The 144,179-nt window shown below is 49.8% G+C and overlaps 6 protein-coding genes across 6 annotated transcripts; 5 read left to right on the plus strand and 1 right to left on the minus strand.

The window, feature by feature from the left end:
• The first annotated feature begins 13,405 nt into the window (after positions 1-13,405).
• Positions 13,406-14,371, plus strand: LOC138793320 (olfactory receptor 52Z1P-like). The gene has a single exon (XM_069971844.1). The coding sequence runs from the start codon at positions 13,406-13,408 to the stop codon at positions 14,369-14,371; it is 966 nt and encodes a 321-aa protein (XP_069827945.1).
• A 34,478-nt stretch (positions 14,372-48,849) lies between these two features.
• Positions 48,850-81,100, plus strand: LOC138793321 (olfactory receptor 52E2-like). The gene is made up of 3 exons (XM_069971845.1): positions 48,850-49,755; positions 58,666-58,680; positions 80,624-81,100. The coding sequence occupies exons 1-3, from the start codon at positions 48,850-48,852 to the stop codon at positions 81,098-81,100; spliced, it is 1,398 nt and encodes a 465-aa protein (XP_069827946.1).
• A 5,342-nt stretch (positions 81,101-86,442) lies between these two features.
• LOC138793322 (olfactory receptor 52A1-like) lies at positions 86,443-87,435 on the minus strand. Its single transcript, XM_069971846.1, has one exon. It carries the CDS (start codon positions 87,433-87,435, stop codon positions 86,443-86,445), a length of 993 nt encoding a protein of 330 aa, XP_069827947.1.
• An 11,176-nt stretch (positions 87,436-98,611) lies between these two features.
• Positions 98,612-103,906, plus strand: LOC138793323 (olfactory receptor 52A1-like). The gene is made up of 3 exons (XM_069971848.1): positions 98,612-98,766; positions 100,720-100,764; positions 102,997-103,906. Exons 1-3 carry the CDS (start codon positions 98,612-98,614, stop codon positions 103,904-103,906), a joined length of 1,110 nt encoding a protein of 369 aa, XP_069827949.1.
• Positions 103,907-116,298: 12,392 nt separating this feature from the next.
• Positions 116,299-117,246, plus strand: LOC138793352 (olfactory receptor 52P1-like). Its single transcript, XM_069971883.1, has one exon. It carries the CDS (start codon positions 116,299-116,301, stop codon positions 117,244-117,246), a length of 948 nt encoding a protein of 315 aa, XP_069827984.1.
• A 12,892-nt stretch (positions 117,247-130,138) lies between these two features.
• LOC138793324 (olfactory receptor 52K2-like) lies at positions 130,139-131,080 on the plus strand. The gene has a single exon (XM_069971849.1). The coding sequence runs from the start codon at positions 130,139-130,141 to the stop codon at positions 131,078-131,080; it is 942 nt and encodes a 313-aa protein (XP_069827950.1).
• Positions 131,081-144,179: the final 13,099 nt, after the last annotated feature.

Here is a 144,179-nt window from a genome sequence, read left to right on the forward strand (position 1 = left end):
GAGTGCGGTGTGAGTGGAGGGTGAGTGCGGTGTGTGTGGAGGATGAGTGCGGTGTGTGTGGAGGGTGAGTGCGGTGTGTGTGGAGGGTGAGTGCGGTGTGTGTGGAGGGTGAGTGCGGTGTGAGTGGAGGGTGAGTGCGGTGTGTGTGGAGGGTGAGTGCGGTGTGAGTGGAGGGTGAGTGCGGTGTGTGTGGAGGATGAGTGCGGTGTGTGTGGAGGATGAGTGCGGTGTGTGTGGAGGGTGAGTGCGGTGTGTGTGGAGGATGAGTGCGGTGTGAGTGGAGGGTGAGTGCGGTGTGTGTGGAGGGTGAGTGCGGTGTGAGTGGAGGGTGAGTGCGGTGTGTGTGGAGGATGAGTGCGGTGTGTGTGGAGGATGAGTGCGGTGTGTGTGGAGGGTGAGTGCGGTGTGTGTGGAGGGTGAGTGCGGTGTGTGTGGAGGATGAGTGCGGTGTGAGTGGAGGGTGAGTGCGGTGTGTGTGGAGGGTGAGTGCGGTGTGAGTGGAGGGTGAGTGCGGTGTGTGTGGAGGATGAGTGCGGTGTGTGTGGAGGATGAGTGCGGTGTGAGTGGAGGGTGAGTGCGGTGTGTGTGGAGGGTGAGTGCGGTGTGTGTGGAGGGTGAGTGCGGTGTGAGTGGAGGGTGAGTGCGGTGTGTGTGGAGGATGAGTGCGGTGTGTGTGGAGGATGAGTGCGGTGTGAGTGGAGGGTGAGTGCGGTGTGTGTGGAGGATGAGTGCGGTGTGAGTGGAGGGTGAGTGCGGTGTGTGTGGAAGGCAGGCCTGGATTGGTAATTTGGCATACCGGGACAATGCCCTCTGGGCTGCCCGATTGCCAATCCGGGGGGGGGGGGGCCTAAGGTGCATGTTAGAATTATATTCATTTAAACCAACAGCGCAGCGGCTGCAGGACACTGTGCTGCTTAGAAATCCTCTGAGGAGGGGGGGGGGGGGGGGTCCGCTTCCTGACACTGAGGGCCGCGGCTGCTGACACTGAGGGCCGCGGCTGCTGACACTGAGGGCCGCGGCTGCTGACACTGAGGGCCGCTTCCTGACACTGAGGGCCGCGGCTGCTGACACTGAGGGCCGCTTCCTGACACTGAGGGCCGCTTCCTGACACTGAGGGCCACTTCCTGACACTGAGGGCCGCGGCTGCTGACAGTCTCATCCTGTCACAGCAGTGAGGGGAGCAGAACAGTCGCTGGCGGCACAGAGGAGGAGGGGGAGAGGATCATCTTTTGAACAGTTAGTGCTAGTGGCGCAGGGCCGGCTGTCTGCTCCTGCCTGAGTGACTACTCACATGTCGGGAGGTAAGCCGGAGAGAAGTGCTGGCTGATGCTGAGGGAACACAGTGACCTCCCCTGCAGGCAGAGTCCCTTGGGCTGGTTGGTAGGTCCCTGTAGGGGCTGCCCTCCTCGGATTCCCTTGGGCTGGTTGGTAGGTCCCTGTAGGGGCTGCCCTCCTCGGATTCCCTTGGGCTGGTTGGTAGGTCCCTGTAGGGGCTGCCCTCCTCGGATTCCCTTGGGCTGGTTGGTAGGTCCCTGTAGGGGCTGCCCTCCTCTGATTCCCTTGGGCTGGTTGGTAGGTCCCTGTAGGGGCTGCCCGCCTCTGATTCCCTTGGGCTGGTTGGTAGGTCCCTGTAGGGGCTGCCCTCCTCTGATTCCCTTGGGCTGGTTGGTAGGTCCCTGTAGGGCAGGCATGTCCAAAGTCCGGCCGGAGGGCCATTTGCGGCCCGCGTTCCGAACTTTTACGGCCCCCCAGGTATCCAGCTTGCTATTATCTGCCTGTGTTATAAAGCATATAGCATGTAGCATGTAAAATGGTCGGCCCTCGCACATGTTCACTTCATCAAATTTGGCACTCTTCGAAAAAAGTTTGGACATGCCTGCTGTAGGGGCTGCCCGCCTCGGATTCCCTTGGGCTGGTTGGTAGGTCCCTGTAGGGGCTGCCCTCCTCGGATTCCCTTGGGCTGGTTGGTAGGTCCCTGTAGGGGCTGCCCTCCTCGGATTCCCTTGGGCTGGTTGGTAGGTCCCTGTAGGGGCTGCCCTCCTCTGATTCCCTTGGGCTGGTTGGTAGGTCCCTGTAGGGGCTGCCCTCCTCGGATTCCCTTGGGCTGGTTGGTAGGTCCCTGTAGGGGCTGCCCGCCTCTGATTCCCTTGGGCTGGTTGGTAGGTCCCTGTAGGGGCTGCCCTCCTCTAAATTCCCTTGGGCTGGTTGGTAGGTCCCTGTAGGGGCTGCCCGCCTCTGATTCCCTTGGGCTGGTTGGTAGGTCCCTGTAGGGGCTGCCCTCCTCTAAATTCCCTTGGGCTGGTTGGTAGGTCCCTGTAGGGGCTGCCCTCCTCGGATTCCCTTGGGCTGGTTGGTAGGTCCCTGTAGGGGCTGCCCTCCTCGGATTCCCTTGGGCTGGTTGGTAGGTCCCTGTAGGGGCTGCCCTCCTCTAATTCCCTTGGGCTGGTTGGTAGGTCCCTGTAGGGGCTGCCCTCCTCTGATTCCCTTGGGCTGGTTGGTAGGTCCCTGTAGGGGCTGCCCGCCTCTGATTCCCTTGGGCTGGTTGGTAGGTCCCTGTAGGAGCTGCCCTCCTCGGATTCCCTTGGGCTGGTTGGTAGGTCCCTGTAGGGGCTGCCCTCCTCGGATTCCCTTGGGCTGGTTGGTAGGTCCCTGTAGGGGCTGCCCGCCTCTGATTCCCTTGGGCTGGTTGGTAGGTCCCTGTAGGGGCTGCCCTCCTCTAAATTCCCTTGGGCTGGTTGGTAGGTCCCTGTAGGGGCTGCCCTCCTCGGATTCCCTTGGGCTGGTTGGTAGGTCCCTGTAGGGGCTGCCCTCCTCTGATTCCCTTGGGCTGGTTGGTAGGTCCCTGTAGGGGCTGCCCTCCTCGGATTCCCTTGGGCTGGTTGGTAGGTCCCTGTAGGGGCTGCACTCCTCTGATTCCCTTGGGCTGGTTGGTAGGTCCCTGTAGGGGCTGACCGCCTCTGATTCCCTTGGGCTGGTTGGTAGGTCCCTGTAGGGGCTGCCCTCCTCGGATTCCCTTGGGCTGGTTGGTAGGTCCCTGTAGGGGCTGCCCGCCTCTGATTCCCTTGGGCTGGTTGGTAGGTCCCTGTAGGAGCTGCCCTCCTCGGATTCCCTTGGGCTGGTTGGTAGGTCCCTGTAGGGGCTGCCCTCCTCTGATTCCCTTGGGCTGGTTGGTAGGTCCCTGTAGGGGCTGCCCGCCTCTGATTCCCTTGGGCTGGTTGGTAGGTCCCTGTAGGGGCTGCCCTCCTCTGATTCCCTTGGGCTGGTTGGTAGGTCCCTGTAGGGGCTGCCCGCCTCGGATTCCCTTGGGCTGGTTGGTAGGTCCCTGTAGGGGCTGCCCGCCTCTGATTCCCTTGGGCTGGTTGGTAGGTCCCTGTAGGGGCTGCCCGCCTCTGATTCCCTTGGGCTGGTTGGTAGGTCCCTGTAGGGGCTGCCCGCCTCGGATTCCCTTGGGCTGGTTGGTAGGTCCCTGTAGGGGCTGCCCGCCTCTGATTCCCTTGGGCTGGTTGGTAGGTCCCTGTAGGGGCTGCCCTTCTCGGATTCCCTTGGGCTGGTTGGTAGGTCCCTGTAGGGGCTGACCGCCTCTGATTCCCTTGGGCTGGTTGGTAGGTCCCTGTAGGGGCTGCCCTCCTCGGATTCCCTTGGGCTGGTTGGTAGGTCCCTGTAGGGGCTGCCCTCCTTGGATTCCCTTGGGCTGGTTGGTAGGTCCCTGTAGGGGCTGCCCTCCTCGGATTCCCTTGGGCTGGTTGGTAGGTCCCTGTAGGGGCTGCCCGCCTCTGATTCCCTTGGGCTGGTTGGTAGGTCCCTGTAGGGGCTGCCCTCCTCGGATTCCCTTGGGCTGGTTGGTAGGTCCCTGTAGGGGCTGCCCTCCTCGGATTCCCTTGGGCTGGTTGGTAGGTCCCTGTAGGGGCTGCCCTCCTCGGATTCCCTTGGGCTGGTTGGTAGGTCCCTGTAGGGGCTGCCCTCCTCGGATTCCCTTGGGCTGGTTGGTAAGTCCCTGTAGGGGCTGCCCTCCTCGGATTCCCTTGGGCTGGTTGGTAGGTCCCTGTAGGGGCTGCCCTCCTCGGATTCCCTTGGGCTGGTTGGTAGGTCCCTGTAGGGGCTGCCCTCCTCGGATTCCCTTGGGCTGGTTGGTAGGTCCCTGTAGGGGCTGCCCTCCTCGGATTCCCTTGGGCTGGTTGGTAGGTCCCTGTAGGGGCTGCCCTCCTCGGATTCCCTTGGGCTGGTTGGTAGGTCCCTGTAGGGGCTGCCCTCCTCGGATTCCCTTGGGCTGGTTGGTAGGTCCCTGTAGGGGCTGCCCTCCTCGGATTCCCTTGGGCTGGTTGGTAGGTCCCTGTAGGGGCTGCCCTCCTCGGATTCCCTTGGGCTGGTTGGTAGGTCCCTGTAGGGGCTGCCCTCCTCGGATTCCCTTGGGCTGGTTGGTAGGTCCCTGTAGGGGCTGCCCTCCTCGGATTCCCTTGGGCTGGTTGGTAGGTCCCTGTAGGGGCTGCCCTCCTCGGATTCCCTTGGGCTAGTTGGTAGGTCCCTGTAGGGGCCCTCCTCGGATTCCCAGCCCCTACAGGTGAAGAAGCCGATTTCCAAGCAGTGTCTTGAGCTGGGATGTATTCTGTGGGCGCCCGTTTGGCTCCGCCCCCACACGGGCCGCGATGCAGTTGAGGACGAGGCTGGATACCCATCTTCTAGCAGTCACCTCAGCTCCCTCAGGCACCCCCAGTCCCCCCAGAAGCAGGGGAGTTGGTTGCACTGCTGTTCTTCATGGGAGCCATCCCATAGTGACAGAAAGGTGAGAGGAATAGGGGCGGACATTGTGCCCCCACATCCATACAGAGGATCAGTGACCCTGGGTGGCCATTCCAGTCCCTCTTCCTGTCATCCTAGTGATATGAGTCTTGGGGTGGAATCAGTCCCTACAGAGATCATAACAATAGGAGACAAAGGAAAACTATCAGCCTGCAAAGAACCTCTCTGATCCCCCGTGCAGCTGCGGACATCATGTCTGTGGTGACGGCCCCTGAGCGCCCCCTCACCTGATGTGACCCCCACCTATGCACACATGGCTGCTGTTCCTGCACATGCGCATCAAAGACCAGAATGAGTGTGCATAGGTGGGGGTCACCGAATGAGGCGGCCGGTGGGGTGAGGGGGTGCTCTGGGGGGCTGAGGAGGCCCGCAGTGCTCCCTACTAGCTGATATGTATATTAGATGAAACTTCACCAAAACAACAGGACCTAGGGGGAAAAAGTCAGTCGCCACAGACATGGTGTCCGTCGCTGCAGGGGTATCAGTGGTCGCCACAGACATGGTGTCCGCAGCTGCAGGGGTATCAGTGGTCGCCACAGACATGGTGTCCGCCGCTGCAGGGGTATCAGTGGTCGCCACAGACATGGTGTCCGCCGCTGCAGGGGTATCAGTGGTCGCCACAGACATGGTGTCCGCCGCTGCAGGGGTATCAGTGGTCGCCACAGACATGGTGTCCGCCGCTGCAGGGGTATCAGTGGTCGCCACAGACATGGTGTCCGCAGCTGCAGGGGTATCAGTGGTCGCCACAGACATGGTGTCCGCCGCTGCAGGGGTATCAGTGGTCGCCACAGACATGGTGTCCGCCGCTGCAGGGGTATCAGTGGTCGCCACAGACATGGTGTCCGCCGCTGCAGGGGTATCAGTGGTCGCCACAGACATGGTGTCCGCAGCTGCAGGGGTATCAGTGGTCGCCACAGACATGGTGTCCGCCGCTGCAGGGGTATCAGTGGTCGCCACAGACATGGTGTCCGCCGCTGCAGGGGTATCAGTGGTCGCCACAGACATGGTGTCCGCCGCTGCAGGGGTGTCAGTGGTCGCCACAGACATGGTGTCCGCCGCTGCAGGGGTATCAGTGGTCGCCACAGACATGGTGTCCGCCGCTGCAGGGGTATCAGTGGTCGCCACAGACATGGTGTCCGCAGCTGCAGGGGTATCAGTGGTCGCCACAGACATGGTGTCCGCCGCTGCAGGGGTATCAGTGGGGTTTGTTTGCACTCACGTCATGACCCTCTGTTATTCCTCCTGGAAATGTCTTCTATAAGGTCGGCTTTACATGGAGACTTTTGTAGCGCAGTCTGTTCATTTTACCTATGAGGCTCCAGTATACAGCAGTCCATTTAGTTGTGGGACACTGCTGTCAGTCAGTAGGTAATATGACTGAGTCACTATTGGGTGCTGCCATGTTCCTGTCCCTGGACCCTGTACTGTATGGGACACAGCACTATGACATAGAAAATATTTACATCCATACATTTATATATTTCCAGGATGAAAAAGAGGAACCCGAGGCTCTGGAATCATTATGGATAATACATTTACATACTTGTATTTCCTTAGGCTACGTGTGCACAGCGCAAAGGTGGCAGAATCCCACCAGCCGCCGTGTCATAATGACGCTCTATGGGAGGCGCGCGCCTCTTCTCTCCGCACTCAAGGGTGAACATGTTCATTCTTCAGCACCGAGAGTGGAAGTGCGCGAGCCTCCCATACACTGTCATTATGACACGGAGGCTGGTGGGATTCTGCGGCAGAGAATTCCGGTGGCAGATTATTTATTAGCCTATGTTCACACACAGCATTTTTACTCAGTATTTTGTAAATTTTTTTTGCAACCAAAACCAGGAGTGGATTGTTCACACAATGCTGAAATTGAGTGGAAGGCCGTCATTTATTGGCAAATAACGGCCATCATTTCAAAACACTGGCAGTTGTTTTGAAATAAGGCCGTTATTTACTGTTGCAAATTTTGGTTGCAAAAAACTGACCAAAACACTGAGCTAAAATACTGCATGGGAACATAGCCGCATAGTACATGTAGTGCATCTAATCAGTTCTGTATTGTGTAGTACAGGCGGCAGGGTGATAATACTTTCCAGTGCACCTATGTGTTATGTCTTATATCGTTCTTTGTGTAGTGAAGACTTAGTTCTAACTGGGATTCGTTTCTGTGCTCCTTTCTTTTTCCTTCTTGTGATGATGGTGGAGGTCACCTATTGAAATGACCTGCAAGGGTTGTGACCTACTAAATCAGAGTTTGCAACAGCGTGCATTCCGCTCTATATTAAAGGGGTACTCTGGCGAAAATCTTTTACTTTTAAATCAACTCCAGTCTGACTCAGTGCTCTCTGCTGCCACCTCTGTCCATGTCAGGAACTGTCCAGAGCAGCAGCAAATCCCCATAGAAAACCTCTCCTGCTCTGAACAGTTCCTGACATGGACAGAGGTGGCAGCAGAGAGCACTGTGTCAGACTGGAAAGAAAACACCACTTCCTGTAGGACATACAGCAGCTGATAAGTATTGGAAGGCTGGAGAGAATACACCACTTCCTGCAGGACATACAGCAGATGATAAGTACTGAAAGGTTTGAGATTTTTTAAAGTACAGTGGTACCTTGGTTTCAGAGTAACTTGGTTTAAGGCTGCGTTCACACTACGTATATTTCAGTCAGTATATTTCAGTCAGTATTGCAACCAAAACCAGGAGTGCATTAAAGACACAGAAAGACTCTGTTCACACAATGGTGAAATTGAGTGGATGGCCGCCATATAACAGTAAATAACGGCCATTATTTCAATATAACAGCCGTTGTTCTAAAATAACAGCAAATATTTGCCATTGTGTGAACAGAGCCTTTCTGTGTTTTTAATCCACTCCTGGTTTTGGTTGCAATACTGACTGAAATATACTGACTGAAATATACGTAGTGTGAACGCAGCCTAAAAGCGTTTTGGTTTAAGATCTCACAATTTTTCAAAATTGTGACTTGGTATAAGAGCATTGCTTTGGTGTAAGAGCTCCCTGTACTGGGTGGGAGGAGGAGTGGGGGAGGGGCATGGTCTGCATAGCGGGGACTACAGCCCTGTACTCTGACCCAGGAAGTCTCCCTCATCTTCCAAATCATAGCAGATCCACTTCAGGCTGGGGCTTACATCAGGGGACAGGACTGTGGGGGGGGGGGGGTAATCTCTCCATAGCTGTAACCCCTCTCTCCCCGGACAGAGAGCGCTGCATGTATGTGCCCACATCTGTCCTGCTCATTCCTCCCTGCTCCCTGCAGTCTCTGTCAGTCCTGATTGGTCCTTGCTGAACACACACCCTTTCCCCATTACTGTCATGTGACCACACAGACCTCTGACAGCAGCCCTGCTTCTCTATTCTAGCCTGTTGTACTATGCTACTGCATTATAGGGATCTGCAGCTCCATCCTGTATCTACAACCTGCTGCTGTGTTATCAGGGTTATACAGTTACTATACATTATATACCATATGCTGCTATACTGTACAGTAACTTATATATCACATATCCAGCTGCTGTGTTATCAGGGTTATACAGTTACTATACATTATATACCACATGCTGCTATACTGTACAGTAACTTATATATCACATATCCAGCTGCTGTGTTATCAGGGTTATACAGTTACTATACATTATATACCACATGCTGATTGCTATACTGTACAGTAACTTATATATATCACATATCCAGCTGGTGTGTTATCAGGGTTATACAGTTACTATACATTATATACCACATGCTGCTATACTGTACAGTAACTTATATATATCACATATCCAGCTGCTGTGTTATCAGGGTTATACAGTTACTATACATTATACACCACATGCTGCTATACTGTATAGTAACTTATATATCACATTTCCAGCTGCAGTGTTATCAGGGTTATACAGTTACTATACATTATATACCACATGCTGATTGCTATACTGTACAGTAACTTATATATCACATATCCAGCTGCTGTGTTATCAGGGTTATACAGTTACTATACATGATATACCACATGCTGCTATACTGTACAGTAACTTATATATCACATATCCAGCAGCTGTGTTATCACGGTTACACAGTTACTATACATTATATACCACATGCTGCTATACTGTACAGTAACTTATATATCACATATCCAGCTGCTGTGTTATCAGGGTTATACAGTTACTATACATTATACACCACATGCTGCTATACTGTACAGTAACTTATATATCACATATCCAGCTGCTGTGTTATCAGGGTTATACAGTTACTATACATTATATACCACATGCTGCTATACTGTACAGTAACATATCCAGCTGCTGTGTTATCAGGATTATACAGTTACTATACATTATACACCACATGCTGCTATACTGTATAGTAACTTATATATCACATATCCTGCTGCTGTGTTATCAGGGTTATACAGTTACTATACATTATATACCACATGCTGCTATACTGTACAGTAACTTATATATCACATATCCAGCTGCTGTGTTATCAGGGTTATACAGTTACTATACATTATACACCACATGCTGATTGCTATACTGTACAGTAACTTATATATCACATATCCAGCTGCAGTGTTATCAGGGTTATACAGTTTCTATACATTATACACCACATGCTGCTATACTGTACAGTAACTTATATATCACATATCCAGCTGCTGTGTTATCAGGGTTATACAGTTACTATACATTATACACCACACGCTGCTATACTGTACAGTAACTTATATATCACATATCCAGCTGCTGCTGTGTTATCAGGGTTATACAGTTACTATACATTATACACCACATGCTGATTGCTATACTGTACAGTAACTTATATATCACATATCCAGCTGCTGCTGTGTTATCAGGGTTATACAGTTACTATACATTATACACCACATGCTGCTATACTGTACAGTAACTTATATATCACATATCCAGCTGCTGTGTTATCAGGGTTATACAGTTACTATACATTATACACCACATGCTGCTATACTGTACAGTAACTTATATATCACATATCCAGCTGCTGTGTTATCAGGGTTATACAGTTACTATACATTATATACCACATGCTGCTATACTGTACAGTAACTTATATATCACATATCCAGCTGCTGTGTTATCAGGGTTATACAGTTACTATACATTATACACCACATGCTGCTATACTGTACAGTAACTTATATATCACATATCCAGCTGCTGTGTTATCAGGGTTATACAGTTACTATACATTATACACCACATGCTGCTATACTGTACAGTAACTTATATATGACATATCCAGCTGCTGTGTTATCAGGGTTATACAGTTACTATACATTATACACCACATGCTGCTATACTGTTCAGTAACTTATATATCACATATCCAGCTGCTGTGTTATCAGGGTTATACAGTTACTATACATTATACACCACATGCTGCTATACTGTACAGTAACTTATATATGACATATCCAGCTGCTGTGTTATCAGGGTTATACAGTTACTATACATTATACACCACATGCTGCTATACTGTACAGTAACTTATATATCACATATCCAGCTGCTGTGTTATCAGGGTTATACAGTTACTATACATTATATACCACATGCTGATTGCTATACTGTACAGTAACTTATATATCACATATCTAGCTGCAGTGTTATCAGGGTTATACAGTTACTATACATTATACACCACATGCTGATTGCTATACTGTACAGTAACTTATATATCACATATCCAGCTGCTGTGTTATCAGGGTTATACAGTTACTATACATTATACACCACATGCTGCTATACTGGACAGTAACTTATAATATCACAGATTATGCTGTTTCTAAATGTTTGTTTCATCTGTTTTACATGTTATTCAGAATATAAAATCATTATTTTTGTGGTGTAGAACCAATTGTCTGCATATCAGTGATTTCTTATGGGAAAATGTGCTTTGGTTTAAGAGTGGATTTGGATTACAAGCACGGTCCCGGAACGAATTGTGCTTGAACTCCTAGGCACCACTGTATTTAAAAATCTGTATAACTTTCTGACACCAGCTGATTTGGAAAAACAAGATATTTACCGGAGTACCCCTTTAAGGCTGGTACGTGGGCCGATTATTGGCAAGGGGCGTTGCTAGAAATGTTCCTTTGTCTAATAATCGGCCTGTCTAAAAGGTCCATAACACAGAAACCTCAGCTGATCTTATCTTTTGTGCGGGCAGTAAAATATATTGCTATGGCCGGCACATCTCACTGGACAATAGCAGTATATTTCAATGGCCACATGAACAATACAGTGATCGTTCCTGTGGTTGGCTGCTCGATTACTTGTACCTTCTGAGGGCGCTGCAAATGAGCGCCAGGGGTATTGTATGTGGGCTGGTAGGGTTTCACTGCCAGGGCTGCTTTTTAGTCCCAGTCCGGCCCTGGTGGAGGGTGAGTGCGGTGTGAGTGGAGGGAGAGTGCGGTGTGAGTGGAGGGTGAGTGCGGTGTGTGTGGAGGATGAGTGCGGTGTGTGTGGAGGGTGAGTGCGGTGTGAGAGGAGGGTGAGTGTGGTGTGAGTGGAGGGTGAGTGCGGTGTGAGTGGAGGGTGAGTGCGGTGTGAGTGGAGGATGAGTGCGGTGTGTGTGGAGGGTGAGTGCGGTGTGAGTGGAGGGTGAGTGCGGTGTGAGAGGAGGGTGAGTGCGGTGTGAGAGGAGGGTGAGTGCGGTGTGAGTGAAGGATGAGTGCGGTGTGAGTGGAGGATGAGTGCGGTGTGACTGGAGGATGAGTGCGGTGTGAGTGGAGGGTGAGTGCGGTGTGAGAGGAGGGTGAGTGCGGTGTGAGTGGAGGGTGAGTGCGGTGTGAGTGGAGGGTGAGTTCGATGTGAGTGGAGGGTGAGTTCGGTGTGTGTGGAGGATGAGCGATGTGAGTGGAGGATGAGAGCGGTGTGATAGGAGGATGAGTGCGGTGTGAGTGGTGGATGAGTGCGGTGTGAGTGGAGGATGGGTGCGGTGTGTGTGGAGGATGAGCGATGTGAGTGGAGGATGAGAGCGGTGAGAGTGGAGGATGAGTGCGGTGTGAGTGGAGGATGAGTGCGGTATGTGTGGAGGATGAGCGATGTGAGTGGAGGATGAGAGCGGTATGACTGGAGGGTGAGTGAAGTGTGAGTGGAGGGTGAGTGTGATGTGTGTGGAGGGTGAGTGCGGTGTGAGTGGAGAGAGTGCGGTGTGAGTGGTGGGTGAGTGTGATGTGACTGGAGGATAACTGCGGTGAGTGGAGGGTGAGTGCGGTGTGAGTGGAGAATGAGTGCGGTGTGAGAGGAGGGTGAGTGTGGTGTGAGTGGAGGGTGAGTGTGATGTGACTGGAGGATGAGTGCGGTGTGAGAGGAGGGTGAGTGCAGTGTGAGTGGAGGATTAGCGATGTGTGTGGAGGGTGAGTGTGGTGTGAGTGGAGGGTGAGTGCGGTGTGAGTGGAGGATGAGTGCGGTGTGTGTGGAGGGTGAGTGCGGTGTGAGTGAAGGGTGAGTGCGGTGTGAGTGGAGGATAAGTGCGGTGTGAGTGGATGATGAGTGAGTAGTGACTGGAGGATGAGCGATGTGACTGGAGGATGAGTGCGATGTGAGTGGAGGGTGAGTGCTGTGTGAGTGGACAATGAGTGCGGTGTGACTGGAGGGTGAGTGAGTAGTGACTGGAGGGTGAGTGAGTAGTGACTGGAGGGTGAGTAAGTAGTGACTGGAGGCTGAGTGCGGTGTGAGTGGAGGATGAGTGCGGTGTGACTGGAGGATAAGTGCGGTGTGAGTGGAGGGTGAGTGAGTAGTGACTGGAGGGTGAGTGAGTAGTGACTGGAGGCTGAGTGCGGTGTGAGTGGAGGATGAGTGCGGTGTGAGTGGAGGATGAGTGCGGTGTGACTGGAGGATAAGTGCAGTGTGAGTGAAGGGTGAGTGTGGATAGGGTGTAACAGGTGGTGATAACCTTTAGGCTGCGTTCACACTACATATATTTCAGTCAGTATATGTATATTTCAGTCAGTATATTTCAGTCAGTATTGCAACCAAAACCAGGAGTGGATTAAAAACACAGAAAGGATCTGTTCACACAATGGTGAAATTGAGTGGATGGCTGCCATTTAATGGCAAATATTTGCTGTTATTTTAGAACAACGGCTGTTATATTGAAATAATGGCCGTTATTTACTGTTATATGACGGCCATCCACTCAATTTCACCATTGTGTGAACAGATCCTTTCTGTGTTTTTAATCCACTCCTGGTTTTGGTTGCAATACTGACTGAAATATACTGACTGAAATATACGTAGTGTGAACCCAGCCTTACTGTGTAGGAGCCGGCACATCCCTACGTTACATGGAGTAATGTGTAATTCTTTATCCTTCCTGCAGGGGCACTACAGGGAATCTAAGCACAATGCAGGATTCGTCGGCACATCACAGCTCTTCAGTTCACTTTGGGTGGGCTCTTCTATAAAGGGGGGATTGTCTAACGCCCAGCCCTCCTGCCGGGATCCTCCTCCATGGTGGATAGGCATCTCTTACTCCTCCAGGCTCTTCCTTGGGTACATTGGATACAATCACCAGCACCTCGTTCCTTCGTGACCCCCCATGCTCCTCGTTCCTAACACCAGCTCCCACATGCCACCCAGCTTCATGCTGAGAGGAATCCCCGGCCTGGAAGATCTTGCCCTTTTGACCTCCGTCATCTTCTTCATCCTCTATGTCTTCTCCATCCTTGGTAACTCCTTCATGATCTCCATAATCTGGGCTGAGAAGAGCCTCCATGGCCCCATGTACTTCTTCCTGGCCATGCTGGCCCTTAATGACCTCTTCTTCTCCAGCTCCACCATGCCAAAGATGCTGGGGATCTTCTGGTGGAGCGATGGCCGTATCGGAGCTACTGCTTGTCTCACCCAAATGTTTTTTGTCCATTTCCTCTCGGTGGTGGAGTCGGGAATCTTGGCTGCCATGGCGTATGACCGGTACATCGCCATCTGTTCCCCGCTCAGATACACGTCTATCCTGACTTATGTTGTTCTAGAGAAGATGGCAGCTTCCATTCTGGTCCGAGCCTTTGTCACTATTTTCCCCCTTCCGGTTCTGGTCGGCCGGTTGCACTATTGCGGTGATGATGTTGTGTTGCACTCGTATTGCGATCACATGGCGGTGGTGAATGTAGCGTGTGGCGACACCAGGGTGAACAGTGTTTATGGCCTGGTCTTGTCTCTTTCTATCACCGGCTTTGACCTGATGTTTATTGGACTTTCCTACGTGATGATTTTAAGGACCGTATTCCGGCTGCCGTCCAGGGACGCGCGACACAAGGCGGTTGGGACGTGCGGCTCCCACATTTGTGTCATTATTACCGCCTATCTGCCCGGAATATTCTCCTTTGTGGCTTACAGGTTTGGACAGAAGACAATTCCACATAACGTCCACATCTTCCTGGCCAATATCTACATTCTCTTCCCGGCTTTCCTAAACCCGATAATCTATGGCGTGAGGACGAAGCAAATCCGAGACTGCGTCCTGAAGATCCTCCAGGTCAACCAAAAGGTGTATGTAGGCCTCTAACCCTGACGTACGGGGGACACAAGGATAGATCAGACCCTGCCACATCTTATATTACTATTCTATCAGTGTTGTCATCCAGGGGGTGGGGCTGTGACTACCTCTCAGTCACTGTCACAATAAAGTACCGTATTTTCGTTTTTTTTTTTTTTGTGGAACGCAAATGTGGAGACTAACAATGTCAACATGTAAATAGCCCTATTAAAAGCTGTGTGATCTATCTATCTTTGCCAAAAATTGCGGATGCCAAATATGAAAATTTTTTGTGTACGTGTGAATGAGGCCTAAGGCAGTGAAGGGGTCAATGTTTATTGAAATGACAGGGCCACTTTACCACTGTCCATTACAGTACATTATACCTGCACACACACAGCTCTACAGCATGCAAAATATGCACCCAGCTCCTCCCATTGACCTTCCAGCTCCTCCCATTGACCTTCCAGCTCCTCCCATTGACCTTCCAGCTCTTCCCATTGACCTTCCAGCTCCTCCCATTGACCTTCCAGCTCTTCCTATTGACCTTCCAGCTCTTCCCATTAGCCTTATTAGCCTGTTGTATCCATTAATGTCTATGCATGACACTTAGGGCCCTTTTACACAGAAAGATTATCTGACAGATTATCTGCCAAAGATTTGAAGCCAAGGCCAGGACTGGATTTGAAAAGAGGAGAAATCTCAGGCTTTCCTGTATGACCTGATCTCTGTTTATAGTCCGTTCCTGGTTTTGGCTTCAAATCTTTGGCAGATAATCTGTCAGATAATCTTTCTGTGTAAAAGGGCCCTTAGTGTGTAGAGGAGGAGGATGGATCTCACCATTGGGGGCCTCTTAAAAATTGCAATAGAACTGGGCAAGTTGGGAAATGGAAAGATAACAAAGTATCAGTGACTGGTAGGAGGCATGTGGTGCTGGAGCACTGGTACGAGGCATGTGGTGCTGGAGCACTGGTACGAGGCATGTGCTGGCGGAGCACTGGTACGAGGCATGTGCTGTTGGCGGAGCACTGGTACGAGACATGTGATGGCGGAGCACTGGTACGAGGCATGTGATGGCGAAACACTGGTATGAGGCATGTGATGGTGGAGCACTGGTACGAGGCATGTGCTGTTGGCGGAGCACTGGTACGAGGCATGTGATGGCGGAGCACTGGTACGAGGCATGTGATGGCAAAACACTGGTACGAGGCATGTGATGGCGGAGCACTGGTACGAGGCATGTGGTGCTGGTGGAGCACTGGTACGAAGCATGTGATGGCGGAGCACTGGTACGAGGCATGTGCTGGTGGAGCACTGGTACGAGGCATGTGATGGCAAAACACTGGTACGAGGCATGTGATGGCGGAGCACTGGTACGAGGCATGTGGTGCTGGTGGAGCACTGGTACGAGGCATGTGATGGCGGAGCACTGGTACGAGGCATGTGCTGGTGGAGCACTGGTACGAGGCATGTGATGGCGGAGCACTGGTACGAGGCATGTGATGGCGGAGCACTGGTACGAGGCATGTGATGGCAAAACACTGGTACGAGGCATGTCCTGGTGGAGCACTGGTACAAGGCATGTGGTGGTGGCAGAGCACTGGTATGAGGCATGTGATGGCGGAGCACTGGTACGAGGCATGTGATGGCGGCAGAGCACTGGTATGAGGCATGTGATGGCGGAGCACTGGTACGAGGCATGTGGTGGCGAAACACTGATACGAGGCATGTGATGGCGGAGCACTGGTACGAGGCATGTGGTGGTGGCGGAGCACTGGTACGAGGCATGTAATGGTGGAGCACTGGTATGAGGCATGTGCTGGTGGAGCATCCCATCCCCTGAAGAACAAGAACAACTAACCAACTCGCTGATTCTAAAGGCCCCGAAGAAAGCCAAAGAAAAAGCAGCCTTGAACAAAGCACACTCAAAACCATCCGTACACAACTCCCCCAGCAGCCCTATGAAATCCAGCAGGAGACTAAACAACACAGGCCGTCAAGCATCCTTAGACTTCCGATACGCCGCGAGTGCCTGATGCATCAAGAAATCCTTCGTAACATACAGAACACCGGCCATTCTAAACCAAAAAGCAAGACCAGAAAGTTTCTTGGCGATGCTGGCCGCTGAAACCTCCGCCTCGTACGCGTCACAAATAAAAATCAACAGCAACGGGACCAACTCCCCACTCACCCCATCCGAGACAACTCGCACACAAAGCTGTATCCATTCATACCACGCCTCCTCACGACCACGCCAGGTACCCCGACAGACAGCCCGTTCCATCAGTCCAAAAGCCGTCTGCAAGCCAGACTCCATAGATGCTCGGGGCAGGACCTCCCTTGCTGTTCTGCCTCTGGTGCCAACTCCCGGAAACGCTCCCACTGTGAATGAGAAAGCGAATCAGCAATGGAGTTCCTGACCCCTGGCAGATGCCGCAAAGACAACCACGCATTCAGCTCCAGCCCGCGCAAAACCAGCTGACGCAGCAAGTTCACAACCGGTGGCGAGAATGCAGACAAATTGTTAACCGCCTGTACCACTGACAGATTATCACAACAAAAACAAACATTTTTGTTATGAAACCGTGTCCCCCAAACCTCCACAGCCGCTACTATGGGGAAAAGCTCCAACAATGCAAGGTTACGCACCAGGCCATTCACCCTCCACTTTCCCGGCCACACACCAGCAAACAACTCACCCCCAAAATAGGCACCAAAACCAATCGACCCAGACACATCTGTGAATAATTCAATATCCGCACTCTTCACCCAGTCCTCCAACCACACGGAACGTCTGTTATAGCACTGTAAAAACGACGCCCACACCCACAAGTCCTCTCTATGGGTCACTGTCAACCGGAAGAGGTGAAGAGGGGAACGAATACCCGCCGTGGCCACTGCCAACCGCCGACAAAAAATGCGTCCCATCGGCATAATGCGACAGGCAAAGTTAAGCTTGCCCAGGAGGGACTGAAGCTGGCGCAGCCGTCCCTTCCGGAATCCCAAAAATTCACCCACTAAAGACCGCAGATCCTGCAATTTATCCTGCAGCAGGCGGCATTCCATGGCCACCGAATCTATTTCAATGCCCAAGGAATGGATCACCGTTGCCGGACCCTCCGTATTATCCGGTGCCAATGGTATGCCGAATCTGCCAGCCACCTGTTCAACTGTATATAGCAAAAGGGAACAAACCGTGGACCCGGCCGGGCCAACACACAAAAAATCATCTAGGTAAAACCAACGGCACGCCCAATTCCCTGCGCACTACCCGCTCCACAAAAGTACTAAAAGTCTCAAAGTAGAAGCAGGACGTGGAAGCTGTCAGTGGCAGTAACCAGAGGGCTGCTTCAATGTCAGTCTTGGCCATAAGCCTGCAACGCCGCACCAATCCACTGTCCAATCGACTGATATGTATGACACCAAACAGGGCTCTTAATCTTTTCCTCTGCCGGGTACGATAAATGATGAATTAGGCGGAATTTATTGGGCTCCTTTTTGGGCACCAAACCCAAAGGAGAGACACACAAATAACAGCAAATATTTGCCATTAAATGGCGGCCATCCACTCAATTTCACCATTGTGTGAACAGAGCCTTTCTGTGTTTCTAATCCACTCCTGGTTTTGGTTGCAATATGAGGACCACAATACTGACTGAAATATATATATACTGACTGAAATATACGTAGTGTGAACATGGCCTTAAAGATGAAATGTAAAACATACAGTATATAGAATATTCTTTTTATGTGTCAGAAGCTTCAGCTTAATTTGTACCATTATTAGCTGAAATGAATCCGTTCCTCCAGTAAGCGTCTCCTATCAGTAAGCAGAACGCTCTGGGCCTCACCTCTAACCTTGAGCAGTGAGCAGGAAAATCATAGATTACAAGAGTGAAAAACTTCTTAGAAGTATCATACGTTGGGGGGACACACACTTAAAGAAAATCTGCTTACAATATATATTGGGATAGATATATCTACAAAATTGCTTTTTTTTTTTTTTAAATAAAGTTACATAGAAACATATATTACAGTAGTAAGTTACTCCGGACTCTTATACCATTGGGTTCTTAATAAGTGCACAAAATTCTGCGTTTGATCTTTACCAATTATCACTTTTCTCTTGACATTGCTAATAAACGTGCTTTTTCTCTCTGACTCATCCTGACACTCCCGTAGATACACTAATAGGTCTACTAGACCCGACTCTTTCAAACAGTCTCTATACTTTTCCTTTCAACAAACCTTTGTCTAACTTTCCTAACCATCAGGTAATAACATTCATTAATAAATGTGCAAAACAGTTGTTAGACCCTATCGGAGAGTCCTGTGCCCGCCCCCTCAGTGACACTAAGCAGTATGGGCGGGGGACAGAAATGCCAGGAGCTAAAATGGCCACTGGACTAGATAACCGGATATAGGGGTGTTGGCTTAGAGCGTGGTTTTGCGACGGCACAATTATAATACAGACGTAGATGATATGGGGAGTGGTTGGCTCTCCGTCGCCATCTTTGAGGGCTGATTATAGAAAAGTGGCGTACATAAATAAGTACATGTTTTATGATCGGGACAACAGAAAATGATCAACATTTTGTAACAAGTCACATCCTTCTAAAGGGGAACACCAGCTTAGTAAGACTGGCTGAAATACAACAGTATGATTACATTAACAGCTCTGGTTTTTGTTTTTTTTCCCCCCTAACTTCACAGAGCTGGTTGATGACCTTGTACAAAACATAACAAATAACACACATTATGTGCCAAATCATTGTATGCTGCTTGTCTCCAGCATTCATTAACCCCTTCAGCTCTCTCAGTACTGTATCTAGCAATGAGCTGGACTGTTCTCCTTGTCTGAGTACGTGGCATTGTACTTAGACACTTACATGGCACTGTACACTATTTGAGGTTAGGCTGCCACCTCCACAAAGCCATCACTATCAGGTCAGGGGCACTTTAACTCAAAGTTACTACTTCAACAGCTGACCAAGGGAAGATTCCTGCAGAACAAAAGGGTCTATACGCCACCATTGGAGGTAGGTTGGTTTTTTGCAGGGTCTGGGGTTTGTATACAGATGCGGGCTGGGTTCACACTACGTATATTTCAGTCAGTATTGCAACCAAAACCAGGAGTGGATTAAAAACACAGAAAGGATCTGTTCACACAATGTTGAAATTGAGTGGATGGCCGCCATATAACAGTAAATAACGGCCATTATTTCAATACAACGGCCGTTGTTTTAAAATAACAGCAAATATTTACCATTAAATGTCGGCCATCCACTCAATTTCACCATTATGTGAACAGATCCTTTCTGTTTTTTTAATCCACTCCTGGTTTTGGTTGCAATATGAGGACCACAATACTGACTGAAATATACATATACTGACTGAAATATACGTAGTGTGAACGCAGCCATAGGCTGGGTTCACACTACGTATATTTCAGTCAGTATTGTGGTCCTCATTGCAACCAAAACCAGGAGTGGATTAAAAACACAGAAAGGATCTGTTCACACAATGGAGAAATTGAGTGGATGGCCGCCATATAACAGTAAATAACGGCCATTATTTCAATATTACAGCCGTTGTTTTAGAATAACAGCAAATATTTGCCATTATATGGCGGCCATCCACTCAATTACATCATTGTGTGAACAGATCCTTTCTGTGTTTTTAATCCACTCCTGGTTTTGGTTGCAATGAGGACCACAATACTGACTGATATATATGTAGTGTGAACCCAGCTATCAACTGGGTACAATGATGTAACATAATGATGTGGCTTGGGTCGGCCACACACACTACAATATTCTGTCTTATCTAAATTTTTGTTGGTCACCGGCACATGTCCACCCAGCTGGACCTGTGCTTCCCACCCATTATCCTGAATGTTTTCCTTCTGTCCGACCCTCTGGCTCTCATCTATCTACTCCACATCCCTTAGGGATAGTACTTAGATTAACCCCTAAGGTTCCTGGAAATTCCAAGGACCCATTTGCCCTGCATGTTACATGTAAGTCTGGTTACCTACCCACAAGGCAAAAATAAGTGTGCACAGGAGTGTAAGGGGTTTCCCAGGTGTTGGTCAGAGAGCCAAAGGTTGGTGGGGCTAAGGCATGTATCTGCCTTCATATCAAACCTCCTAAAGATCTGCTCTAGGTCTTACACTGCATCTTCTCATGCCCGTCGCTAACTATCTTCCTTAGCAGTTCAATTTCCCATAGCCCTCCTATAAAGATGATGAGTTCAGTGGCGGTCTTTGGCACCAAGCACCCCAAGCGATCTCTTGGGGCCCCCAACATCCAGGGGGGCCCCCACGCCCCGCTCTTGTGCTCAAGACCGCTGGAAAGGGCCGCTGCCCCGCTCACTGCTGCCATCTGAACTGTAACTATGAGCACTCGTAATGAGCGCTCATAGTTACATACAGCAGCAGCACTGACAGGGCGGGAGACATTGGCTCCCTTCCTGTCAGTCACTCTTGTGGCCGCAGGAAGGGTTTTCCCTGCGGTCACAAGTGGCAGCTCTGTCCTTGTGGTGCCGGCGCTCCAGTGACATCACTGGAGCATCGGCGCCAGGACAAGGGGAGTGCGGCCTCTTGTGATCGCAGGGAAAACCCTTCCTGCGGCCGCAAGAGTGAAGAGAAGATGCCCGGATCCAGGTGAGTATAAGTGTTTGTTTTATTGTATTATATACTATATGGGAGGGGGAGCACACAGGGGTCTGTTTAACTGGGGGAGCACACAGGGGGGGTCTATATAAATGGGGGGAGCACACAGGGGGGTTACATAACAGGGGGAGCACACAGGGGGGCTATAGACTACTGGGGCTTCACAGAGGGGTCTATATACTCCTGGGGGCAGCACACAGGGGGTCTATATACTACTTGGGGCAACAGAATGGGGTCTATATACAACTTGGAGAGCACACAGGAGGTCTATATCCAAGTGGGAGGGGGCACACAGGGGGGCTATATACTACTGGGGGAGCACACAGGGGTCTATATACTACTGGTGGGGCACACAGGGGATCTATATACTACTGGAGGAACATACAGGGGGTCTATATACTACTTGTGAGGCACACAGGTGGTCTATATATAACTGGGGGAGCACACAGGGGTCTTTATACTACTGGGGCAGCACACAAGGGGTCTATATAATACTGGTGGGGCACACAGGGGGTCTATATACTACTGGGGGAACCACACAGGGGGTTTATATACTACTGGAGGAGCACACAGGGGTCTATATCCAAGTGGGGGAGTACACAGGAGGTCTATATCCAAGTGGGGGAGCACACAGGGGGGCTAAATACCCCTGAGGGAGCACACAGGGGGCCTATATACTAGTGGGGGAGCACACAGAGGGTCTATATACAATGGGGGCAGCACACAGGAGGTCTATATACTTCTGGGGGAGCACACGGGGGGCTATATATAACTGGGGGAACACACAGGGGTCTATATACTACTGGGGGAAGCAAACAAGGGGTATATACTACTGGGGGCAGGACACAAGGGGTATATACTATTGGGGGCAGCACACAAGGAGTATATATTACTGGCAGTAGCGCACAAGGGGTATATACTACTGGGGGCAACACACAGCGGTCTATTGTTTTGGAACGCGTGTCGAGGGGGGCCCAGACATAACTTCGCTTGGGGCCCCAGAAATGCCAAGACCGCCCCTGGATGAGTTCCTCTTTTTAGTGAACATCTGTCCCATTCTGGCACCCAGCCCTAGGTAGCTTATTGGGGATTGTCCAGACCTATCTAGGTCTTATAGTAGGCTCCTGCTTGCGGCGGGCGGGATGCCTTCCCTCTTTGCCGTCCTCCTAAGCGGTGAGAATAATCCACGGGTCCAGCCTCGGACTGGCCCACCGGGGAGCTGGGGGATCCCCCGATGGGCCCCACCCTCTCCTCCCTCTTGCTGGGCCCTGAGCCAGAGAGGGGCCTCCCTTGTATCGGGAGCTCAATGGGCCCCCTGCTGGCTCCAACACTGCTGGGGTAAGTAAAGAACGGCATGAGGGCCCGTTCTTTCTGTACTCATGGGCCCTTCCCTCCCCCTGCTCACCTGACTCCTGCACATCAGCTTCCGGCCTCAGCGCTGCCCTCTTCCTGCCTGTCACAAGATGCCGAGAGCAGCAGCAGCAGCAGGCCTCCTCCATCCCCCCTCCCCTCTGCAATCACGTGACTCTCTCCTGTTGCTATGTGTGCAGTCGGTGCACAGGAGATGGGGAGAGGCTGCAGGCTGCCCGGCCTGGCTGGGAGAAGATGGAGACAAGAAGACGGAAGCTTCCTGCCCTGCTGAACATGTGTGTGTGTGTGTGTGTGTGTGTGTGTGTGTGTGTGTGTGTGTGTATTTGTCCATCTTTGTCATCTGTGTGTGTCTGTACATCTATGTCATGTGCTTATGCATGTGAGTGTTATATATGTGTGTATGAAGAGAAGGACAGAAAAGAACTAGGGTAACCAAGTCAGACGCACACCAAAAATAAAGTGAAGGAAAAATAAACTTTATTGGTACCAGCTACAAAAAACATGTTAAAAACATTTAAAATCCCCAAAAAGGGGAAAACACACTGCAGGACCTGTGAATAAAGGTACAACTGCACTGCTACAATGTTCCGGGCCAAAAGGGCCCCCCAAGCATGGGACTCAAAAAAGGGAAAAATGACAATACAATCATAAGCAATAATCAAAAAATCTTATTACATAAGTCAAAAACAGGTCATACCCTAAAAACGTAGCAGACAAAAAACATACCCCACGCGTATCGCCGCTACGTTGCGGCTTCGTCAGGAGTCCTATATATGTGTCTACGTAATGTGCCTATGCCTGTGTGCATCTACCATGTATATAGTGTATATTATGTAATGTAGTTCTATAGATGTTTTATATATGCTTTTGTATCTGTGTATCTATGTTTGTGTGTCTGTCATGAGTCTGTGTGTGTTAGTATGATTAGATGTACATATGTGTGTTATGTCTGCATGTTAGGCAGTATGTCTATTTGTGTATATATGTATACTGTGTGTATGTCTGCAGTATGTCTATTTGTGTATATATGTATACAGTGTGTATGGCTGCAGTATGTCTATTTGTGTATATATGTATACACTGTGTGTCTGCAGTATGTCTATTTGTGTATATATGTATACTGTGTGTATGTCTGCAGTATGTATATTTGTGTATATATGTATACAGTGTGTGTGTCTGCAGTATGTCTATTTGTGTATATATGTATACAGTGTGTATGTCTGCAGTATGTCTATTTGTGTATATATGTATACTGTATGTATGTGATAAGAGAAAGGTCACACTCTGGAGGCCCAGTTGTGCAGGAGATCCATGAGGCTTAGGGCCCTATTCCACAGGCCGAGCAACCATGTAAACGTGCGCCGATCTGCTAGATCGTTTGCTGGGCCTATTACACGGCCCGATGCTCATGAAACAAGGGCTGCATTGTTACCAATGTCCTTGCAGCCCTTGTTTCATACATTACCTGTCCGGGCCGCAGATCTTTTCCCCCCGGTCCCGCGCGGCAGCGTCGGCTTCGGAGCAGAGCTGTCTGAACTGACAGACCGCTCAGCCAATCACTGGCCGAGGCGTTTCCGGACAGTGATTGGCTGAGCGCTCTGTCAGTTCAGATAGCCCCGCTCCGAAGCCGACGCTGCCACACAGGAGCGGGAGAAGAAGATCTGCGGCCCGGACAGGTAATGTATGATGCTGCTGAAATCGTCGGTCACCGCCGCGCACCGCTATTCAACCATAGTGATGCGCTGGTGGCGAACGACGATTTTAGGTCTGAACATTAATGAACGATCAGCCGATGACACGATCATCAGCTGATTGTTCTCTCTATTCCACGGAGCGAAAATCAGCCGAATCAGGTCGAATCGGGCCAATTTGGCCGCTTATCGCTCCTGTGGAATAGGGCCCTTAGGCTCTGATCAGCTGATTCAGGATTCTCATATCACAGATGATAGGTGTTGTAGTAGCTATAACAGTAAGACTAATCAATGGATGACGGGTTTCATCAGATGAGATCATCAGATCTATTGAGGATTCCCTTAGAAACACACTATCCATTGATTTAAAGGACAACTCCGGCGGGACCCCCCCAAAAAAAAACACAGACACACACAGACACCATACTCACCATCCCTCCGGTGACGATCGCCACTCCATTCGCCCGCCGTCCGCCTCACCGTCACCTGCCTCCGCCGTCCAGCGATGTCTCTTGCTTCCGGGTCCATGAGAGAGAAAAGGCTGCCAGTGCGCTTGCACACCGGCAGCCTTTTCATTGGCTGGAGCGCATCACATGGCTTCTAGCAAGCTCAGCCAATCAGGGCATGTGCACCAGCAGCCTTTTCATTGGCTGGAGCGCATCACATGGCTTCTAGCAAGCTCAGCCAATCAGGGCATGTGCACCAGCAGCCTTTTCATTGGCTGGAGCGCATCACATGGCTTCTAGCAAGCTCAGCCAATCAGGGCATGTGCACCAGCAGCCTTTTCTCTCCCATTCACTCTCAATGAAGACGCCGAAGAGGAAGAAGACCCGGACCGCCCCCCAGCTCTGATGTCACCCGTCACCAGATGCCGCCCGGGAGAAGAGGACCGTGACGACCGTAATGTATACATTCTTTAACTTCCGGGGTGGGGGGTCGGGAGTCGGAAAGTGGGGGAAGGGGGCCAGACCGGGTATTTAACCACATTACAAAGTTATATAACTTTGTAATGTGTGTTAAATAAGCCAAAAAATTTTTTCGACGGAGTTGTCCTTTAAGTCTTACTGCTACGTCTACTACAACACCTATCATCTTTGATGTGAGAATCCTGAATCAGCTGATAAGCGCCTAAGCCTCACGGATCTCCTGCACAACTGGGACCTCCAGAGTGTGAACTTCTTCTCAACCATTGTACTGACTCAAAAAAGCCGCAGTGTCAGGCACAAGTAGTATAATGCCCCCCCTCACCAGACTGCACCCCCTCCGGAGCAGTAGTATCAGTGATAGGTAGGATTATGCCCCCCTCACCAGACTGCACCCCCTCCGGAGCAGCAGTAGTATCAGTGATAGGTAGGATAATACCCCCTCACCAGACTGCACCCCCTCCGGAGCAGCAGTAGTATCAGTGATAGGTAGGATAATACCCCCCCTCACCAGACTGCACCCCCTCCGGAGCAGCAGCAGTATCAGTGATAGGTAGGATTATGCCCCCCTCACCAGACTGCACCCCCTCCGGAGCAGCAGCAGTATCAGTGATAGGTAGGATTATGCCCCCCTCACCAGACTGCACCCCCTCCGGAGCAGCAGCAGTAGTATCAGTGATAGGTAGGATTATGCCCCCCTCACCAGACTGCACCCCCTCCGGAGCAGCAGCAGTATCAGTGATAGGTAGGATTATGCCCCCCCTCACCAGACTGCACCCCCTCCGGAGCAGCAGCAGTAGTATCAGTGATAGGTAGGATTATGCCCCCCCTCATCTGACTGCACCCCCTCCGGAGCAGTAGTATCAGTGATAGGTAGGACTATGCCCCCCCTCACCAGACTGCACCCCCTCCGGAGCAGCAGTATCAGTGATAGGTAGGATTATGCCCCCCCCCCACCAGACTGCACCTCCTCCGGAGCAGCAGCAGTATCAGTGATAGGTAGGATTATGCCCCCCCTCACCAGACTGCACCCCCTCCGGAGCAGTAGTATCAGTGATAGGTAGGATTATGCCCCCCCTCACCAGACTGCACCCCCTCCGGAGCAGTAGTATCAGTGATAGGTAGGATTATGCCCCCTCACCAGACTGCGCCCCCTCACCAGACTGCACCCCCTCCGGAGCAGTATCAGTGATAGGTAGGATTATGCCCCCCCACCAGACTGCACCCCCTCCGGAGTAGCAGTAGTATCAGTGATAGGTAGTATAATGCCCCCCCTCACCAGACTGCACCCCCTCCGGAGCAGCAGCAGTATCAGTGATAGGTAGGATAATACCCCCTTACCAGACTGCACCCCCTCCGGAGCAGCAGCAGTATCAGTGATAGGTAGGATTATGCCCCCCCTCACCAGACTGCACCCCCTCCGGAGCAGCAGTATCAGTGATAGGTAGGATAATACCCCCCCTCACCAGACTACACCCCCTCCGGAGCAGTAGTATCAGTGATAGGTAGGATAATACCCCCTCACCAGACTGCACCCCCTCCGGAGCAGCAGTATCAGTGATAGGTAGGATTATGCCCCCCCTCACCAGACTGCACCCCCTCCGGAGCAGCAGTATCAGTGATAGGTAGGATAATACCCCCTCACCAGACTGCACCCCCTCTGGAGCAGTAGTATCAGTGATAGGTAGGATAATACCCCCTCACCAGACTGCACCCCCTCCGGAGCAGTAGTATCAGTGATAGGTAGGATTATGCCCCCCCTCACCAGACTGCACCCCCTCCGGAGTAGCAGTATCAGTGATAGGTAGGATTATGCCCCCTCACCAGACTGCACCCCCTCTGGAGCAGCAGCAGTATCAGTGATAGGTAGGATTATGCCCCCCCTCACCAGACTGCCCCCCCTCACCAGACTGCACCCCCTCTGGAGCAGCAGTAGTATCAGTGATAGGTAGGATTATGCCCCCCTCACCAGACTGCACCCCCTCTGGAGCAGCAGCAGTATCAGTGATAGGTAGGATTATGCCCCCTCACCAGACTGCACCCCCTCTGGAGCAGCAGCAGTATCAGTTATAGGTAGGATTATGCCCCCCCCTCACCAGACTGCACCCCCTCCGGAGCAGCAGCAGTATCAGTGATAGGTAGGATTATGCCCCCCTCACCAGACTGCACCCCCTCCGGAGCAGCAGTATCAGTGATAGGTAGGATTATGCACCCCCCCCACCAGACTGCACCCCCTCCGGAGCAGCAGCAGTATCAGTGATAGGAAGGATAATGCCCCCCCTCACCAGACTGCACCCCCTCCGGAGCAGCAGCAGTATCAGTGATAGGTAGGATTATGCCCCCCCTCACCAGACTGCACCCCCTCCGGAGCTGTAGTATCAGTGATAGGTAGGATTATGCCCCCCCTCACCAGACTGCCCCCCCTCACCAGACTGCACCCCCTCCGGAGCAGTAGTATCAGTGATAGGTAGGATTATGCCCCCCTCACCAGACTGCACCCCCTCTAGAGCAGCAGCAGTATCAGTGATAGGTAGGATTATGCCCCCCCTCACCAGACTGCACCCCCTCTGGAGCAGCAGTATCAGTGATAGGTAGTATAATGCCCCCCCTCACCAGACTGCACCCCCTCCGGAGCAGTAGTATCAGTGATAGGTAGGATTATGCCCCCCCTCACCAGACTGCACCCCCTCCGGAGTAGCAGTATCAGTGATAGGTAGGATTATGCCCCCCCTCACCAGACTGCACCCCCTCCGGAGCAGCAGTATCAGTGATAGGTAGGATTATGCCCCCCCTCATCTGACTGCACCCCCTCCGGAGTAGCAGTATCAGTGATAGGTAGTATAATGCCCCCCCCTCACCAGACTGCACCCCCTCCGGAGCAGTAGTATCAGTGATAGGTAGGATTATGCCCCCCCTCACCAGACTGCACCCCCTCTGGAGCAGCAGCAGTGTCAGTGATAGGTAGGATTATGCCCCCCGCCCCTCACCAGACTGCACCCCCTCTGGAGTAGCAGTATCAGTGATAGGTAGGATAATGCCCCCCCTCACCAGACTGCACCCCCTCCGGAGCAGTAGTATCAGTGATAGGTAGGATAATACCCCCCCTCACCAGACTGCACCCCCTCCGGAGCAGCAGTATCAGTGATAGGTAGGATAATACCCCCCCTCACCAGACTGCACCCCCTCTGGAGCAGCAGCAGTATCAGTGATAGGTAGGATTATGCCCCCCCTCACCAGACTGCACCCCCTCCGGAGCAGCAGTATCCGTGATAGGTAGGATTATGCCCCCCCTCACCAGACTGCACCCCCTCCGGAGCAGTAGTATCAGTGATAGGTAGGATAATACCCCCTCACCAGACTGCACCCCCTCCGGAGCAGCAGTATCAGTGATAGGTAGGATAATGCCCCCTCACCAGACTGCACCCCCTCCGGAGCAGTAGTATCAGTGATAGGTAGGATAATACCCCCTCACCAGACTGCACCCCCTCCGGAGCAGCAGTATCAGTGATAGGTAGGATTATGCCCCCCCTCATCTGACTGCACCCCCTCCGGAGTAGCAGTATCAGTGATAGGTAGTATAATGCCCCCCCCTCACCAGACTGCACCCCCTCTGGAGCAGTAGTATCAGTGATAGGTAGGATTATGCCCCCCTCACCAGACTGCACCCCCTCTGGAGCAGCAGTAGTATCAGTGATAGGTAGGATTATGCCCCCCCCTCACCAGACTGCACCCCCTCCGGAGCAGTAGTATCAGTGATAGGTAGGATAATGCCCCCCCCACCAGACTGCACCCCCTCCGGAGCAGCAGTAGTATCAGTGATAGGTAGGATTATGCCCCCCTCACCAGACTGCACCCCCTCCGGAGCAGCAGTATCAGTAATAGGTAGGATTATGCCCCCCTCACCAGACTGCACCCCCTCTGGAGCAGCAGCAGTATCAGTGATAGGTAGGATTATGCCCCCCTCACCAGACTGCACCCCCTCTGGAGCAGCAGCAGTATCAGTGATAGGTAGGATTATGCCCCCCCTCACCAGACTGCACCCCCTCTGGAGCAGCAGCAGTATCAGTGATAGGTAGTATAATGCCCCCCCTCACCAGACTGCACCCCCTCCGGAGCAGTAGTATCAGTGATAGGTAGGATTATGCCCCCCCTCACCAGACTGCACCCCCTCTGGAGCAGCAGCAGTGTCAGTGATAGGTAGGATTATGCCCCCCCCCTCACTAGACTGCACCCCCTCCGGAGCAGTAGTATCAGTGATAGGTAGGATTATGCACCCCTCACCAGACTGCACCCCCTCCGGAGCAGCAGTATCAGTGATAGGTAGGATAATACCCCCTCACCAGACTGCACCCCCTCCAGAGCAGTAGTATCAGTGATAGGTAGGATAATACCCCCTCACCAGACTGCACCCCCTCCGGAGCAGCAGCAGTATCAGTGATAGGTAGGATTATGCCCCCCCTCACCAGACTGCACCCCTTCCGGAGCAGTAGTATCAGTGATAGGTAGGATTATGCCCCCCTCACCAGACTGCACCCCCTCCAGAGCAGCAGTATCAGTGATAGGTAGGATAATACCCCCTCACCAGACTGCACCCCCTCCGGAGCAGCAGTATCAGTGATAGGTAGGATAATACCCCCTCACCAGACTGCACCCCCTCCGGAGCAGTAGTATCAGTGATAGGTAGGATTATGCCCCCCTCACCAGACTGCACCCCCTCCGGAGCAGCAGTATCAGTGATAGGTAGGATTATGCCCCCCTCACCAGACTGCACCCCCTCCGGAGCAGCAGCAGTATCAGTGATAGGTAGGATTATGCCCCCCCTCACCAGACTGCACCCCCTCCGGAGCAGCAGTATCAGTGATAGGTAGGACTATGCCCCCCCTCACCAGACTGCACCCCCTCCGGAGCAGCAGTATCAGTGATAGGGAGGATTATGCCCCCTCACCAGACTGCACCCCCTCTGGAGCAGCAGTATCAGTGATAGGTAGGATTATGCCCCCCCCCCCTCACCAGACTGCACCCCCTTCGGAGTAGCAGTATCAGTGATAGGTAGGATTATGCCCCCCTCACCAGACTGCACCCCCTCTGGAGCAGCAGCAGTATCAGTGATAGGTAGGATAATGCCCCCTCACCAGACTGCACCCCCTCCGGAGCAGCAGTATCAGTGATAGGTAGGATTATGCCCCCCCTACCCAGACTGCACCCCCTCCGGAGTATCAGTAGTATCAGTGATAGGTAGGATTATGCCCCCCTCACCAGACTGCACCCCCTCCGGAGCAGCAGCAGTATCAGTGATAGGTAGGATTATGCCCCCCCTCACCAGACTGCACCCCCTCTGGAGCAGCAGTATCAGTGATAGGTAGTATAATGCCCCCCCTCACCAGACTGCACCCCCTCCGGAGTATCAGTAGTATCAGTGATAGGTAGGATTATGCCCCCCTCACCAGACTGCACCCCCTCCGGAGCAGCAGTATCAGTGATAGGTAGGATTATGCCCCCCCTCATCAGACTGCACCCCCTCTGGAGCAGCAGTATCAGTGATAGGTAGTATAATGCCCCCCCTCACCAGACTGCACCCCCTCTGGAGCAGCAGTATCAGTGATAGGTAGGATTATGCCCCCCTCACCAGACTGCACCCCCTCCGGAGCAGCAGCAGTATCAGTGATAGGTAGGATTATGCCCCCCCTCACCAGACTGCACCCCCTCTGGAGCAGCAGTATCAGTGATAGGTAGTATAATGCCCCCCCTCACCAGACTGCACCCCCTCCGGAGTATCAGTAGTATCAGTGATAGGTAGGATTATGCCCCCCTCACCAGACTGCACCCCCTCCGGAGCAGCAGTATCAGTGATAGGTAGGATTATGCCCCCCCTCATCAGACTGCACCCCCTCTGGAGCAGCAGTATCAGTGATAGGTAGGATAATACCCCCTCACCAGACTGCACCCCCTCCGGAGCAGCAGTATCAGTGATAGGTAGGATAATACCCCCTCACCAGACTGCACCCCCTCCGGAGCAGCAGTATCAGTGATAGGTAGGATCATGCCCCCCCTCACCAGACTGCACCCCCTCCGGAGCAGCAGTATCAGTGATAGGTAGGATTATGCCCCCCCTCATCAGACTGCACCCCCTCCGGAGCAGCAGTATCAGTGATAGGTAGGATAATGCCCCCCCTCACCAGACTGCACCCCCTCCGGAGCAGCAGTATCAGTGATAGGTAGGATAATACCCCCTCACCAGACTGCACCCCTCCGGAGCAGTAGTATCAGTGATAGGTAGGATTATGCCCCCCTCACCAGACTGCACCCCCTCTGGAGCAGCAGTATCAGTGATAGGTAGGATTATGCCCCCCCTCACCAGACTGCACCCCCTCTGGAGCAGCAGTATCAGTGATAGGTAGGATAATACCCCCTCACCAGACTGCACCCCCTCCGGAGCAGTAGTATCAGTGATAGGTAGTATAATGCCCCCCCCTCACCAGACTGCACCCCCTCCGGAGCAGCAGTATCAGTGATAGGTAGGATTATGCCCCCTCACCAGACTGCACCCCCTCTGGAGCAGCAGTATCAGTGATAGGTAGTATAATGCCCCCCTCACCAGACTGCACCCCCTCCGGAGCAGCAGTATCAGTGATAGGTAGGATTATGCCCCCCCTCACCAGACTGCACCCCCTCCGGAGCAGCAGTATCAGTGATAGGTAGGATTATGCCCCCCTCACCAGACTGCACCCCCTCCGGAGCAGCAGTATCAGTGATAGGTAGGACTATGCCCCCCCTCACCAGACTGCACCCCCTCCGGAGCAGCAGTATCAGTGATAGGTAGGATAATACCCCCTCACCAGACTGCACCCCCTCTGGAGCAGCAGCAGTGTCAGTGATAGGTAGGATTATGCCCCCCCCTCACCAGACTGCACCCCCTCCGGAGCAGCAGCAGTATCAGTGATAGGTAGGATTATGCCCCCCCTCATCTGACTGCACCCCCTCCGGAGCAGCAGTATCAGTGATAGGTAGGACTATGCCCCCCCTCACCAGACTGCACCCCCTCCGGAGCAGCAGTATCAGTGATAGGTAGGATTATGCCCCCCCTCACCAGACTGCACCCCCTCCGGAGCAGCAGTATCAGTGATAGGTAGGATTATGCCCCCTCACCAGACTGCACCCCCTCTGGAGCAGCAGTGTCAGTGATAGGTAGGATTATGCCCCCCCCCTCACCAGACTGCACCCCCTCCGGAGCAGCAGCAGTATCAGTGATAGGTAGGATTATGCCCCCCCTCACCAGACTGCACCCCCTCTGGAGCAGCAGTATCAGTGATAGGTAGGATTATGCCCCCCCTCACCAGACTGCACCCCCTCCGGAGCAGCAGTATCAGTGATAGGTAGGATTATGCCCCCCCTCACCAGACTGCACCCCCTCCGGAGCAGCAGTATCAGTGATAGGTAGGATTATGCCCCCCTCACCAGACTGCACCCCCTCCGGAGCAGCAGTATCAGTGATAGGTAGGACTATGCCCCCCCTCACCAGACTGCACCCCCTCCGGAGCAGCAGTATCAGTGATAGGTAGGATAATACCCCCTCACCAGACTGCACCCCCTCTGGAGCAGCAGCAGTGTCAGTGATAGGTAGGATTATGCCCCCCCCCTCACCAGACTGCACCCCCTCCGGAGCAGCAGCAGTATCAGTGATAGGTAGGATTATGCCCCCCCTCATCTGACTGCACCCCCTCCGGAGCAGCAGTATCAGTGATAGGTAGGATTATGCCCCCCTCACCAGACTGCACCCCCGCCGGAGCAGCAGTATCAGTGATAGGTAGGACTATGCCCCCCCTCACCAGACTGCACCCCCTCCGGAGCAGCAGTATCAGTGATAGGTAGGACTATGCCCCCCCTCACCAGACTGCACCCCCTCCGGAGCAGCAGTATCAGTGATAGGGAGGATTATGCCCCCTCACCAGACTGCACCCCCTCTGGAGCAGCAGTGTCAGTGATAGGTAGGATTATGCCCCCCCCCCCTCACCAGACTGCACCCCCTCCGGAGCAGCAGTAGTATCAGTGATAGGTAGGATTATGCCCCCCCTCACCAGACTGCACCCCCTCTGGAGCAGCAGTATCAGTGATAGGTAGGATTATGCCCCCCCTCACCAGACTGCACCCCCTCCGGAGCAGCAGTATCAGTGATAGGTAGGATTATGCTCCCCCTCACCAGACTGCACCCCCTCCGGAGCAGTAGTATCAGTGATAGGTAGGATTATGCTCCCCCTCACCAGACTGCACCCCCTCCGGAGCAGCAGTATCAGTGATAGGTAGGATTATTCCCCCTCCGGAGCAGCAGTATCAGTGATAGGTAGGATTATGCCCCCCTCACCAGACTGCACCCCCTCCGGAGCAGCAGCAGAGTCAGCACTAAAGTAGTAAAAAATCTTGTGACTTTATTCACACCCTCTAGCGCAGAGATAGGGGAACCTTCGGCCCCTCCAGCTGTTGCAAAACTACAATTCCCATCATGCCTGGACATGGCTGTCCTGCTTTGGCTGTCCAGGCATGATGGGAATTGTAGTTTTGCAACAGCTGGAGGGCCGAAGGTTCCCCATCCCTGCTCTAGCGCAGTGTTTCGGTTTTAGCCCTGAGAAAGCCTAGAGTAAAGCCAAAATGTTGCACAAGAGGGAGTTAATAAAGTCACAAGATTTTTTACTACTTTGGTGCTGTCTCCGCTGCTGATCTTAAAGCCATGTTCACACAACGTATGTTTTGCATAAATCACAGCTGTTGTTGCAATTTGCAGCAACGGCCGTGATTTATGCAAAACATACGTTGTATTGAAATGTCAGTTTTCTGCAGCCGCTATTCATTGAATAGCAGCCGCACAAGACATGTCAGTTCACACAATGGAGCGTGCAGCTCCGGCCGCAGGCTCCATAGTGTGCAGTGGTGAATTTGGATGCGGCCGCACACTGGTGCACCTGCATCCGAATTCAGCAGAAGTGAAGATCATCCGGCCAGTACTGCAGTAACACCGGCCGGGATGATCTCCAGTAACACCGGCCGGGATGATCTCCAGTAACACCGGCCGGGATGATCTCCAGTAACACCGGCCGGGATGATCTCCAGTAACACCGGCCCGGATGATCTCCAGTAACACCGGCCCGGATGATCTCCAGTAACACCGGCCAGGAAAATCTCCAGTAACACCGGCCGGGATGATCTCCAGTAACACCGGCCGGGATGATCTCCAGTAACACCGCCCCGGATGATCTCCAGTAACACCGGCCGGGATGATCTCCAGTAACACCGGCCGGGATGATCTCCAGTAACACCGGCCGGGATGATCTCCAGTAACACCGGCCGGGATGATCTCCAGTAACACCGGCCGGGATGATCTCCAGTAACACCGGCCGGGATGATCTCCAGTAACACCGGCCGGGATGATCTCCAGTAACACCGGCCGGGATGATCTCCAGTAACACCGGCCGGGATGATCTCCAGTAACACCGGCCCGGATGATCTCCAGTAACACCGGCCCGGATGATCTCCAGTAACACCGGCCCGGATGATCTCCAGTAACACCGGCCCGGATGATCTCCAGTAACACCGGCCGGGATGATCTCCAGTAACACCGGCCGGGATGATCTCCAGTAACACCGGCCGGGATGATCTCCAGTAACACCGGCCGGGATGATCTCCAGTAACACCGGCCCGGATGATCTCCAGTAACACCGGCCCGGATGATCTCCAGTAACACCGGCCCGGATGATCTCCAGTAACACCGGCCGGGATGATCTCCAGTAACACCGGCCGGGATGATCTCCAGTAACACCGGCCGGGATGATCTCCAGTAACACCGGCCCGGATGATCTCCAGTAACACCGGCCCGGATGATCTCCAGTAACACCGATAGGGTACGATATAGTACATGTTATTATATGGCCCAGATTGCAACCAGGATCCTTAGGGTCCATTTACACAGAAAGATTATCGGGCTTCAAATCTTTGGCAGATAATCTGTCAAAGCCAGACAGGATTTGAAAAGAGGAGAAATCTCAGTCTTTCCTTTATGACCTGATCTCTGTTTATAGTCTGTTCCTGGCTTTGGCTTCAAATCTTGAGCAGGTAATCTGTCAGATAATCTTTCTGTGTAAATGCACCATTAGACTTGGGTGTTGGGTGTCTCAGTCCTGACACCAATTAAACTTTTAATCATGTCTGTCTGACATTTTGTATTGACATTAAAGGGGTACTCTGGTGAAAAATATTTTTTCCAAATTAACAGGTGTGAGAAAGTTATACGAATTTGTATATTACTTCTAATTAAAAGTCTCCAGTCTTCCAATACTTACCAGCTGCTGTATGTTCTGCAGGAAGTGGTGTATTCTCTCTAGACTGACACAGTGCTCTCTGCTGCCACCTCTGTCCATGTCAGGAACTGTCCAGGAAAGGTTTTCCATGGGGATTTGCTGCTGCTCTGGACCGTTCCTGACATGGACAGAGGTGGCAGACTGGAGAGAATACACCACTTCCTGCAGGACATACAGCAGCTGATAAGTACTGGAAGACTGAAGATTTTTCATTAGAAGTAATTTAATGATCTGTGACTTCTATAAACAGATTTTTAAAAAATGGGTCTTTTCTGCTGGAGATTGTAATAGAAAAGCAGACTAGATCATTTTCTCCTTCATCTTCTATGTTTCTGAGGCTGTGTTCACACGTGACATTTTTGATGTGTTTTTACAGCAATATTGTTGGAATTTTATTGCAGTTTCTACATAAATGGTGCAGTTTTACCACAACGGCATAAATCAGTAACAACTGTATAAGTGACTGGCAGTGCACTAGCATTGCTGGTCACATACACAGCTCTATGCAAAGTAACGTGGAAGGTTTGGCGCTAATTATGTCTGTGTATGTAGGGTGGGCCCCAAGAATCAATTTCCCTGGTGGGCCCAAGGTACCCCAGTCCGACACTGCACGGGTCTACTGATCCATGGCGCCTACATCTTGTACCGAATCGACAGGGCACAAGCAAGGAGAGGAACTAATACAAGTACTATTTCCACCGGTCACCGAACAGATAGTTTTCACTCCAGGAACCCGTTCATACAGAGAGTCTATGCGCCTTCTGTCCGTGACCTTGCAGCTGTTCTCGATGCCATGCTGTATTACAAGGGTTAAGCATTAATCACAGCCTCCCCGTAAGGACGCAGAAGTGATCATGATCGGCAATCCCTTTCCTTAATTCAGCATAAATACAGCAACAGCTTATCTCAATCACACAACAGTTTGCGACGGCAATGCAGCACTTTAACCTTGTCCTATCCTGGGTTACAGAGTTCTTTGTCTAACAAATAGACTCAGCTTTACAAACATATATAGAGAACGCAGGTGTGACGGGAATCTGATTAGATCCGTTCCCCTGAGGCGCAGATAGTATGTAAGAAAAGGAAAGTCTTTCTTACCTGGCCAGTTATATCTGCGCGTCCGATGATGGATAAATCACCACATCCCGTCAGTCTGCGTTCTGGTTTGCAAGAGGCTGAGTCCCTGTTCGGGCGCCAAATTGATAAGTCTAAATTTAGATGTTGACTCGTTTCTATGGAGAAAAGTCAAATACCCAGGTACAGGATGGTTTTTAAATATATCTAGAGCTGTAACCTGCAGTATTACCAACTCGTCACTTATAAATCACGGACACAGTTCTCTCTATGGTTAGGGGGAGCGCTCAGGATTAGCACAGTTCTCTCTATGGTTAGGGGGGCACTCAGGATTAGCACAGTTCTCTCTATGGTTAGGGGAGCACTCAGTATTAGCACAGTTCTCTCTATGGTTAGGGGAGCACTCAGGATTAGCACAGTTCTCTCTATGGTTAGGGGGAGCGCTCAGGATTAGCACAGTTCTCTCTATGGTTAGGGGGAGCGCTCAGGATTAGCACAGTTCTCTCTATGGTTAGGGGGAGCGCTCAGGATTAGCACAGTTCTCTCTATGGTTAGGAGAGCACTCGAGATTAGCACAGTTCTCTCTATGGTTAGGGGGAGCACTCAGGATTAGCACAGTTCTCTCTATGGTTAGGGGAGCACTCAGGATTAGCACAGTTCTCTCTATGGTTAGGAGGGCACTCAGCATTAGCACAGTTCTCTCTATGGTTAGGGGGGCGCTCAGGATTAGCACAGTTCTCTCTATGGTTAGGGGGGCACTCAGGATTAGCACAGTTCTCTCTATGGTTAGGGGAGCACTCAGTATTAGCACAGTTCTCTCTATGGTTAGGGGAGCACTCAGGATTAGCACAGTTCTCTCTATGGTTAGGGGGAGCGCTCAGGATTAGCACAGTTCTCTCTATGGTTAGGGGGAGCGCTCAGGATTAGCACAGTTCTCTCTATGGTTAGGAGAGCACTCGAGATTAGCACAGTTCTCTCTATGGTTAGGGGGAGCACTCAGGATTAGCACAGTTCTCTCTATGGTTAGGGGAGCACTCAGGATTAGCACAGTTCTCTCTATGGTTAGGAGGGCACTCAGCATTAGCACAGTTCTCTCTATGGTTAGGGGGGCACTCGGGATTAGCACAGTTCTCTCTATGGTTAGGGGGGCACTCGGGATTAGCACAGTTCTCTCTATGGTTAGGGGAGCACTCAGGATTAGCACAGTTCTCTCTATGGTTAGGAGGGCACTCGGGATTAGCACAGTTCTCTCTATGGTTAGGGGGGCACTCGGGATTAGCACAGTTCTCTCTATGGTTAGGGGAGCACTTGGGATTAGCACAGTTCTCTCTGTGGTTAGGGGAGCACTCAGGATTAGCACAGTTCTCTCTATGGTTAGGAGGGCACTCGGGATTAGCACAGTTCTCTCTATGGTTAGGGGGGCACTCGGGATTAGCACAGTTCTCTCTATGGTTAGGGGAGCACTTGGGATTAGCACAGTTCTCTCTGTGGTTAGGGGAGCACTCAGCATTAGCACAGTTCTCTCTATGGTTAGGGGGAGCACTCAGGATTAGCACAGTTCTCTCTATGGTTAGGGGAGCACTCAGGATTAGCACAGTTCTCTCTATGGTTAGGAGGGCACTCGGGATTAGCACAGTTATCTCTATGGTTAGGGGGGCACTTGGGATTAGCACAGTTATCTCTATGGTTAGGAGGGCACTCAGGATTAGCACAGTTCTCTCTATGGTTAGGGGGAGCACTCAAGATTAGCACAGTTCTCTGTATGGTTAGGGGAGCACTTGGGATTAGCACAGTTCTCTCTGTGGTTAGGGGAGCACTCAGGATTAGCACAGTTCTCTCTATGGTTAGGGGAGCACTCAGGATTAGCACAGTTCTCTCTATGGTTAGGGGAGCACTCAGGATTAGCACAGTTCTCTCTATGGTTAGGGGAGCACTCGGGATTAGCACAGTTCTCTCTATGGTTAGGGGAGCACTCAGTATTAGCACAGTTCTCTCTATGGTTAGGAGGGCACTCAGGATTAGCACAGTTCTCTCTATGGTTAGGGGGGCACTCAGGATTAGCACAGTTCTCTCTATGGTTAGGGGAGCACTCAGGATTAGCACAGTTCTCTCTATGGTTAGGGGAGCACTCGGGATTAGCACAGTTCTCTCTATGGTTAGTGGAGCACTCAGGATTAGCACAGTTCTCTCTATGGTTAGGGGAGCACTCGGGATTAGCACAGTTCTCTCTATGGTTAGGGGGGCGCTTAGGATTAGCACAGTTCTCTCTATGGTTAGGGGGGCACTCAGGATTAGCACAGTTCTCTATGGTTAGGGGAGCACTCAGGATTAGCACAGTTCTCTCTATGGTTAGGGGAGCGCTCAGCATTAGCACAGTTTTCTCTATGGTTAGGGGAGCGCTCAGCGTTAGCACAGTTCTCTCTATGGTTATTGGGGCACTCAGGATATGAATAGTGTACAGAAAGGCTTGTAAAGTCCCACATGACAGCACTGACCATTACACCCCTGGGGCCTCCTGGTACTTAGACTATTTATCACTAATGCCCTCTCTGTGATTGCTCCCAGCCTGATTACACACAGCAGCGGCGTCTCACAGGGGCCACAGCACCTCGGGGCCATTGAGGTTGTTAGTTACACATTTGGGAGACTCTCCTATAGGACTTTGTGATACAATCTAAGGATATGTGAGCTTATAAGAGAGAGAGGAGAGGTGAAGATGTTCCCGTAGACCTGGCAGGGTCTGCAGCCGCAGGGACATCACTGGTAAGTTCTCTTCTTTGAGATGGCGACAGCTGGAAGGGACAATTACCTGTGACGGGAGCCATCCCTGACCAGATGTCGGTGAGTGTCACGTTACTAGTGGAGTCTCATCCACCGAGCGTGCACCAAATCATCCAGTCACCGATCAGCTGATCCATCAATCACAGACGCCTGTCCTCCCTGATCACCATTGTCACATCTACGATTGATGGAGCTTATACCAGATTTTCTGATATTCCCAGTCAGTCATGTCCGGTCATGTTCCCGTATAGGTGAGCGGTCACACACAATAGTCTGGGATGTCCGTGTCAGGATCAGGTTTGCTTGTTTTGTCCTCGTAGCAGTGTGTCACACAATACTGAACAGCTGCAGGGTGAAACCTCCGTAAGACGACGTCCTGCCCCTTATTCAGGATGGATGGAGGAGTATATGGGGCACTCAGGTGCTGTAAGCTGGAAAAAATGCCCCCCCCCCCCCCCCATAGATGTCCCCAGTCTATGCAGAGGAACGACATACTGTACCCCACATCACCCACTGAAGAAAGCGCAGAACTCCAGGGCCCATCCAGACGCTCACTATAAGTCACTCTCAGTGGACAATGGATGACAAGTAGTGATACAGAGAACCCCCAGATACTGAAGGCCCCATAATTCTTATTTCTCGTCCTGTCCTGAAGATTATGACACATCACTCCCCGACTAATCTACAACATCCGACTAATGACCTGTAATATCTGGTACATGTTCTACCACATACTATGGGACATCACTAATGACCTGTACTATCTGGTATCTTCTACCACATACTATGGGACATCACTAATGACCGGTAATATCTGGTAGGGACATGTTCTACCGCATACTATGGGACATCACTAATGACCTGTAATATCTGGTACATGTTCTACCACACACTATGGGACATCACTAATGACCGGTAATATCTGGTATCTTCTACCACATACTATGGGACATCACTAATGACCTGTAATATCTGGTACATGTTCTACCACATACTATGGGACATCACTAATGACCGGTAATATCTGGTACATGTTCTACCACATACTATGGGACATCACTAATGACCGGTAATATCTGGTAGGGACATGTTCTACCGCATACTATGGGACATCACTAATGACCTGTAATATCTGGTATATGTTCTACCACACACTATGGGACATCACTAATGACCGGTAATATCTGGTATCTTCTACCACATACTATGGGACATCACTAATGACCTGTAATATCTGGTACATGTTCTACCACATACTATGGGACATCACTAATGACCGGTAATATCTGGTATCTTCTACCACATACTATGGGACATCACTAATGGCCTGTAATATCTGGTACATGTTCTACCACATACTATGGGACATCACTAATGACCTGTAATATCTGGTATATGTTCTACCACACACTATGGGACATCACTAATGACCTGTAATATCTAGTATCTTCTACCGCATACTATGGGACATCACTAATGACCTGTAATATCTGGTACATGTTCTACCACACACTATGGGACATCACTAATGACCTGTAATATCTGGTACATGTTCTACCACATACTATGGGACATCACTAATGACCTGTAATATCTGGTATATGTTCTACCACATACTATGGGACATCACTAATGGCCTGTAATATCTGGTACATGTTCTACCACATACTATGGGACATCACTAATGACCTGTAATATCTGGTATATGTTCTACCACATACTATGGGACATCACTAATGACCTGTAATATCTGGTATATGTTCTACCACATACTATGGGACATCACTAATGACCTGTAATATCTAGTATCTTCTACCGCATACTATGGGACATCACTAATGACCTGTAATATCTGGTACATGTTCTACCACACACTATGGGACATCACTAATGACCTGTAATATCTGGTACATGTTCTACCACATACTATGGGACATCACTAATGACCTGTAATATCTGGTATATGTTCTACCACATACTATGGGACATCACTAATGCCCTGTAATATCTGGTACATGTTCTACCACATACTGTGGGACATCACTAATGGCCTGTAATATCTGGTATCTTCTACCGCATACTATGGGACATCACTAATGACCTGTAATATCTGGTATCTTCTACCACATACTATGGGACATCACTAATGACCTGTAATATCTGGTACATGTTCTACCACATACTATGGGACATCACTAATGGCCTGTAATATCTGGTACATGTTCTACCACATACTATGGGACATCACTAATGACCTGTAATATCTGGTATCTTCTACCACATACTATGGGACATCACTAATGACCTGTAATATCTGGTACATGTTCTACCACATACTATGGGACATCACTAATGACCTGTAATATCTGGTACATGTTCTACCACATACTATGGGACAGTCACTAATGACCTGTAATATCTGGTATCTTCTACCACATACTATGGGACATCACTAATGACCGGTAATATCTGGTACATGTTCTACCACATACTATGGGACATCACTAATGACCTGTAATATCTGGTATATGTTCTACCACATACTATGGGACATCACTAATGACCTGTAATATCTGGTATCTTCTACCACATACTATGGGACATCACTAATGACCTGTAATATCTGGTACATGTTCTACCACATACTATGGGACATCACTAATGACCTGTAATATCTGGTATCTTCTACCACATACTATGGGACATCACTAATGACCTGTAATATCTGGTACATGTTCTACCACATACTATGGGACATCACTAATGACCTGTAATATCTGGTATATGTTCTACCACATACTATGGGACATCACTAATGACCTGTAATATCTGGTATCTTCTACCACATACTATGGGACATCACTAATGACCTGTAATATCTGGTACATGTTCTACCACATACTATGGGACATCACTAATGACCTGTAATATCTGGTATCTTCTACCACATACTATGGGACATCACTAATGACCTGTAATATCTGGTACATGTTCTACCACATACTATGGGACGTCACTAATGACCTGTAATATCTGGTATCTTCTACCGCATACTATGGGACATCACTAATGACCTGTAATATCTGGTATCTTCTACCACATACTATGGGACATCACTAATGACCTGTAATATCTGGTACATGTTCTACCGCATACTATGGGACATCACTAATGACCTGTAATATCTGGTACATGTTCTACCACATACTATGGGACATCACTAATGGCCTGTAATATCTGGTATCTTCTACCACATACTATAGGACATCACTAATGACCTGTAATATCTGGTATATGTTCTACCACATACTATGGGACATCACGAATGACCTGTAATATCTGGTATCTTCTACCGCATACTATGGGACATCACTAATGACCTGTAATATCTAGTATCTTCTACCACATACTATGGGACATCACTAATGACCTGTAATATCTGGTACATGTTCTACCACACACTATGGGACATCACTAATGACCTGTAATATCTGGTACATGTTCTACCACATACTATGGGACATCACTAATGACCTGTAATATCTAGTATCTTCTACCGCATACTATGGGACATCACTAATGACCTGTAATATCTGGTATATGTTCTACCACACACTATGGGACATCACTAATGACCTGTAATATCTGGTACATGTTCCCACCACATACTATGGGACATCACTAATGACCTGTAATATCTGGTATCTTCTACCACATACTATGGGACATCACTAATGACCTGTAATATCTGGTATCTTCTACCGCACACTATGGGACATCACTAATGACCTGTAATATCTGGTACATGTTCTACCACATACTATGGGACATCACTAATGACCTGTAATATCTGGTACATGTTCTACCACATACTATGGGACATCACTAATGACCTGTAATATCTGGTACATGTTCTACCACACACTATGGGACATCACTAATGACCTGTAATATCTGGTACATGTTCTACCACATACTATGGGACATCACTAATGACCTGTAATATCTGGTACATGTTCTACCACACACTATGGGACATCACTAATGACCTGTAATATCTGGTACATGTTCTACCACATACTATGGGACATCACTAATGACCTGTAATATCTGGTACATGTTCTACCACATACTATGGGACATCACTAATGACCTGTAATATCTGGTATCTTCTACCACATACTATGGGACATCACTAATGACCTGTAATATCTGGTACATGTTCTACCACATACTATGGGACATCACTAATGGCCTGTAATATCTGGTACATGTTCTACCACATACTATGGGACATCACTAATGACCTGTAATATCTGGTACATGTTCTACCACATACTATGGGACATCACTAATGACCTGTAATATCTGGTACATGTTCCCACCACATACTATGGGACATCACTAATGACCGGTAATATCTGGTATCTTCTACCACATACTATGGGACATCACTAATGACCTGTAATATCTGGTATCTTCTACCACATACTATGGGACATCACTACTGACCTGTAATATCTGGTATCTTCTACCACATACTATGGGACATCACTAATGACCTGTAATATTTGGTATCTTCTACCACATACTATGGGACATCACTAATGACCTGTAATATCTGGTATCTTCTACCACATACTATGGGACATCACTAATGACCTGTAATATCTGGTACATGTTCTACCACACACTATGGGACATCACTAATGACCTGTAATATCTGGTACATGTTCTACCACATACTATGGGACATCACTAATGACCTGTAATATCTGGTACATGTTCTACCACACACTATGGACATCACTAATGACCTGTAATATCTGGTACATGTTCTACCACATACTATGGGACATCACTAATGACCTGTAATATCTGGTACATGTTCTACCACACACTATGGGACATCACTAATGACCTGTAATATCTGGTACATGTTCTACCACATACTATGGGACATCACTAATGACCTGTAATATCTGGTACATGTTCTACCACATACTATGGGACATCACTAATGACCTGTAATATCTGGTATCTTCTGCCACATACTATGGGACATCACTAATGACCTGTAATATCTGGTACATGTTCTACCACATACTATGGGACATCACTAATGGCCTGTAATATCTGGTACATGTTCTACCACATACTATGGGACATCACTAATGACCTGTAATATCTGGTATCTTCTACCACATACTATGGGACATCACTAATGACCTGTAATATCTGGTATCTTCTACCACATACTATGGGACATCACTAATGACCTGTAATATTTGGTATCTTCTACCACATACTATGGGACATCACTAATGACCTGTAATATCTGGTATCTTCTACCACATACTATGGGACATCACTAATGACCTGTAATATCTGGTACATGTTCTACCACATACAATGGGACATCACTAATGACCTGTAATATCTGGTACATGTTCTACCACATACTATGGGACATCACTAATGGCCTGTAATATCTGGTACATGTTCTACCACATACTATGGGACATCACTAATGACCTGTAATATCTGGTACATGTTCCCACCACATACTATGGGACATCACTAATGACCTGTAATATCTGGTATCTTCTACCACATACTATGGGACATCACTAATGGCCTGTAATATCTGGTATCTTCTACCACACACTATGGGACATCACTAATGACCTGTAATATCTGGTATCTTCTACCACATACTATGGGACATCACTAATGACCTGTAATATCTGGTACATGTTCTACCACACACTATGGGACATCACTAATGACCTGTAATATCTGGTACATGTTCTACCACATACTATGGGACATCACTAATGACCTGTAATATCTGGTACATGTTCTACCACACACTATGGGACATCACTAATGACATGTAATATCTGGTACATGTTCTACCACATACTATGGGACATCACTAATGACCTGTAATATCTAGTATCTTCTACCGCATACTATGGAACATCACTAATGACCTGTAATATCTGGTATATGTTCTACCACATACTATGGGACATCACTAATGACATGTAATATCTGGTACATGTTCTACCACATACTATGGGACATCACTAATGACCTGTAATATCTAGTATCTTCTACCGCATACTATGGGACATCACTAATGACCTGTAATATCTAGTATCTTCTACCACATACTATGGGACATCACTAATGACCTGTAATATCTGGTATCTTCTACCACATACTATGGGACATCACTAATGACCTGTAATATCTGGTACATGTTCTACCACATACTATGGGACATCACTAATGACCTGTAATATCTGGTACATGTTCTACCACATACTATGGGACATCACTAATGACCTGTAATATCTGGTATATGTTCTACCACATACTATGGGACATCACTAATGACCTGTAATATCTGGTATATGTTCTACCACACACTATGGGACATCACTAATGACCTGTAATATCTGGTATCTTCTACCGCATACTATGGGACATCACTAATGACCGGTAATATCTGGTACATGTTCTACCACATACTATGGGACATCACTAATGACCTGTAATATCTGGTATCTTCTACCACATACTATGGGACATCACTAATGAGCTGTAATATCTGGTACATGTTCTACCACATACTATGGGACATCACTAATGAGCTGTAATATCTGGTACATGTTCTACCACATACTATGGGACATCACTAATGGCCTGTAATATCTGGTACATGTTCTACCACATACTATGGGACATCACTAATGACCTGTAATATCTGGTATCTTCTACCACATACTATGGGACATCACTACTGACCTGTAATATCTGGTATCTTCTACCACATACTATGGGACATCACTAATGACCTGTAATATTTGGTATCTTCTACCACATACTATGGGACATCACGAATGACCTGTAATATCTGGTATCTTCTACCACATACTATGGGACATCACTAATGACCTGTAATATCTGGTACATGTTCTACCACATACAATGGGACATCACTAATGACCTGTAATATCTTGTATCTTCTACCACATACTATGGGACATCACTAATGACCTGTAATATCTGGTAGGGACATGTTCTACCACATACTATGGGACATCACTAATGACCTGTAATATCTGGTATCTTCTACCACATACTATGGGACATCACTAATGACCTGTAATATCTGGTATCTTCTACCACATACTATGGGACATCACTAATGACCTGTAATATCTGGTATCTTCTACCACATACTATGGGACATCACTAATGACCTGTAATATCTGGTATATGTTCTACCACATACTATGGGACATCACTAATGACCTGTAATATCTGGTATATGTTCTACCACATACTATGGGACATCACTAATGACCTGTAATATCTGGTAGGGACATGTTCTACCACATACTATGGGACATCACTAATGACCTGTAATATCTAGTATCTTCTACCACATACTATGGGACATCACTACTGACCTGTAATATCTGGTACATGTTCCCACCACATACTATGAGACATCACTAATGACCGGTAATATCTGGTATCTTCTACCACATACTATGGGACATCACTAATGGCCTGTAATATCTGGTATATGTTCTACCACATACTATGGGACATCACTAATGACCTGTAATATCTGGTACATGTTCTACCGCATACTATGGGACATCACTAATGACCTGTAATATCTGGTACATGTTCTACCACATACTATGGGACATCACTAATGGCCTGTAATATCTGGTACATGTTCTACCACATACTATGGGACATCACTAATGACCTGTAATATCTGGTATCTTCTACCACATACTATGGGACATCACTAATGACCTGTAATATCTGGTATCTTCTACCACATACTATGGGACATCACTAATGACCTGTAATATCTGGTACATGTTCTACCACATACTATGGGACATCACTAATGACCTGTAATATCTGGTACATGTTCCCACCACATACTATGGGACATCACTAATGACCTGTAATATCTAGTACATGTTCTACCACATACTATGGGACATCACTAATGACCTGTAATATCTGGTACATGTTCTACCACATACTATGGGACATCACTAATGACCTGTAATATCTGGTAGGGACATGTTCTACCACATACTATGGGACATCACTAATGACCTGTAATATCTAGTACATGTTCTACCTCATACTATGGGACATCTCTAATGACCTGTAATATCTGGTACATGTTCTACCACATACTATGGGACATCACTAATGACCTGTAATATCTGGTATCTTCTACCACATACTATGGGACATCACTAATGACCTGTAATATCTGGTACATGTTCTACCACATACTATGGGACATCACTAATGACCTGTAATATCTAGTACATGTTCTACCACATACTATGGGACATCACTAATGACCTGTAATATCTGGTATCTTCTACCACATACTATGGGACATCACTAATGACCTGTAATATCTGGTATCTTCTACCACATACTATGGGACATCACTAATGACCTGTAATATCTGTTATCTTCTACCACATACTATGGGACATCACTAATGACCTGTAATATCTGGTATCTTCTACCACACACTATGGGACATCACTAATGACCTGTAATATCTGGTATCTTCTACCACATACTATGGGACATCACTAATGACCTGTAATATCTGGTACATGTTCTACCACATACTATGGGACATCACTAATGACCTGTAATATCTGGTACATGTTCTACCACATACTATGGGACATCACTAATGGCCTGTAATATCTGGTACATGTTCTACCACATACTATGGGACATCATTAATGACCTGTAATATCTGGTACATGTTCTACCACATACTATGGGACATCACTAATGGCCTGTAATATCTGGTACATGTTCTACCACATACTATGAGACATCACTAATGACCTGTAATATCTGGTACATGTTCCCACCACTCCAATCCCATCCCCCATGTACATGTACGGGAGAGATAGCTGTCAGTTTGATTGAAATGTACAGCCTGCTCTAATGTTACCAAATCAACCTTTATGGGTATGGAGACTATGTGAGGCCCTAGTACAAGATCTGTAACAAGACCCCGACTTACCTTGTCTCCTCCATTATACCTGTAGCCTTGTATGTGGCAGATACCTGCTTGGGCCCTCTTGCAAACCAAGGACCAAATACTGTGACCTCTGCACCCTCTGTTGCTTCATCTCTGTCCAAGGCAGATGGACTCATCAGAGAGTCCAGGATGTTCTCTACCAGTTAAGGCTCCTGTTTTTGTGACCACAGCTTGGTCAATGTTCTCTTCCTTGTGTTCTCCACCATGACCCATGTCCTATGACCAGTATGTGCCTTTGTATATTGTACAATCTGTATGTGAAGTCTCTCATCAAGGCTGGTGTCATTTAGATGAGTCCTATATGTCATGCTCCTCAGTATCTTCTTCACAGTAAGCGCTCAGTAAAATGATCCTCAACATGGCTGGTATTGATATTGTACTTCCTAGCCTGTAGAGATGCAGATAAGATGTACATATAGATTATTAGTGGTGGCTGAAGCTGAGATTCATTGTGCAGTATAACACCATGTGGTGACTTCTCCATGTTCTGTACTTTAAGGACTATGCCTGTCCGTGTCCACCATGCTTCTGATGAATTATTCACATCCTTTTGTCTTCATCTTACTCGGGATCCCAGGTCTAGAAGATGTTGAGTGTTGGATCTCCATCCCCTTCTGCTGTATGTACATCATTGCCTTCTTCGGGAATATCATCATCCTACTGATCATCAGATATGAGAAGCGTCTTCATGAGCCCATGTTCTTCTTTCTTTCTATGTTGTCCATGACTGATGTTGTTCTGTCATCTTCCACCCTTCCTAAGATGTTGGGCATCTTCTGGTTTAATCTACGGGAGATCAGATTTGAGGCTTGTCTAACTCAGATGTTCTTCATCCATTCCTTTACTGCCATAGAGTCAGGTTTCTTCTTGGCTATGGCATTTGACCGCTATGTGGCCATATGTAACCCCCTGAGACATTCGGCCATTCTAAGCAGGAGAACCGTTCTTGTCATTGGGATTTCTGTGGTGTTTCGAGCTCTGGTGTTTTTCTTACCTCATCCATTAATTATAAGAAGCCTGATTTTCTGTGAAACCAATATTATCCCTCACACGTACTGCGAATTCATGGCTGTCATAAAGTTGGCATGCGAAGACTCATCCGTACAGTTCTACAGCTTAATCATAGCTGCTTTTATGGGGGTTTTCGACCTACTATGGATAATCATATCCTACACCTTAATCCTTTATGCCGTCCTCAACCTTCCCACCAAGCAGGCCGGTCTGAAGGCCCTCAGCACCTGCACATCTCACATCATAGTCATCTTGATTTTCTACTCTACGGCTACATTCACATTCGCCACCCATCGGTTTGGCCACAACATTCAGCCACAGATCCATATCAGTATTGCCAATATTTACCTCTTGGTTCCGCCAATGTTGAACCCAGTTATTTATGGGGTGAGGACTAAGAGGATCCGAGAGACGATTGTCCGAGTTTTTTATTCTGCGTTTATCAGCCCAACGTTATAATTGTGATTAAGTTATTAAATACATATAATTTCCATATATCTGTTGTGTTACTTACTGTTTATTCCATACTTCTTCCTACATACACTGTCTAAGTAGTTGTAGTTATTCCAGAATCTTATAGTAGCTCAAAAAAATCTATTCCTGTTTCCTTGTTATTTTTTTTGTATACCCTTGTACCGAGGAGCAGGAACACTCCCTGTCCTCAGCTGATCATGTCTTTTGTGCTGGCTTCAAAATCTATGGCTATTGGCCGCACATCTTTCTATGTAAAGAGAAGATGTGTGGTTGACACCAATGCATTTAAATAACTGCACAAACAATATGGTGATCGCTCATGTGGATTGTGATCATGACCTTTAAAGGGAATCTGTCAGCACTTTGACTGGACCTGGAGACAGGCCACTGGGTAAATAGGCAGAAAAGCCGGAGAGGAAGTAGTGGTGAGGCATGCCAAGGTGCGGAACAAACGCCAAGCCACTACTCCTCATTGACACTTGTGTTTGTAAAGAGTGTAAAACATCTACTGCACTGAGGCTTTGAAGACGGAGACCATGCACACAAGGGGACTACACAGTCAGCACCTCAGGTCCAGATTCCCTTTAAAGGGGTTATCCAGCGCTACAAAAACATGGCCACTTTTCCCCCTATTGTTGTCTCCAGTTCAGGTGCAGTTTGCAATTAAGCTCCATTTACTTCAATGGAACTGAGTTTCAAAACCCCACCCAATCTGGAGACAACAGTAGGGAGAAAGTGGCCATGTTTTTGTAGCGCTGGAGAACCCCTTTAAATACACTGCAAACAAGTGCTGATCGGAGCTCGTCTGCATTCTTGCACTGCCCTATATTGGGCTGTGCAAAAGGACCGTACGATTTTGTTATGTGGTGCTATCCTGGGAGTCTTCGGAGTCAGAGTCAGCACTCAGGGAAGGAAGCCGCTATAGATGGAACATGGTTCTCCTCCCTTGTGACGCAGTGGGGGAAGCTTCTGTGAGCTGTATAGCTTTATAAAGCAGGTCTTATATTTTACCTCTTATATAGAAAGAGTATTGATCTATAGGATAGCTGATGTTCATATGGCTTTCCATCTCTGTAGCAGAGGCCATGATACATGTTCTTGGCTAATGCTACTTATCGGGAACTGTGGGTCACATTGAGATAGGACTTATCACTGGCTATTAATGTTTCAGCGGCGTCCAGTGCTCTGGGCCGCCACTTTCTCAGCCACTTTCCTTCCGTGGATGCCGGAGCCCACATGCCTGGGTATTTTACATCTCTGTAGTGTTCTCTTCATGGATCGGATCCCTTCCTTTCTGAATTGTGACCCTGCTGTTGCCGTTCAGCAGAGCACACACTTCCCACAATTACCCTTGTTTGTATGTGCAGTAAAGACCATTTGCCATTATCAACATTTAGATTGGTTGCGATGACTTAACAGACTTTAGAAAGAGAGACAACCAGTACTCACAGTAGAGAATCCATCTTGCTGTTATGAGTAAGTGGCGCGGCACCTCCACTAGTACTTGGCATCCATGTGTCACCTGTATAAGCGACCCTTGACATCTCCCTGTAAGGACTCAGCGAAAGCAGAAGGAAAAGAACTGCAATGTCTCCAACCCCCTTACTTATAGTCTATGGAGTGTTACACACAGGCCTACACTAACCCCCTTACTTATAGTCTATGGAGTGTTACACACAGGCCTACACTAACCCCCTTACTTATAGTCTATGGAGTGTTACACACAGGCCTACACTAACCCCCTTACTTATAGTCTATGGAGTGTTACACACAGGCCTACACTAACCCCCTTATAGTCTATGGAGTGTTACACACAGGCCTACAATAACCCCCTTACTTATAGTCTATGGAGTGTTACACACAGGCCTACACTAACCCCCTTACTTATAGTCTATGGAGTGTTACACACAGGCCTACACTAACCCCCTTATAGTCTATGGAGTGTTACACACAGGCCTACACTAACCCCCTTACTTATAGTCTATGGAGTGTTACACACAGGCCTACACTAACCCCCTTACTTATAGTCTATGGAGTGTTACACACAGGTCTACACTAACCCCCTTACTTATAGTCTATGGAGTGTTACACACAGGCCTACACTAACCCCCTTATAGTCTATGGAGTGTTACACACAGGCCTACACTAACCCCCTTACTTATAGTCTATGGAGTGTTACACACAGGCCTACACTAACCCCCTTACTTATAGTCTATGGAGTGTTACACACAGGCCTACACTAACCCCCTTATAGTCTATGGAGTGTTACACACAGGCCTACACTAACCCCCTTACTTATAGTCTATGGAGTGTTACACACAGGCCTACACTAACCCACTTATAGTCTATAAAGTGTTACACACAGACCTACACTAACCCCCTTATAGTCTATGGAGTGTTACACACAGGCCTACACTAACCCCCTTATAGTCTATGGAGTGTTACACACAGGCCTACACTAACCCCCTTATAGTCTATGGAGTGTTACACACAGACCTACACTAACCCCCTTACTTATAGTCTATGGAGTGTTACACACAGGCCTACACTAACCCCCTTACTTATAGTCTATGGAGTGTTACACACAGGCCTACACTAACCCCCTTACTTATAGTCTATGGAGTGTTACACACAGGCCTACACTAACCCCCTTACTTATAGTCTATGGAGTGTTACACACAGGCCTACACTAACCCCCTTACTTATAGTCTATGGAGTTACACACAGGCCTACACTAACCCCCTTATAGTCTATGGAGTGTTACACACAGACCTACACTAACCCCCTTACTTATAGTCTATGGAGTGTTACACACAGGCCTACACTAACCACCTTACTTATAGTCTATGGAGTGTTACACACAGGCCTACACTAACCCCCTTACTTATAGTCTATGGAGTGTTACACACAGGCCTACACTAACCCCCTTATAGTCTATGGAGTGTTACACACAGGCCTACACTAACCCCCTTACTTATAGTCTATGGAGTGTTACACACAGGCCTACACTAACCCCCTTACTTATAGTCTATGGAGTGTTACACACAGGCCTACACTAACCTCCTTACTTATAGTCTATGGAGTGTTACACACAGGCCTACACTAACCTCCTTATAGTCTATGGAGTGTTACACACAGGACTACACTAACCCCCTTATAGTCTATGGAGTGTTACACACAGGCCTACACTAACCCCCTTACTTATAGTCTATAAAGTGTTACACACAGGCCTACACTAACCCCCTTACTTATAGTCTATGGAGTGTTACACACAGACCTACACTAACCCCCTTACTTATAGTCTATGGAGTGTTACACACAGGCCTACACTAACCCCCTTATAGTCTATGGAGTGTTACACACAGACCTACACTAACCCCCTTATAGTCTATGGAGTGTTACACACAGGCCTACACTAACCACCTTACTTATAGTCTATGGAGTGTTACACACAGGCCTACACTAACCTCCTTACTTATAGTCTATGGAGTGTTACACACAGGCCTACACTAACCTCCTTATAGTCTATGGAGTGTTACACACAGGACTACACTAACCCCCTTATAGTCTATGGAGTGTTACACACAGGCCTACACTAACCCCTTACTTATAGTCTATGGAGTGTTACACACAGGCCTACACTAACCCCCTTACTTATAGTCTATGGAGTGTTACACACAGACCTACACTAACCCCCTTACTTATAGTCTATGGAGTGTTACACACAGGCCTACACTAACCCCCTTATAGTCTATGGAGTGTTACACACAGACCTACACTAACCCCCTTATAGTCTATGGAGTGTTACACACAGGCCTACACTAACCCCATTACGTATAGTCTATGGAGTGTTACACACAGGCCTACACTAACCCCCTTACTTATAGTCTATGGAGTGTTACACACAGGCCTACACTAACCCCCTTATAGTTACATAGTTACATAGTATTCATAGTCATAGTTAATACGGTTGAAAAAAGACACATGTCCATCAAGTTCAACCAAGGAGGGGATGGATACAGGGAAGGGGGAGGGGTGATAGGCTCTATACATACAGGGAAGGGGGAGGGGTGATAGGTTCTATACATACAGGGGAGGGGGAGGGGTGATAGCTTCTATACATACAGGGAAGGGGGAGGGGTGATAGGTTCTATACATACAGGGAAGGGGGAGGGGTGATAGGTTCTATACATATGCATTTATATTATTTTGGTCTAAGAACTTGTCTCTCCTGTTTTGAAGCCTCTACTGTTGTTGCTGTGACCAGATCCTGTGGTGACTGTTCCACAGATTCACAGTTCTCATGGTAAAGAAGGCTTGTCGCCTCCGGAGATTGAACCTTTTTTTCTCCAGGCAGAGGCAGCGCCCCCTTGTCTCTCTGGGTGGAGGCAGCGCCCCCTTGTCTCTCCGGGCGGAGGCAGCCCCCCTTGTCTCTCCGGGTGGAGGCAGCGCCCCCTTGTCTCTCCAGGTGGAGGCAGCGCCCCCTTGTCTCTCCAGGTGGAGGCAGCGCCCCCTTGTCTCTCCAGGTGGAGGCAGCGCCCCCTTGTCTCTCCGGGTGGAGGCAGTGCCCCCTTGTCTCTCTGGGTGGAGGCAGCGCCCCCTTGTCTCTCCAGGTGGAGGCAGCGCCCCCTTGTCTCTCCGGGTGGAGGCAGCGCCCCCTTGTCTCTCCGGGTGGAGGCAGCACCCCCTTGTCTCTCCGGGTGGAGGCAGCGCCCCCTTGTCTCTCCGGGTGGAGGCAGCGCCCCCTTGTCTCTCCGGGTGGAGGCAGCGCCCCCTTGTCTCTCCGGGTGGAGGCAGCGCCCCCTTGTCTCTCCGGGTGGAGGCAGCGCCCCCTTGTCTCTCCGGGTGGAGGCAGCGCCCCCTTGTCTCTCCGGGTGGAGGCAGCGCCCCCTTGTCTCTCCGGGTGGAGGCAGTGCCCTCTTGTCTCTCCGGGTGGAGGCAGCGCCCCCTTGTCTCTCCGGGTGGAGGCAGTGCCCCCTTGTCTCTCCAGGTGGAGGCAGCGCCCCCTTGTCTCTCCGGGTGGAGGCAACGCCCCCTTGTCTCTCCAGGCGGAGTCAGTGCCCTCTTGTCCTTTGAGGGGGTTTTACCTGGAACATCTTTTCCCCATATTTCTTGTAGGGGCCATTTATATATTTAAATAAGTTAATCATATCTCCCCTTAAACGTCTCTTCTCCAGACTAAACAAATGTAACTCCCCTAATCTCTCCTCATAACTATGTTCCATAAACTAATGTTCCATTCCCCTTATTAGTTTAGTTGCCCGTCTTTGTACCCTCTCCAGCTCTAGAACGTCCTTTTTATGAATCGGGTTCCAAAACTGGACGGCATACTCCAGATGAGGCCGCACCAAAGCTTTATAAAGCGGTAATATTATATCCCTGTCCCGAGAGTCCATGCCTGTTTTAATGCATGACAATATCCTGCTGGCCTTAGAAGCAGCTGACTGACATTGTGTGCTGTTCTGTAGTCTATTATCTACAAGTACACCCAGATCCTTCTCTATCAGCGACTCTCCCAGAGTAACTCCCCCCAGGACATATGATGCTGCAGGTTATTACTCCCCCCAGGACATATGATGCATGCGGGTTATTAGTACCCAGGTGCATAACTTTACATTTATCCACATTGAACCTCATTTGCCAAGTGGACGCCCAAACACTCAGTGTGTCTAAGTCATCCTGTAACATCTGCACATCCTCCATAGACTGTACTGTACTACAAAGCTTGGTGTCATCTGCAAAGATAGAAACATTGCTGTTAATTCCATTCTCAATATCATTAATAAACAAGTTAAACAGAAGAGGGCCCAGTACTGACCCTTGGGGTACACCACTTATTACTTACCGGGGACCATTCGGAGTAGGAATCATTGACCACCACTCTCTGGGTACGATTATTAAGCCAGTTTTCAATCCAGTTACACATCAAATTTTCCAAACCGATAGACTTTAACTTACCCATCAGACGTCCATGAGGAACTGTGTCAAACGCTTTTGCAAAATCCAGGTACACGATATCCACAGCCGCCCCCCCCATCCAGGCTTCTACTCACATCTTCATAGAAACATATTAGGTTGGTTTGACAGCTTCTGTCCTTAGTAAAACCATGCTGGTTATCACTTATAATACTATTAGCCACTACATATTCCTGGATGTAGTCCCTTATAAGCCCCTCAAATAGTTTCCCCACAATGGACGTTAAGCTTACGGGTCTATAGTTACCTGGGGAAGTTCGAGAGCCCTTTTTGAAGATCGGCATTACATTTGCCTTACGCCAGTCCCTCGGCACAATACCAGTAAGCAAAGAATCAAGGAATATTTCATACAAGGGTAGTGAAATTACAGAACTGAGTTCCCTAAGAACTCTGGGGTGCAATCCATCAGGCCCTGGAGCTTTGGTTACATTGAGTTTGTTTAATTTATCTTGGACCATATCTATAGTAAACCAGTTCAGTACATTACATGTGTTAGCTGCACTGGCCCCACCCACCTCAGTACTGGCCCCACCCACCACAGCTCCATCCTCTTTTGTATATACAGAGCTGAAGAACCCATTAAGTAACTCAGCTTTCTCCTGATCCCCAGTTATTAATTCCCCGTCGCCATTATTTAGGGGTCCTACATGCTCTGTCCTTGGTTTTTTTGCATTAATATATTTGAAGAATTTTTGGGGTTTCTTTTGCTTTCTATGGCTACCTGCCTTTCATTGTGAATTTTTGCTGCTTTTATTACATTTTTACAGGTTTTGTTGACTTCTTTGTAATGTTTAAATGCTACAGCTGACCCCTCTGATTTATATTTTTTGAATGCCCCTTTTTTCTCCTTTATAGCCCTTCTAACCTCGGTTGTCGCCATGTGGGATTGGATTTTTACCGTTTATATTTGTTACCCATAGGAATATATTTGGCAGTACAGTTATTTAATGTGGATTTGAAGATTTCCCATTTATTAGCTGTATCCGTATGTGACAGCAGCCGCTCCCAGTCTGTGCCCTGAAGTTCTGCCCTTAACCCAGGAAAATTGGCCCTTTTAAAATTAAGAGTTTTTGCCCTACCAACATGCTTTTCTTTTCTACACTTTAAGCTAAAAGTCACTATATTGTGGTCACTATTCCCCAGGTGTTCATGGACAGTGACATCCCCAACCAGCTCAGCGTTGTTAGAAATAACCAGATCCGGCAGCCGTCACTTCTAGTTGGCTCCTCCACAAACTGGCCCAGAAAATTATCCTGCAGGAGGGTAAGAAATTCCCCCCCTTTGTGGATTTAGCTGAACCGTGACCCCAATCTATATCTGGGTAGTTGAGGTCCCCATTAACACTACTGTCCCCTCCCGGGCAGCCCGCTCTATTTGTCTGTTCAACTGGCCATCTACCTCCTCAGTAATGTTGGGGGGTCTATAGATTACACCAAGAATAATTTTTTCACTCTTTACCTCCTTCTGTAGTTCTACCCACAATGCTTCCACATCATCACAGTCCTCTCCCACTATTGCATCTGTTACACTCACTTTAATATAATTTCTGACATACATACTCCTCCTCCTCCTCCTGCCCGCCCTGTCCTTATACCATACAGACATACTCCTCCTCCCCCTGCCCACCCTCTCCTTATACCATACAGACATACTCCTCCTCCTCCTGCCCACCCTGTCCTTATACTATACAGACATCCTCCTCCTCCTCCTGCCCACCCTGTCCTTATACTATACAGACATACTCCTCCTCCTCCTGCCCACCCTGTCCTTATACTATACAGACATCCTCCTCCTCCCCCTGCCCACCCTGTCCTTATACCATACAGACATACTCCTCCTCCCCCTGCCCACCCTGTCCTTATACCATACAGACATACTCCTCCTCCTCCTGCCCACCCTGTCCTTATACCATACAGACCTACTCCTCCTCCTCCTGCCCACCCTGTCCTTATACCATACAGACATACTCCTCCTCCCCTTCTGCCCACCCTGTCCTTATACCATACAGACATACTCCTCCTCCTGCCCACCCTGTCCTTATACCATACAGACATACTCCTCCTCCCCCTGCCCACCCTGTCCTTATACCATACAGACATACTCCTCCTCCCCTTCTGCCCACCCTGTCCTTATACCATACAGACATACTCCTCCTCCCCCTGCCCACCCTCTCCTTATACCATACAGACATACTCCTCCTCCTCCTGCCCACCCTGTCCTTATACTATACAGACATCCTCCTCCTCCCCCTGCCCTCCCTGTCCTTATACCATACAGACATACTCCTCCTCCTGCCCACCCTGTCCTTATACCATACAGACATACTCCTCCTCCGCTTCTGCCCACCCTGTCCTTATACCATACAGACATCCTCCTCCTCCCCCTGCCCACCCTGTCCTTATACCGTACAGACATACTCCTCCTCCCTTCTGAACAACGCAAATCCCTGAATATTGACAGCCCAGTCATGTGAGGAGTCCAGCCATGTCTCAGTCACACCAACCACATCAATAGACTCCTCCAGAACCAAGGCCTCTAGCTCCCCCATCTTGCTGGCTAGACTTCTGGCATTAGTAACCATACACTTTATATTACCATCGAGTTTAACCCCTTCATTATAAGAAATGGGATTTATTACTGTGCTGTGGCTACAATCATCCTCACTGTTCATCCGCAACATATGGATCTCCCTATGCACTGTTTTTATCCTCCCCCCACAGGACCCTTCTCCTCCCTCCTCATTGTTCTGTCCCCTCTCTAACCTATCTGCCACTACATTACATACTACATTGTCCTCCCTCCACATCCCTAGTTTATAATCCCCTCCACCCCTTCTAGGATTCTCTCCCCCAGCACAGCGGACCCCCTTCCATTAAGGTGCAAATTATCTGCGGAAAACAGATTGTACCCCAATGAAAAGTCAGCCCAGTGCTCTAAAAACCCAAACCCTTCTCCTCTACACCATGACTTGAGCCATGCATTTACCTCCCGCAGCTCCCGCTGTCTTTCCTGCGATGCGCATGGCACAGGCAGTATTCCAGAGAATACCACCTTGGAGGTCCTTCCCTTCAACTTAGCACCTAGTTCTGTAAAATTATTTTTAATAGACCTCCACCTACCTTGTATCCTGTCATTGGTTCCCACATGGACCACGACAGCTGGGTCATCCCCAGCCCCCCCAAGTAATTTATCCACCCTTTCCACCACATGCCGAACCCTGGCACCAGGGAGACAGAAAACCATTCGGTTGAGGCGGTCTTGGCGACAAATTATTTTATCCGTCTTCCTGATTATAGAATCCTCTACAACCACTAACTGTCTAGGCCTACCTACATTACCATCCCCCACTACTAGCTGTCCTACCTACTATACCATCCCACCCACTACTAGCTGTCCTACCTACAATACCATCCCCCCACTACTAGCTGTCCTACCTACAATACCATCCCCCCACTACTAGCTGTCCTACCTACAATACCATCCCCTCACTACTAGCTGTCCTACCTACAATACCATCCCTCCCATTACTAGCTGTCCTACCTACAATACCATCCCTCCCATTACTAGCTGTCCTACCTACAATACCATCCCCCACTACTAGTTGGACTGTTCCCCCGGCTGTTAGGGAGAACAGGTTCCACTAGAGCTGCCATTTCTGACACGGATGCCCTTGCATCATCACCTAACTTGGCACTTTTGCTTGGGCATATAGTAGGAGAAGTGGCCTTCCTTTTCTTGGATCCCTTACTGGTCCCTCTTAACTACAATAACCCAGCTACTTACTGGGCCTCCTGATCTATATCACCACCCTCCATCTCTAACCCACTAACCTGCTCAGTGAGCCGAAGTTCCCTCTCAAGGTGGCCAAGTTCCCTCAGTGTTGCAATCTGCTTCTCCAGATCTCTAACTCGAGCTTCTAGATGGGCGACATGCTCGCATCTGTCACAGCGGTACTCACCCTGGAACACCTGCTCCAGCTGTGCGTACATGCGGCAGACTGCGCACTGAATGAATCCTTCCATCTCACCGGCCATCATCCTCAGTGCAACAAAAACAGTGAAAAAGAAAGAGATTTAGCACTTACCACAACTTGAAACTCCTTTTTAAACTCCACTTATTTTCAACCACTTGTCAGCAAGCACAGTGAGTGCTGAGCCTTGATTTAAGCACCTGAGATCAATTAACCCCCCCCCCCCCCCCCCCCCAGGTGCAGAGCAGACCAGAGGGAAAAAAAACTGTTTGGACCTGTTTAACTAAGCAACTATGGCACTAGCTATCTATGCGCTGCAGCAATGCACACCACACAACTGCACAAAAACAACAATATATCAGTCACTCCAAACCCACTGAGTCACCAGCAACTCCTTTTTTAAACTCCACTTATTTTCAACCACTTGTCAGCAAGCACAGTGAGCAAGTGTGTTACACAGTGTGTTACACACAGACCTACACTAACCCCCTTACTTATAGTCTATGGAGTGTTACACACAGGCCTACGCTAACCCCCTTACTTATAGTCTATGGAGTGTTACACACAGGCCTACACTAACCCCCTTACTTATAGTCTATGGAGTGTTACACACAGGCCTACGCTAACCCCCTTACTTATAGTCTATGGAGTGTTACACACAGGCCTACACTAACCCCCTTACTTATAGTCTATGGAGTGTTACACACAGGCCTACACTAACCCCATTACGTATAGTCTATGGAGTGTTACACACAGGCCTACACTAACCCCCTTACTTATAGTCTATAAAGTGTTACACACAGACCTACACTAACCCCCTTACTTATAGTCTATGGAGTGTTACACACAGACCTACACTAACCCCCTTACTTATAGTCTATGGAGTGTTACACACAGGCCTACACTAACCCCCTTATAGTCTATGGAGTGTTACACACAGACCTACACTAACCCCCTTACTTATAGTCTATGGAGTGTTACACACAGGCCTACGCTAACCCCCTTACTTATAGTCTATGGAGTGTTACACACAGGCCTACACTAACCCCCTTACTTATAGTCTATGGAGTGTTACACACAGGCCTACACTAACCCCCTTACTTATAGTCTATGGAGTGTTACACACAGGTCTACACTAACCCCCTTACTTATAGTCTATGGAGTGTTACACACAGGCCTACACTAACCCCCTTACTTATAGTCTATGGAGTGTTACACACAGGCCTACACTAACCCCCTTATAGTCTATGGAGTGTTACACACAGGCCTACACTAACCCCCTTACTTATAGTCTATGGAGTGTTACACACAGGCCTACACTAACCTCCTTACTTATAGTCTATGGAGTGTTACACACAGGCCTACACTAACCTCCTTACTTATAGTCTATGGAGTGTTACACACAGGCCTACACTAACCCCCTTATAGTCTATGGAGTTACACACAGGCCTACACTAACCCCCTTATAGTCTATGGAGTGTTACACACAGGCCTACACTAACCACCTTACTTATAGTCTATAAAGTGTTACACACAGGCCTACACTAACCTCCTTACTTATAGTCTATGGAGTGTTACACACAGGCCTACACTAACCCCCTTATAGTCTATGGAGTGTTACACACAGGCCTACACTAACCCCCTTACTTATAGTCTATGGAGTGTTACACACAGGCCTACACTAACCCCCTTACTTATAGTCTATGGAGTGTTACACACAGGCCTACACTAACCCCCTTACTTATAGTCTATGGAGTGTTACACACAGGCCTACACTAACCCCCTTATAGTCTATGGAGTGTTACACACAGGCCTACACTAACCTCCTTACTTATAGTCTATGGAGTGTTACACACAGGCCTACACTAACCCATACCTCCCAACCGTCCCGGATTTCGCGGGACAGTCCCGTTTTCAGGGTGCTGTCCCACGGTCCCGGAACGGCCCCCAGTGTCCCGCATTATATGTGGCCCCAGCGGAAAAAACAATAAATCAGTTACTCACCTGTCCGCCGGCCCCAGCAGCTCCTCTCCCGGCAGAGCGCGCACTCCCGTCATCCTCCGGGGCGGGCAGCGGGATATACAGACACTGACTGTACCGGAAGTGACCTGCAGCCTCCATCCTGAATTACTTCCGGTACAGTCAGTGTCTCTGTACCCCGCTGCCCGCCCCGGAGGATGACGGGAGTGCGCGCTCTGCCGGGAGAGGAGCTGCTGGGGCCGGCGGACAGGTGAGTTACTGGTTTATTGTTTTTTCCGCTGGGGCCACACTAATGGGGGGTATTTGCTACTCTGTGGGGCACTATATGGGGGATTGGCTACTATGTGGGGCATATATGGGGGATTGGCTACTATGTGGGGCATATATGGGGGATTGGCTACTATGTGGGGCATATATGGGGGATTGGCTACTATGTGGGGCATATATGGGGGCATTGGCTACTATGTGGGGCACTATATGGGGGCATTGGCTACTATGTGGGGCACTATATGGGGGGATTAGCTACTATGTGGGGCATATATGGAGGATTGGCTACTATGTGGGGCACTATATGGGGATTGGCTAATATATGGGGGATTGGCTACTATGTGGGGCATATATGGGGGATTGGATACTATGTGTGGCACTATATGGGGGGATTGGCTACTATGTGGGACACTATATGGGGGGATTGGCTACTATGTGGGGCATATATGGGGGATTGGCTACTATGTGGGGCACTATATGGGGGCATTGGCTACTATGTGGGGCACTATATGGGGATTGGCTACTATGTAAGGCACTATATGGGGGATTGGATACTATGTATGGCACTATATGGGGGCATTGGCTACTATGTGGGGCACTATATGGGGGCATTGGCTACTATGTGGGGCACTATATGGGGGCATTGGCTACTATGTGGGGCATATATGAGGGGATTGGCTACTATGTGGGGCACTATATGGGGGATTGGCTACTATGTGGGGCACTATATGGGGCATTGGCTACTATGTGGGGCACTATATGGGGGATTGGCTACTATGTGGGGCACTATATGGGGGATTGGCTACTATGTGGGGCACTATATGGGGGCATTGGCTACTATGTGGGGCATATATGAGGGGATTGGCTACTATGTGGGGCACTATATGGGGGATTGGCTACTATGTGGGGCACTATATGGGGGATTGGCTACTATGTGGGGCACTATATGGGGATTGGCTACTATGTGGGCACTATATGGGGGGATTGGCTACTATGTTGGGCACTATATGGGGGATTGGATACTATGTGGGGCACTATATGGGGGATTGGATACTATGTGGGGCACTATAATGGGGGATTGGATACTATGTGGGGCACTATAATGGGGGATTGGATACTGTATAGGGCACTATTCAGTCAGCAGCATGTGGTGACTGTAGGGGAGTGGCTATGGAGGGTTGCTATGGGGGCGTGGCTATGGAGGGTTGCTATGGGGGCGTGGCTATGGGGACCGAGGCGCACATGTCCCTCTTTGCTCTTTGCAAAAGTTGGGAGGTATGCACTAACCCCCTTACTTATAGTCTATAAAGTGTTACACACAGGCCTACACTAACCTCCTTACTTATAGTCTATGGAGTGTTACACACAGGCCTACACTAACCCCCTTACTTATAGTCTATGGAGTGTTACACACAGGCCTACACTAACCCCCTTACTTATAGTCTATAAAGTGTTACACACAGGCCTACACTAACCCCCTTACTTATAGTCTATAAAGTGTTACACACAGGCCTACACTAACCCCCTTACTTATAGTCTATAAAGTGTTACACACAGGCCTACACTAACCCCCTTACTTATAGTCTATAAAGTGTTACACACAGGCCTACACTAACCCCCTTATAGTCTATGGAGTGTTACACACAGGCCTACACTAAGCCCCTTACTTATAGTCTATGGAGTGTTACACACAGGCCTACACTAACCCCCTTATAGTCTATGGAGTGTTACACACAGGTCTAGATTGATTTTCATCCATTTCTGCTACTGATCGTGTGAATAGCCCAATAGACATCAATGTGCACTAACTCGGATACGGAAATATGGATCCGTAAATTACGGAACGTGGGAATAAGGCCTAAGTGTTATCTGCAGCTGTGCTGTGTGAGGGTGACATCTAGTGGGTGAAGTAAGGAACAGCGGCCTCCTGTCCTATCCTGTGACACTAGAGACATTTACCAAGGTGTAAGAAGATAAAAGTAATCACATAGTGGGACACTTCAGGCTACTTGTGGAGTGCAACGCCAACACCCCCACAAATCTTAATTTTTTTATATGCACCACATATTTCACAGGGAAGACACCCTCGGCAGCTGTGCGGGAGGGGTCAGGGGGTTCTAACTTCTTAGTAAAAGTAGTGCCCTTCCTTGGGAGCTATAATCCACTTTTGAGTCAGTCTGCAGGCTGTGCTGACTCTCCCCTCACTGTTCTCCTTACTGATTGGTGCAGCAGACGGCCGTCACCTGTTAGGTAAAGGAACTATGTAGGCCGAGCAGGAGGTATAACGTGTATGCCTCCTGCACAGTTTGCAAAAAGCCAGTTTCACAACTGCTGTACTGGATGCGCTGTGCCTGGCCCAGCAAGGACGGGATCAGGTGACTTAACCCCTTCCTTGCCCCCAGCACAGCAAGTGAACAGGCTTAACCACTTGGGGGCCATACAGCTGAGCATGTGTAGGCGAGAGTGTCATAAATGATGATGGAGGAGTGTGACACATAATACATCCCTGAGCTCGGCTGCATTGCACTCTGCATTCTGCAGCACTGGTTTGAGGTAGCGGGGTACTGATCCAGGGTGGTTAGGAACTACGGTATACCTGTTCTTTGTCTCAGTGATGTCTGGTGGCATAACTAGGGCTTATAGTTAAAGGACAATTCCCGTGGGACCCCCCCCCCTCCAAAAAAAACAACAACACAGACACCATACTCACCATCCCTCCGGTGACGATCGCCACTCGATTCGCCCGCCGTCCGCCTCACTGTCACCTGCGTCCGTCGTCCAGCGATGTCTCTCACTTCCGGGTCCTGGGGATGGAAAAGGCTGCCAGTGCGCTTGCGCATCGGCAGCCTTTTCATTGGTTGGAGCGCATCACATGGCTTCCAGCAAGCTCAGCCAATCAGGGCATGTGCACCAGCAGCCTTTTCACTCCCATTCACTTTCCATGAAGACGCCGAGGAGGAAGAAGACCCGGACCGGCTCCCGGCTCTGACGTCGTCGTCACCAGATAGCACCCGGGAGGGGCAGGGGGAGAGCAGGGGGAGGGTCGTTAAGTGGGGGAAGGGGGCCAGCCAAAAATTTTTTGTCGTGGGAGTTGTCCTTTAACCTCTTAACGACGGCCGTTAAGAGTAAACAGAGAGGGCTCCCGGCGTGAGCCCTCTCTGCAGCGCGCGGTCCCCGGTTGCTAAGTGCAGCCAGGGACCGCGTGTATTAGCCGGCTGCATTTGAATAGCAGCTGTGCCCCCTCTCCCTGGTGTCCAGTGGGGGATCTCCCCCCCACGATGCGATCGCGGAGGGGAGATCCGTTCTAATGAGCCGGCCAGGGCTCAGCGTCGGAATGACGCTGATCCCGGCTCGGCAATCTATTCAGATGGTCTGCAGCAGACCATTATAATAGAGCACCGATCTGATGGATCATTGCTCTATTATATACACAGGATTGATCTCAATGGGAGATCAGTGCTGTGTATATAGAAGTCCCCCAGGGGGATCAGTGCTGTGTATATAGAAGTCCCCCAGGGAGATCAGTGCTGTGTATATAGAAGTCCACCAGGGGGATCAGTGCTGTGTATATAGAAGTCCCCCAGGGAGATCAGTGCTGTGTATATAGAAGTCCCCCAGGGGGATCAGTGCTGTGTATATAGAAGTCCCCCAGGGAGCTCAGTGCTGTGTATATAGAAGTCCCCCAGGGGGATCAGTACTGTGTATATAGAAGTTCCCCAGGGGGATCAGTTCTGTGTATATAGAAGTCCCCCAGGGGGATCAGTACTGTGTATATAGAAGTTCCCCAGGGAGATCAGTTCTGTGTATATACAAGTCCCCCAGGGGGATCAGTGCTGTGTATATAGAAGTCCCCCAGGGGGATCAGTGCTGTGTATATAGAAGTCCCCCAGGGGGATCAGTGCTGTGTATATAGAAGTCCCCCAGGGGGATCAGTGCTGTGTATATAGAAGTCCCCCAGGGGGATCAGTACTGTGTATATAGAAGTTCCCCAGGGAGATCAGTTCTGTGTATATACAAGTCCCCCAGGGGGATCAGTGCTGTGTATATACAAGTCCCCCAGGGGGCTTCATATTACTGTAAGTGAAAGTTAAAAAAGTGCTTTTATTAATAAAAAATCCCCTCCACTAATAAAAGTCTGAATCACCCCCCTTTTCCCATTTTACAAATAAAAATAAATAAATAAACATGTTTGGTATCGCAGCGTGCGTAATCGCCCAAACTATTAATTAATCACATTCCTGATCTCGCACGGTAAACGGCGTCAGCGCAAAAAAATCCCAAAGTGCAAAATTGCGCCTTTTTGGTCGCATCAAATCCAGAAAAATTGTAATAAAAAGCGATCAAAAAGTTGCATATGCGCAGTCAAGGTACCGATAGAAAGAACACATCATGGCGCAAAAACTGACACCTCGCACAGCCCCATAGACCAAAGAATAAAAGCGCTATAAGCCGGGGAATGGAGCGATTTTAAGGAACGTATATTTGTTAACAATGGTGTGAATTTTTTACAGGCCATCAGATAATATAAAAGTTATACATGTTATATATCGTTGTTATCGTAATGACTTGAGGAACATATATAACAACTAAGTTTTTCCATAGGACACACGGCGTAAAAATGAAGCCCCCCAAAGAAAAATAATTGCGTTTTTTTTTCAATTTCACTGTGCATATAATTTTTTTCTGGTTTTGCAGCATATTTTATGGAAAAATTCAGCCTGTAATTGCGAAGTACAATTAGTGACGCAAAAAATAAGGGCTCATGTGGGTCTGTAGGTGTAAAAATGCAAGTGCTATGTATGGCCTTATATACACAAGGAGGAAAAACCGAAAACACAAAAACAAAAGTTAGCACGGTCCTTAAGGGGTTAAAAGCTAAATGCTGCTCTTTCTCCCTCCGGCTCTCTCTCCCCCCCAGCTGCTACTCCTGGATAGAGGAGCTGGAAGACAGAGAAGATGGTGGTCTGCAGGGAGCCAGGTAACAACTGTACAGGGGAGACCTATACAGCATTCCCTGCAGCCCCCCTATCCCCCCCACACACAGCATCCCCTGCAGCCCCCCTATCCCACACACACAGCATCCCCTGCAGCCCCCCTATCCCAGACACACAGCATCCCCTGCAGCCCCCCTATCCCAGACACACAGCATCCCCTGCAGCCCCCCTATCCCAGACACACAGCATCCCCTGCAGCCCCCCTATCCCACACACACAGCATCCCCTGCAGCCCCCCTATCCTCCACACACACAGCATCCCCTGCAGCCCCCCTATCCCCCACACACAGCATCCCCTGCAGCGCCCCTATCCCCCCCACACAGCATCCTCTGCAGCCCCCTATCCTCCACACACAGCATCCCCTGCAGCCCCCCTATCCCACACACACAGCATCCCCTGCAGCCCCCCTATCCCCCCCACACAGCATCCTCTGCAGCCCCCTATCCTCCCCACACAGCATCCTCTGCATCCCCCCTATCCCCCACACACAGCATCCCCTGCAGCCTCCCTATCCCACACACACAGCATCCACTGCAGCCCCCTTATCCCCCACACACAGCATCCCCTGCAGCGCCCCTATCCCCCACACACAGCATCCCCTGCAGCCCCCCCATCCCCCCCACAGAATCCCCTGCAGCCCCCCTATCCTCCACACACAGCATCCCCTGCAGCCCCCCATCCCCCCACACAGAATCCCCTGCAGCCCCCCTATCCCACACACACAGCATCCCCTGCAGCTTCCCCTATCCCCCCCACAGCATCCCCTGCAGCCCCCCATCCCCCACACACAGCATCCCCTGCATCCCCCCTATCCCCCACACACAGTATCCCCTTCAGCCACCCATCCCCCCACACAGCATCCCCTGCAGCCACCTATCCCCCCACACAGCATCCCCTGCAGCCCCACTATCCCCCACACACAGCATCCCCCCTATCCCCCCACACAGCATCCCCTGCAGCCCCCCATCCCCCCACACAGCATCGCCTGCAGCCCCCCATCCCCCCACACAGCATCCCCTGCAGCCACCTATCCCCCCACACAGCATCCTCTGCAGCCCCACTATCCCCCACACACAGCATCCCCCCTATCCCCCCACACAGCATCCCCTGCAGCCCCCCATCCCCCCACACAGCATCGCCTGCAGCCCCCCATCCCCCCACACAGCATCCCCTGCAGCCCCCTATCCCCCACACACAGCATCCCCTGCAGCCCCCCTATCCCCCACACAGAGCATCCCCTGCAGCCCCCCATCCCCCCACACAGCATCGCCTGCAGCCCCCCATCCCCCCACACAGCATCCCCTGCAGCCCCCTATCCCCCCCACAGAATCCCCTGCAGCCCCCCTATCCCACACACACAGCATCCCCTGCAGCTTCCCCTATCCCCCCCACAGCATCCCCTGCAGCCCCCCATCCCCCCACACAGCATCCCCTGCAGCCCCCTATCCCCCACACACAGCATCCCCTGCAGCCCCCTATCCCCCACACACAGCATCCCCTGCATCCCCCCTATCCCCCACACACAGTATCCCCTTCAGCCACCCATCCCCCCACACAGCATCCCCTGCAGCCACCTATCCCCCCACACAGCATCCTCTGCAGCCCCACTATCCCCCACACACAGCATCCCCCCCTATCCCCCCACACAGCATCCCCTGCAGCCCCCCATCCCCCCACACAGCATCCCCTGCAGCCCCCCATCCCCCCACACAGCATCCCCTGCAGCCCCCTATCCCCCACACACAGCATCCCCTGCAGCCCCCTATCCCCCACACACAGCATCCCCTGCAGCCCCCCTATCCCCCACACACAGCATCCCCTGCAGCCCCCCATCCCCCCACACAGCATCGCCTGCAGCCCCCCATCCCCCCACACAGCATCCCCTGCAGCCCCCTATCCCCCACACAGAGCATCCCCTGCAGCCCCCCTATCCCCCACACAGAGCATCCCCTGCAGCCCCCCTATCCCCCACACACAGCATCCCCTGCAGCCCCCCTATCTCCTATACAGCATCCTCTGCAGCCCCACTCTCCCCCACACACAGAATCCCCTGCATCCCCCTATCCCCCACACACAGCATCCCCTGCAGCCCCCCATCACCCCACACACAGCATCCCCTGCAGCCCCCCATCCCCCACACAGCATCCCCTGCAGTCCCCCCATCCCCCACACACAGCATCCCCTGCAGCCCCCCTATCCCCACACACAGCATCCCCTGCAGCCCCCCTATCCCCCACACACAGCATCCCCTGCAGCCCCCCTATCCCCCACACACAGCATCCCCTGCAGCCCCCCTATCCCCCACACAGAGCATCCCCTGCAGCAGGGCCGTCTTACCCATTGGGCAGGCGGCTGCCCGGGGGCCCCTGCATCCTAGGGGGCCCCTGCCTTCTGTGACCTGTATTTTTCGCTTTATAAGACGCACTTATAAAACTAAGTGCGTCCTATAAAGTGAAGACGGCTCCCAAGCAGGGCTGAGCACCGCAAGGAAGCCGTCCCGCCCGCCCCCTCTATTGCCCCCTGTATTGCCCCCTCCGCCTGCCCAGCCCGCCCCTTCTATCGCTGCTCAGCTGAGCCGATCAGAAGCCCAGGAAAGTGCAATGAGCAGCACTTTCCTGGGCTTCTGATTGACTCAGCTGAGCGGCGATAGAAGGGGCGGGCGGTCCAGGAACTCACCCTTCCGCCGGCCCCAGCAGCTGATGTCTCCCGGCAGCGCGCACTCCCGTCATCCTCTGGGCACAGGCAGCGGGGTACAGAGACGCTGCCTGTGTCCTGGATGTGTCATGCAGCAGGTCACTTCCGGCACAGGCAGTCTCTCTGTACCCCGCTGCCTGTGCCGGAGGATGACGGGAGTGCGCGCTGCCGGGAGACATCAGCTGCTGGGGCCGGCGGAAGGGTGAGTAACTGGTTTGTTGTTTTGGGGGGCACTGGCTACTATGGGGGGCACTGGCTACTATGGGGGTACTGGCTACTATGGGGGTACTGGCTACTATGGGGGGCACTATATGGGGGGATTGGCTACTATAGGGGGCACTGGCTACTATGGGGGGCACTGGCTACTATGGGGCGCACTGGCTACTATGGGGCGCACTGGCTACTATGGGGGGCACTGGCTACTATGGGGGGCACTGGCTACTATGGGGGGCACTGGCTACTATGGGGGGCACTGGCTACTATGGGGGGCACTGGCTACTATGGGGGGCACTGGCTACTATGGGGGTAATGGCTACTATGGTGGTACTAGCTACTATGGGGGGCACTATATGGGGGGATTGGCTACTATGTGGGGCACTGGCTACTATGGGGGGCACTGGCTACTATGGGGGGCACTGGCTACTATGGGGGGGCACTGGCTACTATGGGGGGCACTGGCTACTATGGGGGGCACTGGCTACTATGGGGGGCACTGGCTACTATGGGGGTACTGGCTACTATGGTGGTACTAGCTACTATGGGGGGCACTATATGGGGGGATTGGCTACTATAGGGGGCACTGGCTACTATGGGGGGCACTGGCTACTATGGGGGGCACTGGCTACTATGGGGGGCACTGGCTACTATGGGGGGCACTGGCTACTATGGGGGGCACTGGCTACTATGGGGGGCACTGGCTACTTTGGGGGGCACTATATGGGGGGATTGGCTACTATGGGGGGCATTATATGGGGGCACTGGCTACTATGGGGGCACTGGCTACTATGGGGGGCACTATATGGGGGGATTGGCTACTATGGGGGGCATTATATGGGGGGATTGGCTACTATGGGGGCACTGGCTACTATGGGGGCACTGGCTACTATGGGGGCCACTGGCTACTATGGGGGGCACTGGCTACTATGGGGGGCACTGGCTACTATGGGGAGCACTGGCTACTATGGGGGGCACTATATGGGGGGATTGGCTACTATGGGGAGGGACTGGCTACTATGGGGCACTGGCTACTATGGGGGCCACTGGCTACTATGGGGAGCACTGGCTACTATGGGGAGCACTGGCTACTATGGGGAGCACTGGCTACTATGGGGAGCACTGGCTACTATGGGGAGCACTGGCTACTATGGGGAGCACTGGCTACTATGGGGGGCACTGGCTACTATGGGGGGCACTGGCTACTATGGGGGGATTGGCTACTATGGGGTAACTATATGGGGGGATTGTCTACTATGGGGGGCACTATATGGGAGCGATTGGCTACTATGGGGGGCACTATATGCAAAGATGTGGGGGATTTGATGGCGACGGTTGGGGGGGGGGGGCAATTCGCACCTCTGCCCAGGGGCCCATAATGCTGTTAAGACGGCCCTGCCCTGCAGCCCCCCTATCCCCCACACAGAGCATTCCCTGCAGCCCCCCTATCCTCCCCACAGCATCCCCTGCAGCCCCCCTATGCCCCACACACAGCATCCCCTGCAGCCCCCCTATGCCCCACACACAGCATCCCCTGCAGCTTCCCCTATCCCACACACACAGCATCCACTGCAGCCCCCTTATCCCCCACACACAGCATCCCCTGCAGCGCCCCTATCCCCCACACACAGCATCCCCTGCAGCCCCCCCATCCCCCCCACAGAATCCCCTGCAGCCCCCCTATCCTCCACACACAGCATCCCCTGCAGCCCCCCTATCCCCCCCACAGAATCCCCTGCAGCCCCCCTATCCCACACACACAGCATCCCCTGCAGCTTCCCCTATCCCCCCCACAGCATCCCCTGCAGCCCCCCATCCCCCACACACAGCATCCCCTGCATCCCCCCTATCCCCCACACACAGTATCCCCTTCAGCCACCCATCCCCCCACACAGCATCCCCTGCAGCCACCTATCCCCCCACACAGCATCCCCTGCAGCCCCACTATCCCCCACACACAGCATCCCCCCTATCCCCCCACACAGCATCCCCTGCAGCCCCCCATCCCCCCACACAGCATCGCCTGCAGCCCCCCATCCCCCCACACAGCATCCCCTGCAGCCACCTATCCCCCCCACACAGCATCCTCTGCAGCCCCACTATCCCCCACACACAGCATCCCCCCTATCCCCCCACACAGCATCCCCTGCAGCCCCCCATCCCCCCACACAGCATCGCCTGCAGCCCCCCATCCCCCCACACAGCATCCCCTGCAGCCCCCTATCCCCCACACACAGCATCCCCTGCAGCCCCCTATCCCCCACACACAGCATCCCCTGCAGCCCCCCTATCCCCCACACAGAGCATCCCCTGCAACCCCCCATCCCCCCACACAGCATCGCCTGCAGCCCCCCATCCCCCCACACAGCATCCCCTGCAGCCCCCTATCCCCCCCACAGAATCCCCTGCAGCCCCCCTATCCCACACACACAGCATCCCCTGCAGCTTCCCCTATCCCCCCCACAGCATCCCCTGCAGCCCCCCATCCCCCCACACAGCATCCCCTGCAGCCCCCTATCCCCCACACACAGCATCCCCTGCATCCCCCCTATCCCCCACACACAGTATCCCCTTCAGCCACCCATCCCCCCACACAGCATCCCCTGCAGCCACCTATCCCCCCACACAGCATCCTCTGCAGCCCCACTATCCCCCACACACAGCATCCCCCCCTATCCCCCCACACAGCATCCCCTGCAGCCCCCCATCCCCCCACACAGCATCGCCTGCAGCCCCCCATCCCCCCACACAGCATCCCCTGCAGCCCCCTATCCCCCACACACAGCATCCCCTGCAGCCCCCTATCCCCCACACACAGCATCCCCTGCAGCCCCCCTATCCCCCACACAGAGCATCCCCTGCAGCCCCCCATCCCCCCACACAGCATCGCCTGCAGCCCCCCATCCCCCCACACAGCATCCCCTGCAGCCCCCTATCCCCCACACAGAGCATCCCCTGCAGCCCCCCTATCCCCCACACAGAGCATCCCCTGCAGCCCCCCTATCCCCCACACAGAGCATCCCCTGCAGCCCCCCTATCTCCTATACAGCATCCTCTGCAGCCCCACTCTCCCCCACACACAGAATCCCCTGCATCCCCCTATCCCCCACACACAGCATCCCCTGCAGCCCCCCATCACCCCACACACAGCATCCCCTGCAGCCCCCCATCCCCCACACAGCATCCCCTGCAGTCCCCCCATCCCCCACACACAGCATCCCCTGCAGCCCCCCTATCCCCACACACAGCATCCCCTGCAGCCCCCCTATCCCCCACACACAGCATCCCCTGCAGCCCCCCTATCCCCCACACAGAGCATCCCCTGCAGCCCCCCTATCCCCCACACAGAGCATCCCCTGCAGCAGGGCCGTCTTACCCATTGGGCAGGCGGCTGCCCGGGGGCCCCTGCATCCTAGGGGGCCCCTGCCTTCTGTGACCTGTATTTTTCGCTTTATAAGACGCACTTATAAAACTAAGTGCGTCCTATAAAGTGAAGACGGCTCCCAAGCAGGGCTGAGCACCGCAAGGAAGCCGTCCCGCCCGCCCCCTCTATTGCCCCCTGTATTGCCCCCTCCGCCTGCCCAGCCCGCCCCTTCTATCGCTGCTCAGCTGAGCCGATCAGAAGCCCAGGAAAGTGCAATGAGCAGCAATTTCCTGGGCTTCTGATTGACTCAGCTGAGCGGCGATAGAAGGGGCGGGCGGTCCAGGAACTCACCCGTCTGCCGGCCCCAGCAGCTGATGTCTCCCGGCAGCGCGCACTCCCGTCATCCTCCGGGCACAGGCAGCGGGGTACAGAGACGCTGCCTGTGTCCTGGATGTGTCATGCAGCAGGTCACTTCCGGCACAGGCAGTCTCTCTGTACCCCGCTGCCTGTGCCGGAGGATGACGGGAGTGCGCGCTGCCGGGAGACATCAGCTGCTGGGGCCGGCGGAAGGGTGAGTAACTGGTTTGTTGTTTTGGGGGGCACTGGCTACTATGGGGGGCACTGGCTACTATGGGGGTACTGGCTACTATGGGGGTACTGGCTACTATGGGGGGCACTATATGGGGGGATTGGCTACTATAGGGGGCACTGGCTACTATGGGGCGCACTGGCTACTATGGGGGGCACTGGCTACTATGGGGGGCACTGGCTACTATGGGGGGCACTGGCTACTATGGGGGGCACTGGCTACTATGGGGGGCACTGGCTACTATGGGGGGCACTGGCTACTATGGGGGCACTGGCTACTATGGGGGGCACTGGCTACTATGGGGGGCACTGGCTACTATGGGGGTACTGGCTACTATGGTGGTACTAGCTACTATGGGGGGCACTATATGGGGGGATTGGCTACTATAGGGGGCACTGGCTACTATGGGGGGCACTGGCTACTATGGGGGGCACTGGCTACTATGGGGGGCACTGGCTACTATGGGGGGGCACTGGCTACTATGGGGGGCACTGGCTACTATGGGGGGCACTGGCTACTATGGGGGCACTGGCTACTATGGGGGGCACTGGCTACTATGGGGGGCACTGGCTACTATGGGGGGCACTGGCTACTATGGTGGTACTAGCTACTATGGGGGGCACTATATGGGGGGATTGGCTACTATAGGGGGCACTGGCTACTATGGGGGGCACTGGCTACTATGGGGGGCACTGGCTACTATGGGGGGCACTGGCTACTATGGGGGGCACTGGCTACTATGGGGGCACTGGCTACTTTGGGGGGCACTATATGGGGGGATTGGCTACTATGGGGGGCATTATATGGGGGCACTGGCTACTATGGGGGCACTGGCTACTATGGGGGGCACTATATGGGGGGATTGGCTACTATGGGGGGCATTATATGGGGGCACTGGCTACTATGGGGGCACTGGCTACTATGGGGGCACTGGCTACTATGGGGGCCACTGGCTACTATGGGGGGCACTGGCTACTATGGGGGGCACTGGCTACTATGGGGGGCACTGGCTACTATGGGGAGCACTGGCTACTATGGGGGGCACTATATGGGGGGATTGGCTACTATGGGGGGCACTATATGGGGGCACTGGCTACTATGGGGCACTGGCTACTATGGGGGCCACTGGCTACTATGGGGAGCACTGGCTACTATGGGGAGCACTGGCTACTATGGGGAGCACTGGCTACTATGGGGAGCACTGGCTACTATGGGGAGCACTGGCTACTATGGGGAGCACTGGCTACTATGGGGAGCACTGGCTACTATGGGGAGCACTGGCTACTATGGGGGGCACTGGCTACTATGGGGGGATTGGCTACTATGGGGTAACTATATGGGGGGATTGTCTACTATGGGGGGCACTATATGGGAGCGATTGGCTACTATGGGGGGCACTATATGCAAAGATGTGGGGGATTTGATGGCGACGGTTGGGGGGGGGGGGGCAATTCGCACCTCTGCCCAGGGGCCCATAATGCTGTTAAGACGGCCCTGCCCTGCAGCCCCCCTATCCCCCACACAGAGCATTCCCTGCAGCCCCCCTATCCTCCCCACAGCATCCCCTGCAGCCCCCCTATGCCCCACACACAGCATCCCCTGCAGCTTCCCCTATCCCCCACACACAGCATCCCCTGCAGCCCCCCCATCCCCCCACACACAGCATCCCCTGCAGCTTCCCCTATCCCCCACACAGCATCCCCTGCAGCCCTCCATCCTCCCCCACACAGCATCCCCTGCAGCTTCTCTTATCCCCCCCACACAGCATCCCCTGCAGCCCCCCATAGCATCCCCTGCAGCCCTCCATCCTGCCACACACACAGCATCCCCTGCAGCTTCTCTTATCCCCCCACACAGCATCCCCTGCAGCCCCCCATCCCCCCCACAGAATCCCTGCAGCCCTCCCATCCTTACACACACATAGAATCCCTCCATCCCCCCCAACACAGCATCCCTGCAGCCCCCCCCCCCCACAGCATCCCCCCATCACCCCACACACAGCATCCCCTATGGCACCCCTTCATCCCCCCCATACACACACACACCCACACAAAGCATAACCAGTGACACGTTCCTCCCATCTCCCCACCCCCCCAGCCCTACACTGTATCGCAGGGCCATCTATTCCCTTCCCCCACCAACCAAGGGCAGCAGCCACACAGGATGAGAGGAGGACAGAGCAGGAACCAGGACAGGTGAGAACTACATTTCCCACCATGTCCTCCTAACAGTTCATGGTGGGAGTTGTAGTTTTGCAGTCTGTGGACATTCAGGTGCAGGACTACAACCCCCATCAAGCCCTATTGGCAAACCATAATGGGAGTTAAAGTTCTGCAACAGATTAAGAGGTTGATGCAGTGTAGGCTGTAGAACTACATCTCCCAGCATGATCCTGTGTGGCTGTGGTAGAACAACAACTCCCAGCATGATCATCTGATGCTTTGGTAGAACTACAGTATGTGTGTATGTTGTTTTGTTTACCATTATTTATACTAATAGGGGGTGCGAACATGAGGGGGAAGGAGAATGGAACTATGGGTGACGGATTGGTCATACCCACAGGGGGATTGCTTGGAGGGGAGAGTTCTGGGGGGGGGGGGGGGGGGGCATTTTGACTGCAAAAAGTGATCATGTGAAGGGAAAAGTGAACTATGGTGAAAATACAGACTGCACATAGACCCAAAGCAACCAAAAACCATCATTAATAAGCATAGCTGCCAGGAATAAAGACACAGACACCGATATAACTTTTGCTGGGTGGTGATCGGCCACAGCTTTTAATTATTTCTCAAACCAAACCAATAACCGGGCAGGTAGTGCCGAACTCTTAGACCGAGGGGTGTAAAGGGGTATGCCGGACGACAGACTCCTGCCGTGCAAGTCCGCCTTACTAACCCAACACGCCTGCTTAGCAGGTAATTTCCGCCACGGAGGAGACCCTGTAGCCCTACACGGGGCTCCGACCACCACCCAACAAAGAGGGCCTGCTCAATGCCATCTTGGATGCAAGATAAATATATCGGCTCAATATATATCAGAGCACTCCATCAACTTCCATCAATCCCTGTTATCGCCCTTTAACCGGTGACACTCCACCCTAGAGCATCATCGAACAAAACAGGACTTGTGAGTGTTCAGTGAGAGGTAGTGGATACCATACCAAGAGTCCAAGATGTTACACACCGCAGATTATTGTCGCCATGCCTGATCTCTGCAGATTGAGCAGCCCACAGTGTAGAGTTCTCCACAATCCAAACCAATGAGTGAACCTAGAGAAGAAAAAAGATAAATTTAAAACAACCAAAACAGCAGCTTCAAAACCCATGTAGTGTGCAAAGCAAGAGCAAATGGTAACGCCTATTGCAAATGAACTCAGTCTAGGAAAGGTCTTACTGCTCCATAGCCACCTCTAATGTAAGGGAGTGTGTCTCTAAGCCACTGGGAGAGAGTGCAAGGGTTGCAAAAGACTGAAAAATGGAGCAAGATTAAAACAGTGAGGAAGTGGGGGGTTAATCCTTGTGAACCAAGAATCTATTACCTAGAACCATGATTTCTGAAAGTCGACCACAAGCCACTCTGAACAGGCCGAGCATGAGACCGTCTGCAGTGGTGCTCACACCCTGTAATCACGGAATCACTCCTTAACTTATGGACCCAGACTCAGATCGGGTTTTTTCTCATGATATCCCCATTTAAGAGAAAAGGACCTCGCAATTATCAAAGTCTACTAAAACCGCTCAAACAACTTGGCCTCGTATGAGGACTTGCAAGCCGAAGGGCAAAGCTGAATAAGTAGCCAAGATAATTGAAAGGCGATGGCACTCCATGGGCATGTGCTCCCTTCTTCACCCCTTAAGAGCCCGGCATATAGGGAAGACTAAGTGACATCTTCTCTATCCAACATTAAGCATAAATACAATTCTGAGCAAGATCCCAAGAAACCAGACTATCTTAAGCGCAACGAAAGATCAATTGTAAACTTCAGCAGTGCGGCAGGATCAGCAGCAATTTCCCAACAGTCCATCAAAGAGAACCACCTTCCCACACCTTACCGTAATGCTGCCACATGGCCAGGATGACCGGTGAGGAGTGACATCCATTGAGGTCCACTAGGTGGGCATGGCCTGCCCATCATACTAGACCCAGAGAGAAGCTTACAAACAACCTGGAAACAAAACTGAGACATATCACTGCACAAATGTCATCAATACCAGGAACATGGTGAACCCTGAAATAAATAGAATATTCTAAGCAGTGAAGGACTGGTAAGATAGATGTCTACAGACAGGAAGGAAAGCCAAGCTATTAATGCATGAGACCACACTCAATGTCCATCCACAAACCAACTGGGCTGATGGGAAAGATGTGTGTTTATTTATTCTTAGTTTTATGATTAACCCCTTCATGACAGCCCAAAATGGCCTGAATGACCGTGCCAATATTTATTGTTGCATTTCAGGAACAAGTGTACTGTGTAATGGTGCCTTTTATGACAAATATTTATGGGGTGAATTTATTTATTTATTTTTTTATTATTATTTAGTTTTATGATCAAATAATTATACTCTTTTTGGAAGGAGAGACACTCAACATCCTACTAATATAGTGGCAGAGATGTTACCACGGTAAGTTTCAAGCCTGTTCCTCAAAGCCCATGGTCAGCCTTTAATGGCCTACTGAGATGTATACAGTGTTCAGGCCACTTGGATCCTCGGTAGTAAGAGAGAAGTAGCAAGCGAAAATCCCTTAGGCATAACCCGACAGAAGGGGGCTAAAGCCGCTTAAGGTTCCCTCCTCATACCCAACAAACCATCAAGGAGATCCAGCAACCTCCGCAATTCTGCAGAAGGAAAGCCGGCTTCATAAAAACCATCCACTCCAGGGAGGAGCTGGAATACAAACTAGTGCAAGAATATGAACAATGCAATGAGTGGTTGTGGTGGGGCTCAATATAATAGAATATTAAGCGCAGCAGGAGGTGTACAGACAAGGCAGCAACCAGACGGCAGACTCTATATACAACCAGAAAGCAGACTCTATATACAACCAGACGGCAGACTCTATATACAACCAGACGGCAGACTCTATATACAACCAGACGGCAGACTCTATATACAACCAGACGGCAGACTCTATATACAACCAGACGGCAGACTCTATATACAACCAGACGGCAGACTCTATATACAACCAGACGGCAGACTCTATATACAACCAGACGGCAGACTCTATATACAACCAGACAGCAGACTCTATATACAACCAGACAGCAGACTCTATATAAAACTGAACTGAAAACCAAAACACAAAATACCAGCTGCTTACTTATAGAGGTGCTGGTAGAATCAAGGAGCCATCGCTGTTACGCTCACTGGCGTCCTACTGCTCGTTACCTGGGGTCTATAATCTAGATGGATAGGAGGTCTGGGAGAACGCATGGTGATGTACGGGCCTCTGCAGGTGGAGCCCTTGTGCTTTTATCTGAACATACCTGCAAACTTGACCTGGGTGACGCACCGCCACGGGACCCAAAGAGATGTGTTACCAGAGCCACTGGTTGGGCCAATAAAGAGGCGATGATTGGTGTGCAAGTATAAGCCAAAGCCAGAGCAAAGTGTCTATGGGAGTCCTGTCATGCTGTGTGATTATATGCATCATAAATACTGTCCCAATATATATATATATATATATATATATATATATATATATATATATATATATATATATATCCAGTTCTCAAAACCTATACATTATATAGAATATCTATAAAGAACACCTATGCACTATACAGAACAATTTGAGACCACCCAGGCCACAGGCAAGCAGCAACCAGCCTTGGATTTCTGTGAAGTGTATGGGGACGATGCTGCTAGTGATGGCACTGGATGGCAGCTTGTTTCCATTTTTTGTTGATAAAATGTGAAAATACTTAAATGAAATAATCTTATTTTAATTGCAACTCACTTTGATTCCATGTAAAACTAACCCTATTAGTCTGTATAAAACAGAAAGTATATATGTGCACAGGTGTAATTAAAATCATGACCACTAGATGGCGCTGTTCACACTGTAATAGGCAGATGTAAGTGTCTCCTAACAGTCTGACATGTACATTACTGAGCTGTATTGTGACAGTCAGGTAGTTGTGCTAATACACCGGCCTATGCTGAGATACCCGCAGACTGTCATCTATCATTGTCATCTATTATCATGATCTGTCTAGCTATTCGCTGATTAAAATCCTAGACTGTTCCTGCATCTAATTTCCCTCCATATAGAAGTGTCCTCAGACTCAGAATAGCGACCTATGACCCATAGCCCAACCCGGGTGAAGCACGTCTGGAGCCAGGTGTCTTCTCAATCCAAGGTAGCTGACTTGGCATACTCTGTCTGTGGGGGTCATTCCCTTTCCATCACATATTGATCCACCGATACCAAGGACCAAGCGTCCATATATTGTCTGGAATAAAATTATTATTTTACCTCCTCATCTAATGAGGGGGGCACCATCTTTTAGGGAAGGACAGCTGCTCTGAAAGTAACTGGCACCAGATGGGGAGGACAATTTACCCACAAACATTTTCAGGGCAGCTAAAACTTTGGAGTCATCCCCCCCCCCACCCCCCCTTACCCCACCGAGCGACACTTACTCACCAACTACAGGCGGAGCGGAAAGCGTCAGACAAGGCTCTGGAGGATCCATCATTACTGAAATCACTGCTAGAGCAACTGGATCATGTCTTAGTGTGCTTGTCTGGACCAGGCCGCCCTGGAAAAGCAAATTCACCGCTGGAGCCACAGGATCAGGGCTTGGCGTGTTTGTCTGGACCAGGCCGCCACCCTGGGAAAGCGAATTCACCGCTGGAGCCACAGGATGAGGGCTTGGCGTGCTTTTCTGGACCAGGCCGCCACTCTGGGAAAGCGAATTCACCGCTGGAGCCACAGGATGAGGGCTTGGCGTGCTTTTCTGGACCAGGCCGCCACCCTGGGAAAGCGAATTCACCGCTGGAGCCACAGGATCAGGGCTTGGCGTGTTTGTCTGGACCAGGCCGCCACCCTGGGAAAGCAAATTCACTGCTGGAGCCACAGGATGAGGGCTTGGCGTGCTTTTCTGGACCAGGCCGCCACCCTGGAGAAGAGGGGCCCCGCCCCCTCAAGTCAGTGCGCACTATGTGACCAGACTCCTTGGATCTGGAACGCTCAAGCAATCCCGGAATCCCTAGAATGGAGTCAGGAGTAGCGTAGAATGATACCAGGCTGAAACGCGGCAACAACAGAGCCACGAACCCTGGGAGGAACATAAAAAGTGGGACCTGCGCCTGCAAATATGGGACAGTAACAGCATCACAATATGGTCCATTCACCTCAGGATACTGAGGGGGACCAGTATAGTCTATAGAGGATGAGCCCTCATTAGAGAGCACTACCACCTCACCAGTGGGCTGTATGGTGATGGGGGGTGCTGTATGGTGATGGGGGGAGGCTGTATGGTGATGGGGGGAGGCTGTATGGTGATGGGGGGGGGGGGCTGTATGGTGATGGGGGGAGGCTGTATGGTGATTGGGGGGGGGGCTGTATGGTGATGGGGGGGGCTGTATGGTGATGGGGGGGGCTGTATGGTGATGGGGGGGGGGGCTCTATGGTGATTGGGGGGGGGGCTCTATGGTGATTGGGGGGGCTGTATGGTGATAGGGGGGAGGCTGTATGGTGATGGGGGGGGCTGTATGGTGATGGGGGGGGCTGTATGGTGATTGGGGGGGGGGCTGTATGGTGATTGGGGGGGGGGCTGTATGGTGATTGGGGGGAGGCTGTATGGTGATTGGGGGGAGGCTGTATGGTGATGGGGGGGCTGTATGGTGATGGGGGTAAGGCTGTATGGTGAGGGGGGGAGGCTGTATGGTGATGGGGGGGCTGTATGGTGATGGGGGGGGCTGTATGGTGATGGGGGGAGGCTGTATGGTGAGGGGGGGAGGCTGTATGGTGATGGGGGGAGGCTGTATGGTGATGGGGGGAGGCTGTATGGTGATTGGGGGGAGGCTGTATGGTGATGGGGGGGCTGTATGGTGAGGGGGGGGAGGCTGTATGGTGAGGGGGGGAGGCTGTATGGTGATGGGGGGAGGCTGTATGGTGATGGGGGGAGGCTGTATGGTGAGGGGGGAGGCTGTATGGTGAGGGGGGGAGGCTGTATGGTGAGGGGGGGAGGCTGTATGGTGAGGGGGGGAGGCTGTATGGTGAGGGGGGGAGGCTGTATGGTGAGGGGGGGAGGCTGTATGGTGATGGGGGGAGGCTGTATGGTGATGGGGGGAGGCTGTATGGTGAGGGGGGGAGGCTGTATGGTGAGGGGGGGAGGCTGTATGGTGAGGGGGGGAGGCTGTATGGTGAGGGGGGGAGGCTGTATGGTGATGGGGGGAGGCTGTATGGTGATTGGGGGAGGCTGTATGGTGATTGGGGGGAGGCTGTATGGTGATGGGGGGGCTGTATGGTGATGGGGGGAGGCTGTATGGTGAGGGGGGGAGGCTGTATGGTGATGGGGGGGGCTGTATGGTGATGGGGGGGGGCTGTATGGTGATGGGGGGAGGCTGTATGGTGAGGGGGGGAGGCTGTATGGTGAGGGGGGAGGCTGTATGGTGATGGGGGGAGGCTGTATGGTGATTGGGGGGAGGCTGTATGGTGATGGGGGGAGGCTGTATGGTGAGGGGGGGGAGGCTGTATGGTGAGGGGGGGAGGCTGTATGGTGAGGGGGGGAGGCTGTATGGTGAGGGGGGGAGGCTGTATGGTGATGGGGGGAGGCTGTATGGTGATTGGGGGAGGCTGTATGGTGAGGGGGGGAGGCTGTATGGTGATTGGGGGAGGCTGTATGGTGATTGGGGGGAGGCTGTATGGTGATGGGGGGGGCTGTATGGTGATGGGGGGGCTTTATGGTGATGAGGGGGTTAGAACAGCTAAGTGAGGTGCAGCCTCATGAGCAGCAGCTGTAAGTGGGCATAAAATGTCTCTGAGGCAAATAAGAGGGAGGGGGATGGGGAGGAGGGCACATGGGACAGGGAGAGAATAGCAGGCACTGTGCATCTCTGGGCGACATGGAATTACTTACTATGAGGTGCACTGGAAACTAAGTGCCAGCATGGGGCCCAACTGCTGTGAGGGGCAGATACACGGAGCAGACACCCAAACTCCAACCAGGGAACTACTGAGGGATTACCAGAGGGGGCGGAGCTCAGACAGGAAGTGTCCTCACCAGAGGGGGCGGAGCTCAGACAGCAAGTGTCCTCACCAGAGGGGGCGGAGCTCAGACAGGAAGTGTCCTCACCAGAGGGGGGCGGAGCTCAGACAGCAAGTGTCCTCACCAGAGGGGGCGGAGCTCAGACAGCAAGTGTCCTCACCGGAGGGGGCGGAGCTCAGACAGCAAGTGTCCTCACCAGAGGGGGCGGAGCTCAGACAGCAAGTGTCCTCACCAGAGGGGGGCGGAGCTCAGACAGCAAGTGTCCTCACCAGAGGGGGCGGAGCTCAGACAGCAAGTGTCCTCACCAGCCCTCACCCTCTGCCTGGTCACACCTATAGTGTTACCAGCAGCTTCACATCAGCACAAGCGGCCATGGATTCTCCACACAAACCGGCTGCAGGTCCGTCCTGTGGAGACTGAGGGCAGGAAGAGGAAGGTCAGGTTCCTAAAGGCAGAGGGAGGGGCCAGAGCAAGGAGGGAATCCGGCCTATTGGCCACAGAGCTCATAGGAAACACCCAGGAGCTGTGTCTGAGAGGGGTGTGGGAGGAGCTACAGCCTCACAGGAACTGGTAACCCTTTCCTGGCAGCTGCTGACCATCAGGTTTTAGGAGGAAATAGAGGAGAGTGCATGTGCAGTCAGTATGCACCCCCCATATCCAGTCAGGTGCCTTCCAGAAACCTCAGGTGTTTTCCAGCATCTTGTATTGTAGTCAGTATGATGGAAGTCACCCAGCTTTCCCAGCATCCTACATTCAGTATGATGGAGGTCACCCAGCTTTCCCAGCATCTTATACTCAGTATGATGTGGTCACCCAGCTTTCCCAGCATCTTATATTCAGTATGATGGAGGTCACCCAGCTTTCCCAGCATCTTATACTCAGTATGATGGAGGTCACCCAGCTTTCTCACCATCTTATACTCAGTATGATGTGGTCACCCAGCTTTCTCACCATCTTATATTCAGTATGATGGAGGTCACTCAGCTTTCCCAGCATCTTATACTCAGTATGATGTGCTCACCCAGCTTTCCCAGCATCTTATACTCAGTATGATGGAGGTCACCCAGCTTTCCCAGGATCTTATACTCAGTATGATGTGCTCACCCAGCTTTCTCACCATCTTATATTCAGTATGATGGAGGTCACCCAGCTTTACCAGCATCCTACATTCAGTATAATGGAGGTCACCCAGCTTTCCCAGCATCTTATACTCAGTATGATGTGGTCACCCAGCTTTCCCAGCATCTTATACTCAGTATGATGTGGTCACCCAGCTTTCCCAGCATCTTATATTCAGTATGATGGAGGTCACCCAGCTTTACCAGCATCCTACATTCAGTATGATGGAGGTCACCCAGCTTTACCAGCATCTTATACTCAGTATGATGTGGTCACCCAGCTTTCCCAGCATCTTGTATTCAGTATGATGGAGGTCACCCAGCTTTCTCACCATCTTATATTCAGTATGATGGAGGTCACCCAGCTTTACCAGCATCCTACATTCAGTATGATGGGGTTACCCAGCTTTCCCAGCATCTTATACTCAGTATGATGTGGTCACCCAGCTTTCTCACCATCTTATATTCAGTATGATGGAGGTCACCCAGCTTTCCCAGCATCTTATACTCAGTATGATGTGGTCACCCAGCTTTCCCAGCATCTTATACTCAGTATGATGTGGCCACCTAGCTTTCTCACCATCTTATATTAAGTATGATGGAGGTCACCCAGCTTTCCCAGCATCTTATATTCAGTATGATGGAGGTCACCCAGCTTTCTCACCATCTTATACTCAGTATGATGGAGGTCACCCAGCTTTCCCAGCATCTTATACTCAGTATGATGCGGTCACCCAGCTTTCCCAGCATCTTATACTCAGTATGATGGAGGTCACCCAGTATATATGCCTCTCCGCCTCTCAGCCGTGCCTCTCAGCCGTGCCTCTCCGCCGTGCCTCTCCGCCTCTCAGCCGTGCCTCTCCGCCTCTCAGCCGTGCCTCTCCGCCTCTCAGCCTTGCCTCTCCGCCTCTCAGCCGTGCCTCTCCGCCTCTCAGCCGTGCCTCTCCGCCTCTCAGCCGTGCCTCTCAGCCGTGCCTCTCCGCCTCTCAGCCGTGCCTGTCCGCCTCTCAACCCTGCCTCTCCGCCTCTCAGCCCTGCCTCTCCGCCTCTCAGCTTTGTCTCTCAGCCGTGCCTCTCCGCCTCTCAACCTTGCCTCTCAGCCGTGCCTGTCCGCCTCTCAACCCTGCCTCTCCGCCTCTCAGCCTTGCCTCTCAGCCGTGCCTCTCCGCCTCTCAACCCTGCCTCTCCGCCTCTCAGCCGTGCCTCTCCGCCGTGCCTCTCCGCCTCTCAGCCGTGCCTCTCCGCCTCTCAGCCGTGCCTCTCCGCCTCTCAGCCGTGCCTCTCAGCCGTGCCTCTCCGCCTCTCAGCCCTGCCTCTCCGCCTCTCCGCCGTGCCTCTCCGCCTCTCAGCCGTGCCTCTCCGCCTCTCAGCCGTGCCTCTCAGCCGTGCCTCTCCGCCTCTCAGCCGTGCCTGTCCGCCTCTCAACCCTGCCTCTCCGCCTCTCAGCCCTGCCTCTCCGCCTCTCAGCTTTGTCTCTCAGCCGTGCCTCTCCGCCTCTCAGCCTTGCCTCTCAGCCGTGCCTCTCCGCCTCTCAGCCCTGCCTCTCCGCCTCTCAGCTTTGTCTCTCAGCCGTGCCTCTCCGCCTCTCAGCCTTGCCTCTCAGCCCTGCCTCTCCGCCTCTCAACCCTGCCTCTCCGCCTCTCAGCCTTGCCTCTCAGCCGTGCCTCTCCGCCTCTCAACCCTGCCTCTCCGCCTCTCAGCCGTGCCTCTCCGCCGTGCCTCTCCGCCTCTCAGCCGTGCCTCTCCGCCTCTCAGCCGTGCCTCTCCGCCTCTCAGCCGTGCCTCTCAGCCGTGCCTCTCCGCCTCTCAGCCCTGCCTCTCCGCCTCTCCGCCGTGCCTCTCCGCCTCTCAGCCGTGCCTCTCCGCCTCTCAGCCGTGCCTCTCCGCCTCTCAGCCGTGCCTCTCCGCCTCTCAGCCCTGCCTCTCCGCCTCTCAGCCGTGCCTCTCTGCTCAGTGTACAGGAGCAAGGACGCCTTATCTTATCACAGGAGCACCAATCTAATGCGGTTGTAAAACCTTTATTGAATCTGATGATAAATTCAAGTGAATCATCTTGAAGCAAAGTTTGGAAGTTTTGCCCCATCCATTCTCCCATGCAACAAGGCCAAAGTTACCGGAACCATCCATTAATCACTTTATACTTCTATAGTGATTTAGTTATTCCTGTCCTTGATATGAGGAGTATCTGATGCATGACTCCATTTTGAGTTCATCAGGTTGTATAGCAGGTCACTGCAGGTTTTATTGTCGTGAATAACTCATCCTATAATCCATCTTATTGTTTCTTAGGATTTTCCAGATCTCCTCACGGATCAGATTAGTCTTCAGGCCATAGACCAGTGGATTGAGCATGGGGGGAACCAAGAGGTAGATATCGGAGAAGATAATGTGGATATAAGGAGGAATCTTCTTGCCGTATCGGTGGGATAAGAAAGAGAACAGGGCCATGTTGTAAAAGCTCAGAAACACACAGATATGGGGGGTGCAGGTGTTGAACGCTTTCAGACGAGCCTCTTTAGAAGGAAGACGGAAAACGGCACTGAAAATCAGGATATATGATAAGAAGATGAAGAGCAAATCAACTCCAAGAATGGTGAAGGCCACAAATAGGCCATATATGCTGTTCACCCGGATATCGGCGTCTGCGAGCTTCACCACCGCCATGTGCTCACAGTAGGAATGGGCAATGATGTTGGTCTTGAAGGCGGGAAATCTCTTTATCAAAATCAGACAAGGACCAACCAGGACAACCGCCCTGACCAGTAAGATGATGACCAGCCTGAGTATCAGTCTACTAGTTATTATGGAGGTATACCGGAGAGGCTTATATATGGCCACATAGCGGTCATAAGCCATGGAGAGCAAGAACCCTGATTCAATGCTGGTGAAGGAGTGAATGAAGAACATCTGGAGAAGACATCCATTAAAGCTGATGGCTCTGTCATTGAACCAGAGAATGGACAATATTTTGGGGGCAAAGCTCGTACAGAGGAGGCCATCATTGAAGGCCAACATGGAGAGGAATATAAACATAGGCTGGTGGAGTCTGGGAGACATGAAGATGACAACCACCACCATGAGGTTCCCCAGCAAAGCCAATATATAGGTGATACAGAAAGGGATCGAGATCCAGATCTGTTCATGCTCTAATCCCGGAATACCAACCAGTAGGAAGTAGGAGGGATAGAAGGAGGAGTTTACCCTCTTATCCAGCAGTGTGTGGACTTCATACATCACTTCCTGCTGTGGTCTCCCCTCTACAGACTGTGGATGATCCTGTAGGTAAGATACAGGAGAATAAATCAGTATGGACTATGATAACGTGGAATCAATCCAGCTACATGATCTCCTTATAGACCTAGGTGCATTCTAATAACAGACACCTTCCTCCTCTTCTCCAAGGCTTCTCTGTGCTTCTCTCCAATGATCCTGATCAGGGGGACATTGTCTTAACAAAATCCAATTAGGAGCAAAAGGTCATCGGGTAAAGGTCAACCCTTGTGTAGCCAGTAGGGATCAGCTCCATTGCTCTGGATCTGTATTAGTGGTGTTTTCATACAAAATTGGCTAAAGAACATAATCGATAATACAAATAATACAAATCTTGTCGTGTTGTAGATATACTTTCTTATACCCAAAGGGTGACCTGATCGAATGAGCAGGAAAAAGAGGGATTTACTACAGTGACAAGTAAAAGGTTATATAGTTGGGTTATATATATATACCCTTGATAGACCTCTGTTGGGTGAATCTTCAGTGGAGAAGATAAGATCTGGACGTGATTATTGGGCTTTATAGCACTCAATGCCAGTCTGCTGCGTCATACCTGAGTCATCTAGAGTACACAGACCAGCCAATACAGAAGAAATCACAGTGATGGAGAGAGTACACGAAAGGGCAATATTTAGGAGATGTCCGTCATGAAGACTGTAACAATGGTAGAGCAGGACTATCGATAGCAGTGACCTTTCCTGGGACCTATCTGTAGACTCCATCCCTCAGATGTACCCAGGACTTATCATAGGTGTCATGGATGGTGCTCATACTCACTACTCCAAACCTCAGCGCCCTTCTCGCCCTTTGTGTCGGTCATACCTTGCCGCCAGGGAATCTGTGTGTGCCAGTTAAAAATAAACCTAGCAACCCTCTTAACACTATGCAACCTTGTGTTCCAAGGATCTGTTACCACAACCTCCTGCCCATTAGGTACATTCGCTTTAAGTATTACCCATGTATAGGTGCAGGGAAGCCGGTGCCGTAGTCATTTTTTTGAACTGTGGCCCTGTTCCCGTGTACTGCACCATTCAATTCACGGGTACCAGGTCGGGAGTGAAGCACTGGAGGCGGGTGTCCCCAGTGGGAGGAAACCCCCGCCCATCTATTAGAATCAACGGATTTGCGTCGTAGAGGGGCAGGGGTTTCCTCCCACTGGGGGCGCCATACACGGGAACCACGCTGCGGTTTAAAAAAAGAACCGTGGCACCAGTGCTGTTCTATACATGGGCAATGTGGTGCACTACGACCGACCAGTCACTTGTCAGATGGTATTGCGTGACACCACTACTGTGGTGGTGTCATGGCCGCGGTGGCGTCCCGTGCTCCGGGCCGCCGCCGCGACCGCCCTCTTTCCCACGCAGCTGCCGGGGTCCCGGTGCAGGGACCCGGCGCTGTGGTCTGTTCGGCCCCGGGGGGCGCCTCACCTCGTCCCGCTCCGCTCTCCATCTGTGCCGGCTGGCGCGCGCGTCCCCGCCTCCTAGGGCGCGCGCGCGCCGGCTGTCTTAGATTTAAAGGGCCAGTCCGTCCCTAATTGGTAGTTGCACCCAATCACTCCCTATAAATCCCAGCATGCCCTGTCCCTCGTGTTGGAGCTTCTACATGCTTCCCATAGCGTTTGGCCCAGCTCCCTGTTGTTCCTGACCTTAGTCCCTGTCCCTTGTTCCTGTCGTCAGTCCTTGTCCCTAATCCTTGCCCGCTGCCTTCCCATTGTTCCTGAGTCCTGTCCGCCACCTGCGAGCACGTCTTCAGTCCTCTGCCTGTACGATCTCCTGCCTACTGCTCCTGCCACGCCTCGCCTGCCGTCACTAGCAACCAAGCCAGGGGTAGCGACCTGGGGGTCGCCTGCCGCAGCAAGTCCATCCCGCCTTGCGGCGGGCTCTGGTGAAAACCAGCGGCCCCTTAGACTCCGCTCCATGGTGAGGTTAGTGCTATCGCTAGTGACGGTCCAGTGGATCCACTACTCCAGGCGTTACAGGTGGTGGGTCGAAATATAGCTCAGCCAGATGGTATAATGTTGTGACGCCAGTGCCGGTTGGGCACACAGGTATGGAGGGACACCTGCTTTTATTTTATGGTGGCCAGCTATACCCTTTCCACTGTAGTCAGTGACCTGTCGAGCTGTTTGGGGGTCCCTTGGGTACTTATCACGGTGGTCTGGAGTGGATTCGTGACCCACCCGGACTATCGGTATGGCCACCCACAGAAAGAGGAGATGACCCAAGAATGGTGTAGTGGCTGTGTAGGTGCCGGAACAATAATCACTGAGTCCCGTTACCATAAATAAATCTTCTTTACTGTGAGAATACTTTGTACAGTAGCTGATCATAGACTGTAGACGTGACAGAACAGGATCTGCGCTAAGAGCTTAGAGTAGAAGAGCTGAGCGGACTCGTTTGTGTGCTGAGAAGTAGAGTGAGCTGAGAACAGTAAAGAGGAGTTTGTCCTGCAAGTTCAGAGTAGTGGAGATGAGTTTGTGCGTTTGTGTGTCCTAACCCAGGGTAGAAGTGTTCTCTGCCGGAACTTTAAAAGAGGAAGAAGAAGTAGAATACTGAAGAACACTTGAAATAGAGGAATACTTGTGCCCGTGTTTCGACTTTTGTTGTTGTGATACTACCTGTTGCCCTACAGTGTCGATTGACCCGTCCTATTAGGGTGACACAAGCCCCAGATCTTGTTACCTGAGTTGAGCAGGGTGGCTAAATTACCGGGTTACACATGCGCTGCGAGTACGTAGGCTTGTAGCAACTTTGTTCTATCCGGATCAGTCCCTCTTGTTTCAGGATACTGTCCTGCACTTTTAGGGGTGTTCTCTGACTTGTCATCTCCTTAGTGGCTTAGCACTGCATACTAGTAGTAGGAGTAGCTTTGAAGAAGAAAAGAGTCTCTGCCCTGTCCATACATCTGTCCACTACCACACATTAGACTAGACTACTGGAGGGGGGACCTGGCCAAACCAGGGCCCAGCTGGACTACAGCAGGGACCGTCTTGTCTTGCGTCCTCTCTCTACCAAGACTTGGGTAAGACTCACTAAGTGTGGGCATGTACTTCCTCTCCACATGTGACAACTTCCTGCTGGAGATGTAATGTCCCCTGTGAGTGGTGGAGAAGAAAGTGCAAAGAGATAAAGGAGAATAGAGATAGGTGAAGAAGAGAAGAGAGCTCTTATTGGTGCACAGATCATAAACAAACAATAACCCCTTGTTCACTACAGCTGTGAAATATACAAGTGCATATACAGATAATAGCGACATCTAGTGGTAAAACTTAAGCATCACTTCATTACCACGTTAACTTGGAGTACAGGTTTTTGCAAGGGATGTAAAGACTAGCAACACCTGTGGTGGGTACAATGGCTTTAACTCTTGCAGTGCCATTGTCTTGCAGCCTTCCTCCCATTGGTGGCTTCATGTCCTCTCAGTTGGTGCTCAGGTGTCGGGTCAGTTGCCTCGTCTCCAGCCTGCTATACGCTGATATTATTTACCTGCCTATTGCTGTAGCTCTCTTCTTGGATTTTGCATGTTGCCTAGTACCTATAATTATATACTAGGATCCTGGCCTCCTGTCTGTCTACAGTTTTGACCCATCTGGCTATCTCTGACAGTGCTCCTGTCTGGTCGGGTCTTGTTCTGGTCCTGCCATCTCTTCCACGTTCCGAGCCTTAGCGTCTGACTGCCAGATTGTGAATTCTGAAACTATAATTTGGGGATATCCTGCAGCAAACTCCAAACCTCCTCAAAGGGGTTAGAAGTGAAGACTTGGGCTTCCCTAGACCCCACCAGAGACAAACCAGTTGCAGCCTAGGGATCCGCCATCTCAACCTTGAGAATGGTGACAGTAGGAAGAACAGTATACCAAACAGTCACCAGAATAAATGTATAATAGCACGTATCAATGCAAGCAGGTAACAGACAACAAAATCCGACCCTAACTAGCTTTTCTTGAACCTTTCCCTACATCTGTCCCTGAACACTGACCCTAACACCAGACACCCCTGACCCTCAGTGTTCATGAAAATATCCCGGAGGAAAACCCAAATCTGTAAAAACGTGTGGACACGAAGACCAAGATGAGGAAACCACAGAAGAGCAGATGATAAACTACAGAGCAAACACAGCAATTGGGAGGAACAACAGAACCTACATGATAGAGACCACATGAGAGTGAGCCAGGAGCCAACCGGACTGGTTAGGAAGAAAGGTAGGAAGTAGATAAAGAAGGAATGCTGGCTATAACACATATATAATATACACATATAAGATATAATCTGCACCGCACAACTCAGAGTCTCACACTTCAAAGCAACCCTGAGATGAGCAGCATGACCACTGATCCAGAGTAATAGATCTGCAATCACACCATTGTATAACAGGAGAGACAGGAGAAACCCCACAGAAATCCATCAAAAGTTGCGACATCGTTTTGTGGCCTGTAAGGGATATGAGGGAGCTCAGTCTGCTATAATCCCTGCATATAAATACAGCCGGGGCCCCAAGCCTGTCATAGCTGTAATGTCTATCAACCTGTGCCGATAATAATAACGCTTTGGTATACCAAGTATCATCAAGTGTGAGGAAACCCCACACCCACCATGGTGACCCTACACCTCCCTGACCTGAGGACCCCACTCCCACCATGGTGACCCTACACCTGCCCTGACCTGAGGACCCCACTCCCACCATGGTGACCCTACACCTGCCCTGACCTGAGGACCCCACTCCCACCATGGTGACCCTACACCTGCCCTGACCTGAGGACTCTGCTCCCACCATGGTGACCCTACACCTTTCCTGGCCTGAGGACCCCACTCCCACCATGGTGACTCTACACCTCCCTGACCTGAGGACCCCACTCCCACCATGGTGACCCTACACCTTCCCCGACCTGAGGACCCCACTCCCACCATGGTGACCCTACACCTGCCCTGACCTGAGGACTCTGCTCCCACCATGGTGACCCTACACCTTTCCTGACCTGAGGACCCCACTCCCACCATGGTGACCCTACACCTTCCCTGACCTAAGAACCCCACTCCCACCATGGTGACCCTACATCTTCCCTGACCCGAGGACTCTGCTCCCATTATGGGGACCCTAAACCTGCCTTGACCCGAGGACTCTGCTCCCACAATGGTGACCCTACACCTTCCCTGACCTGAGGACCCCACTCCCACCATGGGGAACCTAAACCTGCCCTGACCCGAGAACTCTGCTCCCACCATTGTGACCCTACACCTTCCCTGACCTAAGAATCCCACCCTCACCATGGTGACCCTACACCTTCCCTGACCTAAGAATCCCACCCTCACCATGGTGACCCTACACCTTCCCTGACCTGAGGACCCCACTCCCATTATGGGGACCCTACACCTGTCCTGACCTGAGAACCCCACTCCCACCATGGTGACCCTACACCTGCCCTGACCTGAGAACCCCACTCCCACCATGGTGACCCTACACCTGCCCTGACCTGAGAACCCCACTCCCACCATGGTGACCCTACACCTGTCCTGACCTGAAGACTCTGCTCCCACCATGGTGACCCTACACCTGCCCTGACCTGAGAACCCCACTCCCACCATGGTGACCCTACACCTGCCCTGACCTGAGAACCCCACTCCCACCATGGTGACCCTACACCTGCCCTGACCTGAGGACTCTGCTCCCACCATGGTGACCCTACACCTGCCTTGACCTGAGGACTCTGCTCCCACCATGGTGACCCTACACCTGCCCTGACCTGAGGACCCCACGCCCACTATCTTCTGGCTGCAGCATCCATAGACTCACCTCTACTCTGTACAGATTGACGTCCTGTCTGACTATAAGACTTTATACCTGAGAGACGTCCCGACAGGATTTTCTGTAAAGCTCCAAAGTGATGATCCTCCCGGACTGCCTGGAGCAGAAGATGAGAATCTGGAGACCGTGTAGTGCGGCCCCTGCGGAGACGTCTTCAGAGCCGGATGAGAGTTAACTCTAAACATCTCAGCAATAGAGACAATAGATCCCGTTCTGCTCCGTGATTGTGAGTTTTTGGCTGGAATCACCCGGCAGGGAGGAATGGGCTTCTCTTTCCTGTTGGATCCACTTCTGGTTTTGCCACAAGAGCTGTCGTGTGTGACACCAGCATTAACAAGTTTTTAGCAGCTCAGTGATACTCGGGATTCCATGCTGCTGAACAGGTGTAAACCAGTATGGTCTCCAGTCTAACCATAGCCGTGACTCTGTACACCAGCTGCGGGGAGGCCCCGTCACCTTCCATCCTGGTCACACACTGTGCAGCACTGTGTCTCCGGCTGTCTGGTGCTATAGAAACACCCCCCCCCCCCCTCCATACTGGTGCTATAGAAACTACCCCCCCCCCCTCCATACTGGTGCTATAGAAACACCCCCCCCCCATACTGGTGCTATAGAAACACCCCCCCCCCTCCATACTGGTGCTATAGAACCCCCCCCCCCCATACTGGTGCTATAGAAACCTCATACTGGTGCTATAGAACCCCCATACTGGTGCTATAGAACCCCCATACTGGTGCTATAGAACCCTCATACTGGTGCTATAGAACCCCCATACTGGTGCTATAGAACCCTCCATACTGGTGCTATAGAACCCCCCCCCTCCATACTGGTGCTATAGAACCCTCATACTGGTGCTATAGAACCCCCATACTGGTGCTATAGAACCCTCATACTGGTGCTATAGGACCCCCCATACTGGTGCTATAGAACCCCCATACTGGTGCTATAGAACCCTCATACTAGTGCTATAGAACCCCCCCTTCCCTCCATACTGGTGCTATAGAAACACCCCCCCCCCATACTGGTGCTATAGAACCCCCATACTGGTGCTATAGAACCCCCCCCCCCCCTCCATACTGGTGCTATAGAATCCCCATACTGGTGCTATAGAACCCTCATACTGGTGCTATAGAACCCCCATACTGGTGCTATAGAACCCTCATACTAGTGCTATAGAACCCCCATACTGGTGCTATAGAACCCTCATACTGGTGCTATAGGACCCCCCATACTGGTGCTATAGAACCCCCATACTGGTGCTATAGAACCCTCATACTAGTGCTATAGAACCCTCCATACTGGTGCTATAGAACCCTTATACTGGTGCTATAGAACCCCCCCATACTGGTGCTATAGAACCCCCCCCTCCATACTGGTGCTATAGACCCCCCCTTCCCCCCATACTGGTGCTATACAACCCTCATACTGGTGCTATAGAACCCCCATACTGGTGCTATAGAACCCCCCCTTCCCTCCATACCGGTGCTATAGACCACCCCTCCCCCTCCATACTGGTGCTATAGAAACCCCCCCCCCCATACTGGTGCTATAGAACCCTCTATACTGGTGCTATAGACCCCCCCCTCCATACTGGTGCTATAGAACCCTCCATACTGGTGCTATAGAACCCCCATACTGGTGCTATGGACCCCACATACTGGTGCTATAGAACCCTCATACTAGTGCTATAGAACCCTTCATACTGGTGCTATGGACCCCACATACTGGTGCTATAGAACCCTCCCCATACTGGTGCTATAGAACCCCCATACTGGTGCTATAGAACCCTCCATACTGGTGCTATAGAACCCCCCATACTGGTGCTATAGGACCCCCCATTCTGGTGTTATAGGACCCTCCATACTGGTGCTATAGAACCCTCCATACTGGTGTTATAGAACCCTCTATACTGGTGCTATAGAGCCCTCCATACTGGTGCTATAGAACCCCCCATACTGGTGCTATAGAACCCCCCATACTGGTGCTATAGAACCCTCCTCATACTGGTGCTATAGAACCCCCCCCCCCCATACTGGTGAGATAGAACCCTCCATACTGGTGCTATAGAACCCTCCATACTGGTGTTATTGAACCCCCCATACTGGTGCTATAGACCCCCCCCCCATACTGGTGTTATAGAATTCCCCATACTGGTGCTATAGAACCCTCCATACTGGTGTTATTGCACCCCACATACTGGTGCTATAGAATTCCCCATACTGGTGCTATAGAACCCCCCATACTGGTGCTATAGAACCCTCCATACTGGTGTTATTGAACCCACCATACTGGTGCTATAGAACCCCCCATACTGGTGCTATAGAACCCCCGATACTGGTGCTATAGAACCCCCCATACTGGTGCTATAAAACCCCCCATACTGGTGCTATAGAACCCCCCCTCCATACTGGTGTTATAGAACCCTCCATACTGGTGCTATAGAGCCCCCCATACTGGTGCTATAGAACCCCCCATACTGGTGCTATAGGACCCTCCATACTGGTGCTATAGAATCCCCAATACTGGTGCTATAGACCCCCCCCCCCCATACTGGTGTTATAGAACCCCTTATACTGGTGCTATAGAACCCTCCTCATACTGGTGCTATAGAACCCCCCCCCCCCCCCATACTGGTGCTATAGAACCCTCCATACTGGTGTTATTGAACCCACCATACTGGTGCTATAGAACCCCCCATACTGGTGCTATAGAACCCCCCCATACTGGTGCTATAGAGTTTCCCATACTGCTGCTATAGCCCCCCCATACTGGTGTTATAAAACCCCCCATACTGGTGCTATAGCCCCCCCCCCCCCTCATACTGGTGCTATAGAATTCCCCATACTGGTGCTATAGAACCCCCCATACTGGTGCTATAGAACCCCCCATACTGGTGCTATAGAACCCCCCATACTGGTGCTATAGAATCCCCCCCCCCCTCCATACTGGTGTTATAGAACCCTCCATACTGCTGTTATAGAACCCTCCATACTGGTGTTATTGCACCCCCCATGCTGGTGCTATAGAACCCTCCATACTGGTGCTATAGAACCCCCCCATACTGGTGGTATAGAACCCCCCATACTGGTGATAAAGAACCCCTAATACTGGTGCTATAGAACCCCCCCCCCCCATACTGGTGCTATAGGACCCTCCATACTGGTGCTATAGGACCCCCCATACTGGTTCTATAGGACCCTCCATACTGGTGCTATAGGACCCCTCATACTGGTGCTATAGGACCCCCCATACTGGTGCTATAGGACCCTCCATACTGGTGCTATAGGACCCTCCATACTGGTGCTATAGAATCCCCCATACTGGTGCTATAGACCCCCCCATACTGGTGTTATAGAATTCCCCATACTGGTGCTATAGCCCCCCCCTCCATACTGGTGCTATAGAACCCCCCATACTGGTGCTATAGAACCCTCCTCATACTGGTGCTACAGACCCCCCCCCCCCCCCCATACTGGTGCTATAGAAACCCCCCCCCCCCATACTGGTGCTATAGAACCCCCCATACTGGTGCTATAGAACCCCCCATACTGGTGCTATAGAATTCCCCATACTGCTGCTATAGCCCCGCCCCCATACTGGTGTTATAGAACCCCTTATACTGGTACTATAGAACCCTCCATACTGGTGCTATAGACCCCCCCATACTGGTGCTATAGAATTCCCCATACTGCTGCTATAGCCCCCCCATACTGGTGCTATAGAACCCTCATACTGGTACTATAGAACCCCCATACTGGTGTTATAAAACCCCCCATACTGGTGCTATAGACCCCCCCCCCCCTCATACTGGTGCTATAGACCCCCCTCCCCTCATACTGGTGCTATAGAATTCCCCATACTGGTGCTATAGAATTACCCATACTGGTGCTATAGAACCCCCCATACTGGTGCTATAGAACCCCCCATACTGGTGTTATAGAACCCCCCCCTCTTACTGGTGTTATAGAATTCCCCATACTGGTGCTATAGAACCCCCCCCCCCCCCCCTCCATACTGGTGTTATGGAAACCTCCATACTGGTGCTATAGAATTCCCCATACTGGTGCTATAGAACCCCCCATACTGGTGTTATTGAACCCCCATACTGGTGCTATAGCCTCCCCCATACTGGTGCTATAGAACCCCCCATACTGGTGTTATTGAACCCCCATACTGGTGCTATAGAACCCCCCATACTGGTGATAAAGAACCCCTAATACTGGTGCTATAGAAACACCCCCCCCCCATACTGGTGCTATAGGACCCTCCATACTGGTGCTATAGGACCCCCCATACTGGTGCTATAGGACCCCCCATACTGGTTCTATAGGACCCTCCATACTGGTGCTATAGGACCCTCCATACTGGTGCTATAGGACCCTCCATACTGGTGCTATAGGACCCTCCATACTGGTGCTATAGGACCCTCCATAGTGGTGCTATAGGACCCCCCATACTGGTGCTATAGGACCCCCCATACTGGTGCTATAGGACCCTCCATACTGGTGCTATAGGACTCCCCATACTGGTGCTATAGGACCCTCCATACTGGTGCTATAGGACCCTCCATACTGGTGCTATAGGGCCCCCCATACTGGTGTTATAGAACCCCCCCATACTGGTGCTATAGGACCCTCCATACTGGTGCTATAGGACCCTCCATACTGGTGCTATAGGGCCCCCCATACTGGTGTTATAGAACCCCCCATACTGGTGCTGGACTGGCTACCTCTGATGGTGGACCTGGCTCTGCTTTCCACCATCTTGCACCATGTGATGGTTATACAGTTTCCTATACTGGGACACAGCCGGCCTATTAGCACCATTGTTATGGCCTTATGGTTGTGCCAGTGGTGCAGCCTCGTCACAGCTCACAACTGCCGCCATGTGATCTACTTACTGACTGGCTCCACATGTCAGCCCACACTGGTGGCACTGCCCCCTGCTGCCTATCTTTAGTATAGTCAGTAAAGCGGACATAAAGTAGTATTAAAGGGGTACTCCGGAGAAAAAAATAGTTTCCAAACAAACTGGTTTCAGAAAGTTATACAGATTTGTAGTTTACTTCTATATAAAAATAGTCTTCAGTCTTCCAGTACTTTACAGCTGCTGTATGTCCTGCAGGAAGTGGTGTATTCTCTCCAGTGTAACACAGTGCTCTCTGCTGCCACCTCTGTCCATGTCAGGAACTGTCCAGAGCAGGAGAGGTTTTCTATGGGGATTTGCCGCTGCTCTGGACAGTTCCTGGACTGTTACTCTGGAATACAGCTCTATTGTTAGGGTGTGTTCACACTAAGGAATCAGTGAGGAATTGCAAGTGGAATCTGCACTGCGGATGCCGCCTAAAGTTCCACTTGTCTCAATTCTAAATTCATTGGGCGGAGGGCAGATTGTGCTTGAGAAATCGCCTGAAATCAATGAGACAAGTGGAACTTCAAGCGGCATCCGCAGCGCAGATTCCACTGGTAATCTCCCTGGTGGCCAAGGGGAGTGATAAGGTCTCCTGTTATTCACCTGTCCAGACTCCAGTGTTGTTCTATCCACCTCCTGTGATACCCCCCCGTGATACCCACCTCCTGTGATACCCACCACCTGTGATACCCACCTCCTGTGATACCCCCCCGTGATACCCACCTCCTGTGATACCCACCTCCTGTGATACCCCCCCGTGATACCCACCTCCTGTGATACCCACCTCCTGTGATACCCACCACCTGTGATACCCACCTCCTGTGATACCCACCTCCTGTGATACAACCCCCCCTGTGATACCCACCTCCTGTGATACCCACCACCTGTGATACCCACCTCCTGTGATACCCACCACCTGTGATACCCCCCCGTGATACCCACCACCTGTGATACCCCCCCGTGATACCCACCTCCTGTGATACCCACCACCTGTCATACCCACCTCCTGTGATACCCACCACCTGTGATACCCCCCCTTGATACCCACCTCCTGTGATACCCCCCGTGATACCCACCTCCTGTGATACCCACCACCTGTGATACCCACCTCCTGTGATACCCACCTCCTGTGATACCCACCACCTGTGATACCCACTACCTGTGATACCCACCTCTTTAATACCCACCTCCTGTAAAACTCACCCCCTGGGATACTCACTACCTGTAATACCCACCCCCTACCCACCACCTGTGATACCCACCTCCTGTGATACCCACCACCTGTGATACCCACCTCCTGTGATACCCACCTCCTGTGATACCCACCACCTGTGATACCCCCCGTGATACCCACCTCCTGTGATACCCACCACCTGTGATACCCACCTCCTGTGATACCCACCTCCTGTGATACCCACCTCCTGTGATACCCACCTCCTGTGATACCCACCTCCTGTGATACCCACTACCTGTGATACCCACCTCTTTAATACCCACCTCCTGTAAAACTCACCCCCTGTGATACTCACTACCTGTGATACCCACCCCCTATAAAACCCACCTCCTGTATTACCCACCACCTGTGATACCCACCTCCTGTGATACCCACCCCCTGTGATGCCCACTACCTGTGATACCCACCTCCTGTGATACCCACTACCTGTGATACCCACCCCCTGTGATACCCACCTCCTGTGCTACTCACTACCTGCATACCCACCCCATGTGATACCCACCCCCTTTGATACCCACTACCTGTAAAACCCACTACCTGTGATACCAACCTCCTGATACCCACCTCTTGTGATACCCACCCCCTGTAATACTGACCTCTTTAATACTCACCTCCTATAAAACCCACCCCCTGTAATACCCACCTCCTGTGATATCCACCTCCTGTTATACCCACTACCTGTGATACCCACCCCTTGTGATACTCACTACCTTTGATACCCACCTCCTGATACCCACCTCTTGTTATACCCACCTCCTGTAATACTCACCCCCTGTCATACTTACTATCTGTAATACCCACCCCCTGTTATACCCACCTCCTATAAAACCCACCCTGTTATACCCACCTCATATGATACCCACCCCCTGTAATACTGGCCTCTTTTATACCCACCTCCTGTAATGCTCACTCCTTGTGATACTCACTCCTATGATACCCACCTCCTATAAAACCCCCCCTGTGATATTCACCCCCTGTGATACCCACCTCCTATAATACCCACCCCCTGTGATATTCACCCCCTGTGATACCCACCTCCTATAATACCCACCTGTGATACTTACCCCCGTTATACCTACCTCCTATAATACTTACCCCCTGGGAGCAGAGCAGGTAAGCATTGCCTCCCTACAGCCCCAGCATCATAGTGAGCTTTTATGTACACCTGAATAACCAATGTTGGTGGAGGGGCCAAATATTTTCTAGAAGCCCATAAGACTTCCCTGGCCATACGAGTGAGATACTACAGCAGTGCCCCGGCCTAAATGATTGACGCATTACTGTGAGTCTCGGTACAGCAGAGTGCTATTCTTTCACTCTCAGGTCACTCATCCTTGGGACATTCCTAGAAAACAGGTTCCAGCTTTCCACTCCCAAAAACCAGTCTTAGTGATAGTAGATTGTAAGCTCTTACGGTAAGGGATGCCCTCCCCAGGTAACCATATAGCGGTACACATGCAGACACAATACCCTGCAGTATACCTAGAAAAAAAAATCTCCAGATTCTTGTCCTCTGCTCCGTGCAGTCCGGGAGGATCATCACGTTGGAGCTTTACAGAGAAACCTGTCGGGACGTCTCTCAGGTATAAAGTCTTGTAGTCAGAGCGGCCGTCAGATCTGCACAGAGTACAGGTGAGTATATGGATGCTGCAGACAGAATGTAGTCATGTACGGTGGGTTCAGGTCTCTTAGACAGTCATGTGTTTTGGCTTCAGGTCTCTTTGATAGTCACAGTTGGTGGTTCAAATGTCTTCGATGGTCACATATGTTGGATTCAGATCTCTTCAATAGTCATGTTTGTTGAGTTCAGATCTCTTCGATAGTCATGTTTGTTGGGTTCAGCTCTCTTCATTAGTCATGTTTGTTGGGTTCAGGTCTCTTCGATAGTCATGTTTGTTGGGTTCAGGTCTCTTCGATAGTCATGTTTGTTGGGTTCAGGTCTCTTCGATAGTCATGTTTGTTGGGTTCCGATCTCTTCGATAGTCGTGTTTGTTGGGTTCCGATCTCTTCATTAGTCATGTTTGTTGGGTTCAGATCTCATCATTAGTCATGTTTGTTGGGTTCAGGTCTCTTCGATAGTCATGTTTGTTGGGTTCAGGTCTCTTCGATAGTCATGTTTGTTGGGTTTCCGATCTCTTCATTAGTCATGTTTGTTGGATTCAGATCTCTTCAATAGTCATGTTTGTTGGGTTCAGATCTCTTCGATAGTCATGTTTGTTGGGTTCAGATCTCTTTAATAGTCATGTTTGTTGAGTTCAGATCTCTTCGATAGTCATTTTTGTTGGGTTCCGATGTCTTCTTTAGTCATGTTTGTTGGGTTCAGATATCTTCATTAGTCATGTTTGTTGGGTTCCGATCTCTTCATTAGTCATGTTTGTTGGGTTCAGATCTCTTTGATAGTCATGTTTGTTGGGTTCAGATCTCTTCGATAGTCATGTTTGTTGGGTTCAGGTCTTTTCTATAGTCATGTTTGTTGGGTTCCGATCTCTTCATTAGTCATGTTTTTGGGTTCAGATCTCTTCGATAGTCATGTTTGTTGGGTTCAGATCTCTTCAATAGTCATATATGGTGGGTTCAGGTCTCTTCGATAGTCATGCATATTGGATTCACTTTGAGGAACATTGTCCTTACATAGGGGCCTCAATACTATTGTCCCTCTGTAATTTGCATCATCATATGGATGTATTTATGGGGGACTTTCTGTTTCATCAGCTAGTTGGGGGTACACGCAGGCTCTAGCTTCTATTGGGGGGGACCAGAAGGTCCCTCTCCTCCTTGTTAGCGTTATGACACATAGTCAGGGGTCCTGTGTAGAGGCGTTGTGTTTGGGCTCCGGTTCTGCATGCACAATGAGCGAAGACCAGATAATCTATGAATCTGGAACATCTGTGAATAAAGATGATTTATAACCTGATCCTCTGCTCCTGACAGTGAGTAGACTTCCCCTCCATGTCTTTATTGGCCTTGCTGTGTGCACTTATGATGGAGCAGAAAGGGCCAAAACAAAACTGTTCTCACAAAGATGGAGGCGACAATTGTCCACAATGGTACTGAAGAATCCAGAGTCCAGTGGCTTTACACCCCTCCATCTGATGTTTGGCATTGTGCTTGGTGGTGTAAGGTTTACATGCAGCTCCTTAGCCATGAAGCTCCTGATGGGTACAGTTTTTGAACTCATGTAAACTTTACATGGTCTCCACTTCATGGCTGAATTGCTGTAGTTCTGTTATATGCCAGGGATAGGGAACTTTCGGCCCTTCAGCTGTTGCAAAACTACAATTCCCATCATGCCTGGGCAGTCAAATCTGTAGCTTTGGCTGCCCAGTCATGATGGGAATTGTAGTTTTGCAACAGCTGGAGAGCTGAAGGTTCCCTATCCCTGCTATACACCCATGGTGATGGGACTGGCTCAGGAGTTGTTAAGGCCCAATACTTTGTCCATATAGTGCATCTACCTTTCACATATTTCTCATCTCTATAATAACATAAAATCTATGAAGAACACAAGAGCAAAAAGTGATGCATGGAGTCCACACCCTGCAGGAGAAGATGATAAACTCCTCCTACTATCCCTCCTACTTCCTACTGGTTGGTATTCCGGGATTAGAGCATGAACAGATCTGGATCTCGATCCCTTTCTGTATCACCTATATATTGGCTTTGCTGGGGAACCTCATGGTAGTGGTTGTCATCTTCATGTCTCCCAGACTCCACCAGCCTATGTTTATATTCCTCTCCATGTTGGCCTTAAATGATGGACTCCTGTGTACAAGCTTTGCCCCTAAAATATTGTCCATCTTCTGGTTTAGTGACAGAGCCATCAGCTTTAATGGATGTCTTCTCCAGATGTTCTTCATTCACGCCTTCACCAGCATTGAATCAGGGTTCTTGCTCTCCATGGCTTATGACCGCTATGTGGCCATATATAAGCCTCTCCGGTATACCTCCATAATAACCAGTAGACTGATACTCAGGCTGGTCATCATCTTACTGGTCAGGGCGGTTGTTCTGGTTGGTCCTTGTCTGATTTTGATAAAGAGGTTTCGCGCCTTCAAGACCAACATCATTGTCCATTCCTACTGTGAGCACATGGTGGTGGTGAAGCTCGCTGATGCTGATATCCAGGCCAACAGTATCTTTGGTCTATCATCTGCTTTCATCATTGTTGGCGGGGATTTGCTCTCCATCTTCTTATCATATATCATGATTTTCAGTGCCGTTTTCCGTCTTCCATCTAAAGAGGCTCGTCTGAAAGTGTTTAACACCTGCACCCCCCATATCTGTGTGTTTCTGAGCTTTTACAACATGGCCCTGTTCTCTTTCTTATCCCACCGATACGGCAAAAAGATTCCTCCTTATATCCACATTATCTTCTCCGATATCTACCTCTTGGTTCCACCCATGCTCAATCCACTCATCTATGGGACAAAGACAAATCTGATCCGTCAGGAGATCTGGAAAATCCTAAAGATTTTACGGTTTTGAAAACTTTTGCAAATAAGAGGTTGTCTGGGAAGGAGAAGACAGCTGAAGCCTCTTGCTCCCTGGTGCTCACCAAGCCTTGTGAGATGTGAAGGGAGCGGATGCATGCCCAAATCATTGTGGTTTTGCCCGCAAGGGTTATGCCCCTGTGATATGCTTACTTTCGAGATGTGGAATCACAGGAAGTGAGCGCCACGGAGCAGAAGGCTGCGGGCATCTTCAACTATCCAGAAAACCCCTTTAAGTGTTTGTGAGTTATTGGAGGGGAGTCTTGTTTAAGACCCTCATCTCTTGGCCAGTGTGGGCTCAGCTATCAGTTACATTTATGACTTTGTGTCTCCTGGGGATTAAAAGGGCACAAGGTTGATCCATTGCCTTTAATGGTTGGACTTCATGCCTCCTGAGTCATCTGATCATAGATCATCTCAAACCAATGGTGGACAAATAGCTGGGGAGTCAGCAGAGAATTTCATCCACCCATGGGTACAGGATCTATGCATCTGATGTGGGGTCTTTGAGGACAGGGGCTCCAGCTTTGGCACAGGTCCCCTACACTCTACAAACAACACATCGCTAAAACTCCATGAAAATGACCTATAGTTCATTGGAGCAATCATTCAACATCCTGCCTGGGAGCACATGGACATAAAGAACACAAACTCCCCGAAATCTTACCTTGTTGAGGGGGTATCAAATGATTTGCCTCCTCCAGGAAGGAGTGATCTTCTCTTTCTCTGAGAGGGGGTGAATTTCAAGTCAGAGAAAAGAAATTTCACAAGAACCGCGTTGCCTTAGCGGTATCTTGTAAAGGAATCCGCCTGGGACCAGAGCTCCAGGGATATCACCTCTCATCTCTGCACAGACCTGCATCCTGCTACAGGACACTGCAGCTCACCAGCCATGAGGCCTAGAAGTCAGGGTCCGGCTCTGTGCGTTTCCAGTGTGGAGTCCAGAGCTGTTGGGCATGTAACAACACCAGCACCTTAAAGTGTACCTGTCGTTATAGAAAAAACTTCTGACACAGAGACATGCAAAAAGTTTTGATCAGTCCGGGATCAGTTTTGTTCAGACCTGTACCAATTGGGAGAACGGGTGGGGAGAGGACTATGACCAGGTGCCTAAGTATTTACATTTTTAAAATGAAATAGAAATTGAAATAAAATTTGTCCAACTCAACTTACAAAAAAACAAACACATTTTGAATAAAAATTACATTATATGCCATCAAATTTAAAATTTTATTCCAAGGGTCACACCAGACTCTCGCCCACTTTGGATGCTTCACTATTGTCCATCATGCCTGGCATGGATACTGTCTTTGTCGTCATTGTGACACTCACCTTCTCATAGAGAGTCAAAAAAGGATTGAGAGTGCGTTCTGCAAGGTCCCGGGCCTCTTAGGACTGTATTGTTATCGTCACTACCACCAAGAATTGATAAGAGGGTCCCACCAGGCCCGGCCACACCTGTGTCAGGGTGCTTACGCCTGATGCCATTCAGACTTACAACTTCCTTGTAGGCGCCTTGTTTTTTTCCTTAATTAAAGGAGAAGTCCGGCAATTTTTAAAATCCATCAGCCGGCAGGGAGAATATGATAACAAGTACTAACTTACCTCTCCCCGTGCCCACGGTGAGTGGCAGGAGCGGCCCTGAGACCCCCGCCAGAAGGCATTCTACCTAAAGTTGTGATGACGTCAGGACTCAGGAAAAGGCCTGTCCCAGCTGATGGACCCCCACCTCAGCCAATCAGTGACTGGTGGGGGTCCTGAGACTGGTCCTACTGCTTACTACGGGCACAGGGAGAGGTAAGTTCCTACTTATTATCAAAATTCCCCCCTGCCTATGCCGGCTACCGAAATTTGAGGAACTACTACGACTATAACTTAACAAAAAACTGAAATTGTAATTTACACAAAATTTGTCAAAATTAAATTTCAAGTTAAAATTGGTAAATTTAAAACTTTTTTTGTAAAATAACGGCCATTTTTAATATAGCGTGTGAACATAGCCTTAAAGTATAAAACATACCATCTGTCCAATGTGGCCAGCCAGAGGTTGAGCGTGGAGAGGTGTGCGTGCAGCGTCCACAATCTTAGAGGTTCCTATTCAGCCTCCTGCAGTACGTAGAAGTAGTGGAGGGCTCATCAGGGTGGGAAACTTTGTGCCCATGCTAACCCTCCCTTTGCCACTTTCTCCACCTGGACCTTGTATTCCCCAGTGTCCCTGCTCTCAAAGCCAATGGGCCATACAGCAGGTTGGGCACCCAGTAATCAGCACTGCGGCACCCAGTAATCAGCACTGCGGCCCCCAGTAATCAGCACTGCGGCACCCAGTAATCAGCACTGTGGCACCCAGTAATCAGCACTGTGGCACCCAGTAATCAGCACTGCGGCACCCAGTAATCAGCACTGTGGCCCCCAGTAATCAGCACTGCGGCACCCAGTAATCAGCACTGCGGCACCCAGTAATCAGCACTGCGGCACCCAGTCATCAGCACTGCGGCACCCAGTCATCAGCACTGCGGCCCCCAGTAATCAGCACTGCGGCACCCAGTAATCAGCACTGCGGCACCCAGTCATCAGCACTGCGGCCCCCAGTCATCAGCACTGCGGCACCCAGTTATCAGCACTGCGGCACCCAGTCATCAGCACTGCGGCACCCAGTCATCAGCACTGCGGCACCCAGTAATCAGCACTGCGGCACCCAGTCATCAGCACTGCGGCACCCAGTAATCAGCACTGCGGCACCCAGTAATCAGCACTGCGGCCCCCAGTAATCAGCACTGCGGCCCCCAGTAATCAGCACTGCGGCACCCAGTCATCAGCACTGCGGCACCCAGTAATCAGCACTGCGGCACCCAGTAATCAGCACTGCGGCACCCAGTAATCAGCACTGCGGCACCCAGTAATCAGCACTGCGGCACCCAGTAATCAGCACTGCGGCCCCCAGTCATCAGCACTGCGGCACCCAGTAATCAGCACTGGAGGGGGTAAGCAGAGGAGGTAAGTTCCTGGTGTTTCCGACACCACTCCTGGCCACCGACATGTGCCCAAGTGACCCAACACCCACCACAGCCACAACACTGCATAGCTTCCCTGGCACACGGCACTGATACTATGGTCCCTGGGGTGAGGCAGGCTGCCCATCGGAGAGGACAGTCAGTGGTGTGAAATCTCCCCTCTGGGTCAGCGGCATCCCCCCAGCCATGCCCCCTGAAAGCCTGGGAGCTGATCTGGGTGCCACCCTGCCGTGAGGACAAGTCCTCCTCCTCCTCCTCCTCCTCCTCCTCCTCCTTGGCTGCTGCTCGCACAGTCGCTGCATTTTTGTGGTTACGTCCCATATAAGTGGTGGGTGGGAAGGTCCAAGTCTGGCAGCGGCTCAGACAGGAGAGCAGCGGCGCAGACAGGAGAGCAGCGGCGCAGACAGGAGAGCAGCGGCGCAGACAGGAGAGCAGCGGCGCAGACAGGAGAGCAGCGGCGCAGACAGGAGAACAGCGGCGCAGACAGGAGAACAGCGGCGCAGACAGGAGAACAGCGGCGCAGACAGGAGAACAGCGGCGCAGACAGGAGAACATCGGCCGGGTCAAAATGACTAAAATGCGCACACGGCAGGCACTTTATGCAGCAGTGTTGTCAAGTCAGTTGTTCCCTGGGCTGTGCACCGGAGCCAGGCAAGGGATGTGCATCAACAAGCTCGGCCACTAATGGTAACCCAGAGGACAATCAGGCAGATGTAACGTCCCGGCCCAGGCTTACTGCTCCCATACTGGTGGTTATGTGATCTCTATCCCAGTTGTTCCCTATGTGTACCCCAATAGGTACCTCTCCGTACCCCAGTACGTACCTCTCCCTAGCCCAGTAGTTACCTATCCCTACTCCAGGTGTTACCTATCTCTACCACAGTAGTTACCTATCTTTACCCTAGTGGTTACCTATCCCTACCCCAGTAGTTACCTCTCCCTACCCCAGTAGTTACCTCTCCCTACCCCAGTAGTTACCTATCCCTACCCCAGTAGTTACCTCTCTCCCTACCCCAGTAGTTACCTCTCTCCCTACCCCAGTAGTTACCTCTCCCTACCCTAGTAGTTACCTATCCCTACCCCAGTTATTACCTATCCCTACCCCAGTAGTTACCTCTCTCCCTACCCCAGTAGTTACCTCTCCCTACCCCAGTAGTTACCTCTCTCCCTACCCCAGTGGTTACCTCTCTCCCTACCCCAGTAGTTACCTCCTCTCCCTACCCCAGTAGTTACCTCTCTCCCTACCCCAGTGGTTACCTCTCTCCCTACCCCAGTAGTTACCTCTCCCTACCCCAGTAGTTACCTCTCTCCCTACCCCAGTATTTACCTCTCCCTACCCCAGTAGTTACCTCTCTCCCTACCCCAGTAGTTACCTCTCCCTACCCCAGTAGTTACCTCTCTCCCTACCCCAGTAGTTACCTATCCCTACCCCAGTAGTTACCTATCCCTACCCCAGTAATTACCTCTCTCCCTACCCCAGTAGTTACCTTTCTCCCTACCCCAGTAGTTACCTCTCTCCCTACCCCAGTAGTTACCTCTCCCTACCCCAGTAGTTACCTATCCCTACCCCAGTTATTACCTATCCCTACCCCAGTATTTACCTCTCTCCCTACCCCAGTAGTTACCTATCCATATCCCTTTTGGTAACCTCTTTCTACTTTATTTTACAGAGCTCTACCCATTCCTGGTGGCACAACCTAAATACCACCCATGTCTTGTCAGCACTTTGCCAGCAGAGATGGTATGCCAATGAGCTCCTCTGAGCTGGTCGTGGTGGCCAGTACCACCCAACCAACTGGGCGGCTGGGACTGCGTGACCACCATCTTTTCCTCCAGGCTCTCATGGTCTTCGGTCCATGTGAGGTCTAGAACCTGATCATCACCCTATGGCATGCTCTGGATCCTTAACGCTGCCCCCCCCCCCCCACCCAGCTGCTCTCCACACTGCAGAAGGTTGCAACAGTTTATTCTAGATATTAATCACATCTTGCAGTTTTACACTCAGCGACTGCTCATAAATAAAAAAAATTAAAAAAACATTTTGGTTGCATTCGCCGCCTTTTGCCCCCATTTTACAGCCAGGCCCGTGCAGAGGTTTGGGTATAAGTTCGGGTCAGTGAACATTTTTTTATTCAAATTTATTCAAACCGAGCGAACCTGAATATCCACAGGTCTGCTTATCACTAGAAAGTAGACTTTAGTACTAGGCCTCAGACTTATGGTGCGTTTACACAGAGAGATTTATCTGACACATTTTTTAAGCCAAAGTCAGGAATGGATTTGAGATGAGGAGAAATCTCAGTCTTTCCTTTATGACCTGTTCCCTGTTTATAGTCTGTTCCTGGCTTTGGCTTCAAAGATCTGTCAGATAAATCTCTCTGTGTAAACGCACCATAAGTTCTAGACCTAGACAGTTCCAGTAACTTGCTACCAACCGTTCCTGTGAGAGAAGCCTCAGAAAGAGAAGATTTTTCCTCCTCAAGGCCTCTGAACCCAATTCAATGAAAATCAAGCCTGAAGTATCTGCAAGAAAGTGAAGCTAAAGAGAAGTGTTTGCCTTTTTATTGACTCTGAACCAGAATTAGTACCAGTTACCCTACGACTAGTAAGTTACTCTACAATATGTTGTAGTTGTTAAAGTCAGATCTGGGCGGCATACAAGTCATTGAAGTTTAACAAGCCTATCCATCGAGGAGAACCCTGCTGCCGGAGGCCTCCCTTGAGGGACATCTCAGACACAGTGGTAGCCTAGAATAGAGTGGGTCTTTCTCCAAGCCTTAGGGAGATTGGATCATCTCTACGGAAACACCAAGGAGAGTTCTGGGATCTCCCAGCTTATTATAGACCAGGAGATAAACACCTGCGTAGACTATATAGGTACACAGTCGCTGGCAGTCTGCCTGGCGGGATGTGTCGCTGCTGTCGGGAAGTTGCTGCTCCTTCATGAGGTGGTGGTAAGTCGTCTTTGTTGTCTCATCCTCACTGTAATCTCGTGTGTCAGCCTGGGGTCAGGTATGTCCAGCAATCTGGCTAGTTACCTTCTGATACGGTTGTGCCAAATCAAAAAACACTGCATGCGCCATATTTTGATCTGGCACAATCGCGCGGGTGGTGTCTCTGCCTTATGTCCAAGGGGTTGGGTATGGATCCAGTCTGGTACACCCTGTGCTCCTAACCAGGATAGGCTCTGGATCAATAAGCAGCCATGTAAACCTATCAATACCAAATGGAAACCAACCAACGCTTCTTCAGACTAGGTTAGGCGTTCTCCAGAAGACCTGAGTATCTCTTTCACTTGGCATAGTTGAGTGGCACCCAGGAGAGAGACAACATAGATTAGGATCTCCTCTGGTAAAGGGGCCGGGGGCTGCTGGATCACATGGACCCTTGAGTCGTCTTCTGTCATCAGCATTCAAGGTTTCTGCCCGAGGTTGTTGCTGATCAGTCACAATTGGATCTGGTGGATTTTGTGCAATTTTTTTTCCATCTTTTTGATAATGAATTTGAGATCTAATACCCACCATCCTAAAACCAGGAGCCACAATGGGTCCTTCCTCATCTTACTGCAGGACCCACATGTCCTGATATCTACAATGGCCCAAGATGAGCAGTTACGAAAGATGAGTTTGTGTTACTCGAGAGGTGAGGGATTTTTTTCATAGTTGGCCATCTTACAGGTTCTGGTTCGTGTTCACACCTGCGCGGCCAACCTCTGAACCACAGACAGGGTGAACTTTGTACTTATGGTTTGGGACAGCAGGGGGACCCATGGTCAGAGCTTCATGGATCTTCTCTGGTCAGGTGAGCACTATAGTTGTGGTTTGGGACAGCAGGGGGACCCATGGTCAGAGCTTCATGGATCTTCTCTGGTCAGGTGAGCACGATAGTTGTGGTTTGGGACAGCAGGGGGACCCATGGTCAGAGCTTCATGGATCTTCTCTGGTCAGGTGAGCACTATAGTTGTGGTTTGGGACAGCAGGGGGACCCATGGTCAGAGCTTCATGGATCTTCTCTGGTCAGGTGAGCACTATAGTTGTGGTTTGGGACAGCAGGGGGACCCATGGTCAGAGCTTCATGGATCTTCTCTGGTCAGGTGAGCACTATAGTTGTGGTTTGGGACAGCAGGGGGACCCATGGTCAGAGCTTCATGGATCTTCTCTGGTCAGGTGAGCACTATAGTTGTGGTTTGGGACAGCAGGGGGACCCATGGTCAGAGCTTCATGGATCTTCTCTGGTCAGGTGAGCACTATAGTTGTGGTTTGGGACAGCAGGGGGACCCATGGTCAGAGCTTCATGGATCTTCTCTGGTCAGGTGAGCACTATAGTTGTGGTTTGGGACAGCAGGGGGACCCATGGTCAGAGCTTCATGGATCTTCTCTGGTCAGGTGAGCACTATAGTTGTGGTTTGGGACAGCAGGGGGACCCATGGTCAGAGCTTCATGGATCTTCTCTGGTCAGGTGAGCACTATAGTTGTGGTTTGGGACAGCAGGGGGACCCATGGTCAGAGCTTCATGGATCTTCTCTGGTCAGGTGAGCACTATAGTTGTGGTTTGGGACAGCAGGGGGACCCATGGTCAGAGCTTCATGGATCTTCTCTGGTCAGGTGAGCACTATAGTTGTGGTTTGGGACAGCAGGGGGACCCATGGTCAGAGCTTCATGGATCTTCTCTGGTCAGGTGAGCACTATAGTTGTGGTTTGGGACAGCAGGGGGACCCATGGTCAGAGCTTCATGGATCTTCTCTGGTCAGGTGAGCACTATAGTTGTGGTTTGGGACAGCAGGGGGACCCATGGTCAGAGCTTCATGGATCTTCTCTGGTCAGGTGAGCACTATAGTTGTGGTTTGGGACAGCAGGGGGACCCATGGTCAGAGCTTCATGGATCTTCTCTGGTCAGGTGAGCACTATAGTTGTGGTTTGGGACAGCAGGGGGACCCATGGTCAGAGCTTCATGGATCTTCTCTGACCAGGTGAGCATTGTAATTGTGGCTTTGAACAGCAGGGGGAAGTGTGGTCAGAGCTTCATGGATGTTCGCTGGTTGGGTGAATGTTGTAGTTATGGTTCTGAACAGCAGGGGGAAGTGTGGTCAGAGCTTCATGGATATTCTCAGGCCTGGTGAACATTGTAGCTGTAATTTGGGACAGCAGGGGGACCCAGTCAGATCTTTATGGACGTTCTCTGACCAGGTAGGCATTGTAATTGTGGCTTTGAACAGCAGGGGGACGAGTGGTCAGAGCTTCATGGACGTTTTCTGGTTGGGAGAACAATGTAGTTGTGGTTTGAGACAGCAAGGTGACCTGGTAAGAATGTCATGGACGTTCTCTGCTCAGGTGAACATTGTGGTTGTGGTTTGGGACAGTAGGGGGAGCAGTGGTCAGAGCTTCATGGACGTTTTTGTCAGATTTTGATGATTTATTATTCTTTATTATCATCTTTTTATCAGACCAAACATTAAACAGGAAATCAGGTTGTCGTCTTGTGCAGAATATTCCCAGTTATTAGAGAGCTGAGGATTCTCCGGCCTTCTCTGCCGGAGCGGTGGGGTCACTTGTGGCCCCCGGGGTCAGATCTGGACACTCAGCTCATTAGGAGCTCAGGCTGCCACCAGCACCGGATCACCAGGGATCACTTACCATAAACCGGGCGCATCATTACCGTACACAGAGCAATACTCCGGAGGACGGAGCCGGGCGGTCACAACGGCCAGATCTGAGGACACCAGGTCCCTGATCATCAAAACATCCAGAGCCGGAAAATACGAGGGAGGAAAGTCACAGAATAGTAATAATAGGCATAATAATAATAATAGAAATAATAATAATAATAATAATAATAATAATAATAATAGTAAAAAAAGGGCATAATAATTACAAGAATAATAATAGAAATTATAATATTAATAAAAGTAATAACAACAACAAGAAAAATAACAATAGTAATACTAGAAATAATAATAACAAGAATAATAATATAGAAAAAATATTATTATTAATAATAATAATAATAATAATAATAATAATAATAATAATAGAAATACTGATTATAAGAATACACTATTAAAAAATATTTTATTATATTTTCATTTTTATGACATTAACTACAAGGACTAAATGTATAATTAAGGGGGTCTAACTCTTCAAGGCAATGTCTGATGGGAGTGATGATACACTGTATGTGATAGGAGATTAGAGTGTCAGCTCCTGGGGTCAGGGAGGATGATGGGAGTGATGATACACTGTGTGTGATAGGAGATTAGAGTGTCAGCTCCTGGGGTCAGGGAGGAGGATGATGGGAGTGATGATACACTGTGTGTGATAGGAGATTAGAGTGTCAGCTCCTGGGGTCAGGGAGGATGATGGGAGTGATGATACACTGTGTGTGATAGGAGATTAGTGTCAGCTCCTGGGGTCAGGGAGGATGATGGGAGTGATGATACACTGTGTGTGATAGGAGATTAGAGTGTCAGCCCCTGGGGTCAGGGAGGAGGATGGGAGTGATGATACACTGTGTGTGATAGGAGATTAGTGTCAGCTCCTGGGGTCAGGGAGGATGATGATGGGAGTGATGATACACTGTGTGTGATAGGAGATTAGAGTGTCAGCTCCTGGGGTCAGGGAGGATGATGGGAGTGATGATACACTGTGTGTGATAGGAGATCAGAGTGTCAGCTCCTGGGGTCAGGGAGGATGATGGGAGTGATGATACACTGTGTGTGATAGGAGATTAGAGTGTCAGCTCCTGGGGTCAGGGATGATGATGGGAGTGATGATACACTGTGTGTGATAGGAGATTAGAGTGTCAGCTCCTGGGGTCAGGGATGATGGGAGTGATGATACACTGTGTGTGATAGGAGATTAGAGTGTCAGCTCCTGGGGTCAGGGATGATGATGGGAGTGATGATACACTGTGTGTGATAGGAGATTAGAGTGTCAGCCCCTGGGGTCAGGGAGGATGATGGGAGTGATGATACACTGTGTGTGATAGGAGATTAGAGTGTCAGCCCCTGGGGTCAGGGAGGAGGATGGGAGTGATGATACACTGTGTGTGATAGGAGATTAGAGTGTCAGCTCCTGGGGTCAGGGAGGAGGATGGGAGTGATGATACACTGTGTGTGATAGGAGATTAGAGTATCAGCTCCTGGGGTCAGGGATGACAGGAGTGATTATACACTGTGTGTGACAGGAGATTAGAGTGTCAGCTCCTGGGGTCAGGGAGAATGATGGGAGTGATGATGCACAGTGTGTGACAGGAGATTAGAGTGTCAGCTCCTGGGGTCAGGGAGAATGATGGGAGTGATGATGCACAGTGTGTGATAGGAGATTAGAGTGTTAGTTCCTGGGGTCAGGGAAGATGATGGGAGTGATGATACACTGTGTGTGATAGGAGATCAGAGTGTCAGCTCCTGGGGTCAGGGAGGAGGATGATGGGAGTGATTATACACTGTGTGTGACAGGAGATTTGAGTGTCAGCTCCTGGGGTCAGGGATGATGGGAGTGATTATACACTGTGTGTGATAGGAGATTAGAGTGTCAGCTCCTGGGGTCAGGGATGATGGGAGTGATGATACACTGTGTGTGATAGGAGATTAGAGTGTCAGCTCCTGGGGTCAGGGAGGATGATGGGAGTGATGATACACTGTGTGATAGGAGATTAGAGTGTCAGCTCCTGGGGTCAGGGATGATGGGAGTGATGATACACTGTGTGTGATAGGAGATTAGAGTGTCAGCTCCTGGGACAGCCATAGGAGTTCATGAAAAGTCAGTGGTGACCTATCAACCATAATCATGCTGGTATTAAACCAATCTCTAACACACAGTCCATTGAGTCAAGGAGTTTACAGACAACACCCTGCAACTCACCCGGTGCTGATATCAGATTCAAAAAGAAGTGGTTGCAGCAAAGCTTCTTTAAAATGCGATCGCATTTGTCACTTTCTTACCCGGGGAACACTTTAATAATTGAAGAATTTTAAGGAACCTTTGCTGCAACCACTTCTTTTTTAATCTAATATGAGCTCATACTAGGGGGTCTGAAGTAACACAACTGAGGAAAAGCAGCTCCATGAAAATTAATTAATTCACCTCTGATCACATTGGGTACACCAGGGACCACCAGCGCACAATGGCTTAGGGGTGGCTTAGGGGTTGTTTATTCTGAATCCATGTATACTGTGGTATTGGTTCACTGCCAATAAATTGCAGCAACAAACACAAGGCTCTGAACCTGCAGCTCCATAAAAAGAAAACACTCGCTGAGCTCTTAACCTGCAGCTCCATAAACAGGAAACACCCACTGAGCTCTGAACCTGCAGCTCCACAAACATTAAACACCTACTGAGCTCTCAACTTGCAGCTCCATAAACAGGGAACACACACTGAGTTCTGAATCTGCAGCTTTATAAACAGGGAACACTCACTGAGCTCTGAACCTGCAGTTCCATAATCATGGGGCACACACTGAGCTCTGAACCTGCAGCTCCATAAACAGGGAACACATACTGAGCTCTGAACCTGCAGCTCCATAAACAGGGGACACACACTGAGCTCTGAACCGGCAGCTCCATAAACAGAGAAAACTGACTGAGCTCTGAACCTGCAGCTCCATAAACAGGGGGCACACACTGAGCTCCAAACCTGCAGCTCCAAAAATAAGGAAAACCGACTGAGCTCTGAATATGTAGTTCCATAAACAGGGAACACACACGGAGCTCTGAACCTGCAGCTTCATAAACAGGGAACACACGTTGAGCTCTGAACCTGCAGCTCCATAAACAGAGAACATCCACTGAGCTCTAAACCTGCAACTCCATAAACAGGGAACAAACACAGAGCTCTGAATCTGCAGCTTCATAAACAGGGAACACCCATGGAGCTCTGAACCGGCAAATCATAAACAGGGAACACACAACACACAGAGCTTTGAACCTTCAGCTCCACAAACAAGAAAAAACTGACTCAGCACTGAACCTGCAACTCCATAAACAGGGAACACACACTGAGCTCTGAACCTACAGCTCCACAAACAAGGAACACCCACTGAGCTCTGAACCTACAGCTCCACAAACAAGGAACACCCACTGAGCTCTGAACCTTCAGCTCCATAAACAAGGAACACCCACTGAGCTCTGAACCTGCAGCTTTATAAACAGGGAACACTCACTGAACTCTGAACCTGCAGCTTCATAAACAGGGAACACCCAATAAGCTATAAATCTGCAGCTTTAAATGCAGGAAACACCCATTGAGTTCTACCAACAGCTCCACAACAGCTCCACCAACAATTATATAGTGACCAGGTGTTATAAGATGTCTGATTGGGGTAACGTACTATTATTATTATTATTTTTTTTTTTGCATTTACAGAGAGTCACCAAGAAATGTCCACACAAAATGAAACCAGTGAACCTTTTTACTGCCCTGAGAACTTCATTCTGATTGGCATCCCTGGCCTGGAGGTTGCTGAGCTCTGGATCTCCATCCCCATGTGTATGATGTACGTCCTGACAGTCCTGGGGAACAGTGCCATGCTCCTCATCATTTTGCCCCAGGAGACCTTCCATAAACCGATGTATCTCTTTCTCTGTATGTTATCGATTATTGACCTGGTGGCCTCAGCAACCACAACCCCCAAAATCCTTTGTATCTTCTGGTTTGATAACAAGGAGATCGCCTTCAATGCCTGCCTGGCTCAGCTCTTCTTCATCCACGCCCTCTCCATGATGGAGTCCACCGTCCTCCTGGCTATGGCCTTTGACCGCTTTGTTGCTATTTGCCATCCTCTCAGATACACTTCCATCTTAACCAACACAGTCATTATAAAGATTGGGATTGTGGTGATAATCCGAGGCTCTTTCTTCATGGCTCCGGCCCCATTCCTGATCAGAAGGTTGTCCTACTGTAGAACCAACATCATCGCACACACGTACTGTGAACACATGGCTGTGGTGAAGATCGCTTGCACGGATACCACCATAAATCAGGTGTATGGGTTGACTGTGGCTCTGCTGGTGATAGCTGTAGACATCATATGTATAACTGTGTCCTACTCGGCCATAGTACGGTCGGTCTTTCGATTGTCTTCCAAGGAGGCCCGTCACAAGGCTCTGAGCACCTGCGCCCCCCATGTCTGCGTCATCCTCATCTCTTATGTCCCGGCTCTCTTCTCCTTCTTCACGCATCGGTTTGGACATAACATCCCTCTCCACATTCACATCACTCTTGCCAATCTGTATATTCTCATTCCTCCCGTCTTTAACCCCATCATTTATGGCGCAAGAACCAAGGAGATTCGCAAAAGGATCGTTGGGATTTTCCGGAAGTCTTAGGATTATGCAGCCATTTCTGTGGTCACATCGTGTAAGAAAGGACGAGAAGGAGACGTTGGCAAATTGTCTCTTTGGGGGCAGAACGAGACACATGACCTAATAATGGAGGTGAACCCAAATGTCAGATGTTTGTGCCAAACAGCCAAGTAACAGCCCATGATCACCCATTCACTCTGTTCACATGGAGAGGACCAAGACTTTCACGGCCAGTCACGGGAACACAATATCTCTCATCAATGCTATCCCCGGGACTGCAAAGTGTTACTCAAAGGGATTATATTCAGAATAAAGTATGTGACCTTCTCCAGCTCATCCGTTGTGTCCGTCCTGTATTCCTTCATAGCGATCGCTGGAGGAGCTACAATATTTCATAGATCATTACAATAGATCCTCTGGTGGTCCATAGTGGTAAAAGTTAAAGGAGAAGGTCGGGGGAAGGGGGGGGATAACAAAACGTATCAATTTACCTCTCCCCATGCCCCTTCCGACAACCCGACCCGACCGATGGACTGACCAGTCAGTCAGCCAGTGACTGGGGCAGGACACCACTCCAGTCATCTATTGGCTGAGCAGCCAGTCCATCAGCTGGGAAGCGCATTTCCCCCTTCCAGTGAGGGTCCCGGGGCTGATCAGGTGGCGCGTCGCAGGCACGGGGAGCGGTAAGCAATACTTAATTGTTACTTTCTTCCCTGGCGCCTCTCATTCTGACATGAGTCCCTGCTTCCCCACCTAGTTTTCGTGATGTCCTAGCAGAGCTGCCTGGAGGAGTAGGGACTCCTCTCATTGTGACAGGAGTCCCTGCTCCTGCACAGTAAGCAGCATTTCTCATTGCTGTTTGCTGCTCACTGTTCTTTGAGTACAAGGAGGTAGATGACGATACTGGGCATCACCACTTTACTCTTTACACTCCCTGAGTCCTCTGCGACTGGTACAGCAAATGTCCTCTAAGCAGAAGGCACATGACTCCAGTTCAGTATGTAGTTTCTATGATGCCCTAGGAAAACTGCAAACAGCAGGGACTCCTCTCATTTTGACAAGTGTCCCTGCTCCTCCACAGTAAACGATGTTGTGTTATGCCTTACTACTCACTGTATGGCCCATGGATGTACTATGTTAGTTTCAGATTAGAGTAGTTCTAATTTCCAGCTTTCTTACCACAACTTTTTCTCCTTTACCATCAAAGATTATTTTCCTTTTCCAGACCATAAATTCGGAGCTCTGAACGCCATGAACACTCCGTCACCTATAGACTCCACAGTCTTCTCTGTCTCTGATCTCTTCCTTCTCTTATCCTGATCTGACCAAACATTACAATATAACTCTCACAATCCCCCTGGACCAGGCAGGGCCCCCCCCCCACATGCTGAACCTCCCAACACAGACGTCCCGACACATCACACACGGTTAGTTTTTTGGCAAATTATAAACTCGATCTTGAAATCTACAACTCTGCCCTCTGCCACCTCCCCTCCAGCTCCTCATGCTTTAAGGTGTACCTGTCATGTAAATGTCAGAAATCAATACAAGCGATTATAAGAAACTCTGTAATAGGTTTTATTAAGTAAAAGAGTTTCCCCCTGTACTCAGAAAGCTGTTTTCCTCCCCCCCCCTGCCTTCCCCCCAAACACACTTCAGAAGAAGCAGGATTTCTGTGTCCATTATGGTCTATGGAGAGGGGGTGAGTGAGCATGGGGAGGAGGAAAGGCAACCCTGCACAGCACAACATCCTGCAATCTTCTCTCACCAAGCTCCCAGACTAGCACTGACCTTTCTGACCTGTGAATCCAGACAGACTCCAAAATGTGAAGCTGCTTCTCTGCCCTCCCTGCTAACGCTAACTCATCCCCCCGATCCCTCCCCCGCCATAGGTTATAATGGACTCAGCAAACCCGTCTCTGTAATGATGACGGATTTGCCTGATAATGAGCAGATAAGAAGTGAGGGGGAGGTGTTTGTGTGTTGGGGGAGGTGTGTGGGGTGGGGGGAGGCTTTTGAGTACAGAAAGAGGCTTTTTTACCTATTACAGAGTTTCTTAAAATCGCTTGTACTATAAATTTCTGCAAACGTGAAAGTGATAGTTACACATTAAAGTATTAGTTCAGATAAATAAACTGTTGAAAGTTGAAGATTGCATCAGCTCTCCCTTCTGAGACCCCAGAGTGATGACAAGATCTAGCTGGGAAAAGCACAAGGTAGCAAGCGCTGCTCCCCGGCCAGCGGAGATGCGATTCCTCTGCTGTATTGACTATAGTGGAACATATAAGCTGCAGTTGGTTGACAGCTCTTGTGCACTTTACCTGATTATATTGTGTGATTGCAGCAGGTCTCAGGAGCGAGACCCAATGCGATTATGTGGTGTCTCTTATGCTCCTGTTCTAAAGTTCTCAAGTTAAACAAGTGGTGGATGAAGTATGCAGTTTCCCCACTAGGTGTCAGTATTTCTTATTTTTATATGTATTACTTCTTATGCACAGCTGAAGGAAGTAATGGGTTAATTGTCTGTTTGTACCATGTGTTTTGTGCTGACCTATCTCAGGTGCTTTTTCTTTCTGTCCTACCCTGTCTAGCCTCTCTTTGCACACACTCATCCCCACCACTCACTGCAGGGTACACAAGCACTTCTGTAAGAGGAGTTACACTGGTGGAGGAAGTGACACAACCGAAACAGAGAGGACACAACCAAACCAAGTTCCTGCTGTAGTTAAGCCAGGGGCTGGCTTTTGCCAGGACCCCTTACAGGAACAAAGCACAGATGCAACTAAAGACTTTATTCCTTATGCAAGCAGTTACTATTACTATGCAGTGATAAGCAACAAGTAGGGGAGAGCAACCACCAAGGAACACCCTAGCCCAGGCCAGGAAAGTGTCAAAAAAGTGCTGGACAGACTCCTGAAGAGATAGGAGCTGACCTCAGCAGGACAAAGCTACCGTTTTATAAAAGGTCCACGTATCCTACTGCACAGTGCAGGTAACAAGCAAATCTCGGACACCTAGCTACACCCAGGGGTTTGTGCTCGTGCTACCTAGGTGGGACGGGTCCTACGACACTAGGTGGCAGAAGGCTGTCAGACATTGTCTAAACATGAGCACGAGTATCACTTCACTACAGATATCTACTATAGTTCTGGCAGAGTACAAGGGCTACATTGGACTTAGGGCTCCTCTGGCAAACTCCTCTCCTCTCTACCTCTACTCTTTCCAAGCACCTACCTCAAGCACTCAAGTCTGTGTCTGGATTATTTCTGTCTGCAAAATGTGTACTGCTGTATTCTCAAAGCTCTTCAGTAAAGTTTTTGTATTTTTATATATCAAACACACGGGACTCTGTCTACCTCTGTTTGCACTGGTACCTATACAGACTCCATCGCACACCTTGGGTTATTTTTCTTCTTTCTGTGTGTGGCGTTACCGACAACCCGGGTGGGTCAGTTGCCACTCAGGACTACCATGACAAGAGCCCAAGGAACCCATCACAGCCCGGCAGGTTACCGACCATTTGGGGACATAAAGCGGCCATATATAACAGGTACTGACATGACAGCTGTGTGCTGGACTAGCACTGGCACCATGACAATACCATCACTGGCCGAGTACTCACCACAATTATAACTTTTTACAACAGCAAACGGCAAATGCTAAGACGTATGCAGATATATAATTCATGAAAGTCACTAAGGTTCCTTGATAATTGAATTATATCCATAACCCTGGGTCTAGCTATGTTTGGGTCTCTCAGGAGCAGCAATGTCGTCGGCATAGAGTGTCACCCTGTCTCCTCCACCCCTCACCTCTCACCCTTCAATAAAAGGCTCTTGTCTTATCAGTGAAGCTAGCGGTTCCATACAGAGGGTGAAGAGAAGAGGAGAGAGGAGACACCCCTGCCTCGTTCCTCCTTCCAATGCAAATGTGGTGTGTGCTCGATCGGTCACTTGCTAGATGGTAACATGTGACAGCACTTCTGTGGTGGTTGGTCGGAGTATAGCTCAGCCATATGTTATACTGTTATGACGCCAATGCCGGTTGGGCACACAGGTATGGGGGCACACCTGCTGTTAGTTTAGGGAGGCTGGCTATACCCTTTCCCCTGTGGTCGGTGACCTGCCGGGCTGTGAGGAGGTCCCTTGGGTACTTAGCATGGTGGACCGGAGTGGAGTTGTGACCCACTCGGACTATCAGTACCGCCACCCAAAGAAAGAGGAGATGACCCACGGAGGTAATGTCTACTGTGTAGGTGCTTGAGTAATAACCACTGAGTCCCGTTAGCATAAATAGATCTTCTTTACTATAGGAATACTTTGTACAATAGTTGATCGTAAACTGTAAATCTGACAAGACAAGAACTGCACTGAGGACCTTTCGTATAGGAGAGCTGTGGGTAGTGGAGAGGAGTTTGTGTAGAGAGTATAGAACAGCAGAGAGAAGTTTGTACTGCAGATTCAGAGTAGTAGAGAGGAGGATGTCGTAAGAGTCCCAACCCAGGGTAGAAGTGTGCTCTGTTGGAACGTTAGAAGAAGAAGTAGAATACTGTAGACCTGAGAATAGACCTTAACTTGTGTCTGTGTTTTGACTTCTTGTCTTTACACCACCTTCTGCCCACCAGTGTCTGGTGACCCATCCTATTAGGGTGACACAAGCCCCAGACCTTGTTACCTGGGTTGAGCAGAGTGGCCTAGGCTTCTAGCAACTTTGCTCTATCCGGATCAGTTCCTCTTGTTATCAGGATACTATCCTGCTCTTTTAGACTGGTTCTCGGTGTGGGTTGGGGTTTTCTCCAACTTATCCTCTCCCTTGAGTAGCCCAACACTGCATAGTGTGTGGAAGTGCTGCTTTCAAGAAAAGAGTGTTTAAGTCTCCCATATACGTCTGTTCTGCACAACAACTAGACTAAGACTGCAAAGTGTAGCTCTAGAATGGGGACCTGGCAAAGCCAGGGCCCAGATGGACCACGATAGGGACCAACTTGTCTTGCTTCCTCTCTGCTCAGAAACGTGGCTAAGACTGACAAAGTGTTGGTGTATGCTTTCTCTCCCCATGTGATGACTTCCTACAGGTGATGTAATAATCCCTGTGAGTAGTGAACAAAAGCATAGAATAAAGGAGCTTAGAGATAGGTAGAAAGAAAGAGAAGGTCCTCATTGGTGCACAGATCACAATAAAAAATAGCCCTTTGGTTACCTGCAGCTGTGCAAAACATAAGTACCATTACATACAATAGTGACATCTTGTGGCAAAACTTAGGTACTGCTTCATCACCACAGTTTACTTACAGTACAGACTTTTGTGAAGGATGTAACCATTAGCAACACCCGTGGTCGGGCACCACACAAACCCTTCTGACCATACTATTAACACATACAGACGTTTTAGGACTCTTATACATTACTTTAACTATTCCACTAAAACAAAGACTAAACCCTGATTTTTCCAGGACCCCAATAAATAGTCCCAGTCCACCCTGTCAAACGCCTCTGCCGCAGCCAGTGACAGGATGGATGGGACCCAGGAGCCTCTGTCATCTGAATAGTCTCATGTTAAATTAGGCCAATTGACCAGATTGATCATCATGAACTGTTTCTGGAATAACTCCTTTCAGGCGATTAGCTGCTATTTTTGAGGAGATCTTTACGTCACTGTTGATCAGGGAAATTGGTCTGTAGGATTCTAATTCCAAGTTACCCAGGTTTTAATGTAAATGTGATAATGGCCTCATTCATGGAGTCTGATAAGTAACCAACTTCTACTGAATGGTTCAGCACTTCCCACAATGGTGTAACCAGTCCCTTTATATGAACCCTGTAGATATAACAGGGGATTCCATCCTTCCCAGGCGGAGTGCTCCCTCTTATTGTATCAAGAGAGTGTTATTATTCTCCTCTACTGTTACCAAAGCCTCCAGCAAGGGATGAGCAAACTTTTGAAAAGTTTGGTTTGGTTTGATCCGGCGAACTTTCGTGAAGGTGGGATTCGTACGAACCGAACGTAAAACGAACCTTGCGATAAAAGCTGAATAATTGCAGCTACAATAGTGCGAGTCTGATAGGGTAGAGTAGTTTCGTTTAGTTGCAGTTGCTATTACAATGAAAAAAGTGAAAAAAATCAAAGTGCAAAGATAGTGAAAAAAAATTAGCCAAGGTGTAAGTGATTAGACGGGACATAGGACACAAAGTTCCTTGGACCCAGCAGGGTGGAAAACAAACATTTGACAGTGGAACCAGCAGCAGTAATAATACTGTATTGGACCCAGTGTGGTTGAGAACAGACAATTGACGGAGGAGGAGGAGGCAGTAGCACTTGATTGCACCCAGGCCAGTATGGTTGAGAAGAGACTATTGGAGGAGGTGGCACCACTTGATTGCTCCCAGGCCAGTATGGTTGAGTCAATGTGTGTAGCCGGCTCAGCACCTCGAGGCTTGCTGCTCCGCACGGGCCCCCACTCCAACAGCGTATAGAGATCAATGGAAGTAAGTCTCCTGGGCTCAGCGATGCAGTGCTTAATGCTTGCTTTATTCAGTGATCCATAAAAACAACAGAGACAATAAATCGTCTCTCACAGACTCACGCCAACATGTTTCTGGTACGTCACATACCCTTAATCATGGCTAAGGTTAAGGCCATAAGGTGAGTATAAATAGGTGGTCTGACTCCGCCCAGAAGCGTGATGGCGTCAGAACTGTACAGATGCACACACCCATAATAAACAAAGTACAGACTAAAACCAATTTCGCGTTCATGTTGTCAAGTGTGAACTGTGGCAAGAATTGTCAAACAAATAATACATAAATGAATACAAATAAATGAATGAAATGAGACAACTAATTATAGACCTCTAATGATACAGTTGAAGTTCTCTACGGAGATTTAATCCACTCGGAACAATGGTACACATTGGTATACAATAAATCTCCGTAGAAAACTTCAACTGTATCATTAGAGGTCTATAATTAGTTGTCTCATTTCATTCATTTATTTGTATTCATTTATGAACAGACTATTTGAGGAGGAGGAGGCGGCAGTACCTGATTGCACCCAGGCCAGTATGATTGAGAACAGACTAGTCATGGAGCAGGAGGATGGTCAGCCTTGGAGTGGTGGCCTGGGAATCCTCGCTGATGATGTTGGTTACTGCACTTTCAAGAACACGGACGAGTGGGATGATGTCGTTGATCCCATAGTCGTGCCTGCTCACAGAGTCGCGCCCTCAAAAGGGATCAACAATTGGCAGGACATGTTGGAAGAAACCTGAGCACTATGAGGTTTATCACATGGGCCATACAAGGTGTCTGACTCCCTGCTGCACTGCAGAGACAATGTTCCTCCCTTTGTCGGCTACAACACTTCCCACCGTTAGTTGACCTTGGCTCAGCCATTCATATATCTCCTCCCTGATGGTCCGGAGAAGCTCCTGCCCACTGTGGCTCCATTCATCCAGGCTCACAAGATGGAGGACAGCCTGAGAGCGCCGGGCCTGACATCGTTGGTAAGACACCGGGACAGGTTGGACTGCAGTCAAAGCGGTGGATGGTTGCATACTGGTGGAGGCAGAACTTGTGCAGAACTGGCCCCCTAAAGCACCGGGGAGGTGACAGTGACAATGGGCTAGCTTCCTGATGGTCTTCTGGGGGAATGTTGACCCAATGGGCAGTAACAGACATGTACTGCCCTTGCCCATAATTAAAGGGGAACTCCAGGTAGAGGTTAAAAAAAATGAAACTTCTGCAAAAGCATATAGCATTACTTACCTGTCTATCCCAATTTTGAAACTAAAAAAAAAACTTGTTTTGTGTTTCTGTCCTTCCTGGTTGTTCAGTTCCCAGAATGAAATGCTTTCCCTCTTGTGATCATCACAGTCCCCCACCCATCACAATCAGTAAAATTAGTTCTGCAGCTGCTTCTGGCAGGTCAGAGATGGTGGATCACTCAGGGAATTGGGGGATCCAGCCCCGCCTCCTGTGACATCAAGCCCTGCCCCCTGTCTGCATCATCAGCCTGATCTCAGCAAACACACACAATGTGAGACAGAGACCTGGAATCTCTGTCTCCTAAGGGGGGAGAGCAGTGGGAGCAGGAGACAATGTGAATTGGCACAGGGGCCATTTTTGTCACTTCCTGGATTTCTGTCAGCTACCAGTGTGGCAGAACCGCACAGATACGGCAATACATTGTATAGATACATCTATATAACTTTTAATGTACTTTAAATAGCATATATAGTTCCCCTTTAAAGGAGCAGAAATCAGCACTGGGGTGCACAGTCTTGGACACCAAGAATCCCAATGAGTCACCAACATTTTTCTACACAACTGTGCAGTGATAGGACAGCCGATGGGACTTTTTTTTTCTCGGACAGTGATGGGCCTTTTTTTTTTACTGCTTTTTTCTCACTTTTTTTGTTGCGGCTAAACGGCGTTCTCCTATTTTTTTTTATTTTTTTTTTAAGAGATTTTCATTTAATAAATTTGATAAGCTTGAACACTGAAGTTGCTTTCATGTGTCTTGGTTGATCCTCACAGACAGTCACATTACATCTTTGATTAGGCAGCACCCAGGTATATCTGAGGAGACTAATTTAAGGTCTCACCCTAACAGGGGTGACGTCACACATCTTGATATTCACAGAAAACCAGAATACAAGGGATTATAGGAGTAATAATTATAGGAGTAATAATAACTATTTCCCCTAATGTTGTGATTTTCATCTTTCTACCACCAGATGGCAGCATCATACCATCTATCTAATTTAACCTAGCGCTGCTCTAATATAATTTACACATATATATATATATATATATATATATATATACCCCTATCTATCTCTTTGGACACAGCTCTATCTTATTATATGTATTTGCCAGGTTTTGCCCATGTTTTTATATCCTTTATAATGCAACTGACATGCATAATCCTAGATACCCGTGCCATATCATTCCATTCCACTATTTCCATTTGTGAATAGAACGAGGGTACGCTGTTTCGTTCTGGACGTTGTGGAGAAAGGACACAAGCCAGATAACTCTCCACAGAGATCCTATTTGGGCCCTGGCCCTCTGCCAGGTCCCCGTACCTACAAGTCAGTCTTAGTCAGTAACCCACATGTGAAGGATGTAAGACAGCACACTGTCACCAACCCTCTAAAGCACTATGCAGTGTTAAACTCCTCTTAAGAGAGAACTAGCCAGAGACAACCTCAACCCATGCCGAGGACAAGGAGAAGTCACAGAGCAGGACAGTATCCACTAAAGAGCCACAGAGCCAGGAACTGATCCGGACAGAGCGAAGTTGCAGTAGCCTATGAACTCCATCTCGCAGCGCGGGTGTCAGCAGGGAACCCTCAGCATTCTGCTCATCCCAGGTAACAAGGTCTGTCGACCATTAGGATGGTTCAGTTGAGTCTAGTGGGCATAAGGTGGTGTTAAGACTGAAGTCAAAGGTCAATTCACAGGCACAGGTGTTCTTCTTCTTATTATTATTCTATTCTACCTCATTCTCCAACATCCCGGCAGAGCACAGTACTACATGGGTTGAGACTCTCACGGCATCCTCCTCTCTGCTACTCTACTTCTTGTATCACTCAGCACAACTATATCCCACACTGCACTTCTACTACAGATCTGGTCGTTCTATTATCAAGTGTTTATTGGAACTTTATCAAGTGTGTTCTAGAGACTTTATCTAAGAAACCCTATGATGTCATTTCTGTATAACCTGCTGCACTTTTACAAGCAGTAAACCAACTCAACTATATTCGCCACCACCAACATAGCACACAACGCAACCTTGGGACACTTCCCTTTCTGTGGGTGGCGGGTCCTACTATCCGGAGGGTCATTATACCACTCTGGCCATTTGTAACATAACCCCAAGGGACCCAGTAGCAACCCGGTAGGACACTGACCACAGGAGAAAAGGGTACAACCGGCCTTCCAAACTAAAAGTAGGCATGCCATCACACCTGTGTGATCCGGCTTTATCTCGGCCATCCACCACCGATGTGGTGTCACACTACAACACCTAGCAAGTGACCGACCACCCCTCCGATATAACATCACACGGGGGTACACCACATATGGCCCCACCACCTGCCGTATCCCCGAACATCTGGCCCCACCACCTGCCGTATCCCCGAACATCTGGCCCCACCACCTGCCGTATCACCGAACATCTGGCCCCACCACCTGCCGTATCCCTGAACATCTGGCCCCACCACCTGCCGTATCCCTGAACATCTGGCCCCACCACCTGCCGTATCCCTGAACATCTGGCCCCACCACCTGCCGTATCCCTGAACATCTGGCCCCACCACCTGCCGTATCCCTGAACATCTGGCCCCACCACCTGCCGTATCCCTGAACATCTGGCCCCACCACCTGCCGTATCCCTGAACATCTGGCCCCACTACCTGCCCTATCCCTGAACATCTGGCCCCACCACTTGCCGTATTCCTGAACATCTGGCCCCACCACCTGCCCTATTCCGGAACATCTGGCCCCACTACCTGCCCTATCCCTGAACATCTGGCCCCACCACTTGCCGTATTCCTGAACATCTGGCCCCACCAACTGCCCTATTCCGGAACATCTGGACCCACAACCTGCCCTATCCCTGAACATCTGGCCCCACCACCTGCCGTATTCCTGAACATCTGGCCCCACTACCTGACGTATTCCGGAACATCTTGCCCCACCACCTGTCCTATTCCTAAATACCTAGCCTTGGTTTTTCCCTTGTCATTACATTGACTTATAGGGCCACTGAATATGGTGGTTTTGGTGGTTTCCTTACAGGTGCCGCCCCTTGGCTGGGTCCTTCCCGGTGGGATATCTGGCTAGTCCTGGGTTTCGAGACTCTTTAATGAGGCTCCATGGGCTCTTCTTTTGCATATTTATGTCTCCCAGGGGGCAATGCACCTAGGAGATCATTGATCGCTTTCACTAGCAGCCGGCAGTGTTATCTTTGAGATCTCCCTGAGATCATCGATTCTCTTAAAGCTTTAGAGGGGGAGAGAAGCCATCGGTCTTCACTCTGTATAACACGCAGCGCTGTCAGGGACTGTCCGTAAAGTTCACTCCTGTTTGCATAATTCATTGTATTTGACCTGTGACCCCTATGCCATACTGGCTTCCCTATGTTATTCCACCTATATCACTGTATTGGCCTGAGGAAGGGTCCGGTCCCAGTCCACAGGGCATCGATTGATAAAGAGTTGGGGCTGAGGTCTTCAGTATCCAGGGTGAGATGATACAGGAGGGGAAGCCTCTAGGTGGCTCGGTCCATTCACTATATCCAAGTACTGAGAGGCTCAGGGAGGCACAAATGTGGAGCGGCCATAAAACACCCAAAAGCACTTTTCTTGTATGTATTAAAATGCACCAAGAATGGAAAGAAGTGTGTGGCGTCACGCTTCCATCTAGCAACACCATCAAGGGGTCACCACAAGTGATTCCACCAACTAAGAATGGAGCAACACCTGCTCAGTGCCGGACAGTGGAGCTTTGGCGTCAGACATTACAGGAACCAATCATCTCCCTGAGGAGTGTGACCCGGCCCAGCTCCTTATAGCTGCCGGCTACACCTCACTGACCCTGTGCCAGCCGAGGCGGCAATATAAAATCTTTGTGTAATGCTCAGTCCAAGCATCGGTAACCAGGCATTGGGGAAGCCTGAGTGCTGTCAATCAGGCGTAAGTGATGGGAAGAGGGCGGAGGCAGTGTGACTACATACCGCTATAGCTCTGCCCCAATGCCTGGTCTAGTCTAGTCTCTAGAGTCTCGAAACACAGGACCAGCCAGATATCCCTCTCTATACAGTATCAGAGGTTGTATCATAGGACACCCACTCTAATATACAGTATATAGAAGATAATTTTTAAGCCTTTAAAGCCCCTATAGGTCCTGCCCCTTCCGTCGCCTCCCACCCAGATACATAAAGATCAGAAGTTAGTAGGACATTTTACCCCTAGTGGTCTTGGTATCTTTTTTAGATACATATTTTCTATCATTTGAGCCACATAATAAGCCATGTTCACACCACAGTCATGCTTTCCATTTTTCAGCTCTGCCATAACAACATAAAAACAAAAATGATGGCATGCTGGATCGGCCGTATGATGGACATCAATGACGCCCGACTGACCACGCCGACTTGTCATTTACGCCATTGTAAGAATCTGCTGCCGAGTCTTGAACACGACCTAAGATATATTACGTTTTCCTATAATAGCAGAGACCTTTATAATGATGTTTTTGCTTCAGCATTTTTGTATTTTACCTGTAAGAATAACCTGATTTGCAGAGTCCCACAGCGGCCAATTTACCATGGTGCAGCGGTGCGGAGGTGCTCGGGCCACTCACATCTTAGCTGATCCCTTGGCTGATCCCTTCCGATCCGATGTGACCTCCACCAGGACGATAAATACTGGATAAAACACTTGGGCCCCAACACATAATTGGCCCCCATGGTGCATCACTAGAGATGGTAGAATCTTGGTGGAAATTTTCTGTGAGTCCGGATGGAGCGGCTAATTATAATGCTACCGAACCAGAAATATCAGGAGAGGACAAAACCCTATAAAAGAGCATAGAAAACCATGAGGACGGGAAGGATCTCCATTGTACACGTCTCTCCTCCAGACGTCTAATGTCTTGTACTAAGGATCCGAGGGCTACACAATATGATGATTAGAGGTGGAGGTCTAAGAACATCCTCAGGTCTACGTCAGACTCTGGTAGACAATGTGGTGGAGCCACTGATCATCACCGACTCCCAACAGATACAAGATACAAAGAAGGTAAAGATATAGAAGGTATAGAATTTATAACATTCTGAGCGATGTATATGTGATGGCGATCTCTTCATTCTGCTATTTACACAGGTGGTTAGAACCTAGGACTGAATCATGGCGGCCATCAACATCTCCAGCGTGTACACCAGTGTCTTTATCCTGGTGGGGATCCCGGACCTTGAGTCTTATCACGTGTGGCTATCGGTCCCCATCTTCATCATGTATGTTGTAGCCATGTTGGGGAACCTCCTGATGTTCCTCCTTATAACCATGGAACCGCGGCTTCACAATCCCATGTATTATTTCCTCTGTACTTTGTCCATCACTGATTTGATTGTATTGAACGCCATTGTCCTGAAACTTCTCTGTATCCTCTGGCTGAATGACAAGAAGATCTCTTTCTTCTCCTGCCTTGTGCAGATGTTCCTCATCTACTGTTTCAGCTCTTCAGAATCGGGAATCCTCACGGCCATGGCCTTCGATAGGTACATGGCCATCTGTGATCCTCTACATTACACAAGTGCATTAACCAACACATTAATAGTGAAAATAGTGATAGCTCTGGTGATACGAGGAGCCATCATCACAACCCCCATTATATGGATGGCCAATAAACTCCCGTACTGCCAGAGCCACCACATCCCTTACTCCTACTGTGACCACATGTCGGTCGTGAAGTTAGCCTGTACAGACGTCACCATCAACAGTGTCTATGGGTTGATTACAGCCATGATAATCATTGTGTTTGATGTGTCATGCATTGCTGGATCCTATATCTGTATACTGAGGGCAGTTTTAAGACTTTCCACTAAGAACGCTAAGAGTAAGGCCTTCGGGACGTGTACGTCCCACATCTCGATCATCCTCATATTCTACAGCCTTGGATTGTTTTCCATTCTGACTCATAGACTAGGTCACGTAGCTCCATACATCCATGTGATTGTGGCCACCCTCTACCTGCTCATCCCACCAACCCTCAACCCCATCATCTATGGTGTGAAGACCAAGGAGATCCGCACGGCAGCCCTCCAGCTCTTTACTCGCCCTGTATTATAGGACTAGGAGGAGAAGGTTGTGGCATGGATGTATGGACGTCTGTGTGAGAGAAGTCATTGTTCTTTGTATAAGCTTGGAGAATGCAGTAAGATGATGATGATACAATGACGTTTCGGTAAACAACACTTTTTAAATATAATATTGTGCATTGTGATACTTCTGTTCTCATTATATTCCATTTTTGTGTAAAGCTCTCATGTCGTCTCTTATCTCTTTCTATGTTATAAACTTTATTAGTCAACTAAGATAATCAATATAAAAACCTGAAGAGACCGCTGCAACCACCATTATGCTTCTTAATCAGTGTGAACTGTGTCCTGTGCAAAACGTGTGGTGTAGGGAGGCGCCGCTAACGCCCAGGGACTCACCGGGTCTATACTGCTCCATCCAAGGAAAAAGCCAGCGATGCAGCCGTCCCATAAAAAACACTTATATTCAATGTCGGATAAAAAACAAATCTCCATATAGACGGTACATGCAACGTGTTTCAGCGTAAAACGTCTTAATCACTGCATAAAAACATAATGTGCACAAGGCATATAAATAGTGTTATGAAGAGAGCGGCTTACATCATAGAGGAATCACCAACAAGCAAATAGTCAGAACAATGGCGGTGCCAGGTGGGGGAGCAGGTAGCACCATCTACTGGTCGGAGGATACAATGCAATAGTATCAGTAATAGATATAGAGGGAAGCGAGACGGCAAATGTAATAGCCAATAGGCCTCTCTATTACGTAACCTATGTTACCCGTCTCCTCCTCTTAGACTCCTGAATACTTTCTCTATCATAGAATCTACAATATTTTATATCACCATTGTGCGGCAATGCGTGGTGATGCTCCTGACACGTTAGTCTTATATACAAATGCTCCGGTACGAAGTGCAGCCTATGTATAACGTATTACAAGCTGCACACTCCATGCCATAGACGACATCATCACTGTCACAGTTTATGTATGTGATATCTAGTATGGGCTCACTAGATATGGGAGGATAATCTATTACAGCCCATAGTCCAGAATTCTATCGGGTGCTTGAAAGATAGAGCGGTACTGGATCAGCCTGGATAAGGGTATAAATGGGGGTCATGTGATGTGGGGGGGGGCTGTATTCCCACGTAGAGCATGACTTAGCATTGGTTGGGTTACACCACCATCTGATGTGATGATGAACCTCTGGGATATAAATGAATTTATTATACTAGCAAGGGAATTTCTGCTGAAATATAATTACTTTCTGTACAACCAGTCATTATCTACAAGTTAGCGGAGCCCCGATGTGGGTCTTGATTCTCCCCGACTCTCTCAAATCTGTACATGATTTGATGGGAAGAAATTTTGTCTACACATCATATGACAGGGACTAGTGATGAGCGAGTACTAAAATGCTCGGGTGCTCGTTTCGAGTAACAAACCCCATTGAAGTCAATGGGAAACTCAAGCATTTTTGCAGGGTAACCAAGTTCGGCAGAGGGAAGGTCGTGCGAAAACCTGTCAACCTCAGAACACCATGGAAATGGACAGGAAACAGCAGGGGCAGCATGTATGGATGCCTCTGAGGCTGCCTAATGACACCATTATGCCAAATTCTGGGCAACAGCCTGGTTAAAACAGAGGTGGGCATATGGACCACCCAAAAACTCAGCCTGACACAGCATGGCAGTGAGAATACAGGGAACCATTAAAGACAAGTAGCATATGATGAACCACCCCAAAACTTAGCCTGACACCACAGAACACCATGGAAATGGACAGGAAACAGCAGGGGCAGCATGTATGGATGCCTCTGAGGCTGCCTTATCGCACCATTACGCCAAATTCTGGGCAACAGCCTGGTGGTCAACGTCAAGACAATAGTGACCCAGACCAAGATGGTCAAGGCACATGTGACCAAGGTCAAAGGCCTGAAGGTCACTTTGAAGGTGAAAGGCCTTGGAGAGTGTTTCCCTGCCAATGCCTGACAAGCTGACTGCTCCCCTCCTCCCCCTTAATACCTTGTCTTTTTTTAAAAATTACTAGACTGAGCAGTAGCTGACTCCTGCCTTTGAAACAGCTACAAAATGAAAGGACGGCAGAGGACACCCGCAAGTTGACATCCACCGATTGTATGGTTCGAAATGGACAACACAAGGATCCTAAATTAGGATCCACCATTTTCACTGTCTGTTCCTTTTAGTTGTGGCGTGTATCTTGGAGATACAATAGATGACCTGACAGCCCTGCAAAATAGCACTTGAATTGAAGTTGATTTGATTTGAAAATTGAAATTGAACATTAAAAATAAGACCATAAAGTGGCCTTTACCGGCCTTTAGATGACGTGGAACCTCCCAAAAATTAGGCCTGACACAGCATGGCGGTGAGAACTCAGTGAACAAGATAGATAAGGCAGGCGAAGAACCTCCCAAAAATTAGGCCTGACACAGCATGGCGATGAGAACTCAGTGAACAAGGTAGATAAGGCAGCCGTTCAACCCAGGGGCGTAGCTAAGATTCATGGGGCCCGATAGCAAAAAACTGTACGGGGCCCCCTGAATCCTGTACATCCCCACCCCCCATAGATAGCCAACTCTCAAACACACACAATGACGCACATATATACACACACAGAGGCACCATTAACATATATACAAATACACCACTGACATTAACACATTTACACTGGGATGTGATTACACTAGTGACAACATAGACACCATGAATAGACTGTACACAGGGAAATCATCTCCCAAGTGTAATAAGAACCTGAATCTTTACTGAATTCATGCAAAAACAGGTAAAACGAGAGGACGCCTAGCGTGTAGCAGCGACAGCTGTTTCCTGCCTATCCGGCACTTCTTCACGGCTACGCAGCCGTGAAGAAGTGTCGGATAGGCAGGAAACAGGTGAAGACATCTAATGGTGAGTGCCATGTCTATCTCTCTTTTGTGACATTCTTTTATTAGAGCCCAGCATTAATAGAAACTGCTGCAGAACATCTTTGGGACAAAACCTGTCAATCACTTGAGACACTGCTGACACACACACACATATAACGATCAACATTTAGACTTAGATTTAGAAAATTCGTAAGAAAAATAGTTATTGAGGGCTGAACAGTACAGTGGCGGGTCCCACTTCCTCTGTGGGAGGGGGGATGTGGTGGTCGGCTGTCAGTGGTATACCTAACATGAAGGCAGAGCAGGGCTTTCTGGGGCCCCCTTCTTGCAAGGCCCCCATAGCAGTTGCCTTCCCTGCCTTCATGGTACCTACGCCACTGGTTCAACCTCCAAAAAATTAGGCCTGACGCAGCAGAGTACCGAGGGACAGCCACCGCCATGAGGTTCCTAAAAGCCTCTGTCTGTACCAGCCGATAGGGCCGCATCTCCAGGCTCAGCAGTTTGCCTATGTGCACATTTAGGGCTTGTGCATGCGAGTGAGTGGCAGTGTATTTGCGCTTCCGTGGAAAGGTCTGCTGCAGGGACAGTTGCTGCGGGGATAGTTGAACGCTGCGCTTGGACACCTTGCTGGAGGGTGTGGAGCATAATGGAGATGAAGGGGTGCGTGTAGGGTGGGAGGCGCTCGTGCCTGGGGCCTGGGCGGGGGGACTGACAGAGCCAGCACCTGACACAGGGGAAGGAGCAGGGGTGCGACTGCAGTCACTGAACGGCCTTGGTTCCACTGAGTGGGGTGTTTAGCACTCATATGCCTGCGCATGCTGGTAGTGGTTAGGCTGGTAGTGGTGGCTCCCCTGCTGATCCTGGCGTGGCACACGTTACACACTACAGTCCGTCGGTCATCCACAATTTCTTTAAAAAACCTCCAGACTTGGGAACATCTAGCCCTGGTCATGGGAGTTTGACTCCGTGAAACAGTTGCTGATCTACTCGCTCTGCCCCTGCTTCTCCCTCTGCCCCTGCCTCTCCCTCTGCCCCTGCCTCTCCCTCTGCCCCTGCTTCTCCCTCTGCCCACCCCTCTTCCTCTTCCAACCGGTCCTGCGGGTGAACTTGCCTCCCCCTCAGAAGCACGGTCTTCACTAGGCTTATCCACCCAGCTCGGGTCAGTCACCTCGTCCTCATCCACCAGCTCTCACTCTCCTCCTCACTTTGAGTTACATCCATGACAACAACCTCACTGTCTGACAACCGGGTCTCATCGTCATCATCAGACACCTCTTCCAACCCTGCTTGCAGGTCCCCACTCTCATCACCCACTGACTGCGTGAGCTGGATAGTTTGGGCATCAGGACAGATCGACTGCTCCGGTTGCTCTGACTCAGGGAAGGGTCCAGAACACAGTTCCTGGGAGCATGGTGGTGGTGGTGGTGGATCTGATTCCCTTCTTTCCCTGGAGGGGCCAGGCTGTGGGGAAGGAGGCTGAGCTTCTAGATCAAGGGTTCCACTCCCTTGGGTAGATTGGGTGGACTGCGTGGAAGGCTGGGTGGTGGATAAGTTACTGGACACATTATCCGCTATCCACGTGATCACCTGTTCACACTGCTGCGGTTTCAATAGTGGTGTACCCTGCGGCCCCGAGTTGCGAGAAGAAGCTAGGGAGTGAATGTCTGCGGTGTGCCACTGCTACCTCCTCAATGGGTGCTGCTGTGTCACCCTGCCCTGAACCACGGCCTCTGCCAACTGCATCGCTTGGAACCCCACACCCATGCCTTCATCCTCATCCTCGACCCTTACCCCTGGGGTTCACCATTTTATGGACACTGCACAGTCAAGACTGAGATAGCTGCGCTACAGATCACAGCAAGTCAAGAAAATATATTACTCAGACTACTTTTGGAGGTTGTCGTATAGTCTATGGGTAAGAGCTGCTATATGGTGTATGCCACCCTCATAGACAGGGCAATTAGCAATGAGGTAGGATATGGCTGCAGTAAGAAATAAAGCAACCCTGCAGACTGGCTGCAGATGACAAAATATACTGGTCACACTAGTTTTTGGAGGCTGTGGTATAGAGTCTGTGGGTAAGTGCTGCTATATCCTGTATGCCACCCTCTTACATAGGGCAATGAGCAGTGAGCTTGAGAAATAAGAACATATACTGGTCACACTAGTATTTGGAGGCTGTCGTATAGTCTGTGTGTAAGTGGTGGTATATGGTCTATGCCACCTGTTACACAGGACAATGAGCAGTGAGGTTCTATGCAGCTGTACTACAAATACAGAAATACAATGTATAACAGCAGCAGCACCAACCACAAAATAATATAATAGTACTGAGGACTTCTTTGGGGTCTGTATGCAACACCTAATGCCCCCTTTCTGCCAGCAGCCGATCACCACAGTGTGCAGCTGAAATCGTGGTAGCTGCACTGCAAGTCCCAGCCAGCAGTCTGGAGTAATCAAAAAAAATTAAAGATTTTATGCCCTTACAAGGGCTGTTTGGTTGTATTGCTAGTATATACCCTGCCTACTGGAACGCTAATTCCCTCCCTAACGCTCTCCCTGACCAGCAGCAGCTCTGTCCCTATTCTCTTCCAGCATGTATGTGAGTCGAGCACCGCCGGCCGCGACTTTTATATACCAGGGTCATCTGATCTGGCCAACCAATCGCTGCTATCGACATGTATGGGTCCCACGTGATCGCAGGATGTACCAAAGAGTCTCCTGCATGTTGATTGGCTGAGAAATTGTGCTCAAACTTACAGGAAACGGATTATGCCATTTTTTAGAGTATCGCAAGATGCTCGTCTGAGTAACGAGTAACATCGAGTAGCCTAATGCTCGAACGAGTACCAAGCTCGGACATGCATGCTCGCTCATCACAAGTAGGGATGGTACATCAATGACCTCCTATTGGTTTGGGGTCACGATGTACCGTCCGTCCCGGACTTTGTACGGTATATTAACAGCAATAATTATAGTGCTTGAAAAATCCCTACATTGTAATCTGTATTCTTCTTCTTCTTCTGCTTCTTTTTCTTCCAGCCATTCTTCTGTGAATAATACAGCCCGAACCGCTTTGCGCACAGACTCCATTCAAACTGGGTTTCGAACCCACTCAGCGGTCACAGGTGTGCTACCATGTTTTCGTTTTGATTGGATTTTACGTTTAAATACCCCTAATTTCCCATAGGAAATAATGGCCCATAGGAAATAATGGCCACACTGTAAACGCTAACAGCCAATCACAGCACATATGCAAATAGCTGAAATATAGCATCCAATAGGAACTCTAAGGTCTTGTCAGTCAATGCCTCACAACATCGACACAGTCACAAGTCCACTATTGGCCAATAGATGATGTAGAAGATGGAAGGTCCTTAACGATTTTGTTTCACTGACATGAGTAAGATTGTCATGGTAACAGAGCAATGATATTTACCATTTTAAGTAGCAGAGGTCAGTCAGTGATGTAGCAGAGCCAATATCCGCATGACAAAGCAGAGTTGACTCGGTGTTGTAGCAGAGCCCATACCCACATGACACAGCAGATAACAGCTCCATCACCACCAGCAGCAGCTCCATTACCACCACCAGCAGCAGCAGCTCCATCACCACCACCAGCAGCTCCATAACCACAAGCAGCTCCATCACCACCAGCAGCAGCTCCATCATAGCAGCAGCAGCTCCATCACCAGGCAACATATGAGGCAACACCTGTATCTATTACCCCTGCACTGATGGCCTAACTGTCCCAACACCGCACTGATGGTCTAACTGTCCCAACACCTGTATCTGTTACCCCTGCACTGATGGCCGAACTCCCAACACCTGTATCTATTCCCCCCGCACTGATTGCCTAACTGTCCCAACACCTGTATCTATTACCCCTGCACTGATTGCCTAACTGTTCCAACCTCTGTATCTATTACCCACGCACTGATGGCCTAACTGTGCCAACTCCTGTATCTATTCCCCCCGCACTGATGGCCTAACTGTCCCAACACTTGTATCTATTACCCCCGCACTGATGGCCTAACTGTCCCAACTCCTGTATCTATTCCCCCCGCACTGATGGCCTAACTGTCCCAACACTTGTATCTATTACCCCCGCACTGATGGCCTAACTGTCCCAACACCTGTATCTATTACCCCCGCACTGATGGGCTAACTGTGCCGACACCTGTATCTATTACCCCCGCACTGATGGCCTAACTGCCCCAACTCCTGTATCTATTACCCCCGCACTGATAGCCTAATTGTGCCAACAACTGTATCTATTCCCCCGCACTGATGGCCTAACTGGCCCAACTCCTGTATCTATTACCCCCGCACTGATGGCCTAACTGTCCCAACTCCTGTATCTATTACCCCCACACTGATGGCCTAACTGTCCCAACTCCTGTATCTATTACCCCCACACTGATGGCCTAACTGTCCCAACTCCTGTATCTATTACCCCCACACTGATGGCCTAACTGTCCCAACTCCTGTATCTATTACCCCCACACTGATGGCCTAACTGTCCCAACTCCTGTATCTATTACCCCCACACTGATGGCCTAACTGTCCCAACTCCTGTATCTATTACCCCCGCACTGATGGCCTAATTGTGCCAACAACTGTATCTATTCCCCCGCACTGATGTCCTAACTGTCCTAACACCTGTATCTATTACCCCCGCACTGATGGCCTAACTATGCCAACACCTGTATCTATTAGCCCCGCACTGATGGCCTAACTGTTCCAACACCTGTATCTATTACCCCCGCACTGATGGCCTAACTGGCCCAACACCTGTATCTATTAGCCCCGCACTGATGGCCTAACTGTTCCAACACCTGTATCTATTACCCCCGCACTGATGTCCTAACTGGCCCAACACCTGTATCTATTACAACCGCACTGATGGCCTAACTGTCTCAACTCCTGTATCTATTACCCCTGCACTGATGTCCTAACTGGCCCAACACCTGTATCTATTACCCCCGCACTGATGGCCTAACTGTCCCAACTCCTGTATCTATTACCCCCGCACTGATGGCTTAACTGTCCCAACTCCTGTATCTATTACCCCCGCACTGATGGCCTAACTGTCCCAACACCTGTATCTATTACCCCCGCACTGATGGCCTAACTGTCCCAACTCCTGTATCTATTACCCCCGCACTGATGTCCTAACTGGCCCAACACCTGTATCAATTAACCACGCACTGATGGCCTAACTGTCCCATCACCTGTATCTATTACCCCCGCACTGATGGCCTAACTGTCCCAACTCCTGTATCTATTACCCCCGCACTGATGGCCTAACTGCCAACACCTGTATCTATTACCCCCGCACTGATGGCCTAACTGTCCCAACACCTGTATCTATTACCCCCACACTGATGGCCTAACTGTCCCAACTCCTGTATCTATTACCCCTGCACTGATGGCCTAACTGTCCCAACTCCTGTATCTATTAGCCCCGCACTGATGGCCTAACTGGCCCGACTCCTGTATCTATTACCCCCGCACTGATGGCCTAACTGTCCCGACACCTGTATCTATTACCCCCGCACTGATAGCCTAACTGTCCCGACACCTGTATCTATTCCCTCGCACTGATGGCCTAACTGTCCCAACTCCTGTATCTATTACCCCCGCACTGATAGCCTAACTGTCCCAACAACTGTATCTATTCCCTCGCACTGATGGCCTAACTGTACCAACACCTGTATCTATTACCCCCGCACTGATGGCCTAACTGTCCCAACACCTGTATCTATTACCCCCGCACTGATGGCCTAACTGGCCCAACTCCTGTATCTATTACCCCCGCACTGATGGCCTAACTGTCCCAACACCTGTATCTATTACCCCCGCACTGATGGCCTAACTGGCCCAACTCCTGTATCTATTACCCCCGCACTGATGGCCTAACTGGCCCAACTCCTGTATCTATTACCCCCGCACTGATGGCCTAACTGGCCCAACTCCTGTATCTATTACCCCCGCACTGATGGCCTAACTGGCCCAACTCCTGTATCTATTACCCCCGCACTGATGGCCTAACTGTAAGTTCCTTCCTCACACAATATGGCGGGATCTTTATTAGCGTCTCCTGTCTGTGATATATAACATATTCTGGTGATAACGCTGACGCGGATGAAGCTTTCCGGACATGACGTCTTTGTGTTGTACTGATAGAGAAGCCGAGGTGCCGATTCCCACAGCTGCCAATTTACGGTGGTGTGGAGGAGCTCCGACCCCTGACATCTGGACGTCTCCCATGAGGCCTCCAGCCCGTCTGATGGGACGTACACCAGGGCTATAAGTGTAACGTACACGGCCGTATGTGACCTGTCCCTGCCCTACATCACCGGGGACGCCACATCCATAATGAGCAGGTACATAGAATGCTGCGGGAGAGACGGATGACTGAGCGTGTGTCTACTGTCCGTGTCAGGGTCCTGGGGTAAGAGGGGCACTAGATGGAAACATAGGAGAAGCAGAAGAACCTCAGCAGATGACACGAGGAGCGCGGGGTCAAAGGGCAACAGCTACAACGTCCCAGATATCCACTGGAGATGAGGAAATCTACCGTAATAATAATGAAGAGAAGTGCGATGTTAGCTCTCTGCCGCTCCACCCCGGGTGCCTGGAAAAGCTGGACCCAGTCCTGGCAAAGTGGAGACACAGGACAGGATGCAGCTTTTCCAGACACCCGGGGTGGAGCGGCACGAAGTTCAGAGACTCCGAGGTAACAAAGCGCTTGGCTGTAAATTCCCTCATCTCTAGTGCCCACTCACATCCAATGTTACTGCTTACACCACTGAAAGGGTTAATCTACCATCAGAACAACAGAACAGAAGTATATAGCTATATACTGTACAGTAATGACGTGTAAAGGCCTATATACTGTATATAGGTGTATATATATATATATATATATATATATATATATAGAGAGAGAGAGAGAGAGAGAGAGAGAGAGAGAGAGAGAGAGAGAGATAAGTGTGTACAGGTGTGCCTCCATGTATAGTTGTATACAGTATATACACAGATAAGTGTGTACAGGTGTGCCTCCATGTATAGTTGTGTATATACACAGATAAGTGTGTACAGGTGTGCCTCCATGTATAGTTGTGTATATATACAGATAAGTGTGTACAGGTGTGCCTCCATGTATAGCTGTGTATACATACAGATAAGTGTGTACAGGTGTGCCTCCATGTATAGCTGTGTATATATACAGATAAGTGTGTACAGGTGTGCCTCCATGTATAGCTGTGTATATATACAGATAAGTGTGTACAGGTGTGCCTCCATGTATAGCTGTGTATATATACAGATAAGTGTGTACAGGTGTGCCTCCATGTATAGTTGTGTATATATACAGATAAGTACAGGTGTGCCTCCATGTATAGTTGTGTATATATACAGATAAGTACAGGTGTGCCTCCATGTATAGTTGTGTATATATACAGATAAGTGTGTACAGGTGTGCCTCCATGTATAGTTGTGTATATATACAGATAAGTGTGTACAGGTGTGCCTCCATGTATAGTTGTGTATATATACAGATAAGTACAGGTGTGCCTCCATGTATAGTTGTGTATATATACAGATAAGTACAGGTGTGCCTCCATGTATAGTTGTGTATATATACAGATAAGTGTGTACAGGTGTGCCTCCATGTATAGTTGTGTATATATACAGATAAGTACAGGTGTGCCTCCATGTATAGTTGTGTATATATACAGATAAGTACAGGTGTGCCTCCATGTATAGTTGTGTATATATACAGATAAGTGTGTACAGGTGTGCCTCCATGTATAGTTGTGTATAGTATATACAGATAAGTACAGGTGTGCCTCCATGTATAGTTGTGTATATATACAGATAAGTACAGGTGTGCCTCCATGTATAGTTGTGTATATATACAGATAAGTACAGGTGTGCCAACATGTATAGTTGTGTATATATACAGATAAGTGTGTACAGGTGTGCCTCCATGTATAGTTGTGTATATATACAGATAAGTGTGTACAGGTGTGCCTCCATGTATAGTTGTGTATATATACAGATAAGTGTGTGTACAGGTGTGCCTCCATGTATAGTTGTGTATAGTATATACAGATAAGTACAGGTGTGCCTCCATGTATAGTTGTGTATATATACAGATAAGTGTGTGTACAGGTGTGCCTCCATGTATAGTTGTGTATAGTATATACAGATAAGTACAGGTGTGCCTCCATGTATAGTTGTGTATATATACAGATAAGTGTGTACAGGTGTGCCTCCATGTATAGTTGTGTATATATACAGATAAGTACAGGTGTGCCTCCATGTATAGTTGTGTATATATACAGATAAGTACAGGTGTGCCTCCATGTATAGTTGTGTATATATACAGATAAGTACAGGTGTGCCAACATGTATAGTTGTGTATATATACAGATAAGTGTGTACAGGTGTGCCTCCATGTATAGTTGTGTATAGTATATACAGATAAGTGTGTACAGGTGTGCCTCCATGTATAGTTGTGTATATATACAGATAAGTACAGGTGTGCCAACATGTATAGTTGTGTATATATACAGATAAGTGTGTACAGGTGTGCCTCCATGTATAGTTGTGTATATATACAGATAAGTACAGGTGTGCCTCCATGTATAGTTGTGTATATATACAGATAAGTGTGTACAGGTGTGCCTCCATGTATAGTTGTGTATATATACAGATAAGTGTGTGTACAGGTGTGCCTCCATGTATAGTTGTGTATAGTATATACAGATAAGTACAGGTGTGCCTCCATGTATAGTTGTGTATATATACAGATAAGTGTGTACAGGTGTGCCTCCATGTATAGTTGTGTATATATACAGATAAGTACAGGTGTGCCTACATACAGGAGTAGAACCCTCATCTGTCCACTATCACTGACAGTCATTGCTGCCGGCTATGGAGAGGATGATGGGAGTAGCTCTCTAGATCTGGTTGACCCCTTCCATGAAGCTGATATCATCTCTCTGCATGAAGAATCGTGTTTTATGGACTTTTACATTGTTATTTTACCACTTTATTTCTAAATTATTTGTTGTGTGAGTATATAGATATTTATATGTAGAGAAGCACACCTGTACACACTTATGTAGAGAAGCACACCTGTACACACTGATGTAGAGAGGCACACCTGTACACACTGATGTAGAGAAGCACACCTGTACACACTTATGTAGAGAAGCACACCTGTACACACTGATGTAGAGAAGCACACCTGTACACAGAAGCACACCTGTACACACTTATGTAGAGAAGCACACCTGTACACACTTATGTAGAGAAGCACAACTGTACACAGAAGCACACCTGTACACACTTATGTAGAGAAGCACACCTGTACACAGAAGCACACCTGTGCACACTTATGTAGAGAAGCACACCTGTACACACTTATGTAGAGAAGCACACCTGTACACACTTATGTAGAGAAGCACACCTGTACACACTTATGTAGAGAAGCACACCTGTACACACTTATGTAGAGAAGCACACCTGTACACACTTATGTAGAGAAGCACACCTGTACACACTGATGTAGAGAAGCACACCTGTACACACTGATGTAGAGAAGCACACCTGTACACACTTATGTAGAGAAGCACACCTGTACACACTGATGTAGAGAAGCACACCTGTACACAGAAGCACACCTGTACACACTTATGTAGAGAAGCACACCTGTACACACTTATGTAGAGAAGCACAACTGTACACAGAAGCACACCTGTACACACTTATGTAGAGAAGCACACCTGTACACAGAAGCACACCTGTACACACTGATGTAGAGAAGCACACCTGTACACACTTATGGAGAGAAGCACACCTGTACACACTTATGGAGAGAAGCACACCTGTACACACTTATGGAGAGAAGCACACCTGTACACACTTATGTAGAGAAGCACACCTGTACACACTAATGTACAGAAACACACCTGTACACACTGATGTAGAGAAGCACACCTGTACACAATTATGGAGAGAAGCACACCTGTACACACTTATGTAGAAAAGCACACCTGTACACACTTATGTAGAGAAGCACACCTGTACACACTTATGTAGAGAAGCACACCTGTACACACTTATGTAGAGAAGCACACCTGTACACACTGATGTAGAGAAGCACACCTGTACACACTGATGTAGAGAAGCACACCTGTACACACT

Source organism: Dendropsophus ebraccatus, chromosome 5, assembly GCF_027789765.1.
Source record: "Dendropsophus ebraccatus isolate aDenEbr1 chromosome 5, aDenEbr1.pat, whole genome shotgun sequence".
NCBI lineage: Eukaryota > Metazoa > Chordata > Amphibia > Anura > Hylidae > Dendropsophus > Dendropsophus ebraccatus.

Coding starts and splice junctions, on each gene's coding strand:
- LOC138793320 (XM_069971844.1), top strand. CDS start 13,406: ATGCTCCTCGTTCCTAACACCAGCTCCCACATGCCACCCAGCTTCATG.
- LOC138793321 (XM_069971845.1), top strand. CDS start 48,850: ATGCTTCTGATGAATTATTCACATCCTTTTGTCTTCATCTTACTCGGG.
- LOC138793322 (XM_069971846.1), bottom strand. CDS start 87,435: ATGTATGAAGTCCACACACTGCTGGATAAGAGGGTAAACTCCTCCTTC.
- LOC138793323 (XM_069971848.1), top strand. CDS start 98,612: ATGCCGCCTAAAGTTCCACTTGTCTCAATTCTAAATTCATTGGGCGGA. Junction 98,767..100,719: donor CTCCCTGGTGGCCAAGGGGA/GTGATAAGGTCT, acceptor GTCTCGGTACAG/CAGAGTGCTATTCTTTCACT. Junction 100,765..102,996: donor GTCACTCATCCTTGGGACAT/TCCTAGAAAACA, acceptor CTACTATCCCTC/CTACTTCCTACTGGTTGGTA.
- LOC138793352 (XM_069971883.1), top strand. CDS start 116,299: ATGTCCACACAAAATGAAACCAGTGAACCTTTTTACTGCCCTGAGAAC.
- LOC138793324 (XM_069971849.1), top strand. CDS start 130,139: ATGGCGGCCATCAACATCTCCAGCGTGTACACCAGTGTCTTTATCCTG.